General features: G+C 36.3%; 2 protein-coding genes across 2 annotated transcripts; both read right to left on the reverse strand.

The window, feature by feature from the left end:
* Positions 1 to 1,342: 1,342 nt before the first annotated feature.
* On the reverse strand, positions 1,343 to 45,923 carry LOC101548083 (transmembrane protease serine 11G-like). The gene is made up of 11 exons (XM_012935421.2): positions 45,885 to 45,923; positions 43,168 to 43,292; positions 21,784 to 21,899; positions 20,992 to 21,110; positions 16,143 to 16,210; positions 14,701 to 14,861; positions 11,157 to 11,195; positions 10,112 to 10,283; positions 8,874 to 9,133; positions 5,378 to 5,520; positions 1,343 to 1,682 (listed from the first exon to the last, which is right to left on the reverse strand). The coding sequence occupies exons 1-11, from the start codon at positions 45,921 to 45,923 to the stop codon at positions 1,521 to 1,523; spliced, it is 1,404 nt and encodes a 467-aa protein (XP_012790875.2). The 3' UTR covers positions 1,343 to 1,520.
* A 671-nt stretch (positions 45,924 to 46,594) lies between these two features.
* Positions 46,595 to 121,011, reverse strand: LOC101546765 (transmembrane protease serine 11F). Its single transcript, XM_055140002.1, has 10 exons — positions 120,875 to 121,011; positions 78,027 to 78,178; positions 72,422 to 72,540; positions 60,813 to 60,883; positions 58,299 to 58,462; positions 57,629 to 57,667; positions 54,857 to 55,058; positions 51,826 to 52,085; positions 50,124 to 50,266; positions 46,595 to 46,753 (listed from the first exon to the last, which is right to left on the reverse strand). The coding sequence occupies exons 1-10, from the start codon at positions 121,009 to 121,011 to the stop codon at positions 46,595 to 46,597; spliced, it is 1,446 nt and encodes a 481-aa protein (XP_054995977.1).
* Between the last annotated feature and the right edge of the window lie 23,168 nt (positions 121,012 to 144,179).

Here is a 144,179-nt window from a genome sequence, read left to right on the forward strand (position 1 = left end):
TATTTTAATTTATGCAATATTACATTTTATGGGTAAGAGAGACTCATATTTAATATAAAATGCAAAAGAATATCTTAAAAAATCTTAATACAAGGGTTAGTTCATTAAATTAATTGTAAAAGGAGAGGAGAAACAAATAAAGGTTTAGCTACACAGAAAAAGACCTAGATTGTTTAATGCTAGTCCAAGGTTATACACAAAGTCATAAGATACTCATTTAAATACTACACACATTTTATTATAAATGACTGTCTCATATTAAACCAATACAAAGGTACTTCTTGATGAGTTGAGTAATATATGTTAAAATCATTTTTCACAGAGTATCTAGCATTTTACCAGTAAAATTAAATAATGTACAATAAGTCAGATCCCCCAAATTTTGCATTAAATGTCTATGAAGACTTAATTTTATGTTAATTTATTGCATAAACTATACATGAATATATAATTAATATTGACTTCTACTGGTCTACTAATTGTGCACCCATTGATTAAAAATGAAACTATTTCAAAACTAAATTACATTATTAAACAATTAAGCAGAAGTGAAAATTCAGTTTACTATGTAATTTGGAAAGATGGAAAGTGATTCCTTTTTACTGAGTGCTTAATTCTCATTTCCATTTAACACAAAGACAAAAAGACTACTTTACAAATATCAAAATACATTTTTACATAGTTTAGAACAGAACTCTACGAGATGATATTGTTCTCCTTTATCTGTTCCAAAGGTTTATTTATTGTACAAAATTAAACATTAACTGGGGTCAGAGAGATAGTACAACAGGTAGGACGCTTGCCTTGCAAGCAGCCAACTCAAGTTCAATCCCTAGCATCCCACCTGGCCCTCCAAGTCCACCAGCAGTGATTCCTGAGCACAGAGGTCAGGAGTAACTTCTGAGCACCTGAGGGTGTGGCTCAAAAAACAAGTAAATATTAACAGAGGCTTAAAGTTGTAAATTCGCACTATTGGGAATGAATGTGATGATACTTTTTCAAATATCAAAGAGAGGCGAAATACATAGCTGAGGTTTGTAAAGGACTCACTGTAGAGTCATCATCCAAAATCCTGGGTTTGTCATTAGTGTCCTTTCATCATGAGTGTTAACAGTGTGTTGGTTGAAATGAATTATCTTGATTTGTCTCACACAGTCAACCTACAGATTCTTAATAAGGGTTGTTTAATGAGGGAGATAAAAACTTCCTCAAGAGTCAGGGAAGGGCAGCGTGCTCTGTCAGGAGAAAAAAACGCAACAGAGAATGCTGAACCAGTTGCTACCCATCAGATTAAACTGCTGTATTATTCTAGAATGAGAAGTGTGTAATTAGGACCGGAAGATGGGCAAGACAGTGATCGGAAACTCTTGGCTGCGATGTTCTGGAATTGGATGATATCTTGTATGGTCCTTGTAAAGCACTTCAGGCTTTGATCTTATGGCAAGAAAGCAAACACTAAACAAACTTTGCTAGTGACCACACATGACATTTAAATTTTGTATGTGGAGCTTGCAGTTGCTTCAGATGTTAGTTTTAGATTTAATCCAGTCCCGGTAACGAGTGACTTTGGTATAGATTCCAGGCTTGTTTTCTTTTCCACAGTCTATTCCCCAGCTGACGATTCCAATAACATACCAGATATTTGTGTCTTGTGCAATAACCAGAGGACCTCCAGAATCACCCTGAAGAAAAAGACGATGTATCATTCATTTAACAAAGGGGTATCAGAAATGTGAATAAATCAAATGTAAATGTCCGATATATTGATATTTTAATTATGTAGAGCTAGAGTAGTTTATTTACCATTAGTATTAATATTATAGTACTCATTATTATTATCTCTGCTATACAAATATAATAGGGATTATCTCTATTAGTGATAACCGTTCATTCAGTAGTTAGCATACATAAAGCTAAAGTTTTAGTTTTATTCTTGCACTATTTTTGGCTTTACTCTATCTAAACATTTTTTGCCTGGGGGTGGGTGTATGTTTGGAGTTGGGGGCAGGTGATGCACCGCCCTAGAGTAAGCAGTGCTCAGAGATGATTCCTTCTAGTGCTCAGGGGTCCATATGTGTTGCCATGATTGAACCTATGTAGGTGGCAGGCAGGGCAAATCTTTTGCCCGTTGTATTATCTCTCTTGCCCCAGCTGTGCTTTATCTAAACAGAAGCATAGGCATCAAATTCACACATGAATGACGGCCTCTACATTCAATTAAATGTCACCTACTATCTAAAGCCTCATCTAACTATTATGTAGAAACAATCTTTTGATTTTTTTACTCTGTGTTTTGGGGACACACCTGACAGTAAGCTCAGGGCTTACTCCTGACTCTATGTTCAGGAATGACTCCTGGTGGTGCTCAAGGGACCATTCTATGTGGTGTTGGGGGTTGAACCAGAATCAGCCTCATACAACTCAACTATGTTAACCCCTATATTGTTGCTCCAATCCGAGAAACACTTTCTTGATTAGAATTTTTATCTCACCTGTTTCACTCACACCACTCGATAGCAATGCAATCTGAACGCTCAATACTGTGTGGCAATATGTTTTAGAGAAAGAGGTTATGTAAAACATACTCCAAACAAATGTCCAGCATTTAATACACAATAACTGATGTGGAAAATCTAGGTTATTAAAAAATATCCTTAGCTCATTGCCCATGGACTCACAACCTTATTTAAATTCCTGTGTGCTACAATGGGGCTCATCTGGACCATATTAAAGAGAGCATCTACTACTGTTACAGAACATATTCAAATAAACTAGAATTCATCGTTGTGTAATTGGGCCTTTTATAAATGTATATTTATTTATTTATTCCTCAAAAGTCATCCGATCTACTTTCCTTTTAGACCAATCACATTTTTCCTGCCTTGAGTTGAAGGGAACTTCGTGTTTCAGAAAATGACGCACAAGCCCTAGCCTTTTATGGTTTCTAGTTAGCTGCCTGCTCTATTATCAGACGACAAATTCACCGGGTCTTCATTTTATTTTCTTTTTTCTGCTGTGCAACCTGCTTCAGTGCCTACAGATCAATGGCGGTAGAGGGCAAACAACAATTTGAGAGCAAGAGGCATAAGGGTATTGGCCAGACAGGGGGATTGCCCCATAGCTGGAAGCCTGCTTCATGAGTGGAGGGGAGAAGGCAGATGGAATAGAGAAGGGATCACTAAGAAAATGATGGCTGGAGGAACCAGTTGGGATGGGAGATACATGCTGAAAGTAGATAATGGACCAAACATGATGACTTCTCAGTGTCTGTGTTGCAAGCTATAAGGCCCTAAAGTAGAGAGAGAGTATGGGGAATATTGTCCGCCATAGAGGCAAGGGGAGGATAGGAAAGGAGGGGTATAGCCGGGATATTGGTGCTGGGGAATGTGCACTGGTGGAGGGATGGATGTTTGATCATTGTGAGATTGTAACCCAAACATGAAAGCTTGTAACTATCTCACGGTGATTCAATAAAAATTTAAAAATTAAAAAAAAAAAAACTTGATGTAACCTTGCCATAAAAACTGGAAAGTAAATTAAAAAAAAGGGTATTGGCCAGCCTTAAATGTGAATTTATTTTTAATGCTTGTTTTTCCCTCAGTAATTGTCATAATACCTTACAATTCACACAAAAAGAAAAGGAATAATGGGTAGTGAATGACACTGCAGTGGGCAGGGAGCTTGCCTTGCACATCGTCAACCTCGATTCAACTCCTGCATCCCTAGGATCTGCTGAGCTCAGCCAGATTGATCCCTGAGTGCAGAGCCAGGAGTAAACCCTGAGCACTGCGCAGTGTGCACCCATCCAAAAAAAAAGGGATGAGTAGTGAATACTTATTATCATTACTTGACAAACATCTACAGCAGACTACTAGAGGTATATTTGCATGCAATAGAACTAGATATTATGTTAAATTCACAAAATTATTCTTTCATCTGTTAAGAATTGTCAAGCTGTTTTGCCTAGTTTCAAATATTACTGGAAAATCTTTAAAATTTTTTTGTTCAGTTTTAGTTATTTATGTGGACCAAGCAATAATACAGGTGTTTAAGTGCTTGCTTGCTCAGTCACTGGTACTGCATATGGTTTCTCAACTCCAGGCACTTCCAGGAACAATCCTTGAGCACAGAGACAGGAGTAAGCCCTGAGCACTTCCAGGAATGATCCCTGAGCACAGAGAGATGAATAAGCCCTGAGCACTGCCAGTGGTCACTCCAGAACCAAAACCAAACAAATAATAAACCAAATTTTCAAACTGGTAATCTTCAGTTTTAATCACTCTCCTTAAATGTTTAAATAAATGTTTTATATAGTTGATATAAATATTATTTAAGTAGTCTCTATTTATGAATCATGAAGTTTTGATTATGGGTAAGTACATAAATATGTTCTCCTTCCTAGATCACTGTATCACTGTCATCCCATTGTTTATCAATTTACTTGAGTGGGCACCAGTAATGTCTCTATTCTTCCCAGCCCTGAGATTTTAGCAGCCTCTCCTTACTCGTCTTTCCCAACGATTAGAGGCTCTTTCAGGGTCAGGGGAATGAGACCTATTGTTACTGTTTTTGGCATTCGAATATGCCATGCGTAACTTGCCAGGCTCTGCCCATGTGGGTGGGATACTCTCGGTAGCTTGCCAGGCTCTTCGAGATATAAATGTGTGTATACATATATATACACACACGTATACATATATACATATGTATATATGCATGTGTCTGTATATATATTACTCTCTATGGAATATGGTGTGGTAATTTTGGAAAATGGGTAAGAAGTGTCTTATAATGTGTCTGGAAAGTGGCCTGGAGTATGGTGGCAGTTGGGTAGTGGAGGTCGGCTGCCAGGGCTGGGTCCCTATTCTTGGGGCAGGGAGGGTTCTCACCGTCCCCCCTCTTAGGCACCCTGAGTGAAAACAGCCTGGCTCAGAGTCCAAATTATGCTATGTCTTTCCTAGATAGCATAATCAATTCTATGTGAATCTATATCATTCGAATTCCAAAGTTCAAGGACTGGTGGGATGGCACTCTACTGACTATGGAGATATTCTCAATCCCATTTCACAGTCTCTTATTAGATCGCCAAATGTGATTAAAACTCTGGATTGGAACAGTTACTGTGTAGCTTCCGTTTGATTTCTAGTATTTGCCTCCAGTTGTTTAATCCAATCAGATTCCTAATTTGCAGCAGGTGATAATTTATCACATATATTTCTGGACAATAATAGGATACTATGAGGACTATTTGTTGTAGCTCACCCACTTTTTTTTATAACCCCCCCCTCCTTCACATGTTCTTTTCATAGAGTTACATGAAGTAATATGTGTCTATGTCATGTGTTTTCCTTTTGTTTGTTTTTGGGTCAGTTCTTACCTCACAGGCATCATGTTTTCCTGACAGGAAACCAGCACATAGCATTCCTGATGACACAGCGCCACCATATACGTTACCCTGATTACATTCATCATTACTTATGATCTCTATTTCAACCTCTCGCAAAGTATTGGGGAAGGGACCTAAAGAAGAAAAGTAAATAGATGAAGAACTTTCACCTTGTTAGAGAAGATTGTTTGTTGTATTTTCCAAAAAATGAATCAGAAGAAAAATGTGTCTTGGTTGTAGGACTCTGGACTTGAGAATATGCCATAGTTCAAACTATATTTATTATTACAATCTTGTGTGTCGGCACATATACGCTCATACCTTATTTCTAATCCATATTTATTTTTTGCAACAATCACCAATGATAACTAAGAATATTTGGAGGGGGCAGGTGCTGGGGAAATAACTCAAAGGCCTGTAGCACGTTTGTTGTGGAGGCACCAAGTTTAAAACCAGCAACTCATAATTCCTTTTTTTTAAAAATTTTGGGTCACACCCGGAATGCACAGGGGTTATTCCTGACTTTACTCCTGGTGGTGCTCAGGGGACCATATGGGAATCGAACCCAGGTCAGCCGAGTGCAAGGCAAATGCCCTACCTGCTGTACTATTGCTCCAGCCCAACTCATGATTCCTTGAGCACTGCTAGGTCACTCCACACTGCCACACTGAGCAGGTTCCACTTTACTGGGACTCTACTCTGAGCCATCAATCCCGCAGAGTTGGGTTAAGTATAACGGGACTGGCTCCCACGTACCCTAAAGTCTGCTTAAGGAGCATCCGCCATGTTCATTTTTTTCACATGATAAGACAAAAGATCACATTTATGAGTGCTGCCATGATTACATAGCAAAATGGAAGATTTTTAAATGACCAATGCTACAATCTTGATAACTGTATTCGTCCTTCATATAAATGTGGATGCCTTATTTATAACAAATCCAAAGACAATTTAGAGAATACAGATGGCAACACTATTAATCTGAGCAACAAGTTAGGGTAATTTAGCGATCAAGGGCCCTGGTCTTGGATGAGGAGGTGCTTTTCAACACTTCCACAATTTATGTTATGAGGTGTTAATTTTCCTAAGTGTCATTGTACTTCCCTGTCAATAAAAGAAAAATTTCATCTCAACATGCTTTATTTGAGGATTAAAAGTAAGAAATATAAGTAGCTATGATAGAGTCTCAACTCAGATTCAGTTTTTAGTTCAAAGGAAACAATATAGTAAATGGTAGAACTTAGGGTTAGATGTTTAAAACCTCCATGGTCTAAGATCTGCTTATTACTGAGTTTCTAGGGACTGCCATGATAAAGGAATCTACATCTTAAAAAATCTTAAAATTAGCAAATTTATTTACCTACAATTGGATAACTTGCTAAAAATAAATCCAACTTCTCAATAGTCATTAAAAAACATGTTCTAGGACCAGAGATATAGTAGAGGGGTAACTCTGTGAAAGGCATTTGCCCACCCATACAGCCCACCTCAGATTGATCCCCAGCACTACATATAGTCACTGAAACCAGGAGTGATCCCTGGGATCAGAAGTAATCCCTGAACACTGCTGGCTATGACTCCAAACAAAAAATATATATATGTTTATATAAAGACTACTGTTTAATGATTTATTTATATTAGTCACAATTTTTAATGGTTAGAGGATCGTTATATGACTGTGTTATCTTCTCTCATCTCTGAATAAACTCAGTAAGTCTTTTAATAATAAAGACAATAATGCCATCTTAAAATATGTTTCTCTGATAAAATGACTACTTGAATTAGAGAGGCATAAGGAGAAGTATATACTGAGGGCTGGAGCAGACACAGACTTTCTTTTTCTTAAAAGCAGGAGTTAAAGTTCTTATTGAAAAATAGTTCTCCCTGTAACAGAGAAAAATCCATTTTTTTTATTGAGGATTAGAAGTTGACACCAATATGGAGCACTTATTGAAAGGGATGACTTTCATGCCTTTATAAGTTTAAGTAAAACTGTCATGTCAAAAGTTATATGACTTCTGTAAATATTAACTGATAAAGACTCAGTAGTTGTACTTGGAACAAATATATAAATAAGGCTAGAAACCTATAATATAAACCTGGAACAAGATTCAGAAGTCCAAATGTATATGACTTATCTTAAACACTCTCCCATAGGTAAACGAATCAGATGAATTTATTTAATATTTTGCATAAGGAAGTTCTTTTAAATTGTCTGCTAAAGGCTGTATCTGTTTGAAAACAAGGAAATAGATTGTATTGAACGATGACAAACCATGGACCTTGCTGGATGAGCTCATTCATCTACGGTATACAGAGAAACAAAACAAGGAAATAGACAGTATTGGACAATGGCAAATGCTTGCCTTTGATTACAACCTCATATTACCAAACAGTTGGGGGAGGGAGAGGTTAAACGAAGCTGCACTACATAGGTCAGAGATGGAGGGTTTGTAGCAATTTGGTGAGGGGGGAAATGCAGTAATATTGTATATCAGTGTCCATTAAGGTAAAGATTATTGCAAACATGTAACCTAAACTATGGTAAAAATTACTTACTAACGAAAGTTGCAGAAATGAAATCATAACAAAAGCCTAATATTACCAAGCAGGGGCTGAAGGGTAAGGGGGAAAAAGATGTGGACTGGAAGTAACATAGGGACGATGGTGAGGTATAGTAACTGGACAAGTCATAGGTGTTAACACTACTGCAACTCTGCTACCTAAACTACCAGGAATTATTAAAACAGAGAAATTTGAGGGGGAAAAAAAGTTAAAACAGACTAGAATTGTTTAGTTTAATGACACATTACAGAAGTTAATCATCATTGTTGCTCATAAATAATATTGTTAATTAGCATAATATCTATATTTGAAAAAATAATAAAACTACGTGAGAAAATATTCTTTAATACTTAAAAATTAATTTATAGCTAGTTTTTGAAATATCCCATAAAAAACAAAAATTATAAACATGGTATAATAGTAACAATAATGATGTCAATATGTGTTTATTTTTTGTTTTTCTTTTCCTTTTGGGTCATACCCAGTGATGCTCAGGGGGTACTCTTAGCTCTGCACCCAGGAGTTACTCCTGGAGGTGAGGTGCTTGGGGTACCATATGGAATGCTGGGGATTGAACCTGGGTCGGCAGCGTGCAAGGCAAACGCCCTACCCACTATACTATTGCTCCAGCTCCAAGTCAATATGTTTTTTTTTTTTGAGTGTACATCTGACAGTATTCAGGGCTTCTCCTGTCTTTGTGCTCAGGGATCACTCCTTGCAAGGCTTGGGGTACCATTTGTGGTACTGGGAATGGAAACTGGGTCAGCTGTGTGCAAGGCAAGCACTCTAACGACTGCACTATCTCTCCAGCCCTCTTTTGGTCGTATTTGAGGACACATCTTTCATTTATTTGAGATCCTCATTTGCCATCTATTTTCTATTTATTCAAATTTTGCTTAGACATTCTAGCAGAGATACTCACCATTTGCTTTTAATGCTCCCCATCCCGTGACAAACACCTCACTTTTGGGCCTGGCTTCAAAAGTGGCATCCGGGAGACAGACTTTGCGGACGTCTTTGGAAAAGGTAACGGGGGTGGAGAGCCTCACCACGGCAATGTCGTCGTCGTGCTTGTGGGCGGCGTAGTTTTCATGGACAACAATTGACTGCACGTTTCGTCTCATCAGGGCAGGGCTCAGTCTTGTTCCAAAACTAGCTGTCCAGAGCTTTGGGTTTTTGTACCTGGTCAGAAATTTAAAAGATCACAATTGGCTAATTTCTAATCTGAAACGTGGCAGGATTCTGGATGAGCAGGGACTTGAAGGCGAGTAGAGGCAGGGTGAATGGATTAAGGTGATGGTGATGACAGTCCTAGTCACAGACTTATTTGAGGTCTCTCTCTTAGCAGTGCTTTGTTTTTTCACCTAAAGCAAATATATTCCTATATTAAAGTATCTTACATCATCCTCATAGAGGGGGATCTTTCTTACAAAGAAAATACTATACTCTTGCAATTTTAATTTGAGAAGTGACACAGATTATTCGAAAATATAAGAAAAATTTAGACATGCATATCTATCTATATATATAGATAGATATGCATGTCTATCTATATATATAGATAGATATATATCTATATATAGATATATATCTATCTATCTATATATATAGAATATATATGTGCACAACGTGCACATATATATTCATATATCTTAACAGACCTATAAATATTTGTCTAGCTGTGGAAAGAATAATGGGAGGGAGGATAAGAGGAAGATATGAAGTTGGAGCTATATCTTAAATTATTTTTCTCATCTTAGTGAACTTCACATAGGAAATATTACCATTTCATATGACTTTCACTAAAATTATCATAACTATTATCTCCAATGTTGCATATGTCAAATCTTTAAAGTACAAGTAATAAAGGCATAGTACCAAAAACATATAAAATATGCACAAAATGTATAAAAGAAAATATTTTAAATGAAATAAAATTGAGATTTCCAAAGAATATACTTTCACTTGAACTTCAAGATCCTCTCCTAGCGATTTGTCCTATTCTTTCCTTAGTAATTGTTTCTCCTAATTTTATTAGATAATCATGAGTACCTGTGGAAGCTGTAAGATAATTAATGTAAAGGGAACAAATTATCGAGAGTGAAGGAGGAAGAAAAAGAGGTAAAATTGTGATACTATTGGTGAAGACTGTGGACTTACGTGTCAAAACAGTGAGCCGCAGTGAGGAGCCATTCGTCACCGATCAAAGATGCGCCACAGAAGTGAATGCCGTCCATCTGCAGGCTGGCTTGCCATGGCCAGTCAGTTTTCCTTGCAATTCTACCATCCGCAATTCTATCCATGGATGGAAGCTCCTTCCCTAGACCACAGCCTGTCAGATGGGAATAAGATGGTTATTACCAGTGCTATAAGAAGTGTTGGGTCTGGAGCAATAGCACAGCAGGTAGGGCGTTTGCGTTGCAGATTCGATTCCTTTGTTCTTCTTGGAAAGCCTGGCAAGCTACCGAGAGTATCTTGACCGCCTGGCAGAGCCTGGCAAGCTACCCATGGCATATTCAGTATGCCAAAACAGTAACAAGTCTCAAAATGGTGCCCGCTGGAGCAAATTGATGAGCAACGGGATGACAGTGATGACAGCGATATATTGAAACAGTGATAAGAAGTGTTAGAATGTTTAGTACATAAAGATGGAACATCATGGGTTTGTCTATATAAAAAATCATGGGTTTGTCTATATAAAAAATCAATTGAATTTATACATCAGAACAATGATTATTCACACCAAAAATTATAATAATTTAGCGCTTTTATTGATATACTTAAATTTCACTTTAAACTTTGATTTTAAAGATATTATTTTTGGTCATATTCTATCTGAAGGTTTTCATTAATGGTGAACTGCTCACCTGTGTTATATAAATGATAAAGTTTTTATATTAATGATAACATATATTATTTTAATAATATTTTGATTTTAATAAAGTGAACCAAATCAAAAAGAATCAAATAAAATGAAAGAATTGCTTAGATAATTCATTAGTAAAACTTTTTATGAGGAAGAATTAGTACAATTATAAAAAAATTCCCAATTGTTAGCTATAATTTTTTCTTTTGGATGGTGTTAAGTCATGTACTTATTCAAAGATACCATACTATTGGGCAATAGTAAAGATAGATATAGAAATGCTCTAAACTTGTTTTGATTTCTTGATTTACAAATATTTTGATGATATTTTTAACTTACTCCTGTTCAAAATGTGTTCTGCGTGTTCTTCATTCACATCTGGAAAAAATAATTGTTTGTTAATGAAAATTTATAGTATAAAATTCTGTAGAGTATAACAGGTTCAGGGTAATTTGAAATAATGAGGAAGATTTTTACTTAAGGACAATAAAATAAAATCCTAGAAAGAAAATGAGAAAGTTAGACTAAATGAACTGACTATTTATAAACTCTCGGAAAATTCTGTTTTATGATATAAAATCTTATAGAAAAAAATTTATGTAGAAGGAATATCAATAAAGTAGATATTGTTTACCACTGAAGAGAATTGCATCAAATTACTTAATTATGCCACATCAAACAGTTAAATGATAGGTAAAACAGAGTATATAAGGCTACCTATACGTTTAACTATTTTATATATTTGGACACTTTATGTTTGTGCTTTTGTTTTATGATAAGATCCTCAAAGACAAAAAACTTCATAGATTCCTATGGCATCCCACATGTGTTACTGATGCAATCAAAATGTATTGGTGTACTAAAAAAATAACAAAATATATTAATGAATTGGAGAATTGTTCTGCAAATGATTCTCAAAATTATATGAACAAGTTCTTATGCTCCCTAGTATAATAAGTAATTCATACCCATTATTTTGTTGAGATTAAAGCTAATAAATATATTATACCAATATCTACAGGTGATATAGGGTTTAGGTGAGCCTGAAATTATTGAGGGCACATTTTAAATAGGAAAATTGAATTTATCTATAGGAAAACAACCTTAGTTAATAAATAACTTAAACTTAGATTTTGCCAATAATAGAGGTGTCTCTAGCTATAGAATTAGTTCTCATATCCTATCTGATGACGTGGTCCTTTATTATGTCTTTGGTGTCATACTTAACTACTCTTGGTCTTAACTTCTCCTGAGTATCAATGTTGGCCTTCTTATTAACACTGATGGTGTGTTCGTTCCTTTGCTCTAGTTGCCCTCTCTACCAGGAACATTATTCATTTCTTTTTCTTTTCAATGTAACTTTTATTTTTTTCATTTTTATTCATGAATCACCATGAGGTAGTTACAAAATTATGAACTTTCATGTTTGCATTTTGTTTATATCCCTCCACCAATGCCCATTCTCCTCCACCAAATTTCCCAGTATCCCTCCCACCCTCCCACCCCATCTCCCCCACCCCACCCCACCTCTGTGGCAGGGCATTCCCTTTTGTTCTCTCTATCCTTTTGGGTGTTATGGTTTGCAATAGAGTCACTGAGTGGCATCATGTTTGGTCTATAGTCTATTTTTAGCATGCATCTCCTATCTCGTGCAGGTCCTCAAATCACACTTTACCTGGTGTTCTGTTCTCTATCTGAGCTGCCCTTTTCCAGCATGTGAGGCCAGCTTCCAAGCCTTGGAGCCAACCTCCTGGTACTTATCTCTACTATTCTTGGGTGTTAGTCTCCTATTCGAACATTCGAACATTCATTTCTTGAACTTTATGTGGTTGGTTTCTTATTGTCACTCATATTTCAGATTAAAAATTCTCTCTTTCCATAACAACAAAATGTGAAGTAACTTTCTATTCTTTATTCTCTTTCATTTTACTTTATTGGCTACTTATTTTTATAACCAGGTCACTATCTTTCTTAGCTTAATTGGAATGTTAACTCTAGGAAGACAAAAGATTTAGTTCCTGAAACAAACATATTCACATATTTTTTTTTTTTGCTGGGAGAAGATTCACACTTGATGGAGTTCAGGGTTTGCTACTAGCTCTGTGCTCAGAGATAATTCCTGGCAGTGCTCAGAGACCATATACAGTGCAAGGGTTGGAACCAGGGCCTGCTGTATGCAAGGCAATTTAACTTCTGTACTAATAAATAAGAATCTTTATTATATTCCTAATAAATATTTGCTGAGTAAATAAGTGAATAATAATGATAACTAATGATTTGCCAAATTCATACCTGAGGATTTTGATAAATATTTTGCAATACCAATCTTTGATACCTTTACAACAAGTTAATAGGGAAGGTCTACAAGCTTATTTAACTTGAAGCAACAGACAAAAACAAAAAATCTGTCCCTTAGTCATCAAACCCAAGGTCAGTTACAATTTAGTGCCATTCGCTGTTAAGTGGGAAAGGAATAAAATTATGATTAGTTTACACCTACATTTAACATAGGCATGTTGATTATTTCTGCATATGCATAAATGATTTTTTTAATTTTGAGGAATAAATATTTTTAAAGTACTTAAAATATATAAGTATATATAAAAAAATTTAAAATACTTTTAAAGTTCCAAGTGTGCATAATTACATATTATGTCTGTGTATGTAGGATAATATGGGTTTTTTCCTTTTAGCCTTGCCTTAGGGAACATAGTTTACCTTACAGCAATGTCCTTTCTGTATGGACACAGGAAGAGATATAAAGTTTGGTTCTTCTTGAGGACATCTCACAATACATTCCAGACCACAGTCCTCAGGCCTGGTTAATCTTCCTAACCCCAGCAGGGTCCTAGTCTCGTCGTTACCTTTGGATCATGACAGTATTGTCCATGATCATGCCCTCAACTTATAGTTGAGTATTGTGGTGCTTTGGCCTGGCCCATTTTGATGCCAGGGTAGCTCACAGCTTGCCCTGGGTCTATTCTGTCCCTCATCGGGACCCTGCTCTTGGGGTGCTAGGAACTAAGGGCAACTGAGTTGAGAAAGCAGATGCTCAGGAGTAAATATTATTGGAGTCAATCAGCTCCCAAGTTATAAACACAATATTAATTGTCTTCCTGTGTCCATACAGAAAGGACATTGCTTTAAGGTAAACTATGTTCTCTAAGGCAAGGCTAAAAGGACAAACCCCATGTTATCCTACATGTGTATACTGTAGAAACTAGATAAATTTATATGATGATTCTACATCTTATTGTGAATATTTTCTAGTATGTGTTCTATAGTCAGGATAAAGAGAATAAATAGCTGCAGTTTTAGAACAAGATTTTGTAGACATTTTTACTACTGTTGTTTTATAAATACAATGAAGTTCTTTGAAAATGATACATCAGTTGACACAAAACTTATGAAGGCTCTTGCCCTGCGTATTGCCAACCTCAGTGTGACATCCCACACTACCTACGTCTCTGAGGACTTCCGGGAGTGATCCCTGAGTGCAGAGCTAGAAGTAAGCCCCCCAAATCACTGGGTGTGAACTAAAAACCATTCTCCTCCTCAAAAAAAAAAAATTAAAAGCTGGAAGGAAATGAGTATAATGATTATACCAGAATTTAAGAAAAGTCAATACCAAGGCAATGGGCTCTTAATCTCCCCAGGGGCCCAGGTGAACTGAACTTTGAAACAGCTTATTGAATCAGATTCCCTTGGCAATTTCATTTTGGAGTCACCTACGTTTATGGGCACTCCATTTGGCATTGCCAATATCCAAGATGTGTAATCTCATACCTTTATTTTCATCATGCATAAATACCAATATCAATACAAATTCTGTAGATGAAAGTAAAAATGGTAAATTCTAGTGGAAAAAAATGTTAGTTCTTACCTCTAAGATGAGGCAATGACTCATCTATCTTCAAAAAGCTTTCATCTAATTTCAAACTCTGATGCAAAATTTTATCAGCTTGACTTTTTATGGTATCTGCATTACCAGAAACAAACTGAAATTTAAGCAGTACATCTGCTTTCAAGCCATCATTACTTGACCTGAAAAACAAAAGCATGTTTTAAGAAAAAGCATGTGTGAGATCATAGGCAAAGCGATCATTACTTTATGTCATATTATTTAAATATTTGGTATAATTTCAAGAAAATGCAGCATGGATATTTTATATAGTTTACTTTTATAGATTGTTTTTTCATTTTTCCATAGAGGTATTAATATTAATATATTAGTTAATATATTGCTATAATAGAGGTATGATATGTGAATTATTATTGCACCATCATATGGAAAAGTGACTTAGAGTTCTATTCCTTTCTCCTTTTTTCTGGTTTGGGCTACTCCTGGTGGTGCTCAGGGATCAATCCTGAACGTGCTCAGGTTTGCTGAGAATTGAATCCAGATGGATCATGTGGAAGGCAAGTGCTGTACCTGCTGCAGTATTTATTTCTCTAACTCTCTAAAATACTTTTCTGCAAAAAGAAATCTTCAGTTCCTATTTAATCCAACAAGTTGTGCACATATATGTGTATATACTCTTGACTTAAGGGTTCATAATAACTAACTATTGTTTAATAGCACTGTGGCACAGTATTGTTCATAGATTTGCTCGTGCGGGCACCAGTAACGTCTCCATTGTGAGACTTGTTACTGTTTTTGGCATATCAAATACGCCACGGGTAGCTTGCCTGGCTCTGCTGTGCAGGCAGAATACTCTCAGTAGCTTACTGGACTCTTCGAGAGAGACAGAGAAATAGAACCCGGTGGGCAAATGCCCACCTGCTGTGCTATCGATCCAGTAAGAAGGTAAAAATGAGAGGAGTGGATGGTGAGTGTAAGAATCTTTAACAGAAATGCAAAAGTCATTCTAAAGACAACTATAACTACCCAAGTTAAACTTCTCCCAGTCAGGAAGATAGCTTATGGTCAGTAAAACATGCCTATACCTAATTCATGCCCCTGTATTACATGGCCCCAGGAGTATTCCTGGGTGAAGCCACAGAGGCTTGGCACTGCCAGTGGTTTCTTGCAGCATAGGGTCTAAGCAGCTGGCACCCTCAGGCCCTGGCATTGAACTGCCTGGCACAACTGACTATCACTGGGAGTGCACCCCAGGTCTTCCAAGTTCTTCTTGGGAATCCCTTTTCTGCCAAGAGATACTGCAAAATTACAGATCTTTTATGGAGGTGAAATACAAATTAAGTGTTACAATGTTGTTGAGTTTGTTTTTGAATTGTCTAAGATTTTCAATTTAAATCGATAAATAAATAGAATAAGTACTATAAGTTGGCTTCTCATTATGAAAATTGATGAGTTGTTATTACCTAATGTTGAAAGCATGAGCATTGATGTAATGATGACTTAAGCTGGAACTTTTAAATATATTATCCATCTGAGAAGAGAAAAACAAAAGCATAGAATAGATAGAATTCATCACATCTGAATTTCATACATTTTAATATATCACAAAAAATGCTTATTTAAAACATGCAGTGACACAAAAACTATTTATTTCCAAGTTTGCTTGCAATAATCCTTAGCAACTCATTTAGACAGATTCCTGCTTTCATAAGACCAGCATTGCAGTGAATGTTGGTAACATGACACATTAAGACATTAGTCAAAGGTAGCTGATATAAACACTTAAAAATAAAAGTATTTCAATGGTCTAAACTCTACACAAGTCCAGGGAGAGAGTTCAAGTAGCAGAACACATATCTAGCAGGTGCAAGGCCCCGAATTTATTCTTAGGTTCCACATGGCTCTCCTAGCACTGCCAGAGTGGCCCTGGTGTCCCCTGAACATCACCAGTACCATGGACTCCTGGTGCCAGGCTGAGCTATCGCCAACCCCTAAAGACCAGTGGGAATGACATTTGTTAAAAAAAAAAAAATGCTTGTCTTACATGCTCTCAACTCCAACTCCACCCCAATACAACATTATACCTAGCATCACCATGACATAACTCTAAGGCCCATAAGTGTCACTGGATATAGCCCTGGTGGCCACTGAGGACTGCCCGAGTGACTCTGATAGTTCCCTCAAAATCTGAGCACCATCATATACTCAAGTCTTTACACTAAACCACCGGCCCTGTTAAGAATCATTGAATGTGTGGGCTGGGGTGAATGATAGCACAATGAGTAGGGCATTTGCTTTGCACTCGGCCCACCCGGGTTCAATTACCAGCATCCCATATGGTCCCCTGAGCACTGCCAGGTGTAATTCCTGAGTGCAAAACCAGAAGCAATCCCTGTGCATCGCCGGTGTAATTCAAAGAGCAAAAAAAAAAAAAAAAATCATTGATTGTGACTCCTGGGCCCTTTAAACACCACTTGGGAGGGACCCTCCCAATATACGCATATAAAATATAAATGTAAATATATGTATCTGTATTACACACAGAGCTGGAGGTATAGATTATTCATATGAAAGTTTGATATGTTTAAACTTATCGTCCAGTACTACTTAAGCTTAGTTATTACCCTCATAAATGTTATTAAGAACCAGAGTTTTAGGCTTTTTTTTTTCATTTTTGAGTCACCCCAGCAATGCACAGGGGTTACTCCTGGCTCTGCACTCAGGAATTACTCCTGGAGGTGCAGGGGGACCATGTGGGATGCTGGGAATCAAATCTGGGTTGGCCGCATGCAAGGCAAATGCCCTACCCACTGTGCTATTGTTCTAGCCCTGGTTTCAGGCTTTTTTAATAAAATGTGTAAGCGAAGTTTTGATCTAGTAGCAAATGTGGGAAGGATCAGAATGCATATTTATTGTGTATTTCTTTAAAGTCACTAATCAAGGAAAATGCACAAAAAACTACTTAGAATAATATGCAACTATACATAATTTTTGTCATTTTAGACTTCATATATAGGGAAATTTCTCTGTGATATAAATTCTTAGAAGAAATTATTTATTACTAAAGCCACACCTTGTTGCAGAAACTGTGGTTTCATAGGCCTATTTATCACTACTGAATCATCAAGAACAAAGACTGACGATATGCCAAACTGTAAGTGAACTTAAGTCTTAATTAGTTCCACAAATAAGAAGAATAGCTGTCAAGCTGTGGAGAGGAGTGATTTTGAGCAAGTGCTTTACACTCATCTGATCAGACTTAGGAAAATTTCTCTGGAAAAGTGTGGTGTGTTGTGCTATAGTGTATGTTGATGCACTTAGTTATCAAGAAATCAATAGTGAGACAAAATAAATTATCATATTTTTCCCTTCTGAATGAAATTATGAAGAAAATGAGCTTTTAAAGACATAGTTTTATTTGTATGTGTATGTTTATATAAGAAACTAATTATACATTCTTCATAAAAAAATTACAAAATGAAGGCAACGCAGAAAAGTAGAGTAAAATTATTAAATTTTTAGATCAACTCATTAAACAAATTATATATTTTTCATACATATTTCCAGACTTTCTATATATACAAATATATATGATAACATTGATTATTATGTTTTCTACCTGCCTTTATCTATTTAATACTCTCTTCAATCTCACTTCACATTCTTTATATACAGTTTTGTAAACTATAACTTATCCATGACAATTGAGCTCCTGAACAATTTGGACTTTTAAACATGTCCTTTGGAATCATTTAGATACTAGCCTTAATCATCTAGGAAATTATTTGTTAGAACTATAATTCGTTGTCTAAATCTGGAATCAGCAAATTAGTTCCTGCATGACAAAGTAGCCAACTGCTCTGAATATCACCTATAATCCAAAAATGCTACTCACATTTTGCTCAATTATTTAAAAAATTTTTTAAAGGAATAATATTTTGTCATACAAAATTTTTAGCAGCTTTCACTTTCAGAGTCAATAATAAAGTTATTTTTGACTACAGCCACTTTTATTGTGGATGCATTGTTTACAACTGTTTTATGTTTCAATAAAAGATTTGAGTACTTACAGATAAACTGTATAACCCACAAAGCTAATAATGCTTATTTTCTCATATTTTATAGAGAGACATGCTAATTCTTGGTCTGAATTACTGATGTTCTTCTGTTACAGTAACTTAGGTCAATCAATGTAGTTGTTATAACAACTTACTTAGGTCAATACTAGTTAAGCAAACATGGAATATTTTTTGGTGGGTGGTGAACCACACCTGGCTCAGGGATCACTCTTAGTGGTGCTGGGTAGGTGGTGGAGGGCAGCATATATGGTCGCAGGAATCAAACCAGCAGCAGCGGCTTGCAAGGTAAGCACCTTAATCCCTATACATTTTTCTGACCTCTTTGAGGAGTATTTCTAGTGACAAACATCATTTGACAAACACCATGAAAGATATCAAAAATATAAGAATAAGTTGATTTATTTCTAGGACAAATAAATTGACTTTTAAAAAGCATACTTTTTAAATAATAATGTTATATTCTTTCAAAGTGTAAGGTACTGTAATTGAAGTATGTGTAAAGTTCTGTAAGAGAACAGGGGAAAGAAGATAATATTTATTCAGATATTACTTTTTTGTTTGTTTTGGGGTCTCACCAGAAGGTGCCCAGGGCTCACTCCTGGCTTTGGGTTCAGGAATCACTTCTAGCTGAGTTTTAGGTATCGTATAGGTACCAGGAATCGAACCCATGTCTACTGCATAGAAGGCAAGTGCCCTGCCTGTTCTGCTATCTCTTCATCCCCTCGATTACTTTTCATATTTTTTGTCACTACGTTAATCCACAGAATAGTTCAAGGAGGTGGGTGAAACCATCTCTAATTTATTTCTTTTCTGAAGTTGTTAACAAGGTTGATATTCCTACATGAATTTAGCTGCTTTGACTCTAGAACGTTGGCAGTTTCTAATTCTGTGTACTGCTTCCTATAACAAAATATTATTGGGGCTGAAGAGATAATATAGGAGGTAGGACCCTTGCCTTGCACGCCCCAACCCTCAGTACCCCAATATGCTGCCCTGAATCCTGAAAGAAGTGATTCCTTAGCACAAAGCCAGGACTAAGCCCCGAACACAGGAAATGCTGCCTCAAAACCAAAATATCGAAACAAACCCCCAAATATTCTTTACATATTCTGATCTGCCATTCAGGTCTTCTCAGAATGTGATTTTGAAAAAGCATTCTAACCCTGTTCAATTTCACCCTTTTCTCCTTTCATCAGCTTTTTCGGGTTAGAAATAAAAATGACTAAAGAAACAGTTCTGAATCTGGAAAAGATGCTAAACTGTCATCTCTGGCCAGTCAAGGCTTTGTAAAATCTGTGTACACAACTAAAATCCTTTATTTGCAGGGAGTCAGGATTTGGACCATAACCAGCGGTGCAATGCTTACTCGTTGGTGACTTTGTCCTCCAGAATCACTCCGGGCAGTACTTGGGAGCCAGATGCAGTGCCTGGAGTCTCACCCCTGTCGGCCACATGCAAAGCAAGTGCCCTATTCATGCTGTCTGCAGTGCCACAACTGAAATCTCTAATAGAAGAATTAAACTGCTTGTTTCTGTCATGTATTTTCAGGAATAATTGTTTGATATAAGTTGCCTTGAGGGAAATATATCACATACATAGTGAAGGTGTTTAGTGACACTTATGTGGCAATGTTGCTTTGCCTAAATGACTAAATAATGATTAAACTCCAGATAATGCTAATAAAAGCTTTTCATGTTCACTGTCATCCTGTTGCTCATCGATTTGTTCGAGCGGGCACCAGTAACGTCTCTCATTGAGAGACTTATTGTTACTGTTTTTGGCATATCCAATACGCTCGGGTAGCTTGCCAGGCTCTGCTAGTATCGGGCAGGCTCGATACTCTAGGTGGCTTGCCAGGCTCTCTGAGAGGGGCGGAGGAATCAAACACGGGTTGGCCGAGTGAAAGGCGAAAGCCCAACTGCTGTGCTATCGCTCCAGCCCAATGAAAGCTTTTAGATTTAAATATTTATTTTACGTTATAATTTTATTATTTAATTTCTTTTTTATTATTTGATTTTTCTGATGTATAAATTCTATGTTCAATGTACTTTTTCAGCTCCTGAAATATATTAGTTAAAGGATATGAAGTTAAAATTTGTCCTGGTAATCTTTATTTTCTCTGGCAACCATAGCATAGCCATAATTTGGTGTGCTTTTATCTTCTTTTATTTTAATCACACTCTTTACAATATTATTGTTAAGATGGAATAATTCCAGTAAAGTTTAATCTTACCTCATCATTGATTTTTTGTTCTAAGTCATTCCTAATTTTTGAGTGTTCTAATGAATAATCAGGATTATATTCAATACTAGGGATCTGAAAAGAAGTTCGGTAATAGTGAGTCTTCTGATCTGGAAGGAAGAAAAAAATGGATAGTCTAGTTTATTTAAAGTGTATAAGATTTAGAACTTAAATTTAAAAATTTGTAATTGGTGAACTTTTAGGAATTAAATAGTCAGGAGTGATGATAAATCCTTCCCTAAACCCTTTTTGAAGATTTTATGCTCATATTGCATGGTGGATAGTTGTGTTTTGATACAAATATCATCTTGTTAGTGATAAGTCATAAATTTATGCTGTCAATTAACTAATTATAGAATATAACATTCTTATACATTGACCTCAAAGTCAGAATTTCTATTACAATTATTTTATTCTCAGTACATTAAATTATTAAGCCATAATAATTATGGTTTAATTTAATAATAAAAGCAAATAATTAAATAATAAAACCATAATAACTATGGTTTATTTATAATTTAAATATGAGCATATAATATGAGTTTATTGAATCATTCAAGAGATGAGCTAAGTCAAATTATAAATTATTGAAATTATTTGTACAAAGCCTCAACATTTCTGAAATGAAAATAATGTTATGCAAATTAACAATATATAAAAAAGATATGTTGTGGAAATTAATACTGCAGTAGAAATTGCATTCAAAGCTTTTCGACAATATTAATAGTTCAAAAACAATTGTGTCACTCTTCAAATTTTTAAAGCAATGACACAGGTACTCACCAAATACTAAAAAATAAACAAGAAGACCAATAATTATTGCCAGAACCAACACAACTGCTGTAACAATTAGAGCGACCATCCATGGCTTCAATGAACTTGTTCTTTGTATCACAGGCCTATGAGGGAGAGAGAGTTACATATTAAAAGTAAATAGGATTTCGGGCTGAAGAGATAGGAAGGTGAGAAGGACATTTGTCTCACACACAGCAGGTTGAGGTTCCATCCCAGTTATCTTTGACTCAAAAAAATCAAGAAACAAAATCGAGTAGAAATTTTATATATTTGATAGAGGAATTTTTATTCATGGTTAGTTTATGTTGGCTTTGGTAACATTTGGAATATTTTTATTTATTTATTTATTTATTTTATTGTTTCACCTTGAGATATAGTTACAAGTTTTCATGTTTGAGTTACAATTATACAACGATCAAACACCATCCCTCCACCAGTGCACATTCCCCACCACCAATATCCCCAGAATACCCCCACCTTTCCCACCCTCTCACTGCATCCATGGGATGCATATTCCCATACTCTCTCTCTCTACTTTTGGGCATTATGATTTGCAATGCAGATATTGAGAAGTTATCATATTTGGTCCTGTGCTTTCGGCACACAACTCCCATCCTGACCAATTCCTCCAACCATCATTTTCTTAGGAATCCTTCTCTATTCCAGCTGCCTTCTCCCCACACACTCATGATACAGTTTTCCAACGATGGAGCAACCTTCCTGACCCTTATATATACTGTCCTTGGGTGTCGGTCTAATGCTATGTTATTTTATATTCCACAAATGAGTGCAGTCCTTCTATATCTGTCCCTCTCTTTCTGACTCATTTCACATATCATTATACTCTCCATGTCTATCCACTTATAAAAAAATTTTATAACTTCATCTCTCCTAACAACTGTATAGTATTCCATTGTGTAGATGTACCAAAGTTTTGTTAACCAGTCATCTGTTCTCAGGCACTTGGGTTGTTTCCAGATTTGGAAACAACTATGTAAACAGTGCTGCAGTGAACATATAGGTACAGATGTCATTTCTGCTGTGCTTTTTTGCACCCTCAGGATATATTCCCAGAAGTGGCATTGCGGGGTCATGTGAAAGCTCAATTTCTAGTTTTTGAAGGACTGTCCATATTGTTTTCCAAAAAGGATGGACCAGTCGACATTCCCACCAACAGTGAAACAGCGTCCCTTTTTCCCTACATCAATGCCAACATTGGTTGCTTTTGTTCTTTTGAATGTGTGCCAGTCTCTGTGGTGTGAGATGATATCTCATTGTTGTTTGATTTGCATCTCCCTGATGACTAGCAATGTGTAGCATTTTTTCATGTGCCTTATGACCATTTGTATTTCTTTTTAAAGGACGCTTCTGTTCATTTCTTCTCCCCATTTTTTGATGAGGTTGGAGGATTTTTTCTTATGTAATTCTACTACTGTCTTGTATATCCTGGGTATTAATCCCTTATCAGATGAGTATTGGGTAAATATTATTTCCCATTCTGTGGGCTCTCTCTGTATTTTGATCACTGCTTCTTTTGAAGTACAGAGCTTCTTAGTTTGATGTAGTCCCATTTGTTTATGTTTGTTTCCACTTGTTTCGTCAGTGGTGTTTCATCCTTAAAGATTCTTTTAGCTTCAATGTCATGGAGGGTTCTGCCTACATTTTCCTCTATGAACTTTATGGATTCATGTCTGATATTGAGGTCTTTATTCCACTTTGATCTGACTTTTGTGCCTGGCACTAGACAGAGATCAGAGTTTATTTTTTTGCAAGTAGCTATCCAGTTTTCCCAGCCCCACTTGTTGAAGAGGCTTTCCTTATTCCACTTTACATTTCTTGCTCTTTTGTCAAAGATGAAGTGGTCATATATTTGGGAGTCTGTGACAGAATATTCAACTCTATTGATCTATGGTTCTGTTTCTAGCCCAATACCATACTGTTTTAATTACTACTGCTTTGTAGTATAGTTTGAAGCTGGGGAAGGTGATGCTACCCATCTTCTTTTTCCCGAGGATTACTTTAGTTATTCTTGGGGGGTTATTGTTCCATATGAATTTCAGGAGTGTTTTGTCTATTTCTTTGAAAAATGTCATGGGTATCCTGACAGGGACCACATTAAATTGGTATAATGCTTTGGGCAGTATTGCCATCTTGATAATGTTAATCCTCCCTATCCATGAATAGGGGCTGTGTCTCCATCTCCTAGTGTCCTCTTTTATTTTTTGAAGTAGTACCCATGGAGTATTTGATAAAATACAAAACAGTAACAAAAACAGTAACAACAAGTCTCACAATGGAGACGTTACTGGTGCCCACTGGAGCATTTTGATGAACAACGGGAGGACAATACAGTACAGCAATGTCTTTTATAATTGTTCTTGTATAGATGCTTCACCTCTTTGGTTAAGCTGATTCTGAGGTACTTGGTTTTCTGAGGTACTATTGTGAACAGGATTTTTTTTAATGTCTCTTTCTTCTCTTTTGTTGTTTGTATATAAGAAAGCCATGGACTTTTGGGTGTTGATTTTGTAGCCTGCTACTTTACTATATAGAGCTATTGCTTCTAGGAGCTTTTCTGTACAGTCTTTAGGGTTTTCTAAGTATAGTATCATATCATCTGCAAATAGTGATAGCTTGACCTCTTCCTTTCCTATCTGTATGCACTTGATATCTTTTTCTTACCTAACTGCTATGGCCAGTACTTCCAGTACTATACTGAGTAGGAGTGGCGAAAGTGGGCAACCTTGTCTTGTGCTTGATCTTAGAGGGAAGGCTTTTGGTTTTCCCTTTTGAGAATGATACTTGCCATGGGCTTGTGGTAGATGGCTTTGATTGAAATATCTTTAAAAATACAAAAAACTGTCAACAAAAAGGTAATTTAAGTGTGATTTTATATTTTGTTCTAGAAAATAGGCATTGTTTTGAAGCTGAATATTGTTTCATATACTTCCTGATTCATGAACTAAGTTTTTAGAATGTTTTTTCTTTGTGAGTAAATGAATACCATAATTTGTCATGTATTTTGACACAACTGGCCTCAAAGAATGTGGACACATGGGTCACTCCTGTTATTCCTGCAAGAACAGAGGCTCAGAGTGGTCAGGAAACATCAAAGTCAGACTCTTTGGAAACTGAAATGGTTACTTTGATTACTTGGGGTCGTTTTATACTTTTATACTTAGGTACCTAATCATTATTAAAAAACTAAGTAATCTGTCATATATACGAACATCTAATATGACAGGTTGAAACAACTAGAACATGGGGTAAATAATTAGTAAAACCAAAAATAAATCATTAATATAAAGAGTAAAGAAATAAATCATGAGAACTCAGGTGCAACCAGAAAACTATAAGATTAGAAATACAAGTGGCATATGATAAATACCTATTTTACAGTAATGTGGGATTTTGAAGCTGTGATTTTTTTCTATAGATAAGGCCTTAACATGTGCAAATAACTAATTTAAAGGAAAATGTTGTTATTAATAGTATGAATTATACACAAAATGACAAAAATAAATTTAACTTCAAATTTCTAGTTTTGAAAATACACTTTATGGAAGTGGAAAATAGAAATATGACAAAATTTTATACCCATCCCATTGTCAGGACCTAGAATCTAGAGACCAAGTCAGAACAGAGATGAGGTAGGTAGGCTAAAAAATAAAACCAATAAGAAATATGGTTCAGAGAGTTAATTTTCATCTATTATAGTTGCACATGGAAAAGAATGAATTACTTTCTCTATGACTGGTGGCTGCTTGAGATAATGTGAGAAGTAAACCCTAGGTAAGTCATTAATAGTGACTAAGGTATGGCTTTTAACATCAATGATCTGGACAGCATGATGATGTATCTATATCCTTATCTGCACATATAAACTAGAGGCAGTTTTCCCACCTGGAAATCATCAATCTGAGTGGTGACAGTTATCTAAAACACTAATTCTGAGTTCTCTGTTTTTGAAAGAATATAAAGTTACAATAGTTTGTTATATTTTGCATAGTAGCAAAAAAAAGTGCTAAAATCAGCAGATATTTGAAGAGAGAAAAGTTTAGATCTTGAGCTACAGTGATAATATTATGGGTAAGGTGCTTGCCTTGCACACAGCTAACCTGTTTTGATCCCTGGCACCATGTATGATTCCCTACCAGAAGTGATCCCTGAGCACAGGGTCAGGAGTAAGCCTTGATGAAGCTGGGTGTGGCTCAAAAACCAAAAGAAAAATTTTTAAAAAAAGAAGAGATGGAATCCTCCTTGGGCACAATGAACATATTTACTACCTAAAGTAATCTGAGGTCAGGGTAACTGTGAACTCAGTCAGCAAACATTAACTGAGTTTCCTCCATGTGGCAATATTTCCTGTTTCAGATTCACAGATAATGAGACACATTCTACCTTCAAGAATGTGAAATCTAGGATACACTCATTTATTATAATCAAAGTAGTAAATGTCATTATGGAATTTGCTTAGTAGAGTATAAAATATGACTAGGTTCAAATGGTTTGCCATAGAGAAGCTATTTTTTTTCTTTTTGAGTCACACCCAGAAATGCTCAGGGGTTACTGTTGGCTCTGCATGCAGGAATTTGTTCTGTTCTAGCAATGCTTAGGGGAACATTTGGGATGCTGGGCATCAAACTTGGGTCAGCCTCGTGCAAGGCAAACACCTACCCACTATACTATCTCTCCGGCCCAGAGAAGCTATTTTTTTGAACTGGAATTTGGGACTGAGGAAAAGAAGTTTGAAAGAATGATGTGTACTACACAGAGGCAATTGCAAAAACAAGGAGCTGCATAGAAAAGTTTTAGGATTTCTTAAGGGCCTACTTGAGAAAACTTCATAAATGAGAGTAAACCTAATCAGTAATGCATTCATTAGTTTTGATTAGCTGATACAAAAAAATAAAGAACAAGAGACTTCAATATATCTGTATATAGCACAGTCGCACTGTTGTCCCGTTGCTCATTGATTTGCTTGAGCAGCCACCGGTAACGTCTCCATTGTGAGACTCGTTGTTACTGTTTTTGGCATATTGAATACGCCATGGGTAGCTTGCAAGGCTCTGCCGTGCGGGCAGGATACTCTCGGTAGCTTGCCGGGCTCTTAGAAAGGGATGGAGAAATTGAACCTGGGTCAGTCACATGCAAGGCAAATGCCCTATCGCTGTGCTATTGCTCCATTAACTTAGAAACAAAATATGGGAGAGAAAGGAGAATAAATAATGGGAAGTCATTTTCTCTTTTTTAACACTTTTCTTAAAGTGTTGGGGCTGGAAAGATAGTGCAGTGGATAGGGTGTTCGCCTTGCACGAGGCTGACCCGGGTTCGATTCCTCTTTCCTTCTCAGAGAGCCCGGTAAGCTACAGAGACTACCTCGCCCGCACAGCAGAGCCTGGCAAGCTACACGTGGCATATTTGATATGCCAAAAACAATAAGAAGTCTCACAATGGAGACGTTACTAGTGCCTGCTGGAGCAAATTGATGAGCAACAGGATGACAGTGACAGTAACAGTGAAAATGTTGGGACCACACCTGGCAATACTCAGGGGTTACTCCAGGCCTGCACTCAGGAATGACTCCTGCCGGTGCTCAAGGGACCATATGGGATGCTGGGGATTGAACCCGGATTGGTGTTGTGCAACACAACAATAGTTCCCCTGTACTATTTCTCTGGCCCTGAAACTTTTGTTTTCAAGTTTGCAAATTCTTTCCTTTTCTATATCTCAGTTTGTTAAATGTAGAATATTTAAATTTTCAGATGCTGTATTTTTTGTCTTTCTAAAATTTATATTTGGTTTTGTTTTAAATCTTATTTTCTGCTGAGATTTCATTTATTTTCATTTGGTAGGCTATTTTCCATTCCATCATTGAAGTGTAGTTGTAAAGTGTAGTTGTAATAAATATTAATATTATTTTGTTCAACTCTACATTTGCCTAAGTCAGTATTGGCCTCCTGATTTTCTTTTTTGTTTTCTTTGCCTTATTTTATTTTATTTTTTTGGTTTGGGAGCACATCCAGTGGTGCTCAAGGCTTACTCCTGACTCTGCTCAGAGATCACTCCTGGCAGGGCACAGGGGACCATATAAACTGCTAAGGATCTAACCCAGTTGGCTGTGTGCAAGGCAACTAATTCACCCATTATGCTATTGCTCTGGCCCCTTGATTTGTCTGTTGGTTTTCATTCAAGAATAGATCATCTTGGGGGCTGGCACTTGCCTAGGGGTTGAAACTGGGTGGCCCTAGGCAAGGCAAGCAGCGTACACTGTACTATCTTGCCAATCCCAAAATGTAACTTATTTAATAAATGTGATATTTGATTATGCTTGCTCACTAAGAAAATCTGTTTGTTACTTCATTATAAATTTTATTGGCAAAATGCGAAACAATCAACAATTTTTAATTTTAAGTATTTTCTTGGGCTGGAGTGATATCACAGCGGGTAGGGCATTTGTCTTGCACGAGGCTGACTCAGGTTCTATTCCTCCGCCCCTCTCAGAGAGCCTGACAAGCTGCCGAGAGTGTCTTGCCTGCACGGCAGACCCTGGCAAGTATTCGATATGCCCAAAACAGTAACAAGTCTCACAATAAAGACGTTATGGTGCCCGCTCGAACAAATTGATGAGCAACAGGATGACAGTGATACAGTGACATTTTTATATAGAAGGGTACAAACAAACCTTTATACCTGACTTATAACTAATTTCTAGAAGAGTTTTTGAGATATATTAATTATCTTTGGAAAATATTTAGAACACAATTTTTAGAACACAAAATTTTTAGAACACAAAAAGACCTATCTCTAGACCTATGTCTTCTACTCTGACTCAGATCAGAGAACAGTTCATAAAAACTCAACTTATTTTGCAACAAAAGTTTCATCTTCTACAGGGTGTGGTTTTCTTTTGAAGGATTCTACTTCTAAATACAGGAATGTAATTGTGATTGAATCAGTCTTATGCATAGCTCATGAGTAAAGAAAATATTTGCGTTTATTTCCTTAATAAAGACATGCCCTAGAACATTTATTCTCAGATATTTCATTTTCTCCCTGATTTCCTTTAGAATTCACTGCACCTTCATTTATTGTATCTGAGTACTTTTAGGTTTTTTATATGTAATACGTACCTTCACCTGTGCTATTCTATTTCTTACATAACCACTTGTCGTTTTGCTAATAATACCCTCAACCTAAAATCCTTCTCTTGGGGCTGGAGCAATAGCATAGGGGGGAGGGCGTTTGCCTTGCACACAGCTGAACCGAGTTCGATTCACAGCATCTCATATGGTTCCTCGAACACTGCCAGGTGCAATTCCTGAGTGCATGAGCCAGGAGTAACCCCTGTGCATTGCAGGGTGTGACCCAAAAACAAAAACAAAAATGCCTTCTCTGCCTCTATATATATTTTTTATTCTTTTATTGATTCACCATGGTGAATCTGCCTCTATATTTTTAACTTCTTTTTTTTTTCTACTGCTGGCACTTCCATTTTTGAATACCTTTCAGTGTGCATTTATAATGCCTTTATCTTTCTTTTAGGGCTAATTCTTTTCACACTTGTTTCATGCCTGGTAGCAATTGCCTCTTTATAATATGTAATTTAAATTTTAATCATCCAACTCTCAAGTTATCACCATTTTTATTTTCAGTTCATTGCCTTAGTACCCTGGCTTCAGTCTGACTAAGCTGTACAATGCACTCATCAGAGAGTATTTTCACTCTCTCACATCACCCTCGTTGGCATGTTCTCTCATTTAGCTTAAACTATTTAGTTCTTTATTAGATTCATTCCCTAGACTACATCTTCAGCCCTGTTACAATTTTCACTTTGTTGTAATCATATAACATAAACATATGTAATCATATAACAAAGCCTCAACTCTACTTAAACATGAATTTCTATTCACTTTGGTTTCACACAAATGTGGTTGGAAAACAAATTTCAACTATGTTAATGAGTCTCATTAAATATAGGGTCACGGGGCTGGAGAGATTCTACGAGACTTAGGAGCTTATTCTCAAGCAGCCACTCCCTGGTCAATCCCCAGCACAGCATATTGGCCCCCTGAGCACTGCAGGGAGTCACCCAACCCTGTCCCCACAAATGAAAAGAAACATAAATGACATATTAACAGACTAGTGAAATGAGAAGCATCCTCCCTTATCTATTCTTCTCCAATCTCTAATGCTTTAATTTTTTCCCCTCAGTCTCATTTAATGATCTTTATTCCATTTAACTGAGAAAAATAGAAATAATCAGAAGAGAGCATCCATATCTTCTACAAAATTATTTGTCACTCCATTTTGTGAGTGTGTTTCTATGTCTTATTTCTATGCCCACGCTATTTTCCTTTCTTCTTGTTATTACAGAAATGCTTAGCATAATACTTCACCTAAAGCAGGCAATAAATTGTGTTTATTCATTGAACTGACATTGCTCTGTTAGCCATGAACAGTGAAATTTATAGTATGGAAAAGGGGCCAAAATAATAAGTGGTTAGAAGGCTGGTTCTAGCGGAAACTCCTGAATGAACCCAGATGGGTCAAGGCCATCAAGCCATTCAGCAGAAATCATATTCATTTTTGGAGACTTTTGTCAATATGCTAAACAAAAGATCTCTGTCCAAGAAGTTATCTAGTCCTTCATTTCCTGTTACACACCCTCACCTTCAGGGGCAAAATACTTTCCAGAAAGTTATTACCTTCTATCAGATATAAGTGATATCTATTTATCTATCTGATAAATTTGTACATTATCCAAAGATGTACATAAACTATCTGTCATTACTGGGAAGTCTTCCTGTTTGGCTTGGGGAATCTGCACAGTGTAATCAGTGCCACATGAGATGGGTACAGAGAGTCTTCAGCCCCTGAAAAAGTAGGGAGTGGTCCTTTCCTGAATGTTGCCCCACCTTATTCCAGACAGGTTTGCGAGAGCAGAGCATGAGTGTAAGGGTGAAGCCCAGGTCAACCCAACAATAATGATAGCGATAATCATAGCTTTCATTTCTATAGCACTTTATATAGTTAAGAGCTTTAAAATACCATGTAACACTTAACCCTCCCAACCGACATGTCATATTCACATGATAAATACTATTTTGCAAATTTCTTGCTTAAAATAAAAATATCTGGTTAAAGACATAGTAGAACAAATTAGCTAAGCCTTCCCAAGATTAGCTATCTTCTGCTAATGAAACTTTTCTTCTGTATAAAGATTCTGATTTAAAATTACCACAGCCATGGCCATTGTGTCATATAGAAATATAGAAAATAGACATTTGAGAGCAAATGTCTATTGCAAAATTGATAGCAATCAATTTTGCTGAGCATAGATGTACCAAGATGATTTTTACTATTTTCAGCCAGTATCTGGTTTATAAAAAAGTATTTAAGAGTAGCATGTGACAGTAATTAAGATTGTCTATTGCTCTGAGACTAAATACTTTTAAGAGTAGTATGTGACCAAGGGGGGAGTGAATGTCTAGGACACCTGAGTATGTCTCAACATGGCATGACCTCTCGCTGCTTCAGCTGTGGTTTCCAAGCTCACTCTTTTCAAGGTTAGTGGCCTTCTCCAACTTAGTGGTCTGAAACTGATTATACTTGTAAAAGATGCCCCAAATCCTTAAGTGAATTAATAACATCACATAATAAGTCATTTTATCGGGTCTATCTTCAGAAACCCAGTAGAAATTCAGGTCACAGGCATTTAACAAACCTCAAAGAAATCACTGGATCATTTATTACACAGATGTGTCTGGACCCAGGCTCATAATCAAATGCAACTTTAATATATTGAACTCTCTCCATGATTACTCTATGGGGTCCAATAAAAGTAAAAGCTATTTATATTTGTGGTCATTTGTAGTTTTATTAGCATTTAATAAAAGATTATTATAGCAGCAGAAGATGCTGTGTCAGAGATAAAGGCACATGGTATCAATTTTAAGTCTTGATTGAGCTAGGTGTTCTGACTCTCAAACAGAATGTGTTCTATCCTGTTTGTTATAGGACTGTTTCAGTAATCATGATTTTAATATTTGTAGAAATTTCAAGAAACTGAAAAAGTTTGACATATTTAGTTAGTGTAGCACAGCAGGTAGGGCATTTGCCTTCTATAAGTCCAACCTGGGTTCGATTCCTCCGCCCATCTCAGAGAGCCCGACAAGCTACCGAGAGTATCCCGCCCACATGGGAGCCTGGCAAGCTACCTGTGGCATATTCAATATGCTAAAAACCGTAACAACAAGTCTCATAATGGAGACGTTATTGGTGCCCACTCGAGCAAATCGATGAACAATGGGATGACAGTGCTACAGTGCTACATTGAAAATCAAGTTATTCAAAGATTTATCCCTGTCTAGTTTGTGATCTATTTATGACTGCTGAAGCATAAAATGAGTGTTTTAAAGCCATGAGTTCATAATTTGCATTTTTCTTGAAACTGTTAATTGTTCAAAAACAAAACACCTGTTATATATACTGAGTAGGTATTTTTCATTGTTAGTGTAATAATTTTAGATTAGAATCATATTTTCATACTTCTCTACTTTTAAGTTCTTTAATATGTATTAAGATATTTCTCCCTAAAGTCTACCTCATGTATCATATATATTGGTCTTTTAGGTAATGGTGCTGAAGCACATTGATTAAATGTGTGCTTGACATTTATTAACTTCTAAAATAAATTATATTTGTTACTTTCTCATCATTTTTTTATTTTCCCATTGCCAATGACTGTGCCTTTTCAATCACTATGTTATTTGCCCAAATTATAAGTCATACTTTTAACTTGACTTTAGTCAAGTCAAGTCAAGTCAAGGACTGGAGCAATAGCACAGTGGGTAGGGCATTTGCCTTGCACACAGCCGACTCAGGTTTGATTCCTCCATCCCTCTCAGAGAGCCCAACAAGCTACCAAGAGTATCCTGCCTGCATGGCAGAGCCTGGCAAGCTACCCGTGCTATATTTGATATACCAAAAACAGTAACAACAAGTCTCACAATGGAGACATTACTGGTGTCCGCTCAAGCAAATCAATGAACAACCGGACCGGACTGTGTGTGTTGCTCCCAGTAATACACAGAGCATTGGGAATGGTGATGGGTACCCACTCCTGCTGGTGTAATTTGGGGTAGTTAATGGTGGTACCTGTGCTGGAACTGAACTCAGGGCCCACCACGTATGCTCTGGCTCTTATAATTATCTTAGACATCGTTTTAGGATATATGAGTGCATGTAGGGAGGTTTGTTGATTTAATATCAGGAAACTGAGGAATACTCCTCAACTGATTGATCATATCTCTTTGAAGTAGTATACATATGAGAAGCAAGAACTGGAAATTTGAAAGGATGAAAGACGTTTGAAGTGTAAAAAAAATAAAGGAATTAGAAGGAACAGATAAGAAGAGACAGAAGTAACAGCAGCCAGATAAGAAGAGACAGAAGTAACAACGGAGACTCAGGCTTATTAGTGGTATAGAGCAGTGGTATAGCTATGTACCAAAATGATACAGTCAACACTGAAATGAGGTCTAAACTTCAACAATCAAACTTAAACATTTGTCTGTCAAGGTGGCAATCTATGTGGTGGGGGTGGGAGGGAAAATGGTGACACTGATGACGGAAGTTGACACTGACGGTGGGGTTGGTGCTAGAACATTATATGCCTGAAGTTCAACTATAAGCAGCTTTGTAAATCTCTGTGCTTTAATTAGTAAACTAAAGGAGTGTAGACTAAGGGGGTGGAGTATAAATGGTGAGTAGAGTGAAATAGATAAAAGAATGCCTCTTAGATACTTGTGTGATTTTCTTGTAGCATTCTTCTGTGATCCAAGAAAATGGTCTCACTGTTTAGAAAGTGATATTCTCTATAAAATTTAGGCTTGTATGAGTAATAAAAGGAATAGGGGACAAGAAAGTTCAAAGGAATTTAAGACAACAATGGAAATTTTATTAGGTACCAAGGATGTGACTCAAAAAGGTAGGGCACATACCTTGCAGGAGATAGTCCCTAGGTTCTATTCCTGGAAACACGTGGTCATGGTCCACTGGGCACTTTATGTTCCCAACTCCATCCTCAACCCTGGCTGGAGTGACCCTGTTCCCTGGGTTGGGATTTCTACAACTAATCAAAAACAAAAAGTGGGGCTGGAGCAATAGCACAGCAGGTAGGGCATTTGCCTTGCACGCGGCCGACCCGGGTTCAATTCCCAGCATCTCATATGGTCCCCCGAGCACCACAAGGAGTAATTCCTGAGTGCAGAGCCAGGAGTAACCCCTGTGCATTGTCAGGTGTGACCCAAAAAGCAAAAATAAAAAAGTTTGCTAAAATGATATAACTAAGGATAGCAAGAGAAACAAAGATGAGTATGTGCAGGGTGGAGAGAGAAGGATTTGAGCTAGCAACTGATGGATACGAAGATTTCATAAATTGGAAGATCCAAGGCATTAAAAAATATGTGAGTTCGAAATAGCTAGGATTATAGGAAGGAAGGTTATAATAATGTCAGTTGTCCAAAGCTATGATTCAGAGAGAGTGATTTCAAGTCATGACAAATTTCAGGGTGTGTTCATGCCAGTAGTTTTTGAAGGGAAGATTCTAGAAATTTCCTTCTGGTCAAGGAAATCAGTGACTAAATTGTTGATCGGTTTAGAAACCATGTGGGTTCTAATGCTATTGCGAGTAAATATATAACTTGAAGTACAGCAAAAGGCAGCAAATAATTTTATAAATGGAAATCATTAAATATATGAGCCCTTAGGAATAAAGGTGGATAGAGAACAAAATTATGAGAGCCATAAAGGAAAAAGACTGTCTATAAGGGGATGGGAATCCAAGGTGGAATCAAAGAGTGAAGGAGAAAAATGCTAAGTATATAATAATGAACTCTTATGTGAAAAAGCTGTAAAAAATTATGTGTCCTGAAGACAGAATTGCACTAAAAAATCTTATTCATTTTTACTATATGTTTTTCTTGGTTTTGGGGTCACACTCAGCAATGCTCAGGAGATGCTTAACTCTGAATTCAGGGATCAGTCCTGACTACACTCAAGAGACTAATTGCAGTGCTGGAAATCAAACCTGGGTTGGACATGTGTAAGGCAAGCACCTTATCCATTGTACTCTCTCTACAAACACATTAATTTTTATTTTTAAAAATATATTATAATTTATATGATAATATAACCATCTGCACGTAATGCAATTTGGAGACGACTGTTGGACTAGAGCCACTACCAACTGGATTACACAGGATATCAAAAGAACGCCTGGTGGCCTTCCTACAAGATGGTCAGACTTCTTCCTCAAGACCCTGAATGAATTGTTTGATGCTCTTCGTGTTCCTGGAGCAAGCAGACGCCATTGGGCTACACTAGCACTCAACAGGGACGAATGGAGATGTTACTGGTGCCCGCTTGAGCAAATTGATGAGCAACGGGATGACAAGTGACAAGTGATATGATAATATATATTTAAAATAGTGAAGTGGGGTGGACTCAGTCAGAGATTATGAGGACGCAAAGAGAGATAAAGAGAGAATATTCATAATAAAGCGTGAATTGAAATTTTTGCCTTGAAGTTATAATATATCAGGGATCTCAATTACTTTTATTGAGTTTTGGAATCTGGGAAGCATCTTCTCAGTTTACTGTCCTGCATTTATAACTGCTTTTATAATGCTGAATACCTAGAAGCCAAGGTACTGTTATTTAAAGTAAAGAGATCCTTTCCTTAAACAAGTTGTTTGCAAATTCAAATCATTGCATTATTTATTCTACATTTATATACTTTCACCAACAGAATCTTTTTTTGCTTATTCTTATCAAGCTTTGTTTAACAATGGAGAAAAATAGCTTAAAATTCCTTTATGGGTATTAATGAGATATGAAAAAAATGATGTAAATATTTCTACTTTGGGCAATAGAAATGTGAAATTATTCCTAACCTTGCTCACTTGGGGGCACTGTAAACAAGACAAAATGTCATCTATGCATTATTTATATCACTATAGAGAGTAGACTGCTAGAGAAAATATTTGTATTTGTGTAAAGAATTAAATAATTTGTTACTCTGGTTTGGGTGTGGTGCAGTAACATCCTCCCACACATCTAAAGAGATTTGAACCTGTTCACCTATCTGCAGTGCAGTAAATCTGCAAACATTTCCCCAATTAAAAAATTATCAATAAAGAAAAATCACTCAAAAATCTATATTTGAGACACTTCTTTTAAAATATAGCTACAAATGAAAATTTTCAATCTGTTGGGAGAGGTTGCAATGCAGAAATGCATGTTAGCTTTAGTAAAATTTTAATATGTAGTATGTAACACATAATATTTTAACATATCCAATTTAATCAATGAAGAAAATAATATTTAGATGAAACAACATTTGAAAATGTATTTGTAGTGACTTCATTATCTTGAGTAATTTCTACTTATTAACATATGTACATAAAGTATTAATGATCAAAATGTAGAAAAAGGCAGTATGAATCACAAGTGAAAGAGGATAGAAATATTCAGAATTTAATTTTTCTATAGACTTCGTTCCAACTATAATAAAATACAAAAAGGTTAAATCCACTTATCTGCTTCTCTTTGTTTATAGTGTTATGCAGATTTTTTTCTTACACTGTACTTTAACTTTATGTTTTAGGAAGATTAAAATTCTTAATTACTTTTTAATTTTAATTTATTGATAAATTTCAGAAAAGTGGTTAAATTTTCCATACAACTTTTATGATTTCCTCCATTTCAGTATATCTGCTAAAATACATGATTTTTAAAGATCTCAAATAACTTTCATTATAGTCTATATTCTAGACATGGTGAGAAATTGCTTTCTATCATGTCCCATTCTCCCATTCGTACATATACAATTGAATCTTCAAGCTCTGGTTTTCCTCCCTCTCTCTGTATTTACTTCATTTTCACACTCAATGATATATTATTCAAATACTAAGCATAAAATTTCCAACACATTTTCCATTAATATTGCCATCTTATTATTTCCCAAAAAATTAACAGCATGGAAAACCTGTCAAATTCCCCAATTCAAAACTGTGAACTATAAATAGAAAACTAATTTTCAGACAGAAAATTGTACTTACTGATACATCACGTTACTGTTGAATAATGCAAGCTTCTATGCCTCTGCTTTGTGATTTCTGGTCAAATGACTAGCATCCTGGGCATTCTCTCGGACTAGTAACCTGACAAAAGGAAGAATGCTAAAAAGGGTTTAACATAAACCCGTTCAACAAGTTGGGATGGATAAACTTTAGCCAATAGCATGGTTTGTGGTGAAGAATCACTTGATAGGTCTTTGTTGCAGGAAGTAGAAATTTCCTGGTTCTGGCCAATTAAAATTAAATGAGAAACAATATTGTGTACAAAATCTAAGCAACACCCTTGAAAACTTGAAGAAATTTTGTACCTGTCTTTCATGCGGTAACACTTCCATCTGAGTCAGCGCAAGTCTGTTCTTTATGCTCTTCATCATTCATTCATCATCCAGAGGCAGGCGTGAAAAAAAAATAAAATAAAAGGTTTTTGTAATATGGTATGATCGCCCTTGCTTGAATCGCCCTTGATTTACTTTTCTTTGTGCAATGACACAGGTATTCATGTCTGGCCTGGGAATCTAATTTGAAAGTAGGGAAATAAAACTTCATATGCGCCAACTGCTATTTTCTTTTTCTATTGAGCTTCCCAAGCGGTTCTTGGATTACTGAGCCCAAGGGTCAATGAGAGCACTCACTAGGCGGGTGCACTGCATTGCTCTGGCCCTGCACTGCATTGAGGTAGGGCGCCTCCAGCCCGAGCTGCACCGGGGTGTGAACCCCTGGAAAATCTGACCCACCAACTGCTATTTTATTTCACTTGAATCACACCTGGTGATGCTTTGTGCTTACACCTGGCTCTGCACACAGGAATTACTCAGGACCTGGGTACCATATGGGGTCCGGAGATCAAACTGGGGTCAGCCATGTATAAGTCAAGCACCCTACCCGTTGTGCTATTTTTCCAGCCCCACCAGCTGCTACTTTAAAGGGTTTCATTAACATACAATCTTTTAATGCAAAACTAATTATCAAATGCTTCCTTAGTAGGGCTGTCTTTCTTGACGGGAAACTCCAACAAAAATAGTGAGTTTTGTGTTGAAATATGGAACGTAATCAAGGTAAAGAGAAAATGAAGTGAAATTCATCAGTTATACAGTTGGGGGTGGGCTGCTGGGGCGGGGGGTATACTGGGGATTTTGGTGGTGGAATATTTGCACTGGTGAAGGGATGATGTTTGAAAATTGTATAACTGACACATAAACCTGAGAACTCTGTAGCTTTCCACATGGTGATAAAATAAAAATTAAAAAAAAAAAATAAAGGGTTTCACTAGCTGACTCTCTCCTTTTCATGAGCTCTTCTTTTACACTGTGGGGTATCTAACTTCTCTGACTCTGCAGAGATCTGATTTCAGTCAATCCAGTCTTATATTCTTCTATTGGCATGTGGACTGGAGCAATAGCACAATGGGTAGGGCATTTGCCTTGCATGCTGCAGACCCGGGTTCAATTCCTCTTTCCCTCTTGGAGAGCCTGGCAGGCTACCGAGAGTATCCCGCCCGCATGGCAGAACCTGGCAAGCTACCCGTGGCATATGTGGTATGCCAAAAACAGAAACAACAAGTATCATAATGGAGGCGTTACTGGTGACTGCTAGAGTAAATCGATGAACAACCAGCGACAGTGCTACAGTGCTAACCGGCATGTGGGCTGAATCAGAGAGGTCAGAATCAACAAATGCTTGTGTGATATGGAGTAAAAGCTACCTTTCATACATGATCAGTGGGAATAAAACTGATTCAACCTCTGGAAATTGGTATAGAGATTTTTTAAATATTAAAAACTGATACACAATATGAATCAGCAATACCTTACCTAGGTATTTGTGCAAATGATTTATGCAAAGTGGGTAGAAGAGAGGTGGCACCCTCAAAATGGGAGCTTACTGGTTTTCCTCTCAAACCCCACTCCATCAGCTGGGGAAATTCCTGGGAAATTTTAAGATTGATAAAATTTTGCTGTACCTGCACATAGTACATGTCTCCAGCTCCATACCACAGTCATCAAATTGCACCTCTCACACATGCTCTACCTGTCATGGAAAATTATCCTTGCCACTCGATTTCTTGAGAGAGCCATGGACTCAGTCTGGAGCAAAGACTTGTTCTGTGCAGGAAATGGAGAATCAGTCCTAATCTTCGCCCAGAGTTTTCAGGAACATCTTCTTCCCTCACAGAAAAAAAAATAATAATAATAAATCATAAGGAGACAGAGTAAAGTGGGGTGGACTCATTCAAAGATTATGAGGAAGCAAAGAGAGATAAAGAGAGAACATGCACTCAGGAGAGAAATTGAGTTTCTCCAGAAAGAACAGAGAGCTGAGACTACACATGTCTGGTAGAGATACAGGTGACCAACCCTCTACAGAAGGCGGAAGGCCCCCTTCTTCTCTTTGCAAGATGGATTTATAGGTCTTCTCCCAAACTCAAGGATAAGAGTTTTGAACTCTTGGTGGTCTTCTTTCGTCTTATCACAGCCTTCTGTTTCTGCTGCTTTATCTTCTCCTAAGGGGTCCAGACTTCTCCAGGGGCAGCACTGGTGCCAGGTGAAGTCTAATTGGGCCCCAGTCCCTGAGTCCACAAGGTGGGCGTGGCCATCATACCTCTGGCCAACTGTAGGGTTAATGATAGAGTAATATCTTTAAATCACATCTTGGTTGTATTACTTCACGAGAATTCATTGTCAGCCCTGCCCCCACCTTATACCCATCTATCTGCCTACTTCAGTATCTATTCAAAGAATAATATCAAATAAGTGAATACATATGCCCACTGTCGTAATACTTACAGTAGCCTTGACTGAAACAATACAAATACCCAATGACAGATAAGTGGATAAAGGAAAAAGTGGTATATAATACACAATGACATAGTACTCAGCCAAAAGAAAAGATGGAATTTTATTTTTGCAAAAAGAAGGACTATAGGGGGTGTCATTTTAAGTTAGGTAAACTACAAAGAGAAAGACAGAAATAACAAATTATCTGACTCCTATATGAGACATATAGAAACAAAGCAAAGGAATAGATAATGTCCGCTGAAAGTAAGCCCCGAGACTGAGTGTATAACTGAGTTTACCAAGGAGATCAGAGTATAAGAGGCATTTTATGGGGCCCAGAGTAACAATACAGTTAGTATTCTTGTCTTGCATGATGCAAACCTGGTTTGGTCCCCAAAATCCTTATGGTCCTCCAAGCTCACCAGGATTGCTCCCTGAATGCAGGGCCAAGAGTAAGTCCTGAGCACTGCCAGTTGTGACCCCAAAACAAATAACAGAAAAGAATCATTCTATGGATAATGATGCGGGGAAATTGGCACATTTTCAGTGTATGTGGGATGGTAAAAAGTTTCCCTAAAGTTGAAAACCATTTACGTTATTGTAGAAAAATAAAATGCAAAATAAGAAGAGTGTAATAATGAGAATTTATTTTAACGTCATGAAAAGATACTTTGTTCTTATCTGCTCACGGCCTAAGAGCCAACTCCCTGTGATTGTCAATTGAATGTTATGACTGATGTTGAGATCCCAGGGAAGTGGGGATGCTCAGGCCTGCAGTGCTCAGGGCTTCCAGGTCACAACCACCGTGGTGCATCAGGGTCTTTCAGGTGCATTGTTGGGAACCAGGTTATGTCAGAGATTAACATCTGAAGTCGGCCAGGGGCAAGACCTAGGTATTATCCTTATATTATCTCTTGGGTCCAAGAGAAACATTTTTGTTGTTCTAGAAGGATTAAAAATATTTTGCTGCTCTTCATTTAAAACATAGTGTAGGGTTTTTTTTTTAATTTGTGTCATTTTTAGGCTTCAGGTTATTTTTCCTGATTATAAGTTTAGTGTGGAGCGTGAGAAAAGTATGGAATCTGAAATAGATCTGGGGAACTGACTTTCCATAAAGTGTTGGACGCCAATTTTACTAGTTTAGCGGCTTTGTCTGTAATAAAAACAGTCTTTATTTCCTTAGGTATATATACTGTAGTTTTGAAAGAACAGTCCTCAGTTTCCCAAATGTCAGGAGATACCCCTTCTTCAACCACCTTACTTTGCTACCTTAAAATCTAGTGCACTCTGCAAATTACTCCTTAGCACTCTACCAATTGCTCCTCAGGCTGAGTCAGTGATATCTTTTACAGATCGTCCCAGGCCAAGGCAAGGAATGAATCAACAATCTTCCTCAGCCAGAAAGCACAGCAATCCTTGTGGACAAAGAAAGTATCTGGGACTGCCTAGATCTCTGGGCCCTGTAGCTTCCAAAGTGCTTAGTTAACATAAAATATGCCTGGAGCCACATTGCACAACAATGAAAGGTCAAACACGGCTCAAACTTCTGTCAAGAGATGGCAGAGCCTGACATCTCTGACCCAGCCTGGCAACTCAGAAGTTAAGAGACAGAGCATCACTAGTCGTCGGGCAGTTGGCCAATGCAGTGTGAGTGCGAAGAGAAGCTATAAACTCCCCACAGCCGTTCAGCCATGCTCCACAACCGTCTGCCACGCTCTTTCTCTAATGCCTCCCAGGTCTAGGGCTTCTTCCTGTCTGCATTTTCAATTGACTTGGCTTCTTTGCAACTTTGAATCTCACCTCCAGCAGATAGTTTTGGGTGAACCTGGACAAATCCAGGACCACTAGACACTGTTCACAGCACAGAGACTTAAACCTGTCTTTATCTGCAGCAGTTTTAAGCAACATTGCTTTAATATATTGAAAACATTATTTTTAATCACTGTCACTATCATCCCATTGCTCATGGATTTGCTTGAGCGGGCTCCAGTAACGGCTACATTGTGAGACTTGTTGTTACTGTTTTTGGCATATCAAATATGCCACGGGTAGCTTGCTAGCTCTGCCATGTAGGCGGGATACTCTGGGTAGCTTGCCGGGCTCTCCGAGAGGGGCAGAGGAACCAAACCTCGGTTGCTGCATGCAAGGCAAACGCCCTACCCGCTATGCTATCGCTCCAGCCAATAATGTATTTTATATCAATATAAAAAAATGCTTATCTTGGTCCAATGATACTTTGTTAAATACCTTGTGAGCTTAATTTCCATGTTTTGTTTTTGCAAAAAGAGACACTGATTTAGCAAGTTATTTAATTCCAGTGGCTTACAAGACAATAATGATCCTAGCTAGTGATACCTCACATATGCATAGTATACAAATGAAGGCTGAATCAGATGCAAGGTTTCCTGCATCCTGTTTCTAAGCTGGAGATGAGTTCCTGTATGCCTATATAACTTGGAGAAATTCTGTTGGTTTTGATTTCACATAAGTAATAGAAAGACACACAAGAAGTTAAGGGGGGAAAAAGGAGGCACTCTCTGGCAACAATTTCAATCACTGTAATAAGTTTATTTTTCCATTTTGGCGACAGCATGAAGGAATGCCTCACACATCTCACTTTCAAATAAACTTAGCTATAAAGCAACACATTTATTCAGTTAAAAAGCATATTCCTACTAATATAGAGATTTCTTAGTAAGAAAAAAAAATGCACTTGGGAACCAGTAAGATAGTACAGGTCTTCTATGGGGTCAACCCAGTTCAATCCTTACACCACCTGGAGTGGTTCCTGAGAAGTGCCAGATATAGCACCAAACCTTCCCCTGCCTCAAAAAAAAGATAGAAAGTAGAGCTTGGGGTACTGGAATTTTGCTCAGTATTAGAGAAGTTGCCATGTTTGTGTCAGGTCCTGACTTCAATTCTCAGAGCCATTAAAAAATACACATATACTTTCATTTTTGTTAACTAGCTCATTTATCTGAACATTTGGGAGGGCCTGTATTTTATTTATTTTGATTCAAGTAATAGTATAACAGTATGTGTTATGGGTGTGTATCATTAAAAATCAACTAATTTATACATCAACATCACCACTAAGTAAATTATATCTATTTTATTTGTCAATATGTTTTTGTTTGGGGGTTCACCTCTGGTGGTGCTCAGGACTTGCTTCTGGCAGTAGTTGGAAGGACCATATGAGGTGCCAGGTATCAGATCAGCCTCATTCAAGATAAACCTCCTTGAACCCTGCACTTTGTCCCCCTTTTCATATATCTTATTTATATTATTTCTGTTTGATTACTGTAAATATTTATTATTTTAATGTATTAATTTCCCCTTGGTTTACAATGCCATACAATTTAGAAAGTACAACGTCACACCTAAGTGTATCAGTCTTAGGTGATTTGAATGCCATCACACTGTCACAGTGACCTCTTCTGTCCTTTTGTTCTTACTGCTGTTGGATCATGAATTTCACTAATAATTCAACATCACAAGTTTTGGGGTCCAGTCTTGTTCCAAATGAGTTCTTACGGCAACCAAATTCCACCAACATCCCACAGGGATTTTGTGCTCTGTACTATTTATAGCCGGACATAAAAAGAGTGAGTCGACAAATTGTCAAGGATGTTTTCTTTAAATAGATGTGAATTTTGATCTGGAGAAATAGCAGAATGGGTAGGGTGCTTGCCTTGCATGCAGTCTACCCAAGTTTGATCCCTGGCATGCCACAGGGTCCCTGAAAACTGCCAGCAGTGAGCCCTGAGTGCAGAGCTAGGAGTAAGCGCTGAAAGCTTCTGAATATGGCCACAAACAATACAAAACAAAATGTGAATTTTACCATAAGACTCACAAACACAAGTAACAAAGTCATTTGTAACTATTTGTTTTTATTACCACAATACATTTTGCAAAATTCACAAAGTAATATTACTGATAAATAAAAATGCCAACAGTGTAAAAAAATGATTCTTTACAATCTTAATGGAGTCACAGCATCATTTTTACTGATATTAATCTACAATAACATACTTTGCAATTTGGGGGCAGGTTTTAAACATCCTTGGTGTTTCAACCTTATTGTTCAATGGGAAAGCCTCACATCAATGCCATGAGGTAGATAGCGTAATGTGATATTTGGTAGATGGAAAGCATGAGGTAAAAGGTATTGTATATTTCCTGCAATATCACCCAATATTTCAAGATTAGTCTAAAAATAGGATACATATATCCACTTAAAATAACCTTTTTATTTCTCAGATTTATCTATTGTCTTTTTGTTTATTTCTCTCATTCGCAGTAAAATGTTATTAAATTGAATAATTATTTAAATCAGAATTTATAGCTTTCAAATATTTATGCAAAAGGTTAAGTCTTTGAAATATGAAGCTACAAAAAAAGCACAAATTCATTTTTACAGAACTTACATTGTAGAAAATTATTTTTGCTGTAGAGAAGATTTGGTTTTTGTTTGCACCAAAGTCATATTTAACTTTCATAGAAAAAAGGCCTATCAAGCACATCTCAAATTGCTAAATATTCTCAAAACATCTTTGGAAATTTGCACATAGAAGAAAGCATAATAATTTAAATATTTACTCTAATTTTCCTTAATGTATTTAGTTATTGGTATTTATTAGCTCTGGTACTTTGAGACATTTTCTTTTAAGGAGAAAAGTTCATGGATTACACTTTTTGTTTATTTAGATGTAGAGTTTTACATTCTTTATTGTACTTACATATATTGGATCTAAACACATATATAGAAACTAATAAAATGTTCAGTCTTTAAAGAGAAAGGCTTGATGTTTTTCTAATAAATCAAAGCAAGAAATCTGGCATTTGAGAGCTCATATTTGAACACTAGCATTCTCATCAAGTGCTAGACATGAGTACAGCTATATCTCTGTAGTAACAAAGTTAGCTAAAAAATGACCATATTAACCTTTCAGTAACTGTATTGGGCAAATCATAATGCCCAAAAAGAGAGGGGGGAGGGTGGGAAGGAGAGAGAGAGAGAGAGAGACAGAGACAGAGAGACATAGACAGAGAGACAGAGAGAGAAAGAGAGAGAGAGAGAAGTGCCTGCCATTGGGCTGGAGCGATAGCACAGCGGGTAGGGTATTTGCCTTGCATGAGGCCGACCCAGGTTCAATTCCCAGCATTCCATATGATCCCCTGAGCACTGCCAGGAGTAATTCCTGAGTTCAGGGCCAGGAGTGACCTCTGTGCATCGCCAGGTGTGACCCAAAAAGTAAAAAAAAAAAAAAAAAAGAAAACTGCCTGCCATAGAGGCAGATTGAGGGTGGAGGGCTTAAGGGAGGAAACTGGGGACCTGGGTGGTGGGAAATGTGTAGGAGAGGAGGGATAGATGCTGGAACATAGGTAATTGAAACCCAGTCATGAACAACTTTGTAACTGTATCTCACAGTGATTTAATTAAAAATATAAAATAAATTAAAGATAAAATGATCATGTATCCTATGACTGCTCATTTGTAAGCAGTTCAAGAAATCAATTCTGTGATTTTAATTAAGCAAGAGACCGTACATTACTTCACTGAGTATAAAAAACATTATAATAAGTAGTAGTTGAGAGCTTGCCATCCACAAATACTGTTCTCAGAACTTTGTATATATTAATGTATTTAATCCTCATAACAACCATATGAGGTAGGTACCACAGAAAAGATGAAAGAGATAATGCTTAAGGATGCTAGAAAATCTGTGCAGGAACCACAACTCATGCATGACAGAGTCAATATTCAAGTTTGAGCAGCTTGTACTCTTTACCACTAGATTTGGGATGCACATAATAAAATTCAAAAGTAATTCACCCACAATAAATTAAGCTAATCTTAAAATGCATTTAAGCATTCCTTTCTGTTGTAGCAAATGTGTACATAGTGCTTAATATGTATAAGTCACTATACTAAGTGCCTTACAGAAATCACTTATCCCTAAATGATATTCTAATAGACACATGACAAATAAGAGAGTTGAAAACTTACAAAAGCACCAGTTACCATACACTGCTTTAGATATTTCTAAATAAATATGTGGATAGTTCAGTCTGCTAAAAAATATCTAAAGAGTGTTTGTCCTGTTATTATTTATTTTAAACCAGCCCTTTTAGCTAGTGTCCCTCAGTTCTTTGTTTATTATCCATGTACCCACTGAAGAAATGGGGTCAAGAGATCTTCTTTCTCCATCATGGGGTAACTTCAGTCAATCTATTGTATTGAGGTATCATATCAAAATGCTATGAAAGAATATATTAGAAAACAGCATGTATCCAAGAGCTATTATTTTTGTATAACAAAATTAATAGCATATTCTGATAGGTATCTTTTAAATGGAAATTTTTGTTGTCAATGATAGTTCAGTATTATTATTTATGAGCCCATAAATAAAGTTTGAGTTATATTGCAAATTCCATTTCTCCATTAGAGCCACAATGTTCAATCTTTGATCCTGGAATATTAAAGTTCTGAAGCTCCAACGAAGCTTCTGACAGATATTTTTTTCTAGAAGAGCCACAGGTATAGTGAGGTTTTGGTCATCTTGAAAATTTTTTATATGCTGTGGAAAATGATATTTCCTCTGGTTTCCATTGGCAAAAACTGTTAATATTCATCCTATGAACACATATCACAGAGTTTCCTTTGTGAGTTAAGAGTCGGTGCTACAACCATCGGCTGTATTTTCATTCCTCAGGGATGGGAGTTTGCTCTCATGAACACAAAGGCCCTTTCATGATAATACATAGGTCTGAGTCTGAAGGATTCCTTGACATCCAACATAGACAAACCACATGAGTAAATATAATGAGCAATATGCAGGTGTTTCAGATCTACATGGCTTAACTGATGAATGGTTTGCACTAGATACCAGTCTTTGAAGCAATCCAAGCTCTGTATTGAGTTACTCTTGTGTAGACGCCAGGTTTTTTGGGAAGAGCACATGATTGTCCCCAGCTTACGATACCAACAAGGTACCAGATGTCACGATTATCATAAACCAGAGGTCCACCAGAATCACCCTGGGAATAAATCAAAAACATATTAAAAATTGTTCACTCTAGGGCCAGAAAGATTCTATAGGGGTTGATGCCTCATCTGTTGCTGACCCTGCTTCAATCCTGGCAGCACGCAGTATGCGGAGTAATGTGGGTACCATCTTGGAAGCCCCGCCCCATATATTTAGGGTTGACCTGGTAAATCCCTGTGACCATAGGGACCAAGCAGCACACATCTTCAGGTCCTCACATTAGACCTCTGGCCCAGATAGCTAAGAATGACTGGAACACTCTGAACTCCTGAGCACTAGTTGTTAAAAACCCCCACTAATTGCTCATTGAACTCAGAAGGGTCATTGCAATTACCTATTTTCTATAGGAAATGAATTGAAATTTGAAATTAGCATACAATGCTTGGAATCAGACTAGAAGTAGATTATCTGATGTTTCTATCAAATGAATTAAAATTTGGTGCAAAAGAACAGTGGTTGGGGGCTCATAAGCAGTTCGGTGCAGGGGGTATGTAGTAACTTTGTACATCAATATCATAAATTTTAACACTATTTGACTGATACTACCTAAACTGTAATACATTTTTTAAAATTAATTAATAAAGGGTTGGAGCGATAGCACAACGTGTAGGGCATTTGCCTTGCACTCGGCCAATGCGGCCAAGCCAGATTCAATTCCTACATTCTTCTTGGAGAGCCTGGCAAGCTACCATGAGTATCCCACACACACAGCAGAGACTGGCCAGCTACCCGTGACGTATTCAATATGTCAAACACAGTAACAACAAGCCTCACAATGAAGACATTACTGGTGCCCGCTTGAGCAAATTGATGAGCAATAGGATGACAGTGAACAGTGAGTAATTAATAAAATTCCGTGCTAAACTTTAAAGTGTATAGTACTCATTCATTCATGTGAAATGATTACATTTTTGATTTTGTATGTGTTGGCTTCGAGAACAAAATATTAAATATGAAATTTGTATTTAATTGGAAAAGTTAGATGACCTCTCTTAAATATTGCTAGTTTGAGTGTATTTTTTGCATTTGTTTTTGGTTTCTTTCACTTTTACTCACAAAAGTAATTCAAGCTTCCTTGTTGAATTTTTTCCCCAAATTTTATTTCATTAAAGCATGATGAGTTACAAAATTATTGTACATTGAATTTTATATAAGCCCCTAAAGGTCTGTTTTAGCATAAAGACAAATAAATACACAAGAAGACATAGAGAGGTTAAAAATGGGGCAATGAAATCATGACGGTTAAGTTTCACTGTCACTTGAGGACAAGTGAAATGAGGGATAGTGATTGATAAAAAGTGTTGCTGGCAGCATGCTACCAAGTTGGAAGGTACACTTAGCTCAAAGTAGTCACCTTGTCTTTTCGGCACAGAAGGGTTTTTTTTTAAGCAGAGAAATGTATCAGGGAGACACATTTTTAGGAAGGAAAGAAAGGTCCTAGACCACTGGGTGCCAGAATGAACAACAAAATCTCATGAGCTAATCTCTGGAGACACACTGCAAATGCACACAAAGGATTAGGTTTTTGGGAAAAGGACAAGTGGAGGGCAAAAAGATAAAGCGAATTGCTCTTATCTTTACATTTTGAGACAAGGACAATTGCACTTATTGACCATTGGTCTGATTTCGGTCTTAGTAGTTAAATTCAGATTTCAAGCCCTGCTTCTTTAATTACTATGTGACCTAGGGCAAGATAATTAAATTTGTGTGCTTCCTTTTTTTGGCTGGAGCGATAGCACAGTGTGTAGGGCATTTGCCTTGCACAGGGCCGACCCTGGTTTGCTTCCTCTGTCCCTCTCAGAGAGCCCGGCAAGCTGCCAAGAGTATCTCGCCCTCATGGCAGAGTCTGTCAAGCTACCCGTGGCGTATTCGATATGCTCAAAACAGTAACAAGACTCACAATGGAGACATTACTGGTGCCTCCTCGAGCAAATCGATGAGCAATGGGATGACAGTGATTATAGTGATGTGTTTGGTTTCCACCAAAGAAAGATGAGAGAGGTGGAAGAGGAATGATGACAGAATCAGATGCAATATTTTGAATTTAAGAAGTCTTTGCAACATTTCAGGGGGGTTGTCAAGTAGAGATTGAAGGTATACTTGAACATCAGGAGGGAATAAAACTAAAAGTATTAAGTGATGGAAGGATATAAAGTACAGAATGAAAATTTAAGCAGACACAACATAGACAAGGAAATGGGCTGGCGAGATATTACTACAAGCTCTTGCCTTGCATGCACCTGGAGTTATCCCTGAGAGCAGAGCTGCAGAGGCAGGAGTAATCCCTGAGCACCACCGGGTATGACCCAAAACCTTTTTTTTTAAAAAGAAAGAAAGGGGGGGAAAAGATAGAGGTAGGGATAAAAATTACTACAAGAGGTCCAGAGCAATTGTATAGCAGATAGGGGGCTTGCTGTGTACACAGCCGACCCAGATTCCAACTCTGTCACCTCATATAGTCCCAGGTACACACCAGGAGTGATCCCTGAGCAGAGCTAGGAGTAAACACTGAGCACTGCCAGGTGTGGCTCCAATTCAAAAAACAAAAGCAGCACAAGAACATGAAGAAAGAGAGAATAATAGTAAATTACAAAAGTTAAAGGGAAAAAACCTCTTTAAAATATTGTCGGAGGCTATTAGTGGGCATTTCAAAGCTGTAGAAAGAGCTATTTTTTCGAAGTGAAACAGAAGCCATAAGGAAATTGAGGAGCTAGTGTGTGTGTGTGTGTGTGTGTGTGTGTGTGTGTGTGTGTGTGTGTGTGTGTGTGTTGGGATAAAATTGAACAGTTATAGGTAGTTGACTGGGAGACCCCTGAGAGCTGGGAGGTTTAACACTCAAGAATGCAGCGTTTAACTGGGTTATCTTAACAATGCAGCACATAGGGTAGAAAGCAAATCTGTTTCAGGTGTCAGTCATCAAAAGGAAAAAAAGAGAGGGACAAAGGAGAGACTCAAACACTGATCAAAGAAAACACAGTGCACGGGAGTTACTGGTAGAGTTGAATACAGTGTTCTCCATAGAAGAGATGTTTCTCAGAATAAGATTTTGCTTCAAATTTTAAGAGCAATAGAGTGTAAAATTAGTTTTGTACACCAGAAATAGAAAATAAAGCTTCTTAATTTTTAAAGAGGACTAAATACAGTACTGCTCTATATTCTATTTTGAGAAGCAATTTATAATAAAATAAAATAACATGAAAAGTTGTAAGTACTTGGCTTGGAACATATTAAACAAATATTTTTTGTCATGATTATTAAATAAAAATGAGAGAAATAGATACCACCCCTAGAATAAAAAATATTTTTATGTATAGCAAATAGAAACTTTGCTTTTAAAGTTTTGATCCTTATTTTGAACTTACCTTACATGCATCAACTTTTCCTTCCATGAACCCAGCACATAACATTCCTGAAGTTATCAAGCCATCGTACACGTCCTTCCTGTTGCACACGTCCGTGCTTATGGTTTCAACTCTGGCTTGCCGAAGTTTATTTTGTGTTGGTCCTATTACAAAAATGAACACACACACAAACTAATAATGGCTTCTTTGAACAGAGCTGAATCTAAGATGTGAGAGACATATGTTTCTAAGAATAAAAACACGAGTATTTTCAGACATTAGTTTTTAATTTTACATTCTGAACCATAAATTTCTACCTTTAAGGACCCATACATAAGTACCCTGATATTATATCATAATTATGACTATTTGGGTTATGAGGATCCAATAGCTATAACATATATCATATATAAAAATTGTTTTGATGCATATATAAAATTATTTCGATGTATATCTGTTTTTTATTATTCCACATGTCATTGTGGCTAAATACATGAACATTTTTATGAGGAGGGTTCATTGAACAGATTTTATCCGAATGGTACATACTTTTCCAGATAGAAAAAAACCTTATAAGGGTCTTTGAAAGATGGAAGCCGATATGCAAATAAGCCAGTAATCTTATTCCAACACAGAGCATGGCTAGAGGTTAGGAGAAGATTCTACACTACTGAGAATTGGAAGGCAAGTAGCTTAAAACTAAAGATGAAACATGTCAGTAAATAGCTCTGAGAAAAAAAGTTAAAGGAAGAGAACACAAAAGAATCTTATAACAATGTATAATTAGAGATTCATAAGCAATTTTAATTTTTTATATATAATAGTTATAAAAACATGAAAATATGCATTGACAATGATCTACTACTTTCTTTAGCAAGTTTTTGATCAAATCTTAAATATTTATTTTCCACTTTAAAACATTTAAAGCTAATCTTTCTTCAGAATGCAATAAATCAGCTACTAGAAATCTAAAATCTAGTCTTCAAATCTTAGAGCTGATACTTTTTAAACTTGAGATGTAGAATAGAGTAAAAGAAATGCATACTCTATTATATGTTACATACTGTATTACGTGCTAATCAAAATGAAAGTATTAAGAGTACTTACAAAACACTTATGTTTATAATTATAGTAAATCATTAAAACAAGGAATACACAGAAAGAAAAAACTTATTAAAATTGTGATTGCAAAGCATATTAAGATCTGGGAAACACACAATGGCAAATTATGTCTACCTTCACGCTCCCATTGTGTGTGTGTGTGTGTGTGTGTGTGTTTATTTTTAAGTTTAGACATAGTGGCTTACAAATTGAATTAGCAAAATTTTATAGATGACCTATTCTAGCATCACACTCTCTACTTAATGCCGTAGTCCGAGGGTCCCTCACCCACCTCCCTACCCAGTGATACGTTTGAAACTGGTCAGCTTCTTGCCACAAAAATGAACTCAGATCCCAATTTGTTTCATTTCATTTTTAGTAACACCTAAAATAGCATGATATTTTCTTCTATATTACCTTTCCCTTTTCTCATTACTAATTCAGTTAATTGTGGATTCCTTAAGAATAAGGATCTGAGTTTTTAAAATACTTTAAACCATAGCCCTCTTTTCTCTTTAATACCATATTCATTTGGCATTATTTTTATAAATCATGAGGGATTTCCTAAGGCAGCTGTTATAGCCCAAGACAAATTTGTATTATGTAAGATTGAACCACCCACCGTCGTCTACAATGGACCCAAATCCTGTGACAAAGACACTTGTCTTGGGTGGCAGTTTTATAGATGAATCTGGTAGACAAACCCTCTGGATGACATTGGAAAACTCCACTCGAGTAGTCATCTGTGCCAAAGCAATGTCATGCTCATTTGTTTCTTTACGGTAATTTTCATGAACAATAATTTTTCCCACACTTCGTTGCACTGCAGGCGGTGTTATCGTTGTACCAAAAGTAACAATCCATTGATGAGGGTCTTTATTTCTGCATGAAAGATAATTAAAAAGATAATATTTTTATAACTTTTACCTGTAACTTTTTAAAGATACGAAACTGCAATTCTTGCCCAACTGACATTCTTTCCCTGAGAACACTGACAAATTTTCAGCTAACTGCCTTCAGAGGTTCAAAATATTGATACAGTGGTATTATGAAAGTCTTTAAAATATTTTAGTCTTAGATTTAGAAAAAGATGTGGGCTATATTAAATTTTCATGCTTTACTTTGAAGAATAATAATAGATTATCTTTTGCAATTGCAAAAATAAATTAAGCTTTAATTTCATCTTTGTTAGAAATTCATGTTTCTCTTTCTTTTATAATTTTGTAATTATAAACATATTTTAAGCCATTTTCTCTCTCTGCCAGACAGTAGATCCATAGATCCATTCTTACTTCATGAATGACTTGCTGGTTCTTATCTACAAAGTCTATGGTGATCTTTGAAACAGTGAAATTTGTCTGCTTCATAACATATTATATGTGTGCATGTATATATATGTATGTGCATATATATTGTGTTTATGTGTGTGTACATATAAACACACATATATATGTTTTATGAACATATATATGATATATATAATAACACACACACACATATATATACATATTGCTTTCCACACTAAATATTCCTTGCTACCATCAAGGCCAAGCACAGGTTAACCCTGCCCAAACTTGTGTCACTGTTAGTACTCTCATTTCCCTTTGATCTGGCCTGGTCATTTCCTTTTGCTGTCTTGAGGCTTTCTCCTCACTCATGTGCTTTGCTGTCTCAAGAGGCTATTTCACAAGCAAATTCTGTTTATTCCATCCTATCTTTACCCACCTGTTCTTCCCCCAACCCTACTTCCTTTTCATAAATTTGTCTCCATCTAGAATATCTAGAATTATGTAGAAAGTTAAGTTTCCCTGTGCAAAGGGAAATTACATAGAAGGAAGTAGCACAAAATTCTTAGAGGGGATTTCCTCATTTGTATGTTATTATTGTGTTAGTGAATCACAAATGTTTAAGTATATGAGAAAACCTGAAAAATCAGTTATTTTCCAAGTACTCTGCACTCCGCCAGGGATGAGCTGGCAGAATCTGGGGTGCAGTAGGAACTGGGAAATACAATGCGGAAGTAGTCTCTCTCCTTTGTATTACTTATGTGGATACTTAAGGGGGGATTTTCTTCAAAGCAAAGTTGAAGCATTCATCTGAAAACTTTAAATTGGGAAGATAAGGTTTCAGTTCCTAAGGAACTCCTAAACCAAGTGAGTAGGCAAAATAGAAATGCCCTTTTCCCTAATGCATTGTCAATCAGAAAGATGGTCTTCTATAATAGACCCATTGGTCTATTTTATCAGAGTGCTTTGTGCATAAAGATACTACGATAGAGAAGTTAAATGCCTTATACAAATTAAAGCATATCCATCTAGTTACTGTCTCAGAGAGATGTAACCTAGGCCTCCCAATTTTTAATCTATAACTTTTTTTGCCTCTGTTTTACAAAGATTTCAATGATTTTTTCATGGACACAAAGTTACTAAAATTTGTTTAAAAGATTATTTAAAAAATATTATTTTTAAAGAAAAGATATGTTTATACAGTTTTAAATTGTTTGGATGATAAGATATTATCTGCAGAGCACCATGCTTTTTCTTCACAACATTATATTAAATTGAGTGAATTTGTGAAGTTGCATCACTCTCCAAGCTGAACTCCTTTTCTGTAGGATCATCAGCTTTTACAGTTTTCTTGGATCACTAGCATTGGCATAAAATATTAAAATATTTCATATTACTTTTAAAAAGCTTTCTTTTGAGTTCACAACCAATGTCAACTGTCAAATTTCTCTGCTTAAAAAAATTAAAAGTATTTGACTTTTTTCTTGCATATGAAGAAGAATTTAAACAGGCAGCATATATAATAGTTTTTACACTAAAAAACTTATGATTTTAAATTATTACCATAGAAAATACTGTAAAATATTAATAGTGCTAAGTAGTATTTAATGTTTACTATTATACTTACTATTTAATTAAATATTTACTATAATATAATATTTACAACTTTTTTACTAATATAAAATTGTAAATAAATAGTGTAAAGTAGCACTGTAGCACTGTAGCACTGTCGTCCCGTTGTTCATTGATTTGCTTGAGGTACCAGTAACATCTCCATTGGGAGATTTGTCAACAAGTCTTACACTTGTCTCAACAAGTGTAAAGTAGTAAATTATTCTGGTGCCTGCTCGAGCAAATCGATGAACAACGGGATGATAGTGCTACAGTGCTATTTTGGTTTTGGGGCCACACCTGGCATTTTCGGGGTTACTCCTGACTCTGCACTCAGGAATTATTCCTGGCAGTGCTTGGGTAAACATATGGGATGTTGGGGATTGAACTCAGGTTGTCCTCAAGCAAAGGAAATGTCCTTCCTGCTGTACTATTTTTCTGGCCCCTAAATTAGTAAATTGTTTTAATCAACAGTAGAAAATAAAGTAGAAAATGGTCTAGTAGAAAATATAAAAGTTTTAATATAAAAATATATGAGAAAAACCATTGGAGTGATTTTTAACTAGATATTGAACAGAGAGAAGAGAGAGGGGAAGAATAAGATGAGGGTAAAGCAAGGAAAAAGCAGTTAAGGGACTGGACAGATCCCTTCGAATAGAACAGAGGATATGCTGGTAAGACTAAACTCTTCTTATGCATTGAATCAAAGGCAACTGATGGCCTAAATAAGATTTATACTGGACTTGGCGAACTTACTTGCGGAAACAGTGAGCTGCTGTGACCAGCCAGGTGTTACTGATGAGAGTGGCTCCACACTGATGCCCTGCGCCGATGAGCTGAAGGCTGGCTTGCCAGGGCCACTCTCCTTCCATGGCTGTCTGCCTCCCATTGACAATCCTTTCAGTAGAAGATGATGCTGGTAATGGCATATTTGAAGATGTCATTCTTATTCCACAACCTATGAAAAAATATATATATTTGTTTTTATGAAAGTAAAGTGGGGCAGCCCCGTGATTTACATTGGGTGCAGATGCTTCACAGTAATGATTGTGCCTGCAACTTTTGAACTATTCTTCAGCAGTCAGTCCCCGAGGTTTTCTATAATCATTATACTGAGATTCATTAGAAATATTTACTAACATTTTAAGGCATTCATTTCAGGAAAAAACATTTTTCTCTCTACAAAAAGCATTTATGTATAATAATAGATATTTAATGTTACTATCACTTTTGTAAGGATCCTCACTTACATGTATGGCTTCTCATTTACATATATTAGATACATTTTCAGGAACACACTTTTCAAATGGGAAAACTAAGCTGTGGAAAGAGAATTTAAACTACCTCAATGTTACAATTATTAGTTATGAGTAGATGTTACTAGAAGTCTCCAGTTTTAAACAGAGTTGGATATAAATTAGGATGATTCACATTAAAACTTGCATCCTTATTATTGATAATTCAATAGTAAAGGAAGATGACAACTATCCGATTACATGAATATATATATGGATATGAATATAGTCTCTCCAACCTCAAATTTTGAGACTAAAAGAATAAAGACCATTTCCTGTTGTGTTTTTTTTTTTCATAAATACGAATAACTATGCTTATTTTGTGTTTGGGAGACTTTACCTAACAATGTAAAGGATTACTCCTGGCTCTGAGGTTGGTGCTCACCCCTATTTATGTTTGGAGTATCATTGTTGGGCCGGGAATCATACCCAAGGGTCTAGAATGCAAAGAATGGACTTCCTTGGCCATGGAATGACTAGTTTTATTATTATTTGTAATTTAAAAATTATCTTTTTGGTAAAGTTCATGTAACACAGTTATAATAGGATTTAAGTTTATTGTCCTTACGCACAAAGTTACTGTATCTCTCCTCCACCAAAGTGCCCAGGACCCTCCAGACTATTCTATGTCACCGCTGCTCTGATTTTCATTTCCCATCTCTCCCTACACATATGTTGAATAGAATAACCATATTAGGGCTGGAAACATAGAACAGCAGGGAGAGCGCTTAGGTTCCGTACCAGGCAGTTCATATGGTCCCTTGAGTACTGGTGGTCATAATTATTGAGTACAGAGCCAGAATTATCCCCTGAGCACTACAGGGTGTGGCCCAAAACAAAACAAAATAAAAAAGAATGACCTTATTTTTATGGTAGGGGGGAAGGCCACAGCTAGGAGTGCTCAGGGCTCATTACTGGAGGTGTGGTCCTAAGAATATAACCAGGGTTGGCAAATAAAAAAAGTAATGTGCAGATTGAAAACATGTTGTCTTAGTCAAAATTCAGTGTCACATATAATTATAACTGCATTCTAGGCAGAAGTTCTGAAATAAAACTTTTTTTGTATCCATTCAGGAATTTTTTTAAAAAAAGGGAATCTACATAAGAAAATAAAATTCAAGGGTCAGAGAAATGTGCAGGGGTTAAGCTGTTTGCCTTCCACGTGGCCAACCTGGGTTCAAACTCTGGAACTGCATATAGTCCTGTGGACACCATCAGGAATGAGTCAGCAGAAAGCCCTGCGCACAGCTGGGCATGGCCCCCAAGCAAAGCTAAGCAAACTAAAGAAAGCAAAATGAGAATAAAAATTAAACCAGCGGGAGCTGAAGCAATAGTACACTGAGTAGGGCGTTTACCTTGCACGTGGCAGATCTGGGTTTGATTCCCAACATCCCATATGGTCCCCCAAGTACCGCCAGGAATAATTCCTGAGTGCAAAGCTAGGAGTAACCCCTATGCATCGCCGGGTGTGACTCAAAAAGCAAAACTAAATAAATGAATAAATAAAAATTAAACCAGCTTTAGACTTCTACTCAGAACAGAAATACTAGAAAGAAATAGAAAACATGTATAGAATTTAGAGAGGGGAATTATTTATGATCCAAATAATCCTGTAAGAAGTTGAAATGAGAGATGGCGTGGGGATAGGAAAATGTCAGATATTTCAAAAAAAATTGTAGGAAAACTGAGAAATTTTAATACAAATATCCTAGCCTTAACTTCAAACAAGAAATTGTCTGGAGCGGCCGGAGAGACAGTACAGTTGTCAAGGTACTCGTGTTACTCTCAGCTAATTGTGCTCAATCCCCTGCTCTACACGTGATGCTCTGAGCTCTTCCAGGAGTTACCTCTGAAAGCAGAGCCAGGAATAAATACCAAGGGGCAGCAGGTATGTTCCAACTGACCCCCTCTTACCCCCCCCAAAAAATATCTGCCTTAAACTGTGAAAAAATATAATATTTAGGAAAAATATTAGAGTATCATACATATAGTCATTTAGATAGTAAGGCAAAAAATGTAATTTTTAACTATCGCTATATAATTGTGCCATAAAACTTAAAATTGTGTTTGCTGTGATCATATACTTTTAAATATTTAAAATAAAAATAACTATAAAACAAGAAGTGGTTTACAAAAGCAAATTACAAAATAATATTGGTAAATTCTACTTCTAAATTATTTGTGGTTTTATTCATTATATTCAGTGTTAAATTGGTAGTTAATTGGAACTTACGGCTGTTGAGAAGATTCCTCATCTTTTTGCTATCAATAGCTAAAAGAAATAAAACATGAATTAGTTCATACAAGAATATTTTCTCATTTTTCTAAAATTTTATTCAAATGGTCATTAGAAGAAATGTGTTATTCAAAGCATAATTGTCTCGAGGGAATGAGACTTTTTATAACCAAGTAATATCCACAAAATTATTAACTGATTTAACACAAAATGTGTAATTCTACCTAAAGACAAAAGAGATTGTTTTATTATTTTCTGATTTTTGCCATGAAAATGAGTTAAATGGTTTAAGAAATTTGGAGGGAAATGGTGAGAATAAATGTTTCTGATTGTTCTCTTTAAGAGGTTTAGTATAATTCAAGAAAGCAACCTTTAATTGTTTATTATAGTTGGTGTATACTGTGTTAGTTGCCTTCAATATATGCTAGACTCATGCTAAGTGTCTAATATTGAAAGATCGTCTCCAGGGAGTTAAACAAACTGGCGAGTCCTCATAGCCCATACACAAAATGGTAATCTTTTCTCATGGTAATCGTTTAGTCTAGTTGTATTCCTTACTGATATAGGTATTTTAGCGGTAAACGCTTAAACTGGGAGAGACGTACATCTAACTTCTTATAAAAATAAAGAAAATTTCAAAAGATCCAAAGATGGCACAAGGACTTACATGTGAGTGTAAATGATGGTTTGTTTATAGTCAAAGGCAACTGTTTTGTCTTCAGACTTTGATACAAAATGTTTTCAATTTTTTTCTTGATTTGCACAGTACTGGAGGTAGATGGGTATCGAAACATGAGCACCATAAAAACGTTCACACCGTGTTCATCTGGGCTGAAGAGCAACAAAGTAGATAAATAGAAGAAAGATAACAAATACAGTCATGGAGTCATTAACAATTTTTGCTTATTAATATTCACTCAATTTTTTTTTAATGAAAGACGTAGGTAGATATCAAACCTATTTGTGTGTGTTGGGGTAAGGGGTGTTTGGGACATACTGGCTATGCTTAAGTTTAGTTTGGACCCTGTGCTCAGGGGTCTGGGTCTCTCCTGCAGTGGTGATAGTTCTGGGTGATCTTATGCAATGGAGTGGGTTGAATGGGACTGATCATTTGCAAGGCAAGTAACTTTCCCCTGTACTCAGACCCCGACATCAAATTTCTAAACTATATCTAAAAGCAATGGTTAAGAAATCTATCACTGTCACTGTCACCCCATTGCTCATCGATTTGTTTGAGCTGGCATCAGTAACGTCTATCACTGTGAGACTTGTTACTGTTTTTGGCATATCCAATACACCACAGGTAGCTTGCCAGGCTCTGCCGTGCGGGCTCCATACTCTCGATAGCTTGCCGGGCTCTCTGAGAGGGGCGGAGGAATCGAACACGGGTCTGCCTCGTGAAAGGCGAACATCCTACCACTGTGCTATCACTCCAGCCCTAAGAAATCTAGTTGAGAAATATTTATTCTCTTACTCAGTGTCTATAGGAGACTGTGACAGGAAGAGATGATTGTGAAATCATGCTTCATACACGATTAAATGTTTGCTTATTAAAGAATTCTGAGCAGAATTGTAATCAAAATCCTGATTTTTACAGCCATAGTAGATAAAGATAATATTTTTTTTTTATTTCCCAAACCCAGTCACCTTTGCCTTCTGAGCTGAGAGCTAGATTTAATTTCTAGCTCTTTTGTGGTTTATTCAAACTCTCTAAGTGTGTTATCTGGATACTCTGTCAATAAATAACAGTTCAATTTTCAGTTTGCTCCCTGAATACCTCACATACCACCCTTAGGATTTTATTCTTTCTATATTTGTGAAACAGTGTAGAAGACTAGGTGAGAAACCACAACTGACATTTCCCACTAGTACCCAACATCCCTGGATGTCACTGCTGATTATTAGTAGTGTACTACAACAATGAAATAACATTTTATTGTATTAATTCATTGATATTTTTGGACTTGGTATGTGAACATGCTTTTGATTGGTGGGTAATTAAAATGAAACTCATTTGATAAAGAGATTTACATTATAAACAAGTAGTTCTAGAAAATATCTCTAATTCTTTTTTAAGAATGGCTGTTAATTTAAACATAAATAATAGAAGGAGGGAATGAAGGGAAAAAGCAAATGAAAAGTAAAACAAAAGTGGAGAGGTAAAAGTAATATGGAATCTTTTTATCATGTGTAAAACATAAAAATACATGATGGGTACATAGTTTGTTCATAGATATTTACAGAAAACTGTTTTAAAATATTAATCAAAGTAGAGATAAAATAAGATGTTATTTCTATGAATGTCAAAATGTAATTTTAACCACTGATCAAAATATGGTTTTAGTTTTATATAATCAAAGTATAGGTATTAAAAGACATTAAAATGATAAAACCACAATGGCACTAAAGTAAAACCTTGGGGCTGGAGAGATAGCACAGCGGGTAGGGCGTTTGCCTTGCACGCGGCCGACCCGGGTTCAAATCCCAGTATCCCATATGGTCCCCTGAGCACAGCCAGGGGTAATTCCTGAGTGCAGAGCCAGGAGTAACCCCTGTGCGTTGCCAGGTGTGACCCAAAAAGCAAAAAATAAATAAATAAATAAAAATAAAAAATAAAGTAAAACCTTACTGCTGAGAAAGTGAGAGTCTGCTCATTAGGTTTAAAACGAGGACAATCTAGGGGCTGGACAGATCGTACAAAAGGCAGGAAGCTTACTTTGCATGCAGCCGAACCAGGTTTGATCTCTGGCACCTTATATTGTCTCCCGAGTCTTCCAGAACTGATCCCTGAGTCCCTAACCACAACATCACTGGTATGATCCCAAAATAAAATAAAGCAGGACAAAAAGGGGACAATCTATAGAACTGACCTGAATCCTACTTTTCCCATAGATTTAAAAGTAGCATGTTTCAGGAGGACTATCCTTCCACTTTCTGTATTTTTATTTACCTTGGCTAGTATTTATCTGTATTGTTTATTCGAAAGCTAACAGCTAACATTTCCTCATGTCACAAAGCACTTTGCATCTTTCAGTTGTAAAATGAACATAGTTAAGTTGAACTACTCAAGTTTTATAAAGTCTTTGTTCTACTACAAAGATTTGCTTAGGAGGCTTAAGCAACTTTGTTGTTCAGTGGCTCTTAACAGATGGATTTAATGCAGCAAACCAAATTTACATACCTTATTTTAATAACATGAGATTTGATAAACCGATTGCCTCCAGAAGAATCACGTCGAAATATCCTAGATATCTGATTAAAAAAATTTACAGATTTATTATTTTTAAGAAAAATGTTACTCCTTATCTTACCTAGAGTTGAGGCAAATGAAAGGATTTGGGTTTGTTTCCAAACAGGTGAACTTGTTTAACCACAGAGGAAAATTCTAGTCTTTGTTGATACACATTTTGATTTTCAGAAAATAGGCAATTCTTAAAGTACTTGACATAATATATAACATACTCTATCAGATAACTCCTAGAACCTCACTTGTTATTCATGCTTCCACGCCAGGAAGGTTTTCACTACTGGTATAACTAGTTTTGAGAACAATTCTATCATATCTATACTACCATTATTTTATTACTTAGTTTTCCAATCTAAGCCACTGAAGACATTTTGATGTTTAGTAAAATTGTTTCCTCAAAGGAGCTTCTTTCCCAAAAACTGCTAAGGCAATTTTTAGAGTCAAAACACACGAGACTTAACGTGGAAAATCATAAGTTAAAAGTCTATAAAAGTTTACATGAGGGTCACTTTTGTATAAATCTTGACCTGTAATTATATATCCTCGAGAAGAAAGATTCTCTTCCTCCTAGAGGATCCTTCCTTTTCTCGACTCCTCTATACAGTAAAAATTCTTGCAGATTTTACCACATAAAACCTTTGTGTTTCTAAAGCATCAACCTCTTTTCCTTATTGCCCTTCCATGGTATGAAATCTGCGCCATGAAAACACGTGCCTGGGTCTTTGCAGCCGTCCCCTCACTAGCATATTTCTATGCTTCTCCATCTTCCCTCCTTGCAGTTGTTCTCCCCAGAAAGCTAGCATCCCGGATAATATTCTGAAGTGCAAATCTGAAGATGTTAAATCCCTACTTTCAGTACAATGTCTCGTCAGTGTGGGGGACATCCTACAGCTGTTTCCTTTATCATACCCACCAGCTGTTTCCTTTATCATACCCACCTTCAAAGATTAAAGTCTATCTGTTAAGAAGAAAGGAATCCTTTTCTAATTTCATTAGACTGGTTCACTCCTCAATGACATTGTGCATTCATGGCCCTCTTCCTAAAAAATACTGTTTCCCTTAGGCAAATTTCCTCAAGGGCAATACTTTTATGCCATAAAAATCTACAGGTGAGGGGCTGGAGCAGTAGTACAGTTGGTAGGGTGTTTGCCTTGCACGTGGTCGACCCAGGTACAATCCCTGGCATCCCATATGGCCCCCCAAGCACTGCCAGGAGCAACAACTGGGCATTTCTGGGTCTGACCCAAAAAGCAAAATAAATAGATAAGTAATATGTTAAAAAAAATCTACAAGTGAAGGGAAGTTATCTCTTATTTACCTTTTCTAATGTAGAATACACACTTATTTAGACCAAATTATGCATATTCAATTATGCACTGTCCAACCATCCCAACCATTCCTAAGTCTTTCACACTCTACTAAGCTCTGTGATAGCAGGAAGTGTGTGTGATACATCTCCTTATCTAAAGGGTTAGGTATATTGCTTCGCCCACAGTAAACATTCAATGCATATTTGATGAATACATCTATGAGTGAATAGATGACTAAATGAATCAAGACATTAATATAGAAAGGGGAGAGGATAAAATAGCTTTATCAGAAAATCTTGCCAACTCTAAGTAGAAACTTGTGGAAATCTAAAGGAAGATGAGAACCAGGACACCCCAGTAATATTCCTCACATGCTCCGAATATACTCTACATCTTTAACTATCTCCCAAAAACCCTCAGAAATTTTTAGCTCTGTGAATAATAGCACTTTGGAAAAGATAAACATTCAGTCATATCAGAGTACAAAAAAATGACAAAGAATCTCTTCAAACTGAAACGTATTATTAACCAGATTATGATTTTTAGAGAAATTGACTTCTGTTTGAAAAGTTGCATAGATTCTGCTGCAGCATATTATTGGCATAACCACCGGCAATAACTTACAGGCACTAATCCATATCAGCATTGACTGATTGCATTGTTGATACCTCATCTCACTGTATGAGAAAATCATTTATTCTCCTCATTCCAATTTAAAGTAAAAGAAACGCTCATGGTAACTGAGCAAAACTCTCTAAAGTGTCATAGGAAGTAGAACTTTGCCATGTGAACCTAGAGACTGGCCCCATCTTGAGTGCGTAAGTACATCCAGTGAATGGTCAGCTCAAACTAATTACCTCCTTGATGACGTATGTTCCTGGTGGGAGAAGTAAACAATTTCTAGGGCAAAACAGACCTTAAAAATGTTCATGAGGAGGCGTAGCACATTGGAGCTCATACTTTGCATGTGAGGAGCCCTGCATTTGATACCTGGCATCGACAGACGGACTCCAGCACTGCTACAGAAGCTCTGAGATTCCAGCACCATCATGACTTAGCAATGAGCCTGGTTGATCGAGTATTTCTGTGAGTGACTCCAGTTATTGCTTGGGAGGTGACCCCACAAAAAATCCTCACGTATATTTCTATTCCATGAATGTAAACCTCATGCAAGTTTTCCTCTTGGGAAGCTGCTATTTTTTGTAATCTAGGTCTAACAGCACTAAGGAAATTATTCTTTTTAAGTCATTAAAAACTAAGCAATTGCTGAAGAAATTAAAATTGTTCATCATCTTCTACTGATAACTCATATTATATCTAGAACAAATAACAAAAAGTTAATTTTAACAGCCCCCTTTTCTAAGTTTCAAAACTAGCAACAGATTGCTTTTATAGCAATTATCCTATTAAAACCAAGGTTGTGTCAAAGTACATGTAGCACTGTCATCCCATTGTTCATCCATTTCCTTGAGCGGGCACCAGTAACGTCTTCATTGTGAGACTTGTTGCTTTTTTGGCATATAGAATATGCAACGGGTAGCTTGCCAGGCTCTGCCGTGCGGGCAGAATACTCTCGTAGCTTGCCTGGCTCTCCGAGAGAAATGGAGGAATCAAACCCAGGCATGGTAAAATGGAAAAAAAAATAATTCACCTGAAAATCATATACAGGGGACCAGAGAGGTAGTTCAGAAGTTATGACACATGCCTTGCAATTGGAGGACTCCAGTTCAATCCCCCAAACCACATGACCTCCAGCCCTCATTGCTTGGGCATACCGTAGAGAACCCCAAGCACTGCCAAAGTGCCCCAAAGTACTCACATAACTGAAAACAAAATGAGCAAAACATCCTTGGACCCTTATATTGAACCGCTAGGCAAGACCCCAGAACAACATGACTAACAAAAAAAAATTAAAAATCCATACAGGAGCCAAGAGACAGCACAGTGGTTACAGTGGTTAAGGTGCTTGCCTTCAATCCCCAGAACCACATATGGTACCCGGACCACTGGCAGGAATAATCAGTGAGCACCTCAGGGACAACAACAGCAATTAGATAAAAATCATAGTGATGGGTTTGAATTCCAGTATTAAAGAATATTCTTGAAGCACTCTTTGTGGCTCTGACAAATGGGACATCCAGCTACTATCTTCAGTAAGTTTCGGCCATCACCTCTCCTCTCCCTGGCTGCAAATGGAGCAGATGATCTTTTGTTTGTTTGTTTGGGAGCTACACCTGTAAGCGTCCAAGGCCTTGCTCAGGAATAATTCCTGTGGGGTTCAGGGACCTTATGTGGTGCCAGTATCAAAAGCATGTATCCTACCTCTTTATTACCCCTCTGGTCACTGTAGCAGATTAAGTCTTCAAGGAAAATGGGTGACCAGTTGCCCAATGCAAACTAGAGAATTCCCTTCTAGGTCCACCCAAAAAATAAATAAATAAGTTATGAGGATTTCACACTACCTTCAAAGAAAATGTACCAGCAGAGAGCAAAGATTTCAATCTCTTTTCCCTCTCCAGTAAAGCTTCTGCCAGCTCAGTTGGATTTTTTCCTTCTGCTGAATATCTAAGATTCTCATCATTCAAGTCATAATTTGAATTATATTCTGTATAAGGTCCTCTGTTCACTTGAAATCTTGTTATCTAAGTTTTCACTCTATATTTTTTTTCTATGGGCAAGTTTCCACATATAACCTATACTATAAACCCCAATCAAAAAGTAACTATATTATACATACCTTGACATATAAACTGTATTATAAACCTCAACCAAGAAATAACTAGATTATACAGACTGTGGTACTCACTAGCATTTTTCTTTGATGGCTTAAACTATGTTTAATCTCACACAATGGAGTGAAACAATGCTGGCTTTGGAATCCTCTCATGGCTCTTTCCCTATATACTCCAGGTCCTTCCTATTTTGCTTGTGTATTTACTTAACATAGTTGATTGAGGATGGCTTATGTTTCAAGGTCATTCAACACACTGGTAAAGGCAGCAGTAGTGAAACAATGAGTAGTGTTTCACTAGTGAGTAGTGTTTCACAGCAGGAGTAGTGAAACGATGTAAAATAATTGTTGAAAATCTAAAATACAAAATGGTTTCCCAGGGATAGGGCATCTAAATGTCACCTGAAGAATCAGAAAAAGTAAGCAACCAAAAAGGACAGTGGAACAATCATCCAAGTAGAAGGGATGCGCAAAGAATCAAAAGGAAAAATGGAGGAGGAAGGGGTGTGGAAGGTGCAGGGGAGGTACATGGAGAACAGAAAGAGTATGAAAGTGAAAGGAATCTCTAAAGTCTGAACATTTTAGGGCCTTGAAGGAATGGTTGTAAAGTTTGTACTTCATTCTAAGTACATTTGGAAGTCACTTGTGACATTTTAGAAAAAGAATAGCATATCGTATTGTTTTCTTTTGTTTTCGAAGTGGGAAGTGCAGGGAGGCCATGTCTGGTAATGCAAGAGAAGTAGCTGATCCTGGCTCCATGCTGGGGGATACTCCTTGTAGAATCAGGAAACCATGGAGTAGTGGAGATCTACACATACAAAGCATGGGCTAGCTGTTTTATAAGGAGTTGTATTCAGTTAAATGACAGTAAATTGTGATCTTTTTTTAAAAAAATGTCCTGTGTAGAAGATGTTTGTTCTCTACCCAAACTACACTTACTGGCCAGGTGTACCAGTCCCCAGATTTTCTAAAAGTTTATTGGCAAACGTGTACATCTACAGCCTTCCAGATCCTGCCCTCGGCTGACCCAGGCACCTCACCCAGGGATCTCTGGGAGCTAATGCTCCACCTTTTCTAGGAAGCTTTTGTTGGTATAATACTAACAGCCCAACCCTCCTACCAATTAGCGCAAGCACCTTTGTGAGGTAATTGGGCTCTATTATCTTCCAGAGAATTCGGGCTGAGGCTGCACTTTTGAAATAACTCCTTTGTCTACCTTCTTCTTTGGCTCTTTCCTGTTTCCCAGACTCTCTTGCAAGACTTTTGTCCCCTGAAAATTCTTGGTTAATAAGTCATTTAGCCCAGAACCCCCATCCCAGACAGGTTTATTGATTTTAAATTATACGAGCATCAGCTAAGGAACTGCTCCATGCATGCTTCTTTTCCAATGTGCCCATTCTTTGAAAGATAGATGAACACATATTTTCAATTTCCAAATGAAGTTTACAGCTCATAAGCACATGGAAATTAACAAATTTAAATGGAAAATTTTTTAAGACATATGATTTTATGTGTCCAAAGGTGATTTTTATGCATGAAAGTGTAGTTTATTGAAGTAAAAAAATACAAGTAATAGTCCATCAAACTTAGTTGTTGCTGTTTGAGATGCAATAGAAAGATTTTTTATTTTTTAATTTGGGAACATATCAGCAGCTGGATCTCAGGGCTTACTCTTGCTTCTGCACTTAGGGATCACTCTTGGAGCTCAGTGGATTATAATGGGGTTATAGAGGTGAAACCCTGGGTCAGTCTGTATTCTATGCTCAGGTACTATCACTCTAGTCTCAATAAAAAGATTTCTTATGTAAAGCTATAGCACTATAGCACTGTCGCCCCATAGTTCATTGATTTGCTTGAGCAGGCACCAGTAACGTCTCCATTGTGAGACTTGTTGTTACTGTTTTTGGCATATCGAATATGCCACGGGTAGCTTGCCAGGCTCTGCAATAGTTTGTCAGGCTCTCCGAGAGGAACAGAGGAATTGAACCCGGGTCGGCCATGTGCAAGGCAAATACCCTACCTGCTGTGCTATCACTCCAGTGCAAAATTATAATGATTAATTTAAGTAAGCACATAGTCATCATCTGTTAACCTTTTATATTGAAATTTCTAAAAATTCAGTGCATAGGAATTTTGAAAATTTTCAGTCCCCATTATTTAAATCATCTTATTAAACAATATCCATAGTATTTATAGAATTATATGGAATATATCCAATTATATAAATATATATTATCCAATTGTATAATACATCAAACAATTTCTATATCATTTATAGAATGCACTTTTGGTATAATTCTGAACTTCAGTTCCCAAATGCAGTCACTGTATTAAAGAAGATGTAGAAAATATCAGAAAATTTATTTGTATTTACTTTTGTGATAAAGAAGTTTTTGTAGTAATGGTCTGAGGTGTGGAATCCTATTAGAAGTGTACTAATTACTTAATGCCCCAATGAGAAAGTAGAGATTAGTATGTTGGCATAGAATCCAGTTCAGTGCTAGCCCTGGAATAGGCATTTGGTTATTCTTTTGTGTATTGAACTTATTGAAATAGAAATACTTCCTTTGTAAATTTAACTTAATTATCAGTATACAAATATTACCATGTTTAATTAAGTTATTACTATTTTTAACTCTGCTAACAATGAAGCACATGTTAAAATATAAATTAGTTTAAAGAGAACAAAGATTCCTTGATTAGCTATACCACTCATATGACTTTGGAGTTTTATATAGGCTTTGGGAAAAGAAGGACACTAGTGACAATGACAACAAAAACAATTATTACAATAATGTCCAAAAAACCCCGATGAATCTAAGAATCAACATTAAAAAGGAGACAAAACACCTATTTAGCAAAAGCTATGAAAATACTACTGCAAATAATAAAAATAAACCCACAAGGAAATAAAAGTATATTTCTGTTTACAAATTGGATGAATCAATGTTGTTAAAATATCATATTACCCAAAATAATGTGCAAAATTAACTCAACTGCCATCAAAATCCCCATGAAAATTTTCAAAGATACAGAATAATACTTATAAAATTTTAATGAAACCATAAAACTCTTAGAACTTCAAGGCAATCCTTAGAAATAGGAAGATGGGAAACATTTAGGGCTTGTCTATAAACTGTATTACAAAGTATAGTAATCAAAATTGCATGGCACCGGGCTGAAGACAGACTGTTAGATCAGCAGAATATAATTAAGAGTCTAGAGGAAAATCCTTAACTAAAAAACAGTTTTTCTGAAACAAAAGTGCTAAGGGCATGATCAGAGCAAGAAAAGACTTTGTAAGAAATGGTGCTGGGAAAACCGGTTATCTTCATGTAAAAAATAATAGTGCTGAAAGGAAATAAACAATATAACCTGATAACCTTGAAGTACCTGTATTGCAAACCACAATGCCTAAGAGGAAAGAGAGGGAGAGATGGTTAGAGAAAGAGGGAGATTGAGTCAGACAGAGAGAGAGAGAGTATCATTCATAGAGACATAGGAGACATAGACAGGCTGTGATGGAGGGATGGTCGGAGAGTAACTGGGAATATTGGTAGTGGTAAATCTATACTGATAAAGGGTTGGGTGTTAGAACATTGAATCACTGAAACCCAATTATGAACAACAAAGCAGCAAGTTGCTTTGCTGGATGGGATAAAATATTTTCACATCACATATCAGACAAATGACTAATTTCCAAAATAAACAGAACATTTACAAAGTTCGACAACAAAAAACAAACAAAAAGAGTGGTGTTGAACAGACCCTTCTTTAAAGATGTCATATAAATGACCAACAGGCATACTATGAAGTGTTTATCATAACTGAATATCAGCAAATTAAAACAACAATAAGATATCACTTCACACTAGCGGGAAAGCTTATATAGAAAAAGAATGGAAACAATCAATACTGGTGTGTGTATGTTGAGAATGGGAGTCACTTTTGGGAGGACTGTTGTCTAATTCAACACATAGAGAAACAGTATGACAACTTCTCAACAAATTAAGAACAGAACTTCCAAATGACTTGGCAATGTCTCTCCTGGGCATCTAGCCAATGAATTAAATCATTGACCTGCAAATATGTGAGTGCACCTATGTTCATTACAGAATATTTCACTATATCTGTCTATCTATATATGTTTTTATCCAGTGAATGAAGCCATTGCACTACAGCACTGTTGTTCATCGATTTGCTCAAGCAGGCACCAGTAATGTCTCCATTGTAAGACTTGTTGTTACTGTTTTTGGCATGTCAAATACACCACAAGGAGCTTGCCAGGCTCTGCCGTAAGGGCAGGATACTCTCAGTAGCTTGCCGGGCTCTCCAAGAGGGATGGAGGAATCAAACCCGGGTCAGCCTCGTGCAAGGCAAAAGCCCTATCCGCTGTGCTATAGCTCCAGTCCTTATATCACAAACACACACACTAGAATATAATACTACTCAACTATGATAAAAGACAAAATCTTTCCATTGAAAACAGAATGGCATCGTAGTATAGCATGAAGAATGTGTTAAATTAGAAGAGAGAGGACAACACTGTATGACCTTGCTCATCTGTGGAGTATAATAAAAGAAAACAAGAAAAGTAGACAATTCCCAGTGAAAACAAACTGAGATATTATCAACAAAATAGTAAACTGAAGTTGTAAGGCTTTTGATAAGGGGTGGTATCCTGTGACAGTGATAGAAGGTTGCTGACATGGTTGTGGTGGTAAAGCAGCATTCTAAGTATAATAAACTTGGGGCCGGAGCAATAGTACAGCATTTAGGGCATTCGTTGTACTATTGGGGCTGACCTAGCTTTGATCCTCGGCATTCCCTGTGGTTCTCCAGCACTGCCAAGAGTAATTACTGAATGTAGAGGCAGGATTAATCCTGAGCATTACCAGGTGTGGTCCAAAAACCATAATAGTAACAATAGTAATAGTAATAATAATAATAATAATGGACTGTAGTGATAGCACAGTGGGTACGGCGCTTGCCTTGCATGCGGCCAACCCGGGTTCAATTCCTCTGTCTCTCTCAGAGAGCCCGGCAAGCTACTGAGAGTATTCTGCCCTCCCAGCAGAGCCCGGCAAACTCCCCATAGCGTATTCAACATGCCAAAAACAGTAACAACAAGTCTCACTATGGAGATGTTACTGGTGCCCACTCCAGCAAATCGATGAGCAATGGGATGACAGTAATACAGTGACACAGGAAAAATACAACAATTTACAATAGCAGTAGAGGATTTCAATACCCCAATTTTAACAATGAATAGATCATCCAGATATATAATCAATAAGGAAACAGTGGACTTGAGCGGCATTATAGATAGATCTAAAATACATGAATAAGACATTTCATTTCACCCAATAACACCACTAAATATATCATTCTCAAGTGTTCATGGAACACCCTCTTAGATAGACCACATTGGACCTAAATAAGCCCTAACAAAAGATCAAAATATAGTGAGAGTGTTTTCTGATTGCAATGAACTGGAAATCAATAAAATGGGAAAATTCCAGTAACTGTAAATAACAAATTCCCCAACATTAGATCAAATTTTGAAATAAGTATAACACTACTAAGTGATGCAGAAAAAACAGTTCTAAGTAAGAAGTTTACAATTTAACAGAGGGGAAAGTTTATAGTGCCAAATACCTACATTGTGAAAAAATTAAATTCTCAAATAAATAACATTGTATATCAAAGAACTGGAAAAAAGATAAAAGTAAGGGCAAAATCATCAAACAATAAAGTTCACAGTAGAACTAAAAAGACTAGAAAAAATTCCAAAGCTTGGCTGGCAGATATTTATGTTTAAATTGTAAACATTTAAATAACTGGAAATAATACTATTTATTGGTTTTTAATCTATATAAAGGTAACTTTTTATGCTGTTAATATTTCAGAGAAAGAGGAGTACAATGAATAAAAGTTGGTAGTGTTGGAATCCAGAGCGATTGGCTGGTAGGGCACTTGCTTTGCACATGGTGGGCATGAGCTCTATCCATGTACCCAGCGCAATCCCCAGAGCCTGCAAGTGATCCCTGAGGGCCATCAGCAGTCAGCCTGAGCAACTCTGGATATGGCTCAGAAACAAAAATACTATATAGTGTACAGAGTATGGTGCTGTTATCATCTTTTAATTAAAGGCAATGTCCACAACAAGCTATAAATAATCATATGAATTCATTCCCCCTTCAATGAGTCAGTACTTTTTGTTCCAGAATAACTCTCATAAATGTTAAAGAACATACTCTAGGCTAATATCACTGTCACTGTCATTCCGTTATTCATCGATTTGTTCGAGTGGGCACCAGTAACATCTCTCATTGAGAGACTGTTTTTGGCATACTCAATATGCCTCGGGTAGCTTGCCAGGCTCTGCCGTGCGGTCGCAGTACTCTCAGTAGCTTGCTGTGCTCTACAAGAGGGGTGGAGGAGTCAAACACGGGTCGACTTCGTGAAAGGCGAATGCTCTACCACTGTGCTATCACTCCAGCCCCTAGGCTAATATAGAGAGATTTAATAAATAGCAATTCCTGGACATAATTTTCATGAAGAAGCACAACAATCAAGAAAAGATTATTTGTTTTGACGATATGTTGTGATAAGAAAGATTCACCTTAATCTTTTATTTAGCTTTTAAAAATTAGAAATGGTTTGAGAAACAAGTTTTTTTTTTTTTTTTTTTGCTTTTTTGGGTCACACCTGGCGATGCACAGGGGTTACTCCTGGCTCTGCACTCAGGAATTACCCCTGGCCGTGCTCAGGGGACCATATGGGGTGCTGGGATTTGAACCCGGGTCGGCCGCGTGCAAGGCAAACGCCCTACCCGCTGTGCTATCTCTCCAGCCCCTGAGAAACAAGTTTTAAAGGGAAATAAAAAATGTTAGAGGAACATAACTAAATTTGAGATTAATATCAAGAAATACACATATCCAACGTTGTATATAAATATCTATAGATTTTTAGAAATAAAGCAATACATGTAAAGCAAATATTTCAAAACTATATTTTTGTCATGTATATAAGAAAAAAAGAAAGAAAATCAAATTTTTTTAAAAAAGGAAAACATTTGTTTCAACTAAGATCTTCCTCAGTGCAATTGGTTGCCTAATCTATTTACATTTTATTTTATTTCACTTAAGATATTTAGATTGTTTTGAGGGCTACATTCAGCTAAGGTGAGAACTCACTGTTGGCTTTGCACTGAGGAGTTACTCCTCACTGAGCACAGGGGACCCCGGGTCAGCTGTGTGCAAGGCGATTGCTTAATCTGCTGTACTTTCCCTCTGGTCCATATACAAGGATTCTATTGCACATGGCATTATTCTAAATATTTTACAAAATTACATGATTAAATTCTCACAACATTGTGGCCTAATTCTATAATCTTCATTTTACAGAAAAATTTGAGGTGTGAGACTAAGATCCTATAACAATCCCACTCAAAGTGAGGTAGAAAAAACTCATAAACTTAAAATTCCCATTGGGCTTACCATTCTCTCAATCTGGCGACTCCTTTCTGTAAACTCTCTGGAGGTTCTTATTCCATAATTTTCTGTGTATTTTATATTTGTAACTTTATAAGATGCAAGAAAATAGAATGATTTATCATCTAAAAGGTAAAAATAAACAGAAGAGTCATGCTTAAATGAGTATTTTTTTATCCTCACTCTCAGATGATCTGATCTATTTCATTTCTTTTTATTACCAAAAAACTTTGTTGAAGACACTTATCAAACAATTTACAATTTTAATATTTCATTCAGCTACAATGCAAAAATTCTGGGCATAAAAGATATTTTCAGAATATCCTATTTAGATATCACTGTATCACTGTCGTCCCATTGTTCATAGATTTGCTCGAGCTGGCACCAGTAACATCTCCATTGTGAGTCTTGTTGTTACTGTTTTTGGCATATCGAATATGCCACGGGTAGCTTGCCAAGCTCTGCCATGCGGGAAGGATACTCTCAGTAGTTTGCTGGGCTCTCCAAGAGGGACAGAGGAATCGAACCCAGGTCGGCCACGTGCAAGGCAAACGCCCTACCTGCTGTGCTATCGCTCCAGTTTTATGCAATTAGACATGCAACATTCAGTTTAATATAAATGCGGAATGGTGATAGTAAAGGTTATGCGAAGTTCTTGGGACAGCAAGATAGTCCAAGTGGAAAAGGCAATAGTTTTGCATGTGGCTGACCTGGGTTCAATCCCTAGGACCCCATATGGTTCTCCAAGCACCACCAAGGTTGATTTCTGAGACCAGAGTAAAGAGCAAACCCTCAGCACTTCCGGGTATGGACCCCAAAAGAAAAATAAATAATTAAATAAATTAATGTCAGATTCTCAGTTTTATTCAAGACCTCTAGTTATCTTATAATTGAGATGTATTATAAAGAAATATTTAACAGATTCCATTTTTTCCTGAATGGAAAACACTTCAAAACAAGCCTGCATTTACTGTTTTCACATTACCCCCTATTTTCTTCTATTCTTATTACACTATTGAAATTGTGAATGTCAAGAACAATATTTCTGATATCTAATGACCACCTTTATTGATGTCTCTTTTGTTCATACTTTGATTTCTTTACAGCCATAATAATGCTCTTTGAAATCCCCTCTTTGACTTTGTGAAACCATTTTCTAATTTCTTCCTCCCTGCCACCTTTCCTCAGTTGGTTTCTTTTTAATCTATCTTTGGACACCCAAAGTCCTATTCTAAGCCTGTTTGTATTAAATAATGACTTCTGGATGATTCTAACTCTGGCCTGCAATTATGAAGAAATTATGAATATTATAAAATAAGCCAAGACACATTTACATTTTCAACCTACTTCCTTAATTGTTACTAATTGCTCTTAAGTTCAGTTTTCTCACCTCCCGGTGAACTGACTAATTTAAGTTTTAACTTGCTGGCAAGTTATCAAGGAATTAGGGCCACTTCATTCCAATGACCTCCATACTTAATTATTTAACAATTAATGATTATTCATTTTTATCTCTGGACCATAGAGGTGTGATGAAATTCAATTCTATTTATGGATTTAAAGGACTATATATTTACCATGGGCTGGAGCGATAGCACAGCAGGTAGGGCATTTGCCTTGCACACAGCCGACCTGAGTTTGATTCCTCCGCCCCTCTTGGAGAGCTACTGAGAGTATCCCGCCCGCACAGCAGAGGCTGGCAAGCTGCCCATGGCATATTCAATATGCCAAAAACAGTAACAACAAGTCTCACAATGGAGATGTTACTGGTGCCCGCTCCAGCAAATCAATGAACAAGAGGATGACAGTGACGTGATAGTGATATTTACCATTGAACAGGCACCTTAAGTATATCATTTCCAGAGGGAAGTAATCATTTTCCACAAATAATCATGTAACCTCTTCTTGTGTACAAGTCTGTTTCATGTCCTATATTTTCTATCTTTGCGAACAGTCCAAAAATCTACAGTCCCCCAAGCTTAGCTGCATTCTCATTTCCAACATCCAGTTTTTAAAACCTATATGCTTTATGGATACCTTTCACTAATATCTCCTTAATTCTTTATCACACTCAGATAAATATATATATATATATATATATATCCTTAGTTCAAGAACCAATCAAACCACCAAACTAATGTAAGAAAGATTATCTGGGCACTGTGTATTTTTTTTATTAGTTTATTTTTAATTAGAGAGTCATCGTGAGGGTACAGTTACAGATCCATACATCTTTGTGCTCATGCTTCCCCCATACAAAGTTCAATAACCCATCCCTTCACCAGTGCCCATTCTCCACCACCCGTAAACCCAACATCCCTCCCCCCTCCCCAGACCCATCTCCCCCCACCCCACCCTGCCACTATGGCAGGGAATTCCCTTTTGTTCTCTCTCTCTGATTAGGTGTTGTGGTTTGCAATAGAGGTGTTGAGTGGCCATTGTGTTCAGTCTCTAGTCTGTATTCCACCCGCCTCACCCTTCCCCCACATGACCTCCAACCACATTTTACTTGGTGGTCCCTTCCCTGAGTTACCCAGAATGAGAGACCAGCCTCCAAGCCATGGAAACATTCTCCTGGTACTTATTTCTACTACTCTTGGGCGTTAGTCTTATAGTCTATTATTCTATATTCCACAGATGAGTGCAATCTTTCTATGTCTGTCTCTCTCTTTCTGACTCATTTCACTTAGCATGATACTTTCCATGTTGATCCACTTATATGCAAACGTCATGACCTCATTTTTTCTAACAGCTGCATAGTATTCCATTGTATAGATGTACCAGAGTTTCTTCAACCAGTCATCTGTTCTAGAGCACTCAGGTTTTTTCCAGATTCTGGCTATTGTAAACAGTGCTGCGGTGAACATATAAGTGCATACGTCATTTCGACTATACTTTTTGGCTTTTCTGGGATATATTCCCAGCAGTGGGCACTGTGCATTGCTCAGGAGTCTCATGACGAAACTAGGGCAGTCTGCATACAAGGCCTGTACCTGAATCTCTATTTTATCTCTGGCTTCTCTAGATCCCTTATTTTAAACATTGTCATTACAATCCATTTGTCATCATTCAAACCAGAAGTCTCAGTCTGATCTTTTATATCGTTCCAATTAATCAGAGGACTCTGGCAAAGTGGTAATGCAATCTATAGCTTAAAAAAAGCTCTCTTAGACTCAATAATTATGTTGTCGGTGCTTCAGTCATTCCTTAATAACTCTTGCTTGAAAAGTATTGCCTTTTTATTTCGGGCTCTGATTCAAGTTCAATTTTTCTCCAATCATTTCCCCTATGGATAGCAGAGGTGATCTTTTAAATTGCAAATTTGTTAATATCACTTCTTAAGGCAAAGCCCTTTATTCTCCCCTTATAGGAAGGAATATCAACTCTACTTTGACATAATGGTTCTCCTTTATTATGTCCTGTCTACCTGCTGGGCATATATTTTTGCAACAATTCCATGAAGATATTAAAACTACAGAAATTGGGGCTGGAGCAAAAGCACAGCGGGTAGGGAGTTTGTCTTGCACGCGGGCCACCTGGGTTTGAATCCCAGCATCCCATATGGTCCCCTGAGCACCACCAGGAGTAATTCCTGAGTGCAGAGCTAGGAGTAACCGCCATGCATCGCTGGGTGTGACCCAAAAAAAGCAAAAAAAAAAACTACAGAAATTTTCTGTGCTCACCATTTTGTTTTCCCAAACTTTTGCTTATGTTTTTGCATTTATTTGTTACATTCCCAGCTGACAAGAAAGTGGAACCACCGACAAAGAGCAGGAGCCCAGCTAAGATAGAGCAACAGAGATAGGGGCAATTGATAATGATAGGCTATCTATCAATCTAAGCAGACATGAGGCAAAAATAGAGAAAGACATGGCTTTGAACAGAGGCCCTTCTAAATAAAAAATGCCAGGAAGGTGTCCTTAATAATACACCTCTACAGTATGGTGTCAATTTGCACCAGATTTGAGGAAACTTCTAGATTCCATTTATGATCCTAAAACTTTTATAGTGAGGACCAGTGGGCACCTTCCCTCAGGATGAGACCGAACCCTGCTTGTGAACAGAGAACAGTGAAGAAAATCTCTGGACTCCCCTGATTATCACCAGTTGGGCTTATCTCCTGATCTCCATCTTAAATGGTTTGTAACTCTCTTTTACTGCTAATTGCGTTATATCTTTGTTATGCTGCAGTATAAACTTCACCTAATAAGCACCTATTATAATTATGAGTCATAAAGCGAGATCTGTCCACGTAAAGGTGGCACTTAGTAGTCAAGAACAAACCTATTATTCTTGTCATATCTTTTGCCTAAAATGTTCTTTTTCATACAAATTTTTTTCTAAAAATTTCTACATGTCCTAATCCTCACCTAGACATTATCTTCCCTTGGTGAAAAACCTCTGGCCCTGCAGTGTCAGTGATTATCCACGCCACCCTGTGATGCTCAGGGACCTGCAGGTCCACACCCAGTAGTGTTTAGAGACTTCCAGAGCTGCACCCAGTGATGATCTGGGGACCACATAGTGCCAAGGGTAGTACATTGGTCAACTTCATGCTAAGCATACACCTTCATACATGTACTATTTCTCCAGTCCCTAAAATATGTGATTCTTTAAGATGTGTGTATTCTGAAAGGTTAACATGTATGTCCCTTTGTCTACATTCAACAACATTCAGTAATCTTGTCCATAGTGATCACTTCCAACTATTATTATCATATTTGTCCCTATCCCTTTTCTGTATCTCTATCTGGTCCTTTTTAATATCTGTATTGCAAATCACAATACCCAAAATGAGAGAGAGAGAGAGAGAGAGAGAGAGAGTGAGAGAGGTGGGGGGGTGGCGATGGTGAGAGATAGAAAGAAGAAAAGTGCCTGCTATAGAGGCATGAGGGAAGAGGTGCCAGAGGTAAACAGGACATTGGTGGATTGTTCCATAGCTGGAAGCCTGCCTCATGAGCGGGGACGGGGAAGGGGCGTTGGGGGTGGGGGGAAGGCAGCTGGAATAGAGAAGGAATCACGAAGAAAATGATGGTTGGGAGATGTGTGCTGAAAGTAGCTAAAGGAGCAAGCATAATAACCTCTCAGTATCTGCACTGAAAACCAGAATGCCCAAAAGTAGGGAGAGAATATGGGGAATATTGTCTGCCATGGAGGCGGGGAAGGGGGTAGGAAAGGGGGTACACTGGGGATATTGGTGGTGGGGAATGTGCACTGGTGGAGGGATGGGTGTTTGATCATTGTGTGATTGTAACTCAAAAATGAAAGCTTGTAACTATATCTCACGGAGATTCAATAAAAATAAAATTTTTTAAAAAATTTAAAAAATAAGATGTACACCTGTGAAGGGACAAGTGTTAGAACATTAATAAAAAAGAAAAAGAGAAAGAAAGACCTGTATATCTCTGTAGTAATTAATGTATGAAGTAAACTTCACTGGATGAAAAGATGTAGCACAGAACTCAATACTCAGCAAAGCTATAATTTAATGTCACTAAAATATTAGCAATTAGAATGTTAATATCATGCAAATGACATTTTTATATAACAGAATTTCAAGATATTAAGTCATGGAGCACTTAGGCAATAGAAATGTGACCTGAATACTTACCCTCAGAAACAAAATGAGTAACAATGCCAATTGCAATTCCTATGATTGCTACAATCGCCAAAGTGAAAAGAGCAAGCCGAACAGAGTCCCAATATTGTTGCCTTCTTTGATATTCGATTTGTGGATAATCACCTTCTGAAAATTCAAGTGGTCTGTGATAAGAGAAATAAATAGAAAATCAATTAAAAAATCACTGTGACTCTATTATATCTCCACTTGCTATGTTTCTCTCAAAAAGAGTACATATGCTAAATAACAATACATTTTTGGGTATTGAAAATGTAAAGTTACCACTTCTATACCATTCCCCCAAGGCCCCAGTCACAGTATAAAGTTTTGGTTAACATTCTTTTTTTGTTGTGGTTTGTTGCTTTGTTTGTTTTTAGGCCACATGTGGCTATGCTCAGGGCTTACTCCTGGATCTGTGCTCAGGAATCACTCCTGGAGAGCTCAGGAAACCCTACTAAATGCCAAGGATCTAAACAGGTCAGCCACATGCAAGACAAATGTCCTACCACTGTACTGTCGCTCTGACCCCAGAGGGGTACTTCCTGTTGATGCTGACATTCAAGTAAGGATGTTAATATTCAGGTAAGGATATCTTCCTTCTACATTTTATCTGATATTTTGTCAACAAAATAAAGACACTTTAAAAAAAGGCAATTTATTTAAAAAATTATATTTAATAAGGGAATTTTAAAGTCATACAATGATGTTCTCATTTTTACTCAATTCAAATATAATATTTTAGTATGATACTCTATGAGTCAACCTTCTTAATGACTTCTTTTAAATTTTACTTTTGAAGAACTATTTGCATTTTATTAGCACCTCCCAATGACATCACAAATTGTGAACTGTACTTGATAAAAGTCTGGTCTCCATGACTACTTCCAGTTGATTCTTACTCTTTTCCACTCTGGTACTTCCTCCTACTCAAAACATCTTCTCAGTTATATTATCTTTATACAGTTTAAAAGTTTGCACTTAATTTTCCAAATACTCATGTAAAATTCGGAGTTTATTATCTTGGTATAAGATAGTTTCACATGTTATTTACTTACATATTTGGTTTAGAGGCTACACTTGTCTGTACTCAGGGATCACACCGGACTCTGTGCTCCGGGCTCATTCCTAGCAGGGCACAGGAGACCAAACACAAGTGCTGAGAATTAAAACCTGGCTTGGTCACAGTTAAGACGAGTGCCCTGCTCTCTCTGTGTCATGTCTCTGGACCAAGTTTTTCTTTTTAATTTTATCTAACAATATCTCTTATGAATTTTATTTATTAAATTTAATCATAGAAATCACCTAGAATCATACATACTATAATGTTTCATAACATTTTCTAGATCTACTGAGTTATAAAAAAGTTTAGAATATAGTCTTTGTACTTAGGATACTAATGTTTAAAATGAGAATATAGATAAATGTACATGGCAACAAGTAATTAGTATATAATATGAATGTGTCCATGGAAAACTTTTGTCCAAAAGAGAAAATGAGGACTGAAGAAATAGTACAGGGGGTAGGACGCTGGCCGTGATGTGGTTGATTCAGGTCCCATCCCAAGCACTATGGTTCCCTAAGCACCAACATGAATGATCCCTGAACACAGAGTCAGGACTAAGCTCTGAGCAACACCAGGTGTGACCCAAAAACAGAAGAGTAAGAGAGAGAGAGAGAGAGAGAGAGGAGAGAGAGAGAGAGAGAGAGCAATAAATTTGGAGTAAGGCTGAGTGTCAGGAGATTTTATCAAGGTGACATGATTAAACTTGGGTAATAATTCACTAGGTATATAGAGGTCAGGGGAGAAGATAGCGCTAGGTTGCATGTTTTTGCAGGCATGAAGTCCTGGGAACCTTGGTACATACACACAATTCTCAGTATAAGAAAGATTTTTTTTTTAATTAGAGAAAATAGCACATGCTTTATTTCCCCCACCTCAACAAGGAGGAAAGGAAAGAAAGAAAGAAAGGAAAGAAAGAAAGAAAGAAAGAAAGAAAGAAAGAAAGAAAGAAAGAAAGAAAAAGAAAGAAAGAAAGAGAGAGAGAGAGAGAGAGAGAGAGAAAGAAAGAAAGAAAGAAAGAAAGAAAGAAAGAAAGAAAGAAAGAAAGAAAGAAAGAAAGAAAGAAAGAAAGAAAGAAAGAAAGAAAGAAAGAAAGAAAGAAAGAAAGAAAGAAAGGAAGGAAGGAAGGAAGGAAGGAAGGAAGGAAGGAAGGAAGGAAGGAAGGAAGGAAGGAAGGAAGGAAGGAAGGAAGGGAGGGAGGGAGGGAGGAAGGAAGGAAGGAAGGAAGGAAGGGAGGGAGGAAGGAATTGATGAACAACGGGATGACAGTGATACAGTGATATATATATATGTACGTATATGCATATATATATATATATATATATATACCTGCCAAGCTACCAAGAGTATCCCGCCCACACGGGCAGTGTCTGGCAAGCTCCCCGTGGCATATTCAATATGCCAAAAACAGTAATGATAGGTCTCATTCCCCTGACCCTGAAAGAGCCTCCAATCATTGGGAAAGATGAGTAAGGAGAGGCTGCTAAAATCTCAGGGTAGGGAGGAATAGAGACCTTGCTGGTGCCTGCTCAAGTAAGTCAACGAACAACGGGGTGACAGATACAGTGATAAAATGCTACTGCTATAAGATGATCTTAAAATTTGTCAATCTAATCCAGCCTTTTTGCATGATAAAATAGGGATCCTCAATGACTCAACAATCTTCTCAATAGCACTGTAGCACTGTCTTCCCATTGTTCATCAATTTGCTAGAGCAGTTACCAGTAACGTCTCCATTGTGAGACTTGTTGTTACTGTTCTTGGCATATCGAATAAGCCCTGGGTAGCTTAATCTTCTCAATAAAAAAGAAAATACCAAATAATAGTCACAAAGCTAAAATATTATGTTATGAACTATTAACAAATATTTATTTCAGGGACCGGAGCAATAGTATAGTAGGTAGGGCATTTGCCTTGCATGCAGCTGACCTGGGTTCAATCCCTGGCTTCCCATATGGTGCCCCAAGCACCACCAGGAGTAATTCCTGAGTGCAGAGCCAGGAGTAATCCCTGAGCATTGCTGGGTGTGACCCAAAAGGAAAAATATATATATATATATATATATATATATATATATATATATTTGTTTCATACACACCCACAATGTTTTCCTCATAGTTCTTAGAAATTTGGTTTTTTCTTATATGAGCTTATGATAACTCACATCAGCTTTTCTTATATTGTTTTATTAATATTTTGATTCTAAGAATTATTTTAAGTAGTAAAATAATTCTTAAATTTTAAATTCTTATTATTTTAAGTAGTAAAATAATAAGAGAGTCTCTTGCCCGCACGCCTGGCTGTCTTCCCTGGGGCCCCTTGGAGGGGATGGACTCCAGCTTCCCTCCCCACCCCAAGCAGAGCTCCCAGCGGCCGAAGACCAACGGAACCTATCTGCAGCCATGCTGGAGGCTCCTCTCTACATGATAGGACAGGCCTCATGCATGAAGGTACTGGCAGAGGAACCCAGGTGTGTGTAATCCCATCAATGGTCAACATCCAGAGATTTAAAAACAAGCTCTCAGAAGCGCTCAGCCGCAAGCGGCCTTGCGATATCTTTAGCCTGCTTCTCCCTCTGGGAGAAACTGGCAGTCTTCTGAGAGTTTCCTGCCCACATGGGACAGCCTTGCAAGCTTCCCATGGTGTATTTATATGCAAAATCCAGTAACAAGCTGGATCTCATTCCTGTGACCCTGAAGAGCCCCCAGTGCAACATCATTGGGAGGGCCAAGTCCAAGATGGACTTCTAAGATCTCAGGGAAAGGACGAAATGAGATGTTACTGGGCCCGCCCGAGAAATTGGTGTTTAACGGGCTATCATGATCGTGATCGTGAATACATCATACCAGTTTTCTTTATTCTAATGTTTTCACATTTTTTATTTAAAAAGGCTGGAGCAATAGCATAGCAGGTAGGGCATTTGCCTTGCATGCGGCCGACCCGGGTTCAATTCCTCTGTCTTTCTCGGAGAGCCCAGCAAGCTACCGAGATATCTCGCCCGCATGGCAGAGCCTGGCAAGCTACTCATGGCGTATTCGATATGCCAAAAACAGTAACAAGTCTCACAATGGAGATGTTACTGGTGCCCGCTTGAGCAAATCGATGAGCAATGGAATGACAGTGACAGTTACAGTGACTGACTTTTTCTTAAGTATTTCTTTTAGATTATTGCTCTAAATACAAGAAACCAAGAAGAAAAGTTATTGAAAAATCTAATAAAACATGAAAATCATGGATGACTTACAGTATTTTAGTCAGATTAAAGAATAATAAATTTTGGGCTGGAGCGATAGTACAACGGGTAGGGCGTTTGCCTTGCACGCGGCCAACCCGGGTTCTATTCCCAGCATCCCATACGGTCCCCTGAGCATTGCCAGGGGTGATTCCTGAGTGCAGAGTCAGGAGTGACCCCTGTGCATCACTGGGTGTGACCAAAAAAGAAAAAGAAAAAAGAATAATGAATTTTAAAATATCATGACAATAAAGATGGTCTATTGGTTCATAATATATTCTTATTTTAGAATTTTCAGAGTTAACCATTTTTGCCCACTTAGAGTTATATTAAAATATATGGATAATCTTTACTGTAAGAGTTATTGGAGGACACCCAAATGACGACAGAGACATCCCCAGACTGGAGGAAACTTTCTTACACATCAATTATCACTTCACTGCTATGTATTCTCTGGTGTCATTATTATAAATTTAGATGGTAAAGGGTTAGGTTTCAAACTCAGATTTAGAATTCCATTTTTGCCTGTAATTTCACTCAATATGACTTAAGTTGCTAATCTGATGTACTTTTATAGGATGTGGCTTGGTACAGTTCTGCGCTTCTCTTTACACCTTAAATCTCTTTTATTTCCTGCTGATTTATTTCATTACAAAATTAGTACTCCAACCAATTCATTACTGAAATATGTTAATAGCAATTTCTCATTTCTAGACTTAAAATTATAATTAGTATATGTTTGCATATACTCTAAGGCTGTATCTCCAGAAAGTTTTATTAAATAATAAAATATTAATAGTATTAAGTAATCAGCATGATTGACAAATTCTGATTGGTAGCACTGATTGACTCATTCTTAGCTTCTCTGAGATAATTGAACTCTATAGCTTTGGGGCAACTATATAAGAAACACACACAAACCCTTTGTTTTATACTTATATATACATATGTATATGTATAACAAAATGACTTCTGTTTTATATGTGTGTGGGATTATTTCTTTCTGGAAAGAGCCATACCTGGAAGTATTCAGGTGCTATTTCCATCTCAGTACTCCCAGCAGTGTTTGGGGAATAAGGTGGTATCAGGGATTGACTAAGGGAGGTGATTAAAAATAAATAATAGGGTCATTCATAGTTATAGAGAACAAAATTAATTATAGCATAATCACATATATTCACTGTCACTGCCACTGTCATTGTCATCCCGTTGCTTATCAATTTGCTAGAGCGGGCACCAGTAACATCTCCATTGTGAGATTTGTTACCGTTTTTGGCATATCAATTATGCTATGGGTAGCTTGCCAGGCTCTGCCATTCGGACGAGATACTCTTGGTAGCTTGCTGGGCTCTCCAAGAGGGGCAGAGGAATCAAACCCGGGTTGATCGCAAGGTAAACGCTCTGCCGCTGTGCTATGTAATAAAATATACACATTTAATTTTCACTACAAAACTTTGTTGGTACCAAGGTAAATTTATATCTTATCTACTTTTTTCTGAACTCTAAATAGACTTTACAGTGCTTTCTCTAACAGAGTTCTACAACATGAATATGGAGTTAATGTTAAAGATCCCAAACTATTTATTAATACTTGATCTCTTGGTATAAAAATTAACATTGTAAACTTGTACTAAGTTTACAAAGTAACTTATTCAGTTACTTTGTAACTGACTTGGAACATACCCATTATCCTTTAGTTATACTTACTTCCAATGAAGAACCTTTTATGTTTACTCTAATATATTCCAATTATTAGGGATACAAAAGTCATTAGAATGGTGTTATATTGGGGTAGACTAGATAATACAGAGAGAAAGACTCATGCCTTGCATGTGACCCTCAGGTTCAATCTGTGACACTATATGGGTCCCTGAGTTCCTCCAGCAGTGATCCCTGAACATAAAAAGAGGAGTTAAGCCCTAAGCATAACCAGATATGGCACAATACCACCCCCGATAATGCCCTGTTTCCAAGTGGCTTAAAATGGGAGAGTATAGGTACATAAACTAATAACATTCTAGAAAAAAAATGAAGTTTACAAGTCGAGTACTAAAACATGGAGAGCTGAATAATGAAAGTTGTTTTGGGAAGAGCACAGCAACACATAAATAAAAGATTTATTTGGAGATAATGACATTTGAGCTGGAACAGTGTTTATTTAACTAGTGTTAGATTCTAGTGTTAGAATCAAGGGGCTGCTGTTGTCCTTTGATTGAAAATATGAAACTTTTCATAGTCATAATGCATCTTTCTAAACAGAAGCATCCTGTAAGATTTATTTCAGAGTCAAAGAAAATGGACTGTCTTACCACTCAGAAGGAGTGGGGCACGAAAAATAAGAGTGAAAGTAAAGTGAAATTTATTAGTTACACAGGTGGGGGGGCTAAGGGTGGGGGGGCTAGGGGCGTGGGGGGTTAGGGGTGTGGGGGTGCGGGGTGGAGCTATACTGGGATTCTTGGTGGTGGAATATGTGCACTGGTGAAGGGATGGATATTCGAGCATTGTATAACTGAGATTTAAACCTGAAAACTTTGTAACTTTCCACATGGTGACTCAATAAAAAAATTAAAATAAAAAAAGGAAAGTTTTGGAAATGATATCAATGGTTTAAATAGTTTAGTTCATCTGATTGCAATAAACTCTTTTGTGTGTTTGTGAGATCTTTTTGTTTGGAAAGTCTAGTGGCAGTACTGGAAAAATGTGAATCAGATACCTTGGCAAAATAAAGGGCAGAAAAAGAGAGATTATTGTTTTGTTAAGTTCATCTCTTTCCTTTCATGATACGACTATCTCAGTAGTGATGACACTGGTATTTTTATTGATGATGGAAAAATTGCTTTGGATTTGAAAACAAAATCCTATGAAATTGAAATGTGCATCAAAGTATCTGACAAGAAATGTCCTTGGTTTTAATCCAAAGGCACATGAAGGCATAGCTAAAAATGTCGTGATGAAGAATGGTAACAGAAGCATAAAAAACAAGCAAAGTGGTATTCATCTTGGGAAATTATAACTATGAATTAGTCATCAAAATTAGCTTCATTATCAGTTAGATATGACTGGTTTGGCAAGAAGAAGATAGGTTTGGCAAGCAATGGATAAGGGCTAAGTTGCACAGTCTGAGCAGAAATTACACAGCATCCTGCTCTTTTATGAGAATGAATAAGAGCTCTGTGCACTGGGGGCGGGTAGTAACCTTGTTAAACTCAATTTGCATAATATAATCTTGTGTAAAAGATATAGGGCATTTCAGAATACTGGTGATAAGTATTTTTTAAAGGTGTGTTTTAAATTCCTTTTAAATTTTTTTAAGGTCGAGAGAGAGTACAAATTTTAAGGTGGTTTTTATGTGTGCACCAACCTAGATTCAACCCCCAGCACCACATATGGTTTGCCAAGGGTGACTCCTGAGCATAAAACCAGAGGTTAGCCCTGAAAAGAGCAGGTAGGCCCAAAACAGTCAAATAAAGATAAAAATTTTAAGTTTTTATGCTTGTGAATTCTAGTGTAAAATCCATTCCTCCTTTTGGCTAGTTGATTTTTTTAAGCCCATCCCCACTTCCCATCATCTAGTTGATCTTTGAAAGCATTTTGTAAGGCAGTCAGAAATAACTCTATGTTATCAGATAGGCAATGTCAATTTCACCTTCAAAAACAGCTAGAAAAACAATATTCAGCATCCGAAGTTAGTCTTTAAAATGTAAGAACCATTTTATAGTTTTTGAATGACTCTTAAAAACATGCTGGTATCTCAAAAAATATTTTGCTGCTTGATGGCTATAAAAATTTCATTAGAATTATTCCACTGTTGCAAGAAAATTTTATAGTTACAATTAAAGCTGGGCTGGAGCGATAGCATAGCGGGTAGGGTGCTTGCCTTGCACGCAGTCCACCTGGGTTTGATTCCTCCGACCCTCTTAGAGAGCCCGGCAAGCTACCAAGAGTATCTAGCCCGCACGGCAGAGTCTGGCAAGCTACCCGTGGCATATTCAATATGCCAAAACCAGTAACAAAAAGGTCTCACAATGGAGATGTTACTGGTGCCCACTCAAACAAATCGATGAGCAACAGGATGACAGTGACAGTGTGACAATGAACAAATAAAGCCAAACATGCTGATAGCTATACATATTTTATTTCATTAACTTATTACCTAGAGTAGCTCGCCCACACAGCAGAGCCTGGCAAGCTACCTGTGGCATATTCGATATGCCAAAAACAGTAACAACAAGTCTCACCATGGAGTCATTACTGGTGCCCGCTGAGCAAATCAATGAGCAACGGGATGACAATGTCAGTGATACAGTGATACTACCTATATTATGTTAAGCATCTTCTTGTTTCAGCACTATTTTAGCTTAGAAATGATCATCCTCTCTGTCCCAAGCTTCCTTTATAGAGGCGAACTGAGCAAGAAATAAATCTAAGCGTAAATGTAAAGTGTAAGATGATAATAAATAAACTTTGAATAAGAAGAGGAGTAAGTTGATAAAGAAGGCCTCCACAAATATTTTTCCAAGATATGAGCCAAAGATATGGAAAGAGTGGAGGGGGACAGGTATCTGAGGAAAGGTACTAACTATAAGCAATGGGAGAAGTGGAAGTTGACTATTTGTAGGATAAGGAGGGCAATGAGGCCAGCATGAAGTGAGTAATAACAAGACAGAACACAACAAGGTCAGAAAGAGATACCAGATCATAACCTAGGTGTCACCATAGATTTCTCTATGATGAATGAGAATGAAAATGAGTTATAAGGGAAGTCATCATAAGAGTCTTGGTCAATGGAATGTAACGATTGTTTTAAAAGAATCAGAGGCTGCATAAGAGTCTGGGAAACTGGTTAGGGGACCATTGTGAAAGTTCAGGTAAGATATGAGAATGGCTTGGGCTAACCTAGCAGTGAGGGGACAAATAATTGGATTCAGAATGCGTATTGAAGTTATTCTAACAGATTTGCTAAGAATTTGTTGCAGAATGTGAAAAGGGGGTGTGACCATCCTCAAAGTAATACCTAAGTAATTGTAATGTGTAACATTTCTTTAAAATAGAGGTGTCCTGGGATGGAGAGAGTATAACTTTACCAGTGTGTAATATCCTCACCAACATACACCTCAAGATGATCAGCATGTAAGTTATACACTAAAATACATTTTGATGAATTAACAGTAGAGTTTCACCATACACTGCTTCACATTGACATATAAATTCTTTAATATAACCCTGAAGATTCCCCATAATTGAGCCTTCAGCACAATCTTTACACATATCTCTCATATTACATTTTCCAATCCAATAGATGTCTTTCATCCAGGCAGAACATTTTCAGGTTAACTCTTTTCAACAGAAACCTTTGTGACTCTACTGATAAATTCTAGATTTACAGGTGGCTACCCTATGACAGTGGAGTTGAATGCATGAGGAGCAGTGCCATGAAGTGGGGCAAGTTGAAGCCTTTTTTACAAATAGCATTAAAAAACTGGATAACAACTTGTAAGAAGAATGAAGCTGAATCCATATCTCACATTATACACAAAATCAATTCAACATGGATCAAATATTTATAGATTAGAACAAAAAAAGTCTTGAGAAAAACATGAGCAGAATGTGTATGTGTATTCTATTTCACCCACAATTTCTGGTTTTTGGCTTTACACCTAAATACACCAATGCTTCTCAGAATTCACGAGGAGCCAGAGTTTATTTTAAAGAAGTCATATATTACTTTGGCTCAGTAACAAAAAAAAAAAAGAGAATACATTGGCCAAGTCTTAGTTGCAAGGGTGAGTTATTTTGCTTTTAACTATAAATATTATTTATTAAAGTGTGACTGATATGATTCAAATCTTTGCGATCAGTTTCACATGGCTTTCTGGTTGAACATATATCTGTACTTGCTCCTAATCTTATTAAAATGTTATAAGGGAATCCTATAAAATTAAAGTAAGTTAAATGAATCCATCAGATGACTAATGTTATCAAGAGGAGAATCTAAATATCTGATTGCCTTGGGAATAAGGAAAGGTAAATAACCATGTTTAAGTTAAATGATGTTCACGCCTCCATGTGCAACAGAAATATGTATGTGTTAATGAGATGTTCTTAAGGCAGCAGCCCTAAGGGAAAATTCTTTCTACAATCTACACATGTCTCAACCTAGCTGTATTCAGTCTGAGGTATAGAAATGCATTACATATTTATTTTGGGCACAGTTCTTTCTACTTCTTTCCAAAGAAGTGTCACTTCTAGTCATGCAGAAGATTAGTAATGCTACTTTTAATGACATGGGTTAACTGAGGTTAATAACTGTCCTTAAAGTGTGTATCTAGACACAGACACACACATGGAGAGAGTAGCAATTGAAATCATATGATAATCATTTAAAATATAGCTTTAAATGTTTATTTTATTTATTTTTTTTTTTGCTTTTTGGGTCACACCTGGAAATGCACAGGGGTTACTACTGGCTCTGCACTCAGGAATCACTCCTGGAGGTGCTCAGAGGACCATATGGGATGCTGGGAATAGAATCCGGGTCGGCCACGTGCAAGGCAAACGCCCTACCCGCTGTGCTATCGCTCCAGCCCCATAGCTTTAAATGTTTAAAGAATCTTAAAATCTCAACAATATCCACACACACACAATATACTTTCTGCCTAGTGTTTCCCCATAGATATAGGTCATGGTGGAATTAAGTCACGATTATTTTTTGTTTTGAATCAAAGATACAAAGTATGACTTGAGCAAGCTGAATTGAGATATCAATGTAATGTTTAATATCTCTGTGGATCTTGGCAATATACTTCATTCTGCATCAGTTTTACTAAAATGCTGCTAACTTGCTTATCTTTATTTTTTTAAAAAAAATATTGCTTTTTTAAAATTGTCACTAAATTCAGTTATCTTTTCAATGTAGCCATTTTAGCTTTTTAATCCAGTGAAGTATTTTCCCACTTTCTTATATGACTTTCTTAACTTAAGAATCAAGGCTTCTATGCCACCAGACCCCGCACCAGGCTGTTTCACTTGGGAAGCCCCAGAGGGGGGAAGTGAGAGCCCGCCCCACCCCAAGAGATCAGCCCCAACAGCCAAAAACTTCCAGAACCCAACTGTCGCCACGCTCAAGGCCACTCCCTACATGCTAGGGCCGAGCCTCACGCACGAGTGAACCTATTCCTGGACCACGAAACACAACATAAGACACTCCCTACCCATTCTCCAAGAGTACCACGCCACATTTGATGGGGTTCAAATACTAGGCAACCAATCATAGAAGGAAATACATATAAATGTGTATATGAATATATACATATTTTCAGATATATATACATTTATATATTCACGAAAGCTCACTTAACCTTTAACATGTTAGTGATATCCTAAAGAATGTCTTAATGGCCCCTGCCAAAATAGAACAATCTTCACACTGTTCCCTTTCTGGATACATTTTTGCAGCATTTTCATTGGTTTTTCATGACAGAAAACACAAAATATATTATTTCGGTTGTGCTTTGGGACAGGGACTGGGGCTTGGGATGGAAACATTCGAATATGGTGGTGGGAAGGTGCAATGGTGGTGGGATTGGTGTTTGAATATTAAATATAATCAAATATTGTGAACTACCTTACAAAATAAAATAAATTTAAAAACTAACAAATAAATAAATAAAGGCTTCTGCAGGAATCCAAAAATGGAATTAAGAATACCAACTCTTTTTTTTTTTTTGCCTAAAGACAGCATTAAAATCCTTCAAAATAACCATGGCTGTCATGCATTTTAATTTAATTTTATACCGTGTTTATGCCATTTTATGCCTTATTTAGGTTGAAGGTCCTCAATTTAAAATATTTTTATAAGTTTTTTATTGCGTTAAATGTCATACTCTACTATAACTAAACTATAATCCAAGAACCAGCTCTTTTCCTTGTTTCCTTGTCTGTCTAGTCCACTTTTGATCATGAAAGCTTGTACATCTATGATGATAATTTTCACTCACCTCAGTAACATTGAAATTACACCTACTTTTTCAGTGTCTGTGTTGCAGTCCATAGAGCCCAAAAGTAGAGAGAGAGTATGGGGAATATTGTCTGCCATGGAGGCAGGGGGAGGGTGGGAAAGGGGGTGTATACCCAGGATATTGGTGGTGGGGAATTTGCACTGGTGGAGGGATGGGTGTTTGATCATTGTGAGATTGTAACCTAAACATGAAAGTTTGTAACTATCTCACGGTGATTCAATAAAATTTTAAAAATTTATTAAAAAAGAAATTATACCTGCTTTTACATTTAATCACCTAATAAGTATTTTTACTAAAAGCAATGATTTGTGGTTTGGAGGCTATACCCAGGGGGTGCTCAGGGCGCACTCCTGGGCTTTGTGCTCAGAGATCACGCCTTGCAGGATTTAGGAGATTGATCATATGTATGGTGCCATGGATTGAACTTGTGTTGGCTGTGTGCAAAGCCCCACACAAGACATACTTTACCCACTGTCCTCTCTCTCTCCAGATTAAGTATTTTTATAAACTCTCATGAATATTCATTCTTGCCTGCAGTATTAAGAAACCATGGAACAGATTTCCCAACACTCACAAGCAGCAGATAACTTCCTGATAACCTTCACTTCTTTTGCTCTAACATGTGATAATGACTCTTATTTTCTAAATTACATTAAGAGAATAGAAATTAAGTCCCAAGCACAGAGTCTGACAGATATCAGGCAATGAAAAGTATTACAATTAGAAATTTTTATCATCTTGGAACTATGATGGCTTAGAATTGTCCAAAAGTTATTCTGAGAGAAATAATTTGTGTAAGTTTTACGGTGAAGTATTTTACAGCCATTACTAAAGCTAGAAATTGATGCATTTTATTTAAACTTCTTTCAATCTTTTAATTTAATTTGTTAATAGCCTCACTCAATAGTGTATTATATAACTTAGATAACAGGCAAATAAGATATACAAGAATTGAGATAAGGATTTGCATCCAAGACTACGATTCCAAGTTGCAAATTATAGGGGCTGGAGAGATAGTATAGCGGGTAGGGCGTTTGCCTTGCACGCGGCCGACCCGGGTTCGAATCCCAGCATCCCATATGGTCCCCTGAGCGCGGCCAGGAGAAATTCCTGAGTGCAAAACCAGGAGTAACCCCTGTGCATCCCCAGGTGTGACCCAAAAAAAAAAAAAAAACCAAGTTGCAAATTATGTCCGCATTCTACATATTACCTTTAAATTCACAAGTAATTCATCTTAAAGGTTTGGGTTAAGTTCGGTCTCATTATGTCCTTCCTGATTGATTACAATAAATAATTATTATAATCAATAATTATTATAATCAACTTTCTTTGTGATCTCCACAGCAATAGATCTGACACTAGGAATCTGGATATTTTGGAAAGTCCTTTTTGGATCAGGCTTCTCTGACTGTCCACTGCCTACTGAATTGAACATACATGCTATTATTGCATGAACCCATAGTTTTAAACCTACTATTTCGGCCAAATAGTTACTGTTTTACTTAAAGTTTTTTTTTTTTTTTTGCAGTTTGTCTACTGATCTATCTTTGGTCCCTGGTCTTGAAGACACTTAAAGACTCTACTCCTTTGGTTTCTTTTTTATTTCTCCCCCACGCTTGGATCCTACCTGCTCTTCAAGATCCTGTTCAAACCCTGTTTCTATGGATAATTTCAAAATTTTTCCCTAAAAGTGATTTCCCCCTTCTTAAGTCCTCTTTGGATTTAATATAATCCTGTTACATAATATGTACTCCCTACTAGGTGTATATTTCCTTTGTATTCTATTTTTTTCTTCAATCCTGAATTAATAATAAATAGCATGTATTTATTATTTATTGTATGTCTTTGTTACACTTCCAAGACATAATAATGCTCCTCCTTTTACTAATTGCTATATTTCCAGTGTCTTATCCTCAGTGATCACTCCTGGCTAGCTCAGGAGGACTATATTCTGTGCTGGGAATCCAACCTGCGTCAGTCACATGCAAGGAAAACACCCTACCCATTGTACTACGGCTCGGTCTCTTTAATTAGTCTTTTAAATAAGAATAAGACTGAGTAAAAATTTGAAGTTCTAAGTTCTGAAAGTAGTTATCATCAAAACACTCCAAGTAGTTGTGCTTACCAGAAGCCAAGTAGATGGAAAAAATATTTATGTGTCAATAAATATTAAAACCATGCATGGCAACAAAATATTGTAGCTATATAATCACTAATATTGATCATCAGAGCAACATGAATATTACTACACATTACCTCTCCTGAGATTACCATGTATTGGATTATTGTTAGTTTAGAATGACTTCTAAAAGTGAAGTAAACAATGAGTCAAGCCTCAACAAAAAGTGGTCATATAAATATAAAAAAAAGAAGAAGAGCTCATTTTCTTTCATAACTATAATGATGACATGTATGTATACATGCGACTAGTCTGTAAATACCCTGCATATATTTTGCCATTTTTTCATGTTAAGACTCTATTCAACTAATACTCTCATCTTAGAAATACTGTCACTAGAATAAAGGCTTAGCAAGGTTATTTTATTTTATGGGCTAGATTATAATAAGGAGGAGAGAGGAAAGTAACAAAAGTACACTCACTTAAATATTTCACTATGGATTCAGGAATTTTTAGTTTTGATCACTTTTTGATCATATATATAAATATATACATACACACACATATATATACATATATATATATTTAAACATCCCTCTCGGAGAGCCCGGCAAGCTACCGAGAGTATCACAGCCACACAGCAGAGCCTGGCAAGCTACCCATGATGTACTCAATATGCCAAAAACAGTAACAATGACAGTCCTCATTCCCCTGATCCTGAAAGAGCCCCCAATACACCATCAGGCTACACTAGCACGCAACAGGGACGAATGGAAATGTTACTGGTGCCCGCTCGAGCAAATCAATGAACAACAGGATAATGGTGATACAGTGATTCAGTGATATATAAACATATGTACATATAGTTATTTATATACATATATATTTGTTTGGGGGTCACAACTTGTGATACTAAGGGGTTAGTCCTGGCTTTACTCTAGGGATCACTCCTGGCAGGACTCGGGAATATATGGGGTTCTGGGGATTGAGCTGGGGTCATCTCCATGCAAGGTAAGCACATTACCCAGTGTACTATTTCTCCAGCAGTAATGTTCACTACTTTTAAATGTCTGTTATGAAGACAATTATATTGAATCTCTTACATTTCCCAAATAAAAAGTTGAAGTTACTGTACTTTGGGAGTTTTATTTTTCGGTTGAGAAATAAAGGGAAATAAGTTACTCTCAATGTAGAAGAACTAGTGTCCAGGTGATTTTTACAGACTGAATAATTAGATCTTTTCATATTCATCCCAACTAGTGATGAACTGCCTTTTGAAATTTCTGAGATGAATTTACAATAACAAAGAGAAAGGTCTCACCAAAAAAGAAGCATGAGTACTTAACACTGCTACATCTGTTACTTGATGTTATCTTAAATAGAAAGGTAGATGTACTCATTAAAAACCAAAAAACAAATTTTTTTTTTTGTGATGTGACTTCTCTGTTCTTCACCTCACACCATATTTGTTTAGTCAATAGTGATTGCTATTGTTTACTAAAACTGGACCTTTTCAACTTACTGAAACCAAAAAACAAATTTGACTAGTGTTTGCCTCCTTATAAATATCAGTGGTCAATTAATTTAATTATAAAAAAAAATCACCATCCCACATCTAATTGGATTTCTATGCCCTAAGCCAATATTTTTCATTAAAAGGAATGCAAGTCCCTTCTAGGCAGTAATATGTAAGAGGAAGTTATTTGGATGTCTAGGAAAGACTCTTCTACAACATGTGAAAGTAAGAGATGTTTACTTTCCTTTTCCTCTGAACTTTGTATAGCAGGGTGACTTCTAGGGTCACCATAATGTATTTGAATTGCTATATCAAATACCACCATGTCAAGCTCTGCCCTTTAATCTACTAATATATTAAATATCATTTCTTTTCTTATTGTGGGGTTCAGACACATAGCTCAATAGCTGAATGCATATTTTGCGTAGAGGCCAGAATCCCATGGTGCACCCGTGAGCAATGGTGAGCAGGAAGTAGTCCCTGAGCACCACTCTTTGTGACCCAAAACAAATTTTCTTAATCAGTTGGAGTTGAGACTTTATTTTACTTATTTATTTATTTATTTATTTTTGGCCTTTTGGGTCACACCCGGTGTTATTCAGGAGTTATTCCTGGTGCTGTGCTCAGAAATTACTCCTGGAGGTGCTCAGGGGGACCCTATGGTATCAATCCTGAGGATAGAACCCAGGTCCGCCATATTCAAGGCAAATGCCCTACCCGCTGTGCCATTGGTCTGGCCCCAGTAGTTGAGATTTTATTATCTGCAAATTTAAAAGATCCAAATTAGTGCACATATTTAAATTTTAATTGCTTACCCTAAAAATATCTTTAATATTATGAAAGGAATTTTTTAAGCTTCAAGAAATATTCAATTTAAAGTCTATCGTAACTAATTGTTGTTTGACAGATGTCTTTAGACACATATTTTCTCTTTATACTAGACAAGGGATTTTATATGAAATATGTACAAAAATGTTTATAAAGAAAGTCCTGCCATGCACTGAAGAAAAAACCTTACTAATACTTTATGCACTTTGGAAGCACTCATTACAACATATGTTTTATCCTCTAGCTATAAAATATTTCTAGGTCCTTTGAAGTCATATGTTAATTCAAAATTTTAATAGATTTTAATGATTAGGATGAAATTATTGACAAGTTGTATTCATAGTTTATAGCCTAGAGCAAGCTACAGGTGTTATTTCTTTATAGGAATTGGTGTATAATTACCAGGATGAAAAAACTAATGGAAATACCTGGTATACATGTATATAGATAACAGGAAGTCTTGACTAGAAAAAGAAATCAGAGAAATATTTAAACAGAAGGATATTTAAACTGAACACTATCTGGGTGAAACTTAGACAATGGAGCACAGGCAGAGAAAACAAGTATAAGGTAAGGAGAAGTTTGGGTAGTTCATCTGACATACGTGCTGACAGGAAACCAGTGTGCGTGAAACACAGTGAGTGTGATAAAAAACAGCCTGAAGTGACTGCAAAGAGATATGAAAATAATTCCATGCAAAACGTATCTATGACTCTGCAAAATTAGTTTCATAAAACTGACCAAATTCTATCATATAAAATATATTAAAGGATATCACTGTATCACTGTATCACAGTCATCCCATTGCTCATCTATTTGCTCGAGCGGGCACCAGTAACGTCTCCATTGTGAGATTTGTTTTTACTGCTTTTGGCATATCAAATACACCACAGGTAGCTTGCCAAGCTCTGCCCTGAAGGCGGAATACTCTCGGTAGCTTGCCAGGCTCTCCGAGAGAGGCGGAGGAATGGAACCTGGGTCGGCTGCTTGCAAGGCAAATGCCCTACCTGCTGTGCTATCGCTCCAGCCCAAAAATTCAGTAAGAGCAAATATTATAATTATAAAAGTTACAATAATCCTCTCTTATAAGAAGGGGATGTGTTCCAATAACCGGAGTAAATTCCTGAAATCTCAAATAGTAACAAGCTACATATATAAACACACACATATGTATATCTATTTTGTGTTTTGTTCATTTCATTTATTTTCTTTAAATGTTTTAATGTTTATATGTACATATACAAACCATTTTCCATATATCTATGTACTTTGATAAGGTTTGATTCATGTTAGGCATAGTAAGAGATTAAGACTTTAATTGGAGTCCTTCTGTTCAGGGGAGATAGTACAGTGGGGAAGGTGCTTGCTTTGCATGCAGCTGACCTGGGGTCAATCCTTGGTACAACATAGAGTCCTTTGGGCATGACCAGGAATGATCCCTGAGCACAGAACCAGGAATAAGCTCTGAGAACAGCTAGGTGTTGCCAGAATCCAAACAAATAATAGCAAAAAATTTAATTGGTAATAAAATAGAACGATTATAACAAAATATTGATAATAAAGTTATGTCCTGGTAGTCTTTTCCTCCCCAAGTACTATTACGGTATGTGTAATATATAAGGCCATGGCTGACTGCAGGTAACTAAAGTTACAAAATAGTAGACCGAACTAAGGAGGTACTTCTATATGCATATTATAGAAATAATGCTTGTAATAATTTCATATTATAAATATCATGAAAATTATTAACTTTATTTTGATCTTTCTATTTTGTAGTCTGTTAACACTATTCAGTCCTTGACTTTACAGTAATTTATTTTTATGTATATGTATAATTTTATTTGTCAAGAATGTGAACTTCTAAAGAACAGAGGTTCAGTTTCAGATTTTTTAATATTTAAAAAATAATTTTGCATAGTAACTATTTAGAAACTGCTTTTATTTAATAAGGCAACTATTAATATGAAATTTACATATTAATTAGAATGAATCCATGATTCACAAACTGCCAGTATTTTCTAAAGAAAAGAACATAAATTATGTTAACAAACAGTAATTAAGAATTTCAATAAATTTCTAGGATGAAATAAAAAAAAAAAACCAAATCTCTAACCTGAAGTTATTTTTAATTCTGAGACTAAAAACAAATAATAGCTTATGTTATCTAACAATAAGAACAATAATTTTTCAAAGTTTTTGAATTTCATTATAAAGTGATAGGCAGGGCATCTATTTTAATCAAATATGAGCCAGGGATTTCCTTCAAGTATTGGAAATGAGAACTTGTAAAGAAATATGCTAAATACAATATCAGTCTCATTGTTCCTTCCACATGCCATTCAATTGTGCGAATCCATATCATCTATGCCAATCTGTTTTTATTTTTGTTTTGATTTACAATAATACAAAATATATTATTTCAATTGTGTATTGGGACAGGAATTGGGGGTTGGGATGGAAACATCCCAAATATGGTGGTGGGAAGGTGTAATGGTGGTGGGATTGGTGTTTGAATATTAAATATAATCAAATATTGTGAACTACCTTATAAAATAAAAATATTTTTAAAAAAGAAAGAAGGAAAGAACAAAGAGCAATGCAAATGCTTTTTGTTATAAAAAACTGAACTTTCATTAAATACTAGCTATATTTAACATATATATGTTATACATCAAAATATTTCACAGGAAATTGAACAGATGGTTGACATGAAGTTTTTAGTAAATAGATAAATGCATAAGTTTGCCTTAAAAATATAATTGTTTTTCCATAAGTAGCTATTATTCTAAGACTTGTATAAAAGTTTGCATTTCAGTGATGTTTTGCAATTCAGAGGGAGGAGCTATGATTAAGATGTAATGTCCTAGATAAAAGAGATCAAGGATGCTCTCATTTACAGCTAATATAATTTGCATACTAAATAAACAAGATTAACATGTCCTAGAATCTTTGTCACATACCTGAAGGCCTTGTATGAGAGAGGTAATAAGTAGATTACAGTGCCACATACAAAGAAGTTTCAGAGAACTCCATTCTTGGAATTTTCTCCTCAAAAGCTGTTATCTTACTGTCAAATTAACTAAAATCTCAGACAACCCAGATGATATTTTATTTTCTTTATCAATTTTTCAAGTAGCAACTCTCTTTTTGGTTTTTGAATTAAAAGTATAGATTAAGTGAGTTGTTGGTATTTAATTGTTAGAGTTAGATCGTCTATTTCCTAGAAGCTAAAAAGATACCATATGTAGTTATGGAATCACATATTAATCAAATTTAGCTTCTGCACTTTATAAAAATTGTTCACAGATTTTATACTTTAAACAATGCAAATATTAAATTTACTCTGCAAAGGAACATTGAGATGGTTAAATTTTTTCATAAAGTTGTTTAAAGTTGTTGGTGTTAAATATTAGTTAAATTTGTATTTATCGTAAAAAATATTTTAGTTGGTATAACAACATAGGTACATAAATATTACTTGGCTGATTAATTATATTATTGCAAATAACTTCTTTTTTCCAATTTTTATTGTTTTTTTTAAGTATTTTTGGTTTTTGTGGGGTCCTACCCCGTGATACTCAAGGGACTACTCCCAGGTCAGTGCTCAATGGTTCTAGGTGGAGGGAGGGCTCATTCAGTACATGAAGTCAACCCAGGGTTCCATCATGTTTAAACCTCATCTCTTTGAGTGACCTCCCAGTCGTTCTCACCAATCAACAAAAAATAATTTATAGGGCCAAGGAGATAGTACAGAGATTGGACACTTACTCTGTGGATGATGCTAAATTCAATTCCTAGCACTGCATTTGGTTACCTGAGCACCACTAGGAGTGATCCCTGAGAAAAGAGTCAAGAGTGTGCTCTGAGCACCACCATGTGTAGCCCAACACCCAAATAAAAATAATAAATATGTAGATGTCTTAATGGCCCCAGCCAAAATAGAGTAATTTCACACTCAGAGCCTGGCAAGCTACCGAGAGTATCTTGCCCACACAGCAGAGCCTGGCAAGCTCCCTGTGGCGTATTTGATATGCCAAAAACAGTAACAGCAAGTCTCACAATAGAGACATTACTGGTGCCTGCTTAAGCAAATCAATGAGCATTTTCATCACGGGGTGAAAGTGATGACAGTGATATACAGTGATGTAAATAATTTGTAAATCTATTAGAGAAAGAGGGACTGGAGTGATAGCACAGTGGGTAGGGTATTTGCCTTGCACGCGGCCAACCCGGGTTTGATTCCCAGCACCAGTTGGTCTCAGTTGGTCCCCTGAGCACCGCCAGGGGTAATTCCTGAGTGCAGATCCAGGAGTAACCCCTGTGCATCACCGGGTGGGACCCAAAAAGCAAAAAACAAACAAACAAACAAACAAAAAAACTATTAGAGAAAGAAAAGAAGTTCAGAAGTTCGTGTGCACTTATTGAATTTAATATTGTAATTCATGCTGCTTTCATAACTATAAACAAAAAATTTACTCATATAATTTAGAAAATTCTATATTTAATTTAACATTATACTGCAATAGGCAGATAAAAAGACTGAAAAGAGATTTACAGTAAGAATAAAGCATATTTCATAGGTTTGGTTATAATGGTTATTTTTTTTGTTAAGTATGTGTGAAACTTGGAATTTAGTTTTTCTTTTTCCCTCTCCAGTTAGGCAGTTAAGAATTTTAATGCATCAGTAGAATATGGTAAAAATACAATTCTGATGTGTATATTTCAATCCAAATACTGCGTGTTTCTTATACTTTAATAGATAATCTATATTAATTGCAATTGTAGGCATCTACAATGACTCTTAATACATTGCTGAAAGAAAATTAAATTATTTAAATTTATTACATCACTTTCAAAGAAACCATCATAAATTTAGCAATAATTTTCCTTTTCTAATTTAGAAATATAAGCATTGAATTTTTCATGGATTCCTGACCCAGTTAAAATTTTGAGTAAACTTGGTTGATTTTTTAATCTAAATTCTGATTTATAAACTAAAGTGAGTTGTTTAGTATGGTAAAAAGGTAGGTAGTAATGGTTAGCCTCACTCTACTTCTTTTTTATAAACTGCAATTCCATTTTATTCATCTTTACACTTTCCAATTAATTCAAAACCATGTGATAGAAAAAATTCCACAATATAAACAAGATATACAACACACACAAACACACAAAATAAATTAAACTTCGTAAGTTTGAGAAGTTCTCTGACAGTAAGTCATATCTCTCATGCTGGCACAATTTAGTTATAAGTAAATTTTAATCTTTTAATAGCTCTTGTTAGCAAAACGAAAAAATGGTAGCTGACCAGTTGAATTAAGTAAAATCAAGAGAAATTAATTTTATAACAATAGTACTGACCAAACTTAGACTGCTCTTTATTAAACAGCAAGCTAAAGAATATAGGGAGAGTCCAAAACAAATAGTTGACCAGAGAAAGAAGAATCCTAAGAGGCATTTTGTCTTTTTGTCTACAAAGGGCATATTTGTTTAGTAACATTACTGAATATGCAAAAAGATCTTTTGTCTGATAATATCCCAAATATCTAGTCACAATGAGTTACTATGCTCTTAAAAAGTTACAGGATATGTAAGAAGTGAGAAAAATGAAATAGTTTTTCCTCTATCTTATCCATTTCAAAAAAAAAATAGTCAGAATTGAAGTCTAAGATTGGAAAGGAAGGCATCACCAATAACTACCACAGGAAAGATGGTGAGAAGAGGGTGGATGATCAGGGGGAGGAGAATGTAGCTAATGGAGTCGTAATGAGGAAGAACATGCCTCACAGACTCGGTGAGAACTAAAATGATAACACAGATAGTTTCTGGGCGTTGTCTATGCTAATATGCTAAACCCAGTATTTAAGAGATCTATGCAATTTGTTCAGACCTACAGGTAAGACCCAAAGCATGAAAACACTCTGAAAGATAGGAGTAACATAAAAGATTGGTCTAACCTATTTTGAATACTTTTAAAATCTTGATGAAGTTATTGACTCTTAGTTTGCATAGCTTCCCGTGATATGAGACTGCTGTAGAGCACTCAAGATTTCATTTTGCCGTTCTTCTCCTGTTTGACTTTATTTACTGGTTACAAGATAAGAAGAGGGCAGAGGAACTGTGCTTGGGTCAGGAGAGAGAAACACAAGACTTAAGTCCATTTTCAAACACTTTGTAGGTAAAATAACTGAATTTTCTTTCCCTTTTACTTAAAATATAATCGAAACAATCAAGTGTACACTGTTTGCATTGGATTTCCGCCCTCCCACCCCTATTTTTAGAAGTAAATTCTTGTCAGTTTGTTTTATCTTATCTCATCTGTTAGGGTGATTGTATTTAAGATTGCGTGCAATCTTGTACATAAACCAATGTTTTCTAGATAGGATAAAGATTTCTTCAATAAAAAAAAAAAGATTTCTTCAATTATTGCCTGGACAATTTTTTAAAAAGTCATGAAATTTTGAAGTTATATTAGTCACCCCACATATTGTAAAACCAAAATCTGAAGGAGCTTGATAAGTTCGAAAAAGGTGAAATTTCTTCTGTCCAGGCATTTTTCACTTACAAAAAGAGAAATGGACACAATTGGTACTGGTAGATCAAACTACGATACATTTCTATAATTATATTTTAAATTAAATTAATCACTTCCTTATTTTGAATAAAATAAAATATAAGCTGATGTCTTCACCCAGTGATGATTTTACTAATAAATTTATTTAAAAAATTAATTGTTGACTGCCTTAGAAAGAATATTGATAGTTTGGACTCAGACGACAGAACTGGGGTTATCAGGAAGGAAAGGATGCAGAGAATCCAACGGACTATGATAGAGAGATCAGAAAGGTATTTCGGTGGAGCATAAGATGTGATAACATATTTTGAAGAGTTGTGAATTTACACCACTAAATAATACATAGTACTGTAAACCATTAGGGCTGGAGCGATAGCACAGTGGGTAGGGTGTTTGCCTTGCACATGGCCAACCTGGGTTCAATTCCTCTGCCCCTCTCGGAAAGCCTGGCAAGCTACTGAGAGTATATAGCCCGCACAGCAGAGTCTGGCTAGCTACCCGTGGAATATTTAATATGCCAAAAACAGTGACAACAAGTCTCACAATGGATACGTTACTGGTGCCTGCCCGAGCAAATCAATGAGCAACAGGATGACAGTGATACAGGGATACAGTGATTGCAAACCATTATCTCAATTTTAAAAATTAAGGGAATGGACACATAGCCCAGCAGATAAGGTGCTTGCAACACGCTGACCTGGGCTGACCCTGTTCTGTCTCTGGCATTACATATGGTCCCCTTAACCCTGCCATGAGTGATCCCTGAGGGCAGAGCTCAGGAATAAGCCCTGAGCACCACCAGGTGTTGTTCCAAAACAAACTAAACAAAAATGATAATGTAGAAAAATAAATACCATATAGTAATGAACAATTTAAAAATTGTAGAATCCAGAGAAGCAAATGTAAACATCTCTGATTCCTCTTTACATTGCCTTTAGAAATTGAATTTTGAATGTGAACATTCCTAAAATGCAAAGATTTCAAGTGCTTCATAAGATGTAGTCAAGCCATATAAGGCTTATGTGATTCAAGAAGATAAACCTGAGGATTGAGAGAGTGCACACAGTAATTAAGTTTTTTGTATTGTAACTGGCCAGCCACAGTTCAATCCCTGCTCTGCATTTGGCCCCCTGAGCATTACCAGGAGTGAACCCTGAGCACAAAATCAGGAGTAGGCCTTGAGCACCACCGAGTATAGCCCCCCAAAAACAACATAGAAAGAAAATAGAAAGAAACCAAGAATACGAAACTTTATGGCTATGCGCCTGTGAACATCTATCCATGCTCCCATACCACACAGCACAGTATTCTAAAGACACAATATCTTTTTTCAAGGCACTGAAAATAACTGTTTAAAACAGTGCAAATATATCTTCTGGGTCATTAGGCTGATTTCCATTCTGCCTTCTGATATTTTCTGTAGAGTGTTAAGAGGTCCTATTTAGAATGTCACATGGTTTTTTAAGCACAGTGGAAGCTTCTTTAGTATTTAATGCTTTTAAAATGCATTTACAAATAGGTTTCATTAATATGCAGATCAACAAAAGTAGGCCAAAGAGTGCTGCATATAAGCAAATCCAGAAGTTATAAAAGAAGTTACCTTGAAGTATTTTTTGTGTTTGGAAAAAATGTACACAACTTTTAAAAAAACTCATCACATTTTTAATTCACATCTATTTGTTTATTTTATCACATACTTCTTTAAATTAAAAAAGTATAATGTTTACGGGTGGTGGAGAATGGGCACTGGTGAAGGAATGGGTTTCCGAACTTTGTATGAGGGAAGTATAAGCACAAAAGTGTATAAATCTGTAACTGTACCCTCACGGTGATTCTCTAATTAAAAATAAATAAATTATTTAAAAAAAAAAGTATAATGTTTTATTTACATTGGCATATATTCTTATATGTGCATGTGATGTGTGCATATAATCATATATCATAGCTGTATAAAATGCAAGTAGATATGTATGTATGTGTGTATAGCATCAGTCATAATTTACACTACAAGTTAGCTACCAGGCATTATTTACTTTAAAATCTAGTCTATAAACACCTGATTGATGATTTCCTCTTAACTTTGATAAGTTGTTATCAACACATGAAGTTAGATAAAATATGTCCACTGTTAAACTTTTACTTTTCTTCTGAATACTGGTTTCATAGAACTCAAAGAATTTCTTGATTATGCAAAATCTAAAGTTAGAATTTTTATTAATTCCTAATATTTCTCCTTTTTTTTCAGTAGCAGTATTAGGTATAAGTTCTCTTAAGCCAACACATAAATGCTGATTGTCCTGTTGAAACCCCATAATGCGCCACATGATATTTGGCCTTGAACCATAGAGGACTCTGTTAGCTGGAAGGCAAAGTGTTCAACCTCCTTCTCCTCCGTTCCCCATCATTACATCAGCTTTAACAATTGAAAGGTAAAGAAGGGGTAAATAGGAGGGGAAATCCAATTGACCACTTCAGTTTCGTCTGATAATTTCCAACATCTGTAGCACTGTGCTGTAGCACTGTCATCCTTTTGTTCATCAATTTGCTTGAGCGGGCACCAGTAACATCTCCATCGTGAGACTTGTTGTTAACTGTTTTTGACATATGGAATACACCATGGGTAGCTTGCCAGGCTCTGCTGTGCAGGCGGGATACTCTCGGTAGCTTATCAGGCTCTCTGAGAGGGATGGAGGAATCAAACCCAGGTCAGCCTTGTGCAGGGCAAATGCCCTACCACTGAGCTATCGCTCCAGTCCTTCCAACATCTATGAGTAACTCTCAAGTAGCTCTTGCTGGACCACATAATCTTAGCCCACAGTCCCTCTTTTCCCATTCAATTAATACTTACAGGTCTTTTAAGAAACTAACTTTGATCATTTTATGTTAAGAGAAGCCTTTATGAAATTAAGTGAGCACTCACATGAATCCTGATTAAATATTTTTTTACGCTTAAATGATTGTGTCATGAGGGCGATGCTTCTCCCACTGAGGTGTTAACTTGCTAATAACTATCTCTTATCTTGGCCTCATTTTTGGAAGGCATCCGATAAATATAAGAACTAATGAAAAACATTAACTTTGTTTTCATTTAATATTTGTGAGTGATTTAATGGTTTTTTGGTGCCTAATGCTAATACTTCTATATTAACTAGCATTTAATTATTTTTTAAATTACAAAATTTAATATTTAAAAGGACTTTAAACTGATTTAATACAGTGCTTTTGAAAGTATTTTTGACCACTGACACACTTTATAGCTTGGCACACATGCATAATCAGCTAAAACAAAAGTTCTGTAATTGTATTTACTACTAATGATATAGTAAAAGTATAATAAAATTAACATCTGATATTAATCTAATACTATTTAAATAGAAAAAGAAGTAAGCCAAAATAAACAAAACCAAAATAACCCAAAGAAATCGTTCTTGCTTATTCAAAACAATATTTTTAAATCTACTTAATGGTGACTTAGCTTTTCCATATTTTTAATACAAGCTCTTCCCACATTTTACAGAAAAAAAAAGTAAAATCTTGAGAGGTGACTTGTCCAGACAAATAATACAAATTTGTACCTCTAATATATCTACATCACATGACTATTACTCTTTCCACTTCCCAACAATGTGGAAAGCACTTCTAAAAACGATAGCGTATCTAACCCATTCTCTCTTTTGAGACTAGATCTTTGGGGCAAAATACTTTCACCAAGGAAATTAGAGAACCCATAATTGAGCCTTTTTATCTCTCACACAATTCATGTTTTCTTACAGAATATATTTTCTATAACTCATACTGATCTAAAATTCAACTATAAGTGATATTTAAAATTCTCAGAACTGTAAACTATGGGTCAAAAATGACGCACTAAAATACAGAAACTTTATGTTGTCATTGTAGAGTGTAAAAGTGGGTGAGTGGAAATGATAGCTTATATCAGAACAGGGAAATAAAAGAATGAAACTAACAAAATATGCCATGGAACTCTGAGATAAATGAAGATAAAAGAACTTTAAGTTTCTTGCTAATTTTCTTAAAATTAAAATTCTTATGCCATATTCACAGTTTGCTAAATATAAAAGTTTTTTCCCACTATAAATTCTGTTCTACTTTGTCCTTATCATGGAAAATAAAACTTTGCTTTTTTGTGTTTAATACAAAATATACATAATAGAATAGAATAAAAACACTTTTGGGGTAAAATTTATTCATAATATAGGTGTCTTGCTCAGGCTAATGCTATTATGTGACAGTAAATTAGGAAGTACAAGAGTACTTGTCATTTAGGTGTCAGAGTCTACAGGCTTAAACTATTGTACTTAATTAAAGACAAAAATTAAATGACTCTACAATTATTGCTAACACAAAATCATGATTAAGTTTTAAACATTAGTAATTACTGAACACGTAGGAAATAGATTTATTTCAAAAGGTCAAGAGTCCCTGAAAAGCAAGATTAGAGTAAGTGGGTAATTGAAATAACTTTTTAATCAAAGTATCAGTTATTCATTTCTTAGCCTGTAGTGCACTATCCTATAATTGCCGAAATATCGTATACTTACAAATTTCCTTTTAAATTTGTAAATTGTTCAGTTATCTTATAGTTCAATTGTAATAAATGTGACAGAATCTTAATTTTAATATATTAATATTTTATTCATTCATTTTATTTGTACATTAATCTGTTGCTACAATACTTTATAATTTAGAGTTAACTAAAAATTCTTAGAATCTCTTATATTTGTTTTTAAAGTTTTTCCAAAATATAGTTCAGTAAATAGCACAAAAGTTTACAATAAGCTATTTATCATAATCTTATAAATTATTATTTGGTGCATAGGTTATCCTAAATGTTTATAATATATAATATATAACTAATATGTTGTTCATGTCTGTTTTTAATCCTTTAGAAAGCACCACATCATTGCCCCCCACTTTTTAATACTACTTACCTTTTAATATAGCAAACACATGCACACACACATACACACACACAAACACACACACACACTCTCTCTCTCTCTCTCTCTCTCTCTCTCCTCTTCTCTTTCTCTCTGTCTCTCTCTTCCTCTCTCTCTCCCTCTCTTAGCGTTTAAGAATCGGTGAAGGTGTGAAAATATGCCCTGCCTATCTCAGAAGAAAACCTCTGACTCCACCGATAATCTGTGAAAAAAGCTGAGTACTTACGCATACATCATGGACTCAGGGTTCTGAGCTTCTATTCAGTCACCATCTGATCCACATCAGCCAGGTCAGGACTGGTGGGAGGCTAGAAAATAATGAGAGTCATTGGCAACAATAGAAAACAAGTTAGACAAGTTCTGTGACTGAGCTCGCAGTCCTGATATAACCTGATAACATGATCAATTTCGAGCCAGCTACTTGCATATAGTGAAGTAATTGTTATACTTGCGTAGAGAAACTCCAAGCAGTTGAGGGCATACAAGGTGTAATTGGTGATAATTCCAAAAGCTATACTTTTCTGGTTGGGAGGTATGATCGGTATTGAAATGTATCCAAAATTCATTTGGCATATAAATAGACACTATAGAGTACATCGATGACACTTCTATTCTTAGTCACTAAAATCATTATATCTATTCCCATTGAGGGAACCAGGAGGTTCAATGTTAAAAGGACAATCTGGGTTTTCACTGTATCACTATTTCGCTGTCATCCCATTGTTCATCAATTTGCTCAAACGGGCACCAGTGACATCTCCGTGCATCCTATTCCTGTGATTTTAGCAGCCTCTCCTTACACATCCTTCCCAACGGTGCCACATTGGAGGCTTTTTCAGGGTTAGGGGAATGATACCTATCATTGTTACTGTTTTTGGCACATCGAATACACCACAAGGAGCTTGCTAGGCTCTGCCGTCAATCTGAGTTATAAGTCAAGGTAATTGTGGCTGATATCTTATGAAATGACCAACCGTTGGCAGGCTGCTTAGCTAGCTGTGATTTATTTTTCTCACAAGTATAATGGTGGGAATGCATTGAATTTTTCTAATATGTTGGATATAATCTCAAAGTTGACAGACATTAGTGAAATGATTTATTTTCTCCTAAAAAGCAAAATAAACAATTTAACCTCTTTCTTCTCGTTATTAGAAATATCTTGATCCATCTTAGTGTGTGCAAATTTCCCTAAAATAAGTAGTCACTTTAAAAATTGCCATTATTGACAGACATTTCAGTCTAAATATATGAGGCTCTAATTGAATCAGTAGAGTTGCAGAATAGATATTATAATTTTAAGAGATGTTTAAAAACATACATCTAAATTGTTCAGACAAAATACTTTTTTTTTTCTTTTTGGGTCACACCTGACAATGCACAGGGGTTACTCCTGGTTCTGCACTCAGGAATTTCTCCTGGCGGTGTTCAGGGGACCATATGGGATGTTGGGAATCAAACCCGGGTCGGCCTCGTGGAAGGCAAACGCCCTACCCGCTGTGCTATCGCTCCAGCCCCCAAAATACTTTTTTTGACATATACAAATTCAAAATGAGCCTAATTTTATATTTTAACAACAATCTAATTGAAAACTAGATCAATTTCAAAAGCTCCATTTTTTTCTTCTTCTTTCATTGACTATGTAAAAGAACTCATTTTTTCCCTGATGAAATTTCATGAAATTATCATTATAGATGGAAAAATTCCAGGATCTTGAGTAAGATACGTGGATTTGATTCCTGATATTGTCATAAACTAACTATGCAAAGTTTGATTTGTTTCTAATTTTCTATATCTCAGCTTCTTTATCTAAAAAATGAAGATAGTAGAGCCAGTTCTTAAATAATATAAAAACATAAATGCTCCTGACTTGTAAAAAAACTGTCAAAAATATTAGGTATGTTATTCACCCTTAATTATCATTATCATCTTTAGGATTAGCACCAGACTGCAAATATTTTCAACAGACTTTTATTTTTTTTAATTAATTTATTTTTTAATTAGTGAAGCACCGTGAGAGTACAGTTACAGATTTATACATTTTTGTGCTCATGTTTCACTCATGCAATGTTCAAGAACCCATCCCTTCACCAGTGCCCATTCTCCACCACCAATAAACCCAGCATCCCTCCCACCCCCCAATCTCATCTCCCCCTACCCCACCCTGCCTCTGTGGCAGGATATTCCCTTTTGTTCTCTCTCTCCAATTGGGTGTTGTGGTTTGCAATAGGGGTGTTGAGTGGCCATTGTGTTCAGTCTCTAGTCTACTTTCAGCACTCATCACCTTTCCCCCGCATGGCCTCCAACCACATTTTACTTGGTGTTCCCTTCTCTATCTGAGCTGCCTTTTCCCCAGAATGTGAGGCCAGCTTCCAAGCCATGGAGTCAACTCCTGGTACTTATTTCTACTCTTCTTGGGTGTTAGTCTCCTACTCTATTATTTTATATTCCACAGATGAGTGTAATCTTTCTGTCTGTCTCTCTCTTTCTGACTCATTTCACTTAGCATGATACTTTCCATGTTCAACAGACTTTTAAAGTGGAATATTGCAAGCTTCTTCTCTTTATAACAATGTATGAATTATTTGTTTTAATTGTAATAAATAAAGGCAGTTGTGTATTGAATTGTTAATGTAGTATATAAAGATTTTTAAAATGCATTATAAGAGTGAATAACTGTCAGTTCTAAGGATTGACAGGCATTAGTAATTTGTACTATAGAATTGAAACTACTGTTCAATTTATAAGTGTCATTTCGTTGGTTTTTAAGCACCTCAATTCATGCTGTCATATCAGGTAGGCACCAGACCAATTTTAATTGCTGTATCCTTGATAATTTATTATCAGTCAGGAGGTAACAAGTAGATAATGCAAAACCTCAATGGGGAAAAATCAGTAATGAGATCATACTTTACAAGAATATAAGGTGAAAGTTAAGATACACTCAAATCAATCATATTTCTTAAGTCCAAAATAAAAGAAATAAATAGAAAAAATATAACCTAGAGCAATCTATGAACAGATTGTATACATTTCCATTATTTGTAATTTTATAGTAATTTCTTGGTTATATTTGTAACTTACTAAGTAGTTATTAGCAAAGAATTAACTTATTACAAATAATCAAAGGTTTGAGGGCTGACTTTCTCTTTTACCAAGCACTTATTAAGGAAATCAGTGGGACTTTTTTTTCCACTGAAGGAAAAAAAAAGTAAGGAGATTTGAATGCAATATCAAACTTTTCCAAGTGTGAGCATTAACAAGGGTCATTACTTGACCTAAGGAAGCCAACTTAAAGAGAGACAATGAGTCACAAGATTTAGAATGGATGCTTCCATTTTAAGGAAATGGAGGCCAAATTTGCCATTTTGAATATAAGAATTAGTTGATGTAATTTGTACTAAAATTTAGAAAATAATAATCTGGGACATTCACTACAAGATCAACATACCTTCTTATTTCCGTGCATTAATTAAATTATGGAACTGAAATGATGACTGTATCATTTTCATTTTCATGCTCATTTTGTAGTCTGAGGGCTATATTCAGCAGTGTGCTGGACTTACTCCTGTCTCTGTGCTCAGGGATCACTCCTGGCAGTGCTCCAGAGGACCTTTTGTAGTGCCTAAGATAGAATTAGAGGCAGCTGCATGCAAGGCAAGTGTCTTGCTGTGTTTTATTTCCAACCCTTTGTTACAATTTTTAAGTCTGGAAGACCTGTCCATAACTATTATTTTTAATATCCAAATTGCTACTTTTGTAATTTTTTTCAATTTTTATTTAGGCTCTGATTTACATTTGCATTAATAAAGAGTTCCAGGTATGTATTTTTCCAACACCACACACACCACCATACTGGCTGTGGCTTCATCTTTGCCTTCAGATCCCTTCCCACCTTTCCCATAGCCCTGACTTGTTTCTTTTGGAAAACTTATTTCATGCAAAATACAAAGATGTTAGTTTAATATAAATAACTTAATAACCATCTATAGAGATAGGATATGGGGCCATATGCATAATAAAGAGAAAAAAATACTTACATTATAAGGTCCTAGAAGGACAAGAAAGACTAATGAATGAGAACAGCAGGAGAAAAAATAAACATGAGGAAGTAATAGCTAAATACGTTTTTAATCTGTGGAAGGAAACAGATATGCAGGTACAGAAAACCAGAACAATTCCAGAAGAATAATCTAAAAAGATCCATACCAAAGTATATTGTAACTGAAGTTGTAAAAGGTAAAGAGAGCAGTAACAGCAAAAGCAAAGCAACTGTTATGTGAAAAAGGAAATCCAGAGGCTGCCATCAATTTTTTTTTCTTTTAGCAAAATCTTCAATGCTGGTAGGGGTGGGTAGCAGGGGGTAAGGTGGGGACTTCCAACTAATAATACTATGTTTAGCATGGCTAAAAGGTTACAACTCAGAATTTGATGAGTCTTTAAATACATCCCAAATAAGTAAAACTAAAGCACTTCATCAGTACTAAATTGGCATTAGAAGAAAAACGTTGTGGCTAGAGATAATACAGAATTTAAGGCCCTTGCCTTGCATGGGACTGAACCTGGTTTGGTTCAGAGTCCTACCTATGTTTCCCAACAGTAACCTCTGAGCACAGAAATTAGGAGTAAACTTTGAGCACTGCCAGGTTTAGCCCCCAAATAAACAAAAACAATAAAAGTTAGTGAGATTTACCTAAGCTGAAAATGTCACTTATAACAAGAAAACATATACAATAAAAAAATTTTCACTGAAAAAAAATATTGCAAAACTAAATCAGTCATATATAAACACAAATATAAAGGCTGTATCACTGTATCACTGTATCACTGTCATCCCGTTGCTCATCAATTTGCTCGGGTGGGCATTAGTAACGTCTCCACTGGAAGAGTTGTTGTTACTATTTTTGGCATATCAAATACGCCACAGGTAGCTTGCCAGGCTATAAAGCTAAAATTTCTAAAAATTAACAGGTTCCATAATAATTTGTCAGGGGTTAGAACAAATGTAAACAATTGTAAATGTAAACAAATGTAAAAAATGTAAAGCAAATGCTTTATATAAAATAAATGTTAAAAATGATGAAATGTTAAGAACTAGCAAAATGTGAAGTCTGGAAATGTATTCAAATGTATGTAGCTAACAGCTCAACAGCAAATATATACAGTGTTAAGTTGCAGGTTACAAAATTCATACACAAAAGTCCAGTTGCCTTTCTATGTGAAAACAACAAACTGAAAAAAAACAAAAACCAAACAAGGAAACAAACAAATTAAATATGTAAAACTATGTAAGTGGCTAAGGAAGAAAAATATAGGGTTAAGGAATTTGTTTTATACATTGTACATCCGGGTATGATTCGTGGCGTTAGAGATGGTGCCCTGACCTCTTTCAGAAGTGATCCCTAAGCCATGGGTAATCCCTGATCACTGTTGGGTGTTACACACAAACACACACAAACATACACACACACACTCACACAGACACACGCACACACACACAAAAAACCACCAAAAAATAGTACTAAAACAATGTCCAAGACCAAAACCATTAAATACCTATGAATCAATCAATGTAAGAAAGAATATGAAAGATCAGTATCAAATTGCAAACTACAATGCCTTAAAGAAGAGAGACAGAGACAGAGACAGAGAGAGACAGAAAGAGACAGAGAGAGAGAAGAGAATCACCTGTCACAGAGGCAGGCAGTGGTTGGAGGGAAGGGGATGATGGGAGGAAATATAGGGACACTGGTGCTGGGAAATGTACACTGGTGGAGGGATGGGTGTTGGAGCACTGTGTGACTGAAACCCAATCATGAACGGCTTTGTAATACTTCTATCCCATAGTGATTGAAAAAAAAAAGTTGAAAAAAAGAGAGAGAGAATGTGAAAGACTCATACATTCAAAATTAAAAGTCACTGTTGAATTAGAAGATGACACCAGGAAATGAGAAAAAATTCCATGTTCGTCAACTGAAAGAATTTACATTGTCAAAATGACCATCTTACCCAAAGTATTACACCATCAAAGTTCCAATGACATTCTTCAAGGAGTTAAACATACTCTACTAAAATATGTATGGAATTACAAAGCTCCTCATAAACTAAGTCTATTCAGAGAAAAAAGAAGATGGTAGATACTGACTTTTCTGACTTTACACTGTGACGCTGAACTTATGGTAAGGAGGGGTCTTTGGGACATTGATGAAGGGAAGCAGACACAATAGTGGTGGGTTTGGTTTGGGAATGATATAGGCACAAAAATGATTAAAAACAGTATTGTTAGTCACTGTACCTCAATAAAAATTGGTAATAAACTGAATAGTACTGGAATGCAAACAGTCAAATCAACGAAATAGAAGAAAGAAGCCAAAGATAAACTCTCACCTATATACACAGTTATCTATGGCATAGGATCTGGATGAATATGTGGGAAAAGGAACAAATAGTCTTGGGAAAACAGGAAAATCAGCTCCAAAAAACAAAAAGTTAAATTGGAACCATGTCTCACACTATACACAAAAAATAGCTCCAAGAGGATTAAAGACCTCAAGATTAGATTAGAATCTACAGTGAGGAAAAGTATAGAACTCCTCAGGATATGGACCTCAAAGGTGCCTTCAAGGATTAACTTCATTGAGAAAGATAAAGACAAATATAAACAAAATAACTGCATTAAATTTTAATGACTTCACACGCAGAAGAAACTGTAGCTAAATTTAAAAGACTCCTAAGTGAAAGAGGAAAAATATTTTCTCACCACTTATCAGATTAAGAGCTACCATCCAAAATACGCAAATCACTCAAGAAACTCAACAAAAACAACATCAACAAAACAATAGCCACATCAAAAAATAGTAAGCAGAGATAAACAGACCTTTTCTCAAAGAAGAGATGTAGATAGCCACCAGGCATAAGAAATTGTTCACCGTTACTCATTATCAGAAAAGTGCAAATCAAAATGACAGATAAGAAGAAAAGAAGAATGTTTCTGCGCATGAAAACAACATCATTAACTTTCCAGAATTTTTTAGGAATACTTTCTTTCGTTATTAACTTCTAAGAAAACTGAAATCTTCAAATAAATTATACTTAAGATAAAATCAAGCTAATCTTTTCCTCTAAACACTTTCCTGCCTTTATTTTTAAATTAGGTGATTAAATTATAGCCATTAGCTCTTGACATGGCTTATATCTATATCATAAAACATAAATTTTATAAATAACTTGATAAAGAAACTCATTTGATATGATGTGCAATGACTTGGAACTTTCTTGGCTGTCTTTGGAATCAGTGGTTGTAGAAATTTACCTCTAGAAAATAATGGGGGATAATTTATTGGAAACAAAATTTCAAAACAAGGGAGACTGATTAAAGTTAATATGGTTATAATTTTCACTATATACCAGCAATTCAAAATATCATTAATAAAATATTCCTCCTAGCTTGGGTATACTGCCTCTATTATTACCCTAATGCACCCCAATCCCAAACCTTGTATCTTATATCATGCTCTGAAGTTTTCCTTGGGGTCATTAGATTATTGATGGTCAGTATTATAAATTCTGGTACAGCTCATTTTCTCATATTTCATTCAGCAATGTTTTCTCATATTTTTTTTTCTTTTTGGGTCACACCCAGTGATACACAGAAGTTACTCCTGGCTCATGTACTCAGGAATTACTCCTGGTAGTGCTTGGGGGACCATATGGGATGCTGGGAATCGAACCCGGGTCGGTCACATGCAAGGCAGACACCCTACCTGCTGTGCTATCACTCCAGTCCCTCTCATAAATTTTTATTATATTTCAAGTGAAAGTCCATTTTATATCACAGCACAGTAAAAACATAAATATAAATATAAAACAGTCATCTTTGGCACTAGTAAATAAAGGAACTAATTTTAAAGAAAGACCATTATAATTTGATCCTTAATCATTCAAATTAGTGCTACTATTAAACTTTTGAAATTTATTGATTTTCTCCGGAGATCTTTAAACTGTATAGAATTTGAAATTGGAACAAAACTATAATTCTGGAAAAGAAGCTTTCAAAGATGAATTAATTTATGGATCTCTGCACCAGTTGATATAGAAAACAGAGACAAAAGGACTTTAAAGCCAATAGTAAGGTTAAGGGGTAAGTTACTTTCAAAGAACTCACGTAGAAGTTTCTGCTCCAGAATCTCGCCCTGAAGTTCTCAAACCATATACCTCACCCATAATGTAAGTATTATTTTTAGTTAAATTTAGCCAATTTTTATTTCACCAAATTCACATAAAAATGAAGTTCAATTATGCCCATGCCTTTTATAATGATGTCTTTTGTTTTCATGAATCTCCAGTGAATATACTGATTCCATTGTCATCTCTAGCACTATCTATGCATAACTGAAGTACTTCTCATTGTAGGAGTTACTTTATGTCAATAACTTGTGAATGAAACTAGTCATTATGCAATTTTTTGTTGGTAAGAATTTCTTTATGAAAGCTATAGTTAGATGACTAATTAGCAGTAAGGTGAGTTCATGCTAATGACACATTTGAAATACTAAAAATTATTCTCTCTTATCTATTCCTTGGTTTAAGAGAGAACCTATTGTAAATGGGTATCTAATCATACTACAAACTAGGCAAAGATTCAGGAGAGGGTAATTTATTTTCAGTTCTATATTAATAATTTTAGTATCTTTCTATCAAGTATGCAGATGACCCCAAATCTGTTTAAATAAGAATTGTAGATCTTGATTGCAGATTAAAATTCTTCTATTTTTATAGGCTGTTACTTTAGATGATCATTTCCTTTAAACCTTATTTTTATTGATAAATATGGCATTTTAATATTATTCTGTGTTTGCCTGATAATATGAAATGGCTGGAATTATAAAAGAACATTTAACTACTGAAAAAATGTAAGCATTTAGGGGCTGGAGCAATAGCACAGCGGGTAGGGCATTTGCCTTGCACGCAGCCAACCCGGGTTCGATTCCCAGCATCCCATATGGTCCCCTGACCACCACCAGGAGTAATTCCTGAGTGTAGAGCCAGGAGTAACCCCTGTGCATTGCCAGGTGTGACCCAAAAAGAAAAAAAAAAAAGTAAGTATTTAGAGACAATGTATTTTCTACACAGAAAAGAAAAGGTACTTAGTGATCAATTAGTCAAACTAATGAATTATTTCAGAGCAATTTTGTCAAAAACTAAAGATAGGGCAGAGAAGATGTACAGTAGGTAAGGCACTTGTCTTGTATGCAGCTGAGTTGTTTTGATTCCCTGCAGCCCATATAATGGATCCCCTAAGCTTCACCAGGAGTAAGCCCTGAGCACAGAGAAAGGAATAAGCCCTGAGCACTACAAAGTGTGGTCCAAACACAAAAACAAAGTAAAGACAGAAAACTCAATTATTTTATCAGTATTAGTCACCTGTAAGTAATGATGGCACTTCGATCACAAAAGCAAAAAAAATGATACAATCTAGTAATGATCTTAAAAAATGCTCAAGAGCAGCATAAAGTTCCTGAGGTGTTATGTTTTCAAAACGATAAAAATAATTTCAAGGATATGCATGAAAACATTTCAACATGAAAGTAATCTTTACAGAAAGCTAATGCAATAATTGAATAAGTATGAAAATAATATGTGAAAGTATTATGCATAAATACTAAAGGAAAGAGTAAAATAGGATAAAAATAGAGAAGAAAAGGAGCAAAATAAGTAAAGAAAATAGGGAAAGGAACATAAGAAAAATCTGAGGATTATGTAATGATGCTTTCCTATTACTCCTATTCTCAAATCATAACTTTTCAAGTACATTTTATTTATAATTTCTAAGAAGCTCCCAGTCTAGTATTGTCATACAATAATCACAGTTATATGCACATACATATACATAGTTGTTTTACATGCATTTTATACATTTATATATAAATATTCATACATATATTTCATACATTTATATATGAATATTCAATGATTCATAGTACACATAAGTATTATATATTTATATATAAATATACCTGTATATTTATATAAGTATATTTCAAAGCTGATTGAAATAGTAGCAGCAGCTAGAACTGTACTACCTGAAAAATTAAGCTAAATTTCCAAATTTGATCTTCAACAATTAAGTTTACCACTTTGAATTTAATACCTCCAAATTTTGGCAATGAAAGTGGGTCATCTCATTAAACTGATGAGGCAAATATAAGGTTAAAGACCACCAGGATAGGATTATGTAATTTCTGTGACATTCACTCATGATAACAGATTTTGCATATCATAGAGAAGAGTTCTGCAGAAAATAAAAAGCAGTATAGTAAAACGTTTAACATTTTTATTTAACAAGGAACTCAGAGTCTAGTTGAAGCATCAGTCACATGCTGTCCTTTTATGCTATCTACACCTCCTCTTCCTCTATTTCCACCTTTTGACAAAAGAAAACTTGAGTAGACAATGTTATCTCTGGTGTCTTTTTCTATCCTAAATAATTATGCTTTCACAATTTTAAACATGAGCTATGTAATAATCAGGGACTATTTGTATTGTGGCCAAAATTCTGATCATCAAAATGATATGTTAGAGGTCCTCAGTATGGCTGTAGAAATGACTGTGCTGAGTGCCTACAGCCAGGAAACAAGCATCAATTAAAAAGACAAAGTTGCAAGAGAACTAGCATTATCTTGATAGTACTTTTAAGCTTCTGACCTACACAGTCTCTCAATGCACAAACACAATATAAATTTATTATGAACTGAATCATTCAATAAAAAGTTAACAGTTAAGATACTTATATAGTCATATGTTTTTGAAATCTTTCAAATTTTTTCAAAGCTAACAAAATCAAACCCTGTTGTCTATTTTTGTTATGGGTGACTTCTAACGAAGAATTAAAGAAGAGATGTACAGGCATTTTAGTCTCAGAACCACTTCTTATGTTGTTATGCTTAAAAAACTAGTGAAGATTAAAACACACATACACACACACACACACACAAGGACAGGGACACCTCGAATATCTGAGACATGGGGTTGATCCACCACTATTCACAAAAAAACTACAGAGAACCTACGAAGCACTGGTTTATACTGACTTTCTAAAAGTATTTACTATATTAGGAATGAAAACTAGAAAATATGAATTGATTATTTTTTAATAAATTATTTCAAAATAACATCCTATTGAAAAATGGGATTCAAAACTCTTGAGTTTTATCCTTGGTAACCCATGGTCTGCCAAGCACTGCTAGTTATGATTTTGGTGACAACCTGCACTGTGGGTTCTGATTCCGAAACACCAGTAATGAGAATACCTTTAACCAACGTCTGGACAAATTCTCCTGGCAAGTGGCCCTAACCCTTGCCCCACAACTACACTAGGTGTGGCCCCTATAGGATATGAATATTATTTTATTTTATGGATGTCTTCTTTGAATTCTGGCATTGTAATATGCTGTTCCAATAAAATATTTTAGGAAAATTCTAACAGAAATGAAGCTGGAAAGAAGTGTTTTTTCCTGGCATTTTCAATAAATTTGAATAGTCTTCAATTCTACACCAAACATTGATAAGTGGCTATTTCTAGAGATTAGTGTCTATAGCATAGAATACAAATGTCATACCTATGAAACTTTCTACCTCATTATGCCAAAAATTCACCAGTATCCATCCCATTTTGAGATATTCTTTCATATGTAAATATCTAATAAGCACTGGCTACTTACAAAATATTTACTTATTTAAATCACATAGCTATGCAAATCTTCCCAATATTGACACATTCATTACACAGTATCAAAAAAACACATACCTGGGTCAGAGAGCTAGCTCAAGGGCTAGTGCACATGATTTTATGTGGGAGACCCCAGCATCATGTGGTCTTTGGTGTCCTGTTGTGTGTGATTCCTTAGCACAGAAGCACAAGTGGTCCAACAACCACCACCAAGTGTGGACTCAAAAAAATCCACAAGAAAGCAATAACAAAAACTCACATTACTTCATACAAGGGCCATTCTAAAAATTAAAATTGGAAAGGTGTCAAGTTTATAGAGGATTGCATAACTTTTCCCAAATGGCAGTTTTCACTGAGATATTGACTCGTTATCAAAATAAAAATGATCAGTTGTTTTCCTTTAAGAAATATCCTCATTTCACTGATTTTTGGTGAACTGCTTATCAAAGACAAGTCTAAATAACCATTTTTTTCCTGTCAGTTCTCTTTCAAGCAAAAATGGTGTTCTATGACCAATAGCAGTTGCTTCATCTTTTTCTCAAATATCAAAAAGCTTTTCCAACACAATCATTATATTTCATTTTGTAACAGGAGTGACTATGCATGCTTTCTTTTGATCAGTTAATGAAAAAAGAATCTGAACTAGTGGTTAACATTTATAAAATTAATTCTTTTTACTGCTTCATCAAAAACTTCCTTGAGTGAAACTGGAATTCATTTGTACTAGGGCATTTAGAACTCGACTAAATATGACTTCTTTTGTGGTTTAGTACCGCCTTTATTTGTACAGAGCACAAGGAGTTTTACACAATATTTCTTTTGCATCATCAGTACAAATGTTAATACACCGGACACATAGATCATACTTCAATCTTGATGTCACAACCTGTGAGAATCATAAGGCTTCCTAGAGTCAACGCTTTGGAAAAACAAGTTAAAATTATTAAATAAAAATTTTCATGCTGTTTTTTAATTAACTGAAAGTGTAATTCCAAGTATTACCTTGAAATACCTAACCACTCATTTAATGTTAAAGTAGAAAGGATAAAATTTTAACAGCAAAAAATTAAAACATAAGCACAAAAGTCAATATTTTAAACATCATTTCATATGGAACAATAAGAGGAAATAAATGAACCAGTGGATTTTAAAACACACATATACTTAGCCCTCTCACCACTGTTTTTCCTACCTTGTAGTTTATGTGGTTCTATCATTAGACAGAATTTACTTGCTTGGCTAGCAGCTGTTAGTAATAATCTGGAAGTTTTCCTCTGAGATCCAAAATACATGAAGACAATGCAGAAATAACCTCTTGCTCCTTGGATTTAAACTCTTAAAACTGAGTCAAGCATGGGTTGTGGTTTCAAAGGGTTCTTTGCAATCTGAAGATAGTCACATGTCATCTTTCTTTAACCAATGGAAGGGCCATGCTAAAAAAAACAGCGGGTTAATTGAGACATTGTCTAACACACATATAACCACTACTGTCATTACCTCTGATTATCTTCCAGGGAGTCTTGAGGATAGCACACATCCAATCAGGTTTTACATCTTACATCATATAGAAAGAAACAATATTTTCATTATATACTAGGGTTATACAGTTTGACTCACGTCTTGCTGTAATCTAAAGCAAAAATATTCATAAAAGAACTTGGATGTGAAAGATTTATTTCAAGAAATGCCTTATTTTCCATTTATTTTTTCAACATATTAAGAAAGTAAATGAAACATTTTCCCCAGAATAATAATTTAGACTATTGTTAGATTGTTAGTATATAAAATAGATTTTATTAAAATTTTTAATAATGATTAAATGTATATAGTGAAACATAATAGCATGGAACAAATATCTTTTTCATTTCTCTTCTGTAAAGCACACATGTGGTCATAAAATATTTGAAGGGTTAATCAGTAAATGTTGTAGAAATTATTTACAGTACTTTTAATTTTTGACTGGCTCCTAATTCAAAAGATTATTGATATCCATGAATTTTTATAATGTTTAGGGGACAAAAGTTTATGAAGCAAATGACTCAAGAAAGTGATTTGCAGCCATTGCTGTTTGAACTATTGCTAATTCACACAGGAAACATATGCAAACTACTACATACTGTACTATTAGTGCACAATTGGCAGCAGTAGATTTTATCTAATACTTGAAATATGAATCAACTAAGAGTTATATAAGTCCTTAATAACTGATCACTAAATGATAACAACTGAAACTTTTTGCTGAATCCTTTATCTCTTCCCAGCAGCTAAATTTTGCAAATTGTCAGGGCTCAGACTTCAGATATTTTCTTTGTAATATCTACTCTTTAACTGTCAACCACTCCCTTTGTTTCAAATACATTCTATATAAATTCATAATTTCCAAACTTATGTTCCATTCCTGGTGTCTTCCCTAAGATCACCTCAAGATTAATATTTCTAAATATCTATTCAACATACTTCCTTGAGATTTACATACTTGTATTTACTACTTGTAACATACCCCAAACGGCATTCTCTCTAATCTTTGGATCTACTTCTTCCCCTTATTTCCACTCTCAAAAAAATTGCACCATTTTTCACCCATTTGATCATATCAAAAAATCTTGAAGTTATCCTAGAGTCTGGCTTCATTTCATAAAACTGTCAAGTGACTTTTCGATAAGTAGGTACACAACAAAAATCAAAGCGGTTGTCTTGACATACAAAACCATTATATAATCTTGCCTGCTCCTTCTGTGATTTTCTGTTCATCTTTTTTGTGAGGGAAGGATGCCCGAGCAATGCTCAGGAGGCTGTGAGAACCCACTTGTTATTCTCCACCAACTGGAACATAGGTTCAATGCTAAGGATGCGACTCCGCTCAGGTCCCGCGGTCCTGCTAGGCATGCGTCTCAAACGTTGTACTAGTTCCAAATTCAGCTCTGCTCTTTCATTCTTTATCATTTTTATTCTCTCCTTTGAATATTTTCCTCTAGATGCCTTCAAGTCTTGCTCCTTCGTTTATTTCACTTTGCTACTCAAATGCCACCCTGTGGAAGGTTTTGACCATATTATTCTAAACACTGGCTCTCAGAAGTCCGCATGCGCAATTTCTGCATGTTTCTTTATTCTTATTATTTATAAGATTTGGATTTTGCCTGCCTGCTTAAATATGCTTATAAAAATAGGTGCATTTGTTTGTATATATTTAGTCTACCTGAATGAAAATAAATATATCTTGTGTGCTTATAATAATGTGCTTGATACATACTTGAAAATATTGTTGAAGTAATTATTCACTCATAAGAACTTCATACATAAACAATATACATCTTCTTTATCTGATCATCTGTCCTTGAGCACTTGTGTCGTTATATTTCTTGGCTATTGTAAATGGTGCTGCAATGGACATAGGTGTGCACAATTATTTTATTTGTATGTATTATTTGTTTAGATATCCAGGACTATAATCTCTGAGTAATATGGTAGATATAGAATCAAAATGTTTCTATAGAGGCTGGATCCTTTAACATGGGGGGGAAAGCTTCTAAAATATTGGTTTTTGTCTTTCTTCCTACCTTCCTTTTTGCTTTCCTTTCTTTCTTCCATCTGTTCTTCCTTTTTTCCTTCTTTCTTTTCTTCTTTGTTTATTTCTTTCTTCTTTCCTTCCTTTTTCTTTCCTAGTTTTCTTCTTTCTTCTTTAGGCACAACATGATTCACAAAGCTTTTAATAACAGAGTTTCCGAGGCATTTAGTGCTTTGTTTCCAAACCCACTATTGGTGTCAGATACCCTCCACTAATGAACCAAGTTTCCCTTCCCCTTCCCAATAGGCTTAATTGCACACTATTTTTTTAATTTACTCATTAAATTTTTATATGGTTCACTGTTCCCCTTCATTTTCACATGGTCCCAAAGTTAGCTTGAATAAATCTCATTTTATATTTGAATGAAGAAAGCAGATTCAAAGAGAGAATGTGACTTGAAAATCAGCTAAAAATATTTTCCTATGCTCTAAAATTACCAAAATCAGAAATCTATATATATATGAGAATTTATTTACCTCACACAGATATACAAAGATGAAGTTTTCTCTTTTTTCTGTCTAATTTTTTCTGTGGCTAGAGTTATAGTACAGCAGATAGGGCATTATTATCTTGTCTGTGGCCTGGTTTAATCGCTGGCACCCCATATAGTCCCCCTAGCTCATAAGGAGTGATCCTAAGGGTAGAACCAAGAGTAAGCCAAGAAAAACACCAGGTATGACCCCAAAACAAACACAACAACAATAACAAAAATCACATGTGTGGCTAGGGCAAAAAACACTGAAAAATTTTTTAGTTTTTTTTTAAAAATTCTATCTTATGTCCTTGGTTTATAAAATTGATGTATCCTTGTTATAAAATATAACACTGTAGCTGTCACTCTCATCCCATTGTTCATAGATTTTGCTCGAGTGGACACTGGGAAGGTCTACTTTGTGAGACTTGTTGTTACTGTTTTGGGCATATCAAATACACCATGGGTAGCTTGCCAGGCTCTGTCGTGCAGGCAGGATACTCTCAGTAGCTCTCCAGGAGGGATGGGGGAATCAAACCCGGGTCAGCCATGTGCAAGGCAAACTCCCTACCCACTGTGCTATCGCTCCAGTCCATATATATAAAATATAACAATATTATAAAAAATCCATCTTCCTTTTGACACTTCTTTGCCCTGGATGACATGCAGTATTGAATATTATGCTTTTTTATTTAATCCTTTCAACATTTTAGACCTGAACAGGAATGGATTATTTTCTTGAATTGAAAGTCCAGCCTTTTATTAGGAGTTGCTTTAAAGATTTCTATTCAGTTGTGTGTTAATTTTTTAACAATTTCCGCCTACTTTTCTTTCTCTTCACTTGCTCCAACATGTGTACAGTAAACAGTATTTGTGACCCAATTCAGTGAGCAATGGTAGCCTCAGAGTCAGGGAATAGATATCTGCTTTATCTTTGCTATTCTCTGATCTCTTCCTTTTACTGGTTAACACTGAGTTACCACTTGTCATAACCAGCCTTGAAGATGTCGTGGGATCACCCTGGGATCACCCTGGCTTCTTGCGATAGTCACAAAATTCTTTTATTCTGCAACTACTTTGGGTTTGGGTCTCTGTCAGTCCTTGGGCCCTCTCAGCACCCCTATAAGTTATCAATGAAACACATGAGAATAACTTTTCCCCCTGTTCTCACAAAGTAGATTATGGAGATTATGCTTGGATTTATCTATCCAATCATCTCCCTACACCATATGTGTGCTATTGCTCTAATAGTCAGCTCTGCTAAATCACATGGAGGATTTCAGAATTTCAGAACCTCCCCGAGCTATATCACACAGTATGCAAGTGTTCTTTAGCTTGCCAATTTCTACTTTTATTTGTTCTTTGTTCACCTGGAATTGCTGTCTTAGAACAGGAGAATTGTCCCTCTAACCTGTTTCTCACAACTCTAAAGCTGTCTTTCTACCCACAATTTACCCAATCAATAAGAAAGAAGTATTTATATCTTCCTTCCCCCAGTGTGGATTTACTTTGCTCTACAACTATCTTCTCATTGAATTAAGCATGAAATTTTCAAACCATTCTATGTGTTCTATGTTCTGTCTGACACAAAAATATGAGACTTTGGGAAGGCCATGAGTTACCAGCGCCATGAAGTGGTGTGTATGTTCTTGTTTTGAAAAATCCTCCAACTATTTATCCAGAAATGTATGCTCGTGAAATTCTGAACCATCATCATCAAATCCTGCCTCATTGTTAATTGGGAATTTCCCCTTTGTCCGTTTTCCAGTCCATTCGAAAAAGGCTCTTGATTTACTGCAGCTAATTGGTTAGCAATTCCACAATTCAAAATGAAGCGTTTGTCTTTGTGTTGGGTGCCCCTTCAGTAGCTGCCTAGTCTCAAAAATATTGTCTCTTCCCTTTAGACATACTTCCCTTAATCCAAAGTCATGGTCGGCGCTTCACCAGGGTCTATCTGGTAAACTGATCTTCTACTAACATTTGTTGTGGCAGACCTTGTCACTTTCATACCCCATATTAAATTACTGAAACACACTTTAGGTCTTTTCCGTTCTTCCTCGGCCCTCGAATCTTTCTTGTGGTGCTGGAAATGCCTGTGAAGTTCCAGCATGTAGGTCTGTCTGTCAAAAGGAGAGCATCCCAAACGTAAATGCCACAGCCACTGCATTGGGATTTGGACTTACTGTGGCATATTTTGCAACTATCCAGGGTACCAGCTGAGGTAAGCAGATGTTAAGTTATTATCTGCTGGGTTGCTTTGTTGTTCGTACATATACTGTACTTAACTCAATTTTTCATATCTTATTAATTCCTAGGGCTGGAGCGATAGCACAGCGGTTGGGCATTCGCCTTTCACGCGGCCAACCGGTGTTCGATTCCTCCACCCCTCTCGGAGAGCCCGGCAAGCTACTGAGAGTATCTTGCCCACACGGCAGAGCCTGGCAATCTACCCGTGTGTATTGGATATGCCAAAAATAGTAACAACAAGTCTTTCAATGAGAAACATTACTGGTGCCCGCTCGGACAAATAGATGAGCAACGGGATGACAGTGATTAATTCCCAATAAGTCTTCCCCCTCCCTTTTCCTCCTTTATACCCTCTCGACTCTTATTTTCCTTGAAAATTCTCCTGAGATGGAAAATGACTTTTATTTTTCTTGCTGTCAGTCACAACGGTACTGCCAAAAAACCTTTTATGTTATGTTTTGTCTGGAAAAATAGGGTATCCTTTTACCAAAAGTATCCCACACTCTCTTCTGCTCCCCGTCAGACCCCACGGTTCCTTTCCATTATGGAATTAATTTATTAATCTTCACAGGCCTTAGCACTAAAAAGAGCTAGAGGTAAAAGAATTGGAATAAACATTCTTTGCTAGCAAAGTTTAGTCTTTCAAAGTATTGCTTTCTCTCCGTGAAAAACCAATACTAAACCTATTTTGGATTTTTAAAAGCCACATAATTGCTTCCTTAAAATACATTAATTTTTACAGTATATTGAACTGAGTCTTTGGGGATAATATCACTTCCTATATTTCCTAAAAATAGAAACCTCAAAGTATTCTAGTTGCTTGTTTTATTACTTTTTTAAAATATTCTTCTCATATCTGACATAGACTTAACTATACATTTTTTTCTCCTTAGTCTGAGTTTCCAGGTTTAAATGTATACCATATCCTTGGCATAGTGCTATAGTCATAGGCCATTAGTACTGGAAATAGTATTCCAGTACAAAGATCTTGCATTCTGGATCTCTTAATTTATATTTTCTTCAATCACAAATTCTGCTCTTCTATCTCTCTTAAAGGCAATAATTCTCATTTCATGCCAAAAACAGTAACAACAAGTCTCACAATGGAGATGTTACTGGTGCCCACTTGAGCAAATAGATGAATAATGAGACAGCACTGCCACAGTGCTACATGTATAAAATTACTAACCCACATTAAAAATATATACATAGATTTTTAAAATAATTTATAATATGAGGGAGCCACTACAACATGGATATGCTTAATTTACATGTTGGTTAGGCTATTGGGATAGATCAGCATGAGAAAAGAGATGGTTAACATTTATCCTAACTAGTTTTTACAAATTAGGATCTTCGGTGACAGTTAAAGATTCTTGAAATATATTGCTTTCTATGGAGTTTTGTTGCACTGAAATTGTGTATATCTTACAACCCTAGTGGAATAGTTAAGAATACACACCATCTTTCTCACTGTTTTATAGAATAAGTATCTGGGTACATTCAAATCACAAGAAGAGTTGAAAGTCACAGATGGAATGTTATTTCCTCTTACAGAGAGTAATCTTTTATTACAAATTTTAAAACTTAAATTTCAAACTAAAAAACCATAGTAATCAAATAAAAGCTATTTACTGTGGGGTTTTTTTTTGTTGTTGTTTGGGGCCATACCCAATGATGCTCAGGGGTTCTCCTGGCTCTGTACGCAGGAATTACTCTTGTGGTAGTGCTCAAGGGTGCTGGGGATCAAATTCGGATTGGCTGTGTACAGGACAAGCACCTTACCTGCTGTATTATCACTCCAGTTCCTGTTTAGTGTGTTTCTATCATGTGTCATTTTCCTATTTATATTAAACATAATCTGCACAAGGTCATTCGAGGGAAGTACAACTACCCTCCTATAAAAGATGCAAAAATAACTGCTCAAGGAGGTTAATGAACAAGCTCAATGCTATACAACTAGTTAATAGTGGAGTCAAGATTTTAATTTACAGTTTTTTTTTAATTATATTATGTCAGCAGTCTAGCGATGGGGAGAAGACAAGGTAGAAACTAAGAAGGCAAAAAGATCTGTTGATTAAGTTCAAAGAAACTGCAGCGGGAAGAAAGTTCAACTGACTGAGTGCTTTGCATGCTGGTGTCTCCCCACCAATACCCCACCCTGCCTCACCTACCCACCCCCAGTCCTGTTTGAAACCTAATATTAATAGGAGTGACCCCTAAGCGTGTCAGAAATAGCTCCCAAGTACTGCCAGGTGAGGCTCAAAAAAAAAAAAAAAGATGAAAGGAAACAAAACAGAAAATTTGAGCAGCAAGAGTAAATGCACGTAAAACCCTAGACAGTCAAGTAAATTGAGCCCTCTCTGAAAAGAAATGTTTTAAAAATAATATTAAGAAAGCAAACGGGCAGCAAAGGAATGGAGGGCTCCGCTCAAGGCTAATTTGACTGAAAAAAGACGTGATGTCAGTACAACAACTGATACCAGAATATTTGCCCAGTGACTACACGTGATTCAACAAGCAAAGGGAGGCCAGTGACTCACATAGTAATTTGAGAGACACATCCCAGACAGAGGGGACAAGAAGAACAGGATATGTTACTCTGATTCAAACTTTTATTTTACTTCCTTAGCAAGATGTTTCAGTTCTATTTTTTTTCACTCCTTTTAAAAATACACAGACACACAAAAATGAAGGTAGTGAGCAATTATAATGACGAGGAAGATATGTGGAGGAGGGAAAAGTTCCTGGGTAGGTAGTTTTGTGTGTGTGTGTGTGTGTGTGTGTGTGTGTGTGTGTATGTGTGTGTAAAAGAACAGAAACTCAGAGTTGAAGAGTGAAAAAAATCTTGTGCTTGAATGTTTGAGCATTTTATATGGGGGAATATTGATCTACCAGCTCTGATCAGAGATTTGAAAATTTATTAACCAATTAGATATATTTATATCAGGTTAGGAAAGATGAGCAAGCAGTATTAATCTAGCAACATATCATGAGGAGGTAAGTATGCTAGATAAACATTTAGAATGCTCAGCTAAATTTGAATTTTGAATTATTAAAATTTTTGTGCAACTGTATTCAATACAATACTTTACATACTTCCAATTTCAAGAGCTGCATCTATATGGCGAAACTCAAATGGGTCACTGAAATTTGCTAGTAAAAAACAATGTTTATAACACATTTAGGATATCTTAAAAATTATTTTGCTTCATGAAATTAAAGTTTAATTGGGTGTCCTGTGTTTTTATTTATTAAATCTCACACCTGTTTTCCCAAATGAATGATGGATCGATTAATATATCTTTCTAAATGATGGGTGATGCGTTTTTGCGTTCATATTGTGTTTAGAGCAAGAAAAAAGGAAGAGATATTTAAATTATTGCAGTGGGAAAATAAAGATCAAAAGTATGATTTCCCGTTTCTGAAAATAGAACTTATTTTTCTTTTTATTATAACAATATTAATACATGAAAGTTACACAAAATGTGTAAAATCATACTTTTCTATATTTATTTTTAATTGTATCACTGTAAAGTAAAAAGTTACACTTATTCCTGATTCAGCTTCAGGCATACAATGTTCTAACACTAATCCCTTCACCAGTGTCCATTTCCCTCCAAAAATATCCCCAGTTTGCCTCCAAATACCAGCCTGCCTCTAAAGGAGGCACTTTTTTCTTTTTCTCTACCTATTAGACATGGTAGTTCACAATATTGTTAGTGAAATGTTATCATGTACATCACTTTACCACCTTTTGGTACCCAGTCCTCCTCTAGTCAGACCACTTCCATTATTGTCTATTATGGTCCCTTTCCTGATCTATCCCACTTCCCCATCCAACCCTCCGTCTTCCATGGCTAGCTTGCTACTAAGGATTGGTTTTTCCTGTTCTCCATTTCTATTGCCTTTGGGCATTAGTTATTCCTCCACTATGCTTCCTTCTATTCTGCCTATGTGTGAGATCATTCTGTGCCTGCCCCTCTCCCTTTGACCCATTTCACTCAGCATGATACTCTCCAGATCATTCGTGTATCAGCAAATTGCATGACTCCTTATTTTCTTACCAGTGAGCAGTATTCCATTGTGTATATGTACCATAGCTTCATCATCCAGTCATTTGTCCTTGAGCACTTGGCTTGTTTCCAGATTTGGGCTAGTGTGAATGTGCTACAATTAATATAGGAATTCAGATGTCTTTTCTGTATTGTGTTTAGGGGCCCTTGGAGTATGTACCCAGGAATGGAATTGTTGAACCATGCGGAATCTCAATTCCTAGTTCTTTGAGGAACGTCCACATATTGTCTTCCAAAATGACTGGACCAGTGGATATACCCACAGTAGTCCATGCCAACACTGGTTGTTGTTTTTTCTGATGAGTGCCAGTCTCTCAGGTGTAAGATGATACCTCATTTTTTTGGGGATTTGCATTTACCTGGTGATTAGTGACACAGATCAATTTTTCATATATTTTTTGGCCATTTGTATTTCTTTTTAAAACTTTTTATTAAATCACTATGTGGAAAGTTACAAAGTTCTCAGGCTTATGTCTCAGCTATACAATATTCAAACACCCATCCCTTCACCAGTGCCCATATTCCACCACCAAAAACCCAGTATACCCCCCGCCCCCACCCCCTACCCCCTACTGTATAACTAATGAATTTCACTTCATTTTCTCTTTACCTTGATTACGTTCCATATTTCAACACAAAACTCACCATAGTTGTTGGAGTTTCCACCCAAGAAAGACAGACCTACTACCAAGGAAGCATTTGATAATTAGTTTTCCATTGCTGGGAATGAAGAGATATGTAGCCCCACTGCTCCAAGTACATAACTCTTTTTTTTTCCTTTTTCCTTTTCCCTTTTTTTTCCCCCCTCATCTGCCTTCCTGCACCTCATAGTATGGTGTACACCATGCCGTGTTTCTCCCTGAAAATGAGAAACAACCTGGAAAGAGGGATATTTCCTCTTCTCGGCCGGCGTGGGGCTTTTGCTTAGTTCACAGTCCAGAGAGGTGGCTGCTACATTAACAACCTTCAATATTTCAACAAAAACTTACCGTTATTATTTGGAGTTTCCCCCCCCCCAAGTCAGACCTTTTCAAAAGGAACCGTTTCACATTGCTGACAATTATAGATGTTAAGTCGCGCGTCCGCGCGGTTTTGGATTTCTGTATAAAGTCCAGGGAAAGTTCTGCCAGAAATTGCATAGCCCAGCTCACAGTCCCAGTGCATTGCTGTAAGAAGTCTCTGGAATCAAAGTCTTTAGGCGCAGAGGGTCCGCTTCACTCTCAGCAGCTCCGAATTTATCTGGGCCGAGGGCGTGCCAGTTACATCCCCTTCCCATGAGTCCCTGGGAGCCCCAAGTGTAAAAATCGAATACCTCTGGGTTACGATTCTTAGAAGATGGCGCCTGCCATGTGGGTGTCGCCGCCGCCATTTTCCGTGCAGGAAGACAGGGTGGGGAGGAAAAATCCACCCCCAGGCAGCACAGAGTTATAGCCCAGCTCGCAGTCCCAGTGCATTGCTATTAGATGCTGTGCTGGATACCCGAATGTGTTAGGTCTCTGGAATCAAAGTCTTTAGGCGCAGAGGGTCCCTCATTTGTATTTCTTAAAGGAAGTTTTTGTTCATCTCTTTTTTTAGTATTTTAGTATTTCTTCCCATTTTTTTAGTGTTGCTTTTTCAATTTTATTTTTTATTAAAATACTGTAATTAGCCAAGTTGTTCATAATACAGTTGTTTCAGACATTAAATGTTCCAACACTAATCCCACTACCAATCCCACCACCAGTGTGACCTTCCCTCCACCAATGTTCTCAGTTTCTTTCCCACCATCCTAGACTGCCTCCTTGCAGGCACAAATTTATTTCATATTTGCCTACCATTCTTCTGATGAAAGGCTAATATCTGAGTTATATGAAACACTGATAGAACATTATAAGGAAAAGATATCCAACCCATCAAAGAATGGGGAGAAGTAGAATCAACAGCGTGCATGATGAACAAACACAAAGAGAATTATCAAAAATTAGATCTCTAAGAGTCAATTTGTGATCATTTTAGCTCTCAGTGATACTACTAAAGTCATTATTTGAGAACCTACTAGTGCAGGCTAGTGCTAGTTTAGCACTTCTGTGTTATTTAGGCTCATTGAGCTTGGTGGTCTTCTATGCAACATTCCCATTAGATAGGCTGTGAATTTGGTTTATTCTATTAGATCTATTTCTATTAAAAATGCCACGGGTATCCTTATGGGACTGCATTGAATCTGTAGAATACTTTGGGGATTATTGCCATGTTGATGGTATTAATCCTCCTAAACATCCTAATAAACAGAAGATGCATTTCAGTTTCCTCTTGTTCTCTTTATTTCTTTAAGTAACGTTTTATAATTTTGTTTTGGCTTTTTTTTAATAGATCTTCCACCTATTTAGTTAAGCCGATCTCTAGGTACTTAGTTTTCAGAAGCACACATGTGAATGGAATCTTTTATTAAAGATCACTCTCTTTTATTTTATTACTTAAATATAGAAAAACTACAGACTTTTGTGTGTCAATTTTGTAGTCTGGTATTTTACTATATTGATCGGTTGTATCTAGGGGCTTTGGGGTTAGTCATTGGGATTTTCTGAATTTTTTATCATGTCATTTGCAAATAGTGATATCTTCATGTTTTCTTTTCCTATCTGCAACCTTAATATCTTTTCCTTGCCTAATTGTTATGGTAAATATTTCCAATACCATATTGGACTGGAGCAATAGCACAGCAGGTAGGGCATTTGCCTTGCACACAATCAACCTGGGTTCAATTCCTCCATCCCTCTTGGAGAGCCTGGCAAGCTACCAAGAGTATCTTGCCCGCAAGGCAGAGCCTGGCAAGGTGTAGTGTTCAATATGCCCAGAACAGTAACAAGTCTCACAATGGAGACGTTACTGGTGCCCACTCAAGAAAATCAATGAGCAATGGATGACAGTGCTACAGTGCGACAGTGCTACCATATTGAGTAGAAGTGGTGAAGTTGGAACCCTGCTTTGTGCCAGATCTTTGTGTTGTTTTTTGTTTTCTCCATTGAGTTTAGTATGCGTGGGTTTATGGTAAATGGCTTTCTACATTGAGGAAAGTTTTTTCAATTCCCACTATATTTAAGGCTTGTTTTTAATCATAAAAGGGTGCTGTATCTTGTCAGATACTTTCTCTCCATCTATTGATATGATCATGACTTTTACTCTGTCTTGTTTTGATACAGTGTATTGTGTTGACTGGCTTACATAAGTTAAATCCTGCTTGCCCCTGCTTTAGCATGTGTTCTGATCTTTTTGATGAGTTGTATTTGATTTTCCTTGTGAATCTTGCTTGTGGTTTATTGATTTTGTTTGTTTTTCAAAGAACTAGCACTTCATTTGGATATTATTTCGGATCTTTAAAATTCCAATTAATTAATTATTTTCTAAGTTTTATTATTTCCTTCCTTCTGCCTGCATTGGGCTCCTTTTGTTGATAATAGTCTAGTTTTGAATCTGTGTAGTTAATTTACATATGTAAACCTTCCTTCCCTACCAATAAATGCTTGCATGGCCATGAACTCTTCTTAGCAGCACTCACGCTGTGTCCCATAAACTCTGGTATTTTGTGTCCCTATTCTCATTTGTTTACAGAAATCTTTTGATTTCTTCTCTGATCTTTCTGTTCCTTGACCCTTATGCTATCTTTCCAATTCCTTGCCAACTTCTCTATTAGATTATTGTATATCATGATATCACTCTGTTCCACTACTATGGGGTGATTTTTGAACTAAGATTTTGCTCATCCCTTAGATTCTTTTCATAATCCTCCTGAAATTTTCCTTGATCTACAAAGGAGGAAGTTTAGTCTCCAAAGGAGAAAATTTTGACGATGTCTTCATGGCAGTGGACATATTTTCAAGGTACCCACCTGCTAGGTCAATCAATCCCAATCAAGTAATTGTTCCTAAGCCCTCATTCTCAAATAAGATCCAACAACATGTTATCTCACTCTACCCAACACCTTTTGTTTCCTACATGAGTTCTTTGTTTCTGAGACACTCTAGAGGTGCAATGAGTTGTCTGAGTAGTTGTATTAATCTGAAGAATATACATGGACTAACAGAAAGTACTTCAAGATTTTCTCTGCTCACCAGCCATTTTACATGAAAAGTGGAAGTTTTTTTGATTTATTGCTTCTCCAACTCTACCAAAAAGGTTCAGATTGTACAAACTAAAAGTTTCTCACCATATAGTGAACTTTCCATATAGTGAATTTTGTTGAAAATCAGGGGAAAAATTAGATACATTTTTATGCATCTACCTTCTTCACCCTACTCAAACTTCAGAAACAAAATTGCTGATATAAACTCTAAGAGATATTTATTATTTTGAATAAAGCTTGAACCAGACTGATAATATTCCATTTATTTTCTATGCCTTCCTGCCCCACTGTTCCCTTTTCTTCATTCCATCTTCTTAAAATTGCATTCCCACACACAGACACAGATACGCCACAAAATACACAATAAGGATTTTTTTTTTATGGAGAGGGTGTTTAGGTTCAGGGGCCACACCCAATGGTTCTCAGGGCTTACTACTGACTCTGCTCTCAGAGATCACTACTGGCAGTGCTCAGGGGATCCTACAGGGTTTCAGAGATCAAATATGGGCCATCTGGGTACAAGACAAGTACCCTACCCACTGTGCTATACGCCCAGCCCATTGTGGGTTATTTTTCACTTTAACCTCTGTCTCTGCTCTTTTAAAAGAAATTATGATTAAGTGGATCAACATGCAAAGTGTCATGCTAAGCGAAATGAGTCAGAAAGAGAGAGACAGACATAGAAAGATTGCGCTCATCTGTGGAATATAGAATAATAGAGTAGGAGACTAACACCTAAGAGTAGTAGAAATAAGTACCAGGAGAGTGGTTCCATGGCTTGGAAGCTGGCCTCACATGTTGGGGGAAAAGGCAGCTCAGATAGAGAAGAGAATACTAACTAAAATGTGGTTGGAGGACCCACTCAGAAAAGGAGATGCATGCTGAAAGTAGACTATAGATTGAACACGGTGGCCACTCAATACCCCTGGTGCAAACCACAAGACCCAAAAGAAGAGAGAGAACAAAAGGGAATGCCCTGCCAGAGGTGGGGTGGGGTGGGGGGATGAAATTGGGAGATGGGAGGGATACTGGGTTCATTGGTGGTGGAGAATGGGCACTGGTGGAGAGATGGGTACTCTAGCATTGTATGACTGAAACACAAGCACAAAAAGTTGTAAGTCTAACTGGTGGAGGAATGGGTTCTCAAACATTGTATGAAGGAAACACAAGCACAAAAATGTGTGAATCTGTAACTGTACCCTCACAGTGAATCCCTAATTAGAAAATAAATAATTTTTTAAAAAAAACAAAACAATTCTGCCACCAAAGTGACTTCTGTATTAGCATATAGCCCCTCAAATCAATATAAACTATCTGAAAGATAAAAAAAAGTTGATGACATTAATATACCTCTCTATTTTTATAAATCAACAACAGCTTTGCATTGTAAAAACACTTTTTGTAGACTTACTTTGTTTATTGTGTCAGATAAAATTAAAAAAACAGAAGAAAAATAATAGTTATTGGTCTCCAAGAAAACAAAGAGGGCTTTCCCACTAGGAGAACTATGAAAAATTTACTAAGTAGAGCTTCTGATATTATAAGGCAACAGACAGTAGGATGTGTGGAGGGACCTATATATAGAACTATTTATCACTAACACTAAAAGATTAATATTGATAAAAAAAATGATAGAGAGGCAAAGATTTCAAAAATAAAAACAGAGGCAGATATATGGTACAGGAGTTTAGGCACTTGTCTTGCATGTGGCTAACTCTAACCCTTACTCTTCATCACTAAATATTTCTTATTTGATAGGCAAGAGATGTTGCTTAGAATTTCTTAGAGATAGATGAATAAGAACTGTGATGTGGGGCTGGAGTGATAGCACAGCGGGTAGCGTATTTGCCTTGCACGCGGTGGTCCCAGATTCGATCCCCAGCATCCCATATGGTCCCCCAGCACAGCCAGGGGTAATTCCTGAGTAAAGAGCCAGGGATAACCCCTAAACATTGCTGAGTGTGACCGAAAAAGCAAAATAAACCTGTGATGTATGAATAAGTGTGTATATGGATAAGTAAGCTAATAATCCCAAAAATGTTTGTTTGCTATTATGATTTACATTAATGCAGCCTATTTATTTGTGTTCAAGTATCCAAAATAAATTTTCAATTGCGGGGCTGGAGTGATAGCACAGCGGGTAGGGCGTTTGCCTTGCACGCGGCCAACCCGGGTTCGAATCCCAGCATCCCGTATGGTCCCCTGAGCACCGCCAGAGGTGATTCCTGAGTGCATGAGCCAGGAGTGACTCCTGTGCATCACCGGGTGTGACCCAAAAAGCAAAAAAAAAAAAAAATTTAATTACAAATGTTTAAATAAGGGTGAACAGACTTGATAAGAAAAGTACATGGAATCACCACTATTTCTCTTCATCTCTTGAAAGAAAAATAAAATATAAATATCCCTACCAACCTCTTTGGAAAGGGAAGTTCAAACACAAAATACTTCAGCTTGTACTTAAGAGTATCTACTTGGTATTGGTATACAAATGTCATACTAAAAGTTTAGAGGATCTGATAAACATGTCAAAGGACCGAATAGTTTGATATTGATAAACAAAGTTATGGGATATACTGACATAACTTCATATCGAATACATTGAATCATTCAATTAAATTTTTAACCAAATGTTCAATATATCTTTTGAATACCTGTTGCTTAATTATAAGCACAGATTTGTTTCTATTACACTGTTAAGCAATATTATGGCACAAGTTCATGTCCTGAACTGAAGTTGCAGGAGTTCAGACTGTATTGGTAATGGATGACTAGGTACCCAAGTGACAACACACATTACTTAATAGTAATTAATAGGTTAGATGGTCAGCGCACCTGGGGTTAAGGAAGCTCTGATTAGTCTATCATTTGAACATTGAAGAAAATAGCTGTGATGTACTGATATATCAAATCATAGTTAAGCACAGCCTTTAAGAACAGACTTTGTTTCCTCTTCTAGATCCCATAATTGTACCAATTTTATGGCATCCCACATTACTAAGAACTTGTTATTTCAGGCAGATGAATGTTGGTTATTTTAAAAAGAAAAGGAGCCTTCTAATGCCATTTTAATTATAATTATTCAGTGATGTAAAAATCATCTGGCAGAGGAGTCTGGGGGAGAGCCCCTGAGGCTCCCCCATCAGCCACCCCCCGGTTCTGGGGGTGGTCCCGGGCCACTCGCCCAGCCAGAGCGGCCGGGGCCATGGGGCAGATGGAGGAGGAAACGAAGGCCAAGCCGGTTGATTGATCAGTTGCGGTTTATTTCATTCACTCCAGTCTTTCCCTCGCTTCTCTCCCAGCTCTCGATCTGGACCCTCCAACCCACTGTTACAGCCTTGTTAAATCCCCCCAGCATGAGGGGTTTGGGGCTTACACATAGGTGTGGTCACAATCAATGGGGTTAAAGTTCTTATCCTCAGGGGATGCTGCTTCTAGGACAGATTCTCTTTCAGCGGAAGGCCCACCCAAGGATGGAATCCCGTGAGTGTGTTTCTCCTTTCCTCATCCAGCAAACATATAAGCATTCATAATATTAATCATTTTGTATGGACACAGTAAGAGATGCATTAAGCTTATAGAATTGCTCTCCTGGGGTCATCTCAATCTCAGACTACAGTGCTCAGGCCAGATTAGTCTTTCCTATCCCTAGCAGAGTCCTAGTCTAGTCGTTACTTTTGGATCATGACAGCATTTGTCCATGATCAAGCTCTTAACTTATAGTTAAGAATTAGGTACTTTGGCCAGGCCCATCTTGATGCCAGGGCAGCACATAACTCACGCTTGCCCTGGGTCCATCATGTTCCTTGTCGGGACCCTGCTTTTGGGGTGCTAGAAACTGAGGGCAACTGAAGCTTAAGTCAAGAAAGCAGATTCCCGGCAATGAATAATATTCGAAGCCAATGAAATCCCAAGTTACAAAAGCATAATATTGTCTCCTTGTGTCTATACAAAAAGGACATTGCTTTAAAGTAAACTATTCAAAAGACATAAGGAGAGGAGAAAGGCAATATTAACTTACAATATAAGTTCAGTGTCCTAGAAAGATCTGACCTTACAAATTAACAGAATCTGATTAGGGGGAAAAGCTGATTAACTGGTTGGGGAAGAGAGCATAGAGAAGTGGTTACAGATAAACAAAGGAATGTGAGTGACTCTGGAGCACCTTGATGGGTGTGACCCGGATAAACTTAAGCTCCTTGTGGCTATGTTATCCTGCACAGTGAGAAGATGAAAATGACTTCTTAGAACCTAGTAAATTAACTTCCCCTGTTGTAGGCATTCAAAACCAGCAGTTTGTAAGTTGTCTTTTCTTTACTTAGAAAATAATTTTTTAACTAGAACCAATAGAGATACTATTTTTAGATGTTGGAAATATAATAGTAAATAAAGCAAATCCTTTGTCTTCATGGTAGTTTACATATTAAGAAAGAAATATGGGATTTTAACAAATAAGAAGTACAAATTCTGGCTTGCTTTTTTGTGCTTTTGAAATTAAATTAAAGCAGAATGAGGGATAGATAGTAAAGAAAACACAGAAAATAATTCTAAGGAGTAGAGGGAGTACAGTGAAAAAATATAAGATTGTTAGGTTTGAGAGGATGTGTTCAAGGGCCCACATGCAGTACCAGGGATTAAACTCTGGTTAATCAGGCAAACTCCAGTTTGCCAGGAAAACACATGTTCCTGCACTATTTCTTTGACTCTAGAGTGTGATATTTAATTTGAGACTAAATAATAACAATATTCATTAATTTAATGAATTTTTTAAAAAACATTTTGTTAATATTGAGGCAAATTGGCTTACAATGGTGTTAATATTTGTTCTTAGTGGATAGTTACTCTACCTCCACCACCAAAAATGTGCCACAAACACTCCACCACTATTCTTATGTAATTTCTAGTATGTCAGAGACCCTTCTTTACCTCAAAAATCTAACTTCTAACCACTGGTTGGAAACCTCAGTTCTATTGTCAAGAGTAGAACAATTTGTTTCATTCATACCATCCATTCCTTTATTTTTTTTATATAGCACATCACATGTATCACTTGTCATCCTGTTGATCTTCGATTTGCTCGAGTGGGTGCCAGTAACTATTCATTCTCCATTCTCCATTCGTCCCTGCTGCATGCTACTGTAGCCCAATGGTATCTGCTTGTTCCAGGAACACGAAGAGCCTCAAACCGTTCGTTCAGGGTTTTGACAAAGAAGTCTGGGACCCACTGCCCCTAAAGACTATGATTCCAGAGGTCTTCGAGTGGGCACCAGTAATGTCTCTCATTGAGAGACTTATTGTTACTGTTTTTGGCATATCCAATATGCACGGGTAGCTTGCCAGGCTCTGCTGTGCAGGCTCCATACTCTCGGTAGCTTGCCGGGCTCTCCGAGAGGCGAGGAGGAATTGAACTCGGGTCAGCCGCGTGAAAGGCGAACGCCCAGCCGCTGTGCTATCGCTCCAGCCTCCCCCACACTCTATACTTGTCAGAATTTTTTTCCCCACCAAAACCCTAAAGTCCTGTAAAACTTCAGTAACAGTAAATCACCACTTTGGTGAAAGGGGAGATTTCTATGTGAGCTACTGTGTTGAATACTTTATATTCATTATGCAGTCTATAACTTTCAATATTCCTATTGTATACAAGTGCCAGAGGACTTGGGAGATTACATTGACTAAGTTCCTGCCTCTGGGAATGACAAAGAAAGAATTCCAATTCATATATGAGGACTCTGATATTCATGCCTGAAAACATTTAAAAATTTAGTTGTTTTATAGACAATTCTGGACCAGCTATTCTACCCTGAAATGATTTTCCATTGTATAGAACTTATAGAAAGTATATTTGCCAGTTTGGTCCTTCTTAACTTTGTCCAGTAGTATTTCATATATTTTAGTTTATAGGCAAGGGACATATTTTATACTTCTTGGCCAGACTTAACAAAGCTTACAGCTTTGAACACATGTAAAATCGGAAAATGATTGGTGACAAATTACTTATACACATGTGATTGTATTTATTTTTACCATATCAGTAATCGTTTTCCTCAGTAAGTTTAACTAACATTTTCTACTTAAAGAAAAAAAACCTCTGATCACTTGAAGTTCTACAAACAGGTTGTGTGCTTAGTTATGCCCCTAAAACCTTGTATTTTATTCATTGACATATAAGCCCTCTAGCAATTTGATATCTTTTAATTTTTAGTTTTCAATTTAATAAACGTAATTTCCTTTTTAAAGAACTGCCTAATCTAAGAAAACTTTCGGTGGCTCTATGGTTATGTCTGTATCACATCACATTATCATGAATTATATATTGTCTCCTTGCAAACGTTGAGAAAAATATAAACTTTTCTAAGTTTTCTATGATTATGCCAAGGTTTATAGCACATTGACAGAATGATCCTTAGTATACATTGGTTGAATAAATGAATATATCAAGTAATTTGTATGTTTTTATCCTAGGTTCCTAAAGTGCAATAGTTATAAATGCTTTATAAATGCTTTTAAAAGTTTAAAAGCAGGCAAAATATATCTTATTTCATGAAGCACAATATTAGATAAAGAATCTTTATTTGTATTTACCATGGGATGTACGTGTTTCACTCTATGAGTATTTTTATAAACAAATTTGTAGACATAAAAGGATAAAAAACAAAATTGACTAACTGTAGCATTTCAAAGACAGAAGAACTATTAAATAAACTGAAGTCTTCCCCTTTTGATAAACATTTTTGCCTAAGAAAGTATGCACACTTTTACTAATTTTATTATATAATGTGAGAAAATTACATCGGATCTAAAATTCACTATTCACTTTAACTCTCTGCTAATTGTATAAGTGAAAGATTTTTCTCGTTTTTATTTGAAAGTTGTACTCAAATTTGAAATTTTGATAAATAAAAATATATCTCTTCCTATCAATCTTAAGAGTGTGGATCTTATGTCAAATAAAACTTAATCAAAGGAAAGATTTGGAAGAGAGATTTGGGGTGAGCATTAGCACTGCTTGAAGAGCTATCTGGAGTAGCACTAATGTAATGTCACTCTTCAAAAAAGCTGTCTTGTCTCCTGAACTGTGAGCTTTCTCAACTCATTTGATGGCTATACAAGTTATAAGAATTTGCAAAAATTGTCTTGGCTTATATTCTTTATCAGAAATAAGGGTTGGAAAGGAGTTCATTACTTTATCAATTCCCCTACTTGGTGGGTTATATTTTGCTCGTTCATGACAGCTATCAAGTAATTATGCAAATTTATATTTTGGAAAACTTATGAAGGGTGATACTTTAGTTGTAGTGCCCTCTGCTGGAGGAAGTAATATGCCATTGATAGAACAAAAGCCTACATAAATAGATCACTGTCACTGTCACTGTCATCACATTGCTCATCAATTTGCTCGAGCAGGCACCAGTAATGTCTCCACTGTGAGACATTGTTACTGTTTTTGGCATATTGAATACACCACGGATAGCTTTCCAGGCTCTGCTGTGCTGACAAGATACTCTCGGTAGCTTTCCCGGTTCTCTGAGAGGGGCAGAGGAATCAAACCCAGGTCAGCCATGTGCAAGGCAAATGCCCTACCCGATGCGTTATCACTCCAGCCCAGATACACAGATATGTATATATACAGATATTTAATTAGATACATATGTAAATATATAAATATATCTATGATTTATTTGAACATATAAAAATCATATAAATTGATCATATGAAATCATATATTTGATCATATATTTGATTTCATATGATTGGTTATATGAAATCATAGTTATTTGAATACTTATGTCATATATACATACATGTATCAGAGGTAAAAATTACATACTAATACCAGATGACCTAGTTCATCCATGGTGTAAAGAGAAATAAGGCAAGGGAATGAAAGATATCAAATGACGGAAAACCTTTGGTCCTGGATTTTAGAACTGAAAATGCAAAATAAAAGGGGAATGGGGATGGATATTATTAAGCAGAATGAAGGTAACATAGAGATATAGTGTAAAGGATCTTGGACATTTTGATGGTGGTGAAGAAACTGTGTTCACTAAAACCATAAGTGTAAATTCTCTTGTGAATATGTGACCCAAACTATAATTAAAACAAATTTCAATGAGCTTGCCATATGGGAGTGGAAGGTTGAACTATTGTTGAAATAGTCACTATTGTGGATATACCGCCATGAGTGCTGGGCAAGGTGTCAGAACACGGTATGCAGGAAACTGCATTACGAGCAGTGTTATAAATTTTAAAACTATGCTTATTATTCTCAAGAAAATAAGTTACAGGGGACAGAGATATCACAGTGGATTGGGTGTTTGCCTTGCATATGGCAAACTTGAGTTCAATCTTTGGCAACCTATTAAGTCCCCTGAGCACTGCCAGGAGTAATTCCTGAGTGCAGAGCCAGGAGTTAGCCCAGAGCACTGCAAGTGCTGTGGCCCAATGCCGCAAAAAATTAATAATATTAAGTACAGATATATCATACATAAACATATTTTTATGCGTAATTCATTCATTTAAGTGCCAAGCTGTTTTTATAATTTAAAGTGCAATTATTTTATGAAAAATTAATTAACACAAACTTTATAACATTTATGACTAGCAAAAACATAATATAATGACTATTATACAATATATCTCACTTGCGCTTAAGGACAAACAGCTTTATGTTCTTTGTAGTTTTGTAACCACATAATTTTTCAAGATGGATGCAAAATTTTTAATTATGTCCAATTGTTTGGGGGGGGGTGACCTGATATATACAGTAGTAGGGATGGAACCAGGTCAGTTAAGTGCAAGGCAAGTGCCTTACTAGCGATACTATCTCTAGGGCCCATGCTTTGATATCTGTATCAATCACAAATCCCAACAGGGTGAGTTTTTCCGCCAAAATCAGGAATATTTCATAACTATATATAATTTGTGACTTTAGGAAATTCATTATTAATATTGTGACTTAAAAATACCCAAGGAATGGGCCAGAGAGATAGTACAACAAATAGGACTCACGCCTTGCATTGTTGACACACATTCCATCCCCAAAACCACATAAGGTCCCCAAGCCCCACCAGAAGTTATCTCTGAACAGAGTCAGGGGTAAGTCCTAAGAACTGCCAACTGTGTCACCCCCCAAAAAATAATTATAATTTTTTAAATTGATTATATAGTAAAATGATAATACTTTGGCCCTTATCAACAAATAAAATGTACTATAGGAATTAATGTCACTAGTTCTTTTTTACTTTAATGTGATGACTAAAATTAAAATGTCTGCGCAATTCTCTATTTTTATTGTTCTAGTGACATCTTGATAGATCTGGATATGCAGGGATAAATGGATATATATATTTCACACATGACTGCATATGCATTCATACCTATATTTGTTGTGGAAAATGAAACAGAGTTTAGGGAAAAACATGCACGATATCACCAAAATTATACTGGTTTTTTTTTTCATCTTCAGACTTTTGTTCTCTTCCTTTTAATGTCATAGAGACAAATTACATTGTGCTTTTGCAGAATTTTTTTCTTATAATTATGATGTAAATTTGTGTAATCTTAAAATCATCTTTTCTCTACACAGTATTTGTTTTCCATTCCTTCTTCTTCCTACTTAAAAAAAAATGTATCTCCAATGGAACTAGGTTTGATGATTAGATTGTATAATATCTCTTATTATCTACTTCCAGGTCCTCTACCTCTTTTTCTCTATTTGAAACTATAGTGTGAATTTTAATACTAGTCTTCCATCATGCTTCATTTTTATTTTGTGGAAAGTATCTTATTCTTTGAAGCAGTATAAATTTTTAAGAAATTAAGTTAGTCTAGAGAAATCTATAGCTCCCCAGATATTTAAATGCTTTATCGGAATCCTGAGTTCCCTAAAATTTAAAAGAGGACATATGAAGAGATCTGATCTGTGGTGATTGTATTTTCAGTTGTTAGTGATTCAATTATCAAGGGGTTTTACTGTTCTGCAATAGACTATTGCATCCCAGACATTTTCATGGGAGAGTCAGAATACAAAGAAGTCTGGGTAGTTTGTTCAGCTGTCCTGGGAGAGTTGTCATACTGCCTGGTAATGGTTCATGAGTAAGAGATACATTTTGAATTACTAAACTGTGGTGATTTACATATGCTTTACCACAATATAGTCTAGTCTGTCCTTACTAATACATGATGCTCTAATAAGTCACGGTATTTGACAGTGTTTTCTCTGCTTCAGATGCCATTCACAAGCACCTCCACCCATCCACCAAGAAGTCTTTCCTGAGCTTCCTCTTATTCATATAATAGGGCTTAGCTCAACTTTGGTTGACCTCATTTCTTTTTCTGAGCTATTTGTCTCCACATGCATCCATTAAAAGACAGGTACAAATAATTCTTGATTGCCTGTGGATTGATGAGATTATTTTTGTATATCAAGTAAGTACATTTACATTTTGAACATTGTACATAGATAAATTATCTTTAAATTAAGGTCTTCTGACCCCTTCTGACCCATCTGAAGCCCTCCCACGATGTCTATAAAGTACATCAAAGGTGAAAAGTAATGATGATTAAAACTTCCAGAGCCTGGGGCTGGAGCGATAGCACAGCGGGTAGGGCGTTTGCCTTGCACGCGGCCGACCCGGGTTCGATTCCCAGCATCCCATATGGTCCCCTGAGCACCGCCAGGAGTAATTCCTGAGTCCAGAGCCAGGAGTGACCCCTGTGCATTGCAAGGTGTGACCCAAAAAGCAAAAAAAATAAAAAACCTTTCAAAGCCTTGGCCACCAAGATGTGATCCCAGGGGGCCGCACACGCAGCAACACAAACATGACTTCAGAGGCCAGCTAAACTACTTTTGGTATGGGCAGCTCCTTGCAGAATGTCTCCAGCCTGAGAACTAAGCCGTGGCCCCATGCCTGCCCAGGAGAGGAAAGATATTTCTCTCTCTCACCTCTTCCTTGCCAGGGGTGAAGGGCATGGTGACCGCCATATTATGATGACCACAGATGGGGTTTACAAGCTTGCAATGATCCAATATCTGGAAGAAATCTCCCTGGACTTAGTTGCTAAAGTACAGAAATCCAAAACTGACCTCTTATCTCTTCACAACAGGTCTGACTCTAGTGGGGAACTCCTAACAATAATAGTGAGGTTTTTGTTGAAATATTGAATGTAACCAAAGTAAAGAGAAAGTAAAGTGAAGTTTATCAGTTACGGGGGAAGAGGGGGCAGGATGGGAGGTGTACTGGTTTTTTTTTTCTTTTTCTTTGGTGGTGGAATATGGGCACTGGTGAAGGGATGGTTGTTTCAGCATTGTATAACTGAGACTTAAGCCTGAAAGCATTGTAGTTTTCCACATGGTGATTCAATAAAATAAATTTTTTATTAAAAAACAACAACAACAAACTTTCAAACCTTAGCAAATCAGTGTATTGGTATCAAATTGTACCGAGAGTCATCTCTCATTGTATTCTCTAATACAACACACAAAGCAAATATTACAAATGAAAAGTTGAGAAATATGAATTCGCACTTTTGCCACAAAGTGAATAAAAATGACTCTCTGGAAAAAAGCATGTAAATAACTGTGATTGAAAAGTGGAACTCATCACTTTCATCATGGAACAATTTATTTTATTTTATTTTATTTTTTGTTTT

The sequence above is a fragment of the Sorex araneus genome, chromosome 5 (genome assembly GCF_027595985.1).
Source record: "Sorex araneus isolate mSorAra2 chromosome 5, mSorAra2.pri, whole genome shotgun sequence".
Lineage (NCBI taxonomy): Eukaryota > Metazoa > Chordata > Mammalia > Eulipotyphla > Soricidae > Sorex > Sorex araneus.

What these genes read in the sequence shown, in the direction of transcription:
- LOC101548083 (XM_012935421.2), bottom strand. Translation starts at nt 45,923, where the DNA reads ATGGAGAAAGAAGATCTCTTGACCCCATTTCTTCAGTGG. An exon ending in AAATTCATGATCCAACAGCA is followed by an intron (nt 21,900 to 43,167) that starts GTAAGAACAAAA and finishes TCTCCCTCATAG; the next exon opens with GCCTGTGATACAAAGAACAA. An exon ending in AGAACACATTTTGAACAGGA is followed by an intron (nt 10,284 to 11,156) that starts GTAAGTTAAAAA and finishes CCCATCTGACAG; the next exon opens with GCTGTGGTCTAGGGAAGGAG.
- LOC101546765 (XM_055140002.1), bottom strand. Translation starts at nt 121,011, where the DNA reads ATGATAAAGAATGAAAGAGCAGAGCTGAATTTGGAACTAGTACAACGT. An exon ending in GCAGCTCACTGTTTCCGCAA is followed by an intron (nt 52,086 to 54,856) that starts GTAAGTTCGCCA and finishes TCTTTCATGCAG; the next exon opens with AAATAAAGACCCTCATCAAT. An exon ending in GAAAAGTTGATGCATGTAAG is followed by an intron (nt 46,754 to 50,123) that starts GTAAGTTCAAAA and finishes ATTTATTCCCAG; the next exon opens with GGTGATTCTGGTGGACCTCT.